This window comes from Sorex araneus, chromosome 3, assembly GCF_027595985.1.
Source record: "Sorex araneus isolate mSorAra2 chromosome 3, mSorAra2.pri, whole genome shotgun sequence".
Lineage (NCBI taxonomy): Eukaryota > Metazoa > Chordata > Mammalia > Eulipotyphla > Soricidae > Sorex > Sorex araneus.
In genome coordinates, this window is record NC_073304.1 from 165,283,309 (window position 1) to 165,405,204 (window position 121,896).

Consider the following 121,896-nt stretch of genomic DNA (forward strand, 5'->3'; position numbering starts at 1 on the left):
ATGCTGATTTGGGGGGGGGGAGAGCCATAGTACAGCAGGTAGGGTGCTTGCCTCGCACATAGAGAACCCGTGTTTGATCCCTGGCACACTTGGTGATCCCTGAGCACTACCAGGAATAATCCCTGAGCCAGGAGTAAGCGCTGACCACTGAGTGTGCACCAAGCATCACACACACACACACACACACACACACACACACACACACACACACACACACACACACACACACACACACACAACCTGATTTGGAGGGGGGTGCAGAATTTTACAGCAAATAATGTACTTGCCTAGCACATGGCCAAACCCAGTTCAATCCCCGGCACAGCATATAGTTGTCATCGTCCCACCAGCACTACCGGGAGTGACCCCTGAACATAGAGCACAGTAAGCCCTGAGCACAGGCAGGTGTGGCTCCCAAGCAAAAATTCTTTCTTGTGAAAACTATTCGTGATCTGATGCTTTCCTTCTCTGACCTCCTTTTGACCATTACCACTGGACAGTCTCTATCACTACAAGATAAGGCTAAGCTTGGGGCTGGAGAGATAGCACAGCGGGTAGGGCGTTTGCCTTGCACGCGGCCGACCCGGGTTCAAATCCCAGCGTCCCATATGGTCCCCTGAGCACGGCCAGGGGTAGTTCCTGAGTACAGAGCCAGGTGTGACCCAAAAAGCAAAAAAAAAAAAAAAAAGAAAAAGATATGGCTAAGCCCCCCAAAAACATAAATCATTTAAATAGTCTTCTAAACCATCTTTTCATGCTTTTGTTTCTGAGTCACACCCAGCGGTACTCAGGGGTTTCTCCTGGCTCTGCACTCAGGAACTGCTCCTGGCAGTGCTCAGGGGAGCATATGAACTACTAGGGATCAAACCCCGCTGCATGCAAGGAAAATCCCCTACCCGCTGGACTATCACTCTGGCCCTCTTTGTAGGATAACATTGGTTTGTCCTTCATCCCTTGCCACAAGGAGTTTAGGTTTAAGTGCTCTGGAACACTCCCATTCCTTTATCTGTAAACTCTTCTCTGCACCCTCCTTCCCAACCAGTTAATCACCTTTTCTCTAATCAGATTCTGTTATCTTGTAAGATCAGATCCTTCTAAGGACTCTGAACTTGTACTGTAAGTTAGTGTTTTTCTGCATAGTTTACCTTAAAGCAATGTCCTTTCTGTATGGACACAGGAAGACAGTTAATATTATGCTTTATAACTTGGGAGTTGATTAACTCCAGTAATATTTACTCCTGGGTATCTGCTTTTTCAACTCAGTTGCCCTTAGTTCTAGTACTCCAAAAACAGGGTCCTGACAAGGGACGGAATGGACCTAAGGCAAGCTGTGAGGTACCCTGGCATCGAAATGGGCCAGGCCAAACCACCACAATGCTCAACTATAAGATGAGGGCACGATCATGGACAAATGCTGTCATAATCCAAAGGTAACGATGAGACTAGGACTCTGATGGAGTTAGGAAGATTAACCTGGTCTGAGGACTGTGGTCTGAAATGTATAGTGAGATGTCCTCAGGAAGAACCAAACTTTATATCTCTTACTGTGCTTATACAGAATGACATTGCTACAAATATTAGAAGTAGATTTACTATAACTATTTAAGCAGATTACTAGCTCACACCCTGACACACCCTTGTTTGGACCCCCACCCTTGAGGGGATCTCCTTAGATGAGATTTTGTTAATCTCCTTGAGAAATGGTTTTACCCTTCTTTGTTGATTTATTAATGTTCAACCCACCTTTGTGTTATTGCCCTATGTAATTTGCTATATAAACTGAGACTGAAAGAGAAGACGGAGGCACTGAGAAGAGAGGAAGAAGACAGAAGAGACAGAGAAGAAGACGACACAAGAGAAGACACACAGGAAGACACAGAAGCGAAGGAGACAACACAGACAGAAGACACAGAAGCAGAAACAGAACGGTCGGAATAGACCAGAGGAGAGACTACAGAGACAGAGAGACAGACAGAAGCAGGGGAGACACCAAAGCAGAGCTCAAGGCAAAAGAAGTGAGAGTGAACGGGGGCGAGAGAGAGAAGCAGAACGGGAACAGAGATTGGAATAAACTGCAACTGATACCGACCAGAAGACCAGCCTGGCACTCGTTCCTTCCTTCGCCTGCCTTGTCATCACCATCAACCTCCCCGGGGTGGGGAAGCGGCTGGAGATTACCAAACGCCGGCAGCACGGCAGCAGGAGAGATAGAGCAAGTGCCACTGCCCTGTGCTCTGTGCCCGGTGTGGTGCCCCTTCCCTTTTTTGTGTTGTTTACACACTCTTCATGCTCATTTTCGGATGCTCCTACCTCTCCAGGTTCAACAGCAGAAACCCCTGCAACCCAACCTATTCAGCTTCCCAGCTCTTTTAAAAAACAATATTGTTGTGTCCGACCATGAAGAAATGCAGTAGAAACTCCTTGATCTAGTGGAGTTCACATCCTAACTAATCAAGAACCAAGAAGGGCCAGGAAGATAGCTCAGGGGTCAGGGACATATGCAATGCATGCACAAGAGCCTATTTTCAATTCTAGCACCACAGGGCCTCCCGCAGCCCACCTGGTACAACCCTAGAGCCCCACTGCCAACCTCAAGCGTCATGGGGTATGGATATGGCAGACCCCAACACCAGAGGATCAGGCATTGCTAGCCTACCACCAAAACCCGGCTCCCTGAGCACAACTCCAAGGAAGAAGAGATAATTAGACAGTGAGGGCACAACCCTAGAGGCCTCCTGAGCATGGCCAGAATATCTGAGCAACACCCAGTATTTGGGCTCTTGCCAATGAACTGCCAGCTTAGTAGGAGAGGCACTCAGACTTCCTGATCATCGCTTAGGAGGATCCCTCACCCCCAGCAAAAAAAAAAAAAAAAAGAAATTAGAGAATAGGTGATGTACTAAGTGGTGACTGGGATGTTATTTCGGGGGCAGGGAGGGGGTTGGAAATGCCTCTGAGTACTAACACTGATCTCAATAAAAAGGAGCCAGTAACAGGAACCTCAACAGATTAGAGGGAATACCCAAGGGCAGAAGGCACTAACCAAGATGATTGGTTTGGTGAAAGAACACAAAAATCACGCTCTGTTTTAGCATGTTACATCTGAAATGCCTATTTGACATCAAACAGAAATGTCACCCTCCAAAATACAGTTCAGGGGCCAGAGATAGAGTAGAGATTGTACAGTGGGTAGGGTATACTTGCCTTGCACACAGCAAACTGGGGTTCACTCTATATGGTATTCCTAAACCCTACAGGAGTGATCCCTGAGCACAGAGCCAGGAATGAGCCCTGAGCACCATTAAATATGGTCCCAAAAAATATACATACAAATATATGCAATGCACACACACACACACATATACATGGCTCATAAATTATATCCTATGGTCTTCCCCGAACACCCTGGGCTAATCACTTTCTCCTATTCATTTGCATGTGTCTGTTTTTTAATCTAACGAGATACAGCAATTATTTGTTGACACATAAGGACAGAATCTTCATTCCATTTATCCTCAGCTTTGCTAACATTAATCCTGAACTTTAGTAACTAATATAGAAGGCACTAAATAAATGTCAACTACATGGAATTAAACTGTAACATTCACAAAGTCACACACAAAAGTGATGCTTACAATTAAAACAAAAATAGACTCCAAAGCCATGACACTGCCAGATGAGAATAAAACACACACAAAAACAATTAACTCCTTTTTCTCCTAACCTCTAAACTAACAAGTCTACTGAGGCAGGAAAGAGAACTAAGGCCTTGTATTCCATCAGATAAGGAAAGAAAGAGCTAAATGAGTCTAAAGAGCCTACATTATTCATCCTCTCCACAGCTAACACTTCGACAGAGCCATAAAAATTATCTACACTGAAACTGCTGCAGCCTGGCTATCAGCACACACTGGATCCTTCTACTGTGTTAAGGTCTGGGAGGAGGGGAAGCTGCATATACTTACCAGCAAACAGTGGGCAAAGTCAGGTCCTCCCACCAGGCCGGTAAAATTTCCCAGCTGCTCAGCAAGAGCTAACAGCACTTCATCTTCATCGTAAATTGTATCTGGAAATAACAACAACCCAGTATCCATCAGCAGAGATGGCCCAGAGTGGGACACTTTCACGAAAATGCACATGACCTTTGCAATGATCCATCACAATCCTAACAGTTTATTCCTTTCAAATAGTTTTCCTGAATATTCTGTAAAATGGATTAAAAATGCCTAGTCTTGGGGCTGGAGCAATAGGTCAGCGGGTAGGGCGTTTGCCTTGCACGCGGCTGACCCGGGTTTGATTCCCAGCATCCCATATGGTCCCCTGAGCACCGCCAGGGGTGATTCCTGAGTGCAGAACCAGGAGTGACCCCTGTGCATCGCAGGGTGTGACCCCCCCCCCAAAAAAAAAAAAAAGCCTAGTCTTGGGGCAGAGATGTGTCTCAGCAGTAAACTCATCACCTACTCGCATGTTGTATCAGCCCCGAAGTTTGCTCCCTGGTAAAACAAACACACTAAAAATCTATCAGGGCTGCACAGATAGAGATTGTACAGTGGATAGGAGGCTTGCCTTACAGAGAAGACCCAGTTAGATCCCTGGCATCCCAGGTGGTCCCCGGGGTCCCCACCAAGACTGATCACTACACACAGAGCCAAGAATAAGTCCTGAGCCTTATATCCTGGGCCTTAACCTGGCTACACCTGCCAGGTTTAGCCTTAAAAAACAAAACAAAACAAAACACAAAACCCCACACTCCTATTACTCTTCTATCAGCTAAAAGTTAATGTCTAAGCATATCTGCCCACACTGCAACTGGCTCTCTCCCACTTTGGTTTTATTTCTTCACCAGGCTCAGTTTAATATTTAATTCTAAAAACAGTCAGTTATGAAAGTCATTAGAAGAATGCTCATTTTCCGATCTTTCAATAAAAACACACACACCTGTAAGGAATGGCAGCAGTTCCGTTCTAGTCCTTTCTACTCCAAGTGCTAAAGCAATTGTTGACAGCTTCTTAATACTGTTGAGACGGAGCTTAAAAAAAAAAAAGAAAAAGGAAGCAAAGAAACAGTTGGGATTTTGATGAGAAAAATACAAGTTCTGGATGACTGTGTGCAATGTAAGGATATAACCTTAAAAACTTGGTGAGCAAACAAAACAAAAACAGAAGACAAACCACGGGCGACTGGTAACAGAAGTGAGGTTACGGGAGAAGGGAGTGGGAAAGGGAGGTTTCTCAGTGGGGAATGAGAAATAACTACATTTTACCCCAATCCCGTTTCAAAGAAGAAACAGCTGGGATACAGCCCTCAAACCAAAAGTTGGAAACAAGTGAGATCGTGCCTACATAGGGACGAGGCGGAGGAAATGCTTTCTATTTACATCTCTCTCAATAATTAACGATTTAATACGGGATTCCACTCGCCAAAGGACTTTTTTTTAATGTGAAACCTCCCAAGAGTCCATTCCAAAAACAAACAAAAAAGAATGAATGAATAAATGAATGAATGAAACTGCAGTCGAGGGGGGGGCGGCGCTCAGCAGCAGGTGGAACAGTGGCCTTCTCGGGGAGAAGTTCCGCGGGCGCCGACACGCCGCCGCCTCTGGGGTCTCCGGGGTTCTTCCCACCCAACCCGCCGGGCCGGTTCGGCGCGGGAGGAAGGCGCCCCGGCGCCCGGCTCCACCCGCAGCTCAGCCCGGGGCCGCCCGGCCGCCCGCGGCTTGCACGCGGCGCGCCCACCGCCCCTCCGGACGAGGCCGCGGCGGGAAGCCGCTGCGCCCACAACCGCCCGCGGACGCGGGGGCCCGCCGCGCCGCCGCCGCCTCAGGGCGCGGGGGGCGGATGCCGGGGAGCCCGGGAGGGTGGGGGCGGGAGCCTGCACGCCTCAGCGGCCGGTCCCCTGCCGCCCCGGCAGCTTTCCGCTCCCTCCCGCGGCGCCCTCTCGGCCTCCCGGGCCTCCCCCGCGGCCCAGGCGGCCTTTCCCACCCCCTGGCCCCCGCCTGCCCCACCACGCGCCCGGTCGCGCCCACCTCCGCGCCCCGGCTCGACTTGGTACCTGTACGTCCTCGTTGCGGAGCTCGTCGATTAGAACCGCGATGGGGTAGAGCGAATCATCTCCATCTCCACCCGCTGCCCCCGGGCCGCCGCCGGGCCCCGCCGCGCCCGCCATGTTCTTCCTCCTCCTGCTCGTCGCGGCCGCCCGCCCGCCCGCGTCCGGGCCCCGCCCCGCGCCCGGGCCCCGCCCCGCGCCCCGGCCCCGCCCCGCGCCCCGGCCCCGCCCCACACTCAGGCTTCGCCCCGCGCCCGGGCCCCGCCCCACGTTCGGACCCCGCCCCGCACCTAGGCTTTCCGCATCCAAGCTCCGCCCCGCGTTCGGGCTCCGCCCCGCGCCTAGGTCCTGCCCCGCGCCTAGCCTTCGCCCAGCCTCCAGGCCCCGCCCAGCCAGCGCGGAGGCGGAGTCAGGGTCGGTGTTTCGGTTCGTTGGACCCGGAGAGACGTAGTTTCTGCACCGCGCGTGGAGACCCACGCCCGGCCGTCGTTGTAGAGGCTGTAGGTCTAAACTCCAGAAGAAAAGCGGACTTAGAAAGAGGATGGAGCTCCCGTGCCCTTTCCCCAGACGGAAGAAACAGGTGCAGTGGCTCATCCGGCTCGTGCTGATAGGAAGGATGATCCGATCTGTGTCCTAGTCGGACTCGGATGGAACCTAGACGAAGCCCAGCTCGGGGCTAGGAGGAAACTAGGATTTAGCGCCTCCCCCGACCTGGTCCTGACCCTGAGCCACTGGGGCTCCAGCCCTCATTTCCTTACTAGCCTCAAGCCCCTAGCAAAGCCCTCCACCGACCCCTTCTTTGGGCCGAACTGTGTCTGGCTCCTGCTCTCTAAGACAAATAACGCGGGCGGTTGGAGAAAATGAACAGTGCTGTCCAAACTCTCCAGTCAATATTTTTTCCGCTTCCTCCGTGCAAGCTGTTGAAAACATGCTGTTCTCTTGTTTTTGTGTTTCTTTTCAGTTTGGTACTGGAACAGCGCCTTCTGTTGTATTTTCTTCCTCCCATTTTTTAGTCTTTAACATTCTGGTAAGTACAACAATCAAGTAAAACCGAGACAAGGGGGACAAGATTGAAGCCTTCCAAGTTAGGTGGAGGCAATTCAAGAAAGGTTAGCTTGACCACCCCCCCCAATACCCCCAACGTTCCCCCAAGTGCCAAGAGCCCCCCATGGCAGCAGTGGGAGAGGGAGAAGGCATGGGATTTCTTACAAAACTTGATTCTCACTTGTGATTTCATTGTTAAATCAGCATAGAATTTTTATTTTTTTATTTCAAAGTTTCATAGAATGTCCTGTCTTTTTGTCTTGGACCACAGACACTTAAGAGTGATAACTCTGTGCGGTGATCTCAAGCTTTGAAATGCTAATTCTATGTGAAAAATGGTCAATAAGTGCCATTTAGGAGACTACACTTTTCCTCCCCAAAACTTGTGGCTCCTGGAAGAAAAGGAAGAAAGGAAGCACTAGTAGATGGTTTGACAGTTGTGAAACTTTGGGGTTCAGTGAACCTGAATGATACTTCTCAAATCAGATCTGTGGATATATTCGCTAAGGTTTTAACTGTTCTCATTTTGGCTGTACATAGTTTTACAAAAATTTTGTTTTGTGGATCAGGGTATTGAACCCAGGCCTCCTGTATGCAAGGTATGGGCTCTACCACAAAGCCACATCCTGGTCCTTGATAGCACTTTTTATTTCAAAGTACATTCTGGATTATTTGGGCGACCTCTTTGTCACCCAGTACTGCCACTATGAGTTCAGTTATTTGCATGTGTGTTTTAATGCTGTATTTTATTGTTGTGGGAGAATGAGAAAAAAAAGTATACTGAAAATGAAAATAAGACAAAATGAAAGGCAAAGGACATTCAGGGACTGCATTGTCAGAAAACACATGAAAAAATTACAACAGCATATTTTATACTGGGGGCGCAGGCATACTGATCTCAAAAAAAAAAAAAAACTTAGCTTGCCTGGGCCATAGTCCCAGTACAAGAGATAATTTTGTAAAAAAAAAAAAAAAAGTCATGTTAAATTATTATACTATTAATGAATATTATTAAGTTTGCAATTTGATGTATAGTTAATGTATAGTTAGAGGTTCCTTATATAAGAATGATAAAGATGGGTGAGAATTATAGTACAGCAGGTTGGGCAGTTGCCTTGCATGTGCCCTATATTCTGAGCACAGAGCCAGGAGTAAGCCTTGACAACTGCCAGGTATGACCCAAAAACAATCCAAAAAAGAAAGAATAAAAGAATAATACATCTCTACTTTATAAATTCAAGTAATGTTATTAAACATAATTTAAATTGAGTTCAGAATTGTTTTCTTTTAGAAATGAATAAAAGATTAAATTTTGAGAAATAGAAGGCTGGGCTTTTTGATCTAGTGCTTTACCAGTCAGTAGATCAGAGGGGTTTCCTGTTGGCATGGGGAAGAAAAATAGATTGCATTAAATTTTGTGTGCAAAATCTGCAGAACCAATCAAGGAAACAAGAGTAGAGAGAAATACATTAAATCTGTTCCACGAATACTATTATCTAGCTATTAGGTCTAGCTTAGACAAGTCATAATATGCTAACAAAAATTACCACCACACTGATGCTAAGCCATCCTGTTTAAAACTCAAACATGCTTTGCTTACCCAAGCACAATGACGTGGGCACCTAAGGAATAGCTATGATTAAATATGAAATCACAGGCTGAGAAAATAGGTCCCAGAAAATTGCCTGGTTTGAGAGTCATCCATTCTGTTGAATTCCTACCTCTGTCTCTGACTCATCCTGACCTTCCACCTCCTCACCCTCAATAAAATGTAGCTCTCCGCCTCTGGAGCCCTCCCTAGTTGCTGGGATGAAGTGAGAACAAGACTAGCAATAAACAAAGTGATGCTAATAAAGCCCTCAGTAAAGAATGTGAACAGACTGCAGCAGAAAGAGACTATTTCAAAAAGTTGGGCCAACTGTCCACAGATGACAGAATAAAGAAGCGAAGGAATACTTCACTTTGTAACAGGCAAATTGACACTGGAGACTGGGAAAAGCCAGCAGGAGACAGTGACTTTCTTAGCACCAAAGCACTACTTAGCTGTTGAAAACAATAAAGTCACCCGTGCTTTTAAAACAATGTAGATGGGTCTTAAGGTGATCATACTAAGCAAAATGAGTCAGAGAGCAAAAGATGTCAGAGGGCTTTCTTTCATATATAGAATAAAAGTACCCAAAGAAAATGATGAACTAACAATGGCAAAAACCTTTCTTAGAATCTGTGTCAAGATCTGATGGTTACCAGAGGGAGAGGGGAGGAAAAGGATAGAAGAGAATAATCAGATCATGGGAACAGCACTGGGACCAGATGGGTGCTGGGAGCTATACTACAGAGGTATGAAACTGGACTCAGAAGGCTGGAGTGATAGCCCAGCAAGTAGGGTGTTTGTCTTGCATGCGGCCAACCCAGGTTCGATTCCCAGCATCCCATATGGTCCCTGGAGCACCGCTAGGAGTAATTCCTGAGTGCAGAGCCAGAAGTAACCCCTGTGCATCGCCAGGTGTGACCCAAAAAAGAAGAAGAAGAAGAAAAGGAGGAGGAGGAGGAGGAGGAGGAGGAAGAGGAAGAGGAAGAGAAACTGGATTCAGATCTATATTGTATTATAAATTAATGGCAATTTTAATTTTTTAAAAAAATAATTGGATCAAATGAAAGCTGAAATGAAACCTAAGACAGGTTTTGGGGGAATGTGGTTTACTGACCACTTATGCAGAATCACCTAAAATGTTTCTTTAAAATGCCCTGATCTCCACTCCAGACCTGCTGATGAGGAATCCCTGAGATGGTGCAGGACGTTTTGCCATGTACCCAAGATAATTCTAATATACATTAACAGTAGGAATGAGTGAAGTTTAAAGGGAGATGGCTCAAAGGGTTGGAGCAGTTACTGGCGGGGAGCTGGAGGTGGCGTGTTTGGGAGCCAAACCCAGCATTGCTCTCCTTACAGGGCCACCCCTGGCAGGGCTCCGGGGACCGTATGGGGTACCAGACAGCAAACCTGGGTCAGCAAGGAAAGTACCCTACCTGCTGAACTATCTCTCCAGCCCATGGAACAAATGCTTTGCATACAGGGGCTCCAGATTCAATCCCCAGCACATCATGGTCCTTTGAGCACCACCAGGAGCAACCCCCAAGCAATTGCTGGGTGTCACCCCAAAACCAAAACTTTCATCTGGAAGTAAATAATTCCCATGTCCACAGACAAGCATCTGTTTGGAGGGAATCTACAATGAACCTTAGAAGGGCTTCTCTGTCCAGCAAAAGCAGATGACAGTGACAACTGCTTAACAATCAGCAATTCTGTTGCTGCTTATTTTTTGGTCAGATTAAAATGATCTCTCTTGGGGCTGGAGTGATAGCATAGCAGGTAGGGCGTTTGCCTTGCACGCAGCCGACCCAGATTCGATCCCCAGCACCCTATATGGTCCCCTGAGCACCGCCAGAAGTAATTACTGAGTGCATGAGCCAGGAGTAACCCCTGTGCAATGCCAGGTCTGACCCAAAAAGCAAAAAAAAAAAATAATAATAATAATAATAATAATAACATGATCTCTCTTTTCCTGGATTCCTGGAAGTAAGCGCAGCGCTATAAATACAGGACTACAGGATTGTGGCACTAAACTGTTTCCACATCCTACTCTCTACGGCGGGCTGGAGCTATAGCACAGTGGTAGGGCGTTCACCTTTCAAGCGGCCAACCCGAGTTCGATTCCTCTGCCCCTCTCGGAGAGCCCGGCAAGCTACTAAGAGTATTGCACTCACATGGCAGAGCCTGGCAAGCTACCCGTGGCATATTCGATATGCCAAAAACAGTAACAATAAGTCTCACAATGAGAGACGTTACTGGTGCCCACTTGAACAAATTGATGATCAATGGGATGACAGTGACAGTGACTCTCTACGGCTCCCTCTGATCTCCTCTCTGTCCCACACACACCACAATACTCCCATGACCAGGGGAGCCCCCAGAGGCAACAGGCAAATTGACACCAGAGACTGGGACAGCCAGCAGGAGACAGAGTGACTGTCTTAGCACCAAAACACTACATTTCGACTCCCACATCAAGTTTGCTCATCCAGCAAGGCAAGGGGAGACAGGACAAGACTTGCCCACACCAAGCATGAGAATATGGAGACCGTGCACAGACAGACGGTCTAACAGCCTTGAGCTCTGGGCTGGTAGTAGTTCTACATTCCAGCAGAAAATGTTCCCTCCTAAAAATGCCTCAGAGGCCTCGCTGCGGTCTTGGGCCTCAGGCCTCAGCTTGCATCCTCCTCAGAGTTCACCGAGCTTCGCAAACAGGTGTTCTTTCAAGAGTTGATTGGCTCCATAGCTGCTCCACACTCACCCTGGATGGTGGAGTATGGGAAAAGAGACCAGTGAGTAGAAGTTTCACTCAGGGCAAGTCCAGAAATGTCCACCCATTGATGAGGTCAACGAGAAAGTGGTGAGCGGCCCATCGTGAACAGAACTCTGGAGGCACGTGAAGGCTTTTCTCTTCCTTCAGCAGTGTTCAGGGCTGACTCTTGGCTCTGCACTCAGGGATCTCTTCTAGGAGGGCTCTGGGGACCAGATGGGTTGCAAGATTGAACCCAGGTTGGCCCACGGGCAAAGCAAGCATCCTATCCACTGTACTATCTCTCCAGCCCCATTTCCCCACTTCTTCACTGTCTTCAGTGAAGAAGTTGACTAGTGAACTGGTGGTCTCTGGGCCCGCATTCATTCACTGCCAGTAAACCTCACCACAGCATTCATGATATCTTGAACTGATATGAACACAGTCTTTGGTGAGGTTCAAAGAGTTACCCCCTCAACTTCACCTTAATTCTTTCACCTCTCTCCTTTTCTCTGTACCGAAGAATTCAATTAAATCCTAGGGGCCAGAGTGATAGTGGGTATGGTGTTTGCCTTGCATGTGGCCCACCTGGGTTCGGCCTCTGGCATCTCATATGAGCACCGCCAGGAGTGATTCCTGAGTATAGAGCCAGGAGTAACACCTGAGCATCGCCAGGAGTGACCCAAAAAAAGCATACACACACACACAGAAGAAGAAGAAGAAGGAGAAGGAGAAGAAGAAGGAGAAGGAGAAGGAGAAGGAGAAGGAGAAGGAGAAGGAGAAGGAGAAGGAGAAGGAGAAGGAGGAGGAGAAGGAGGAGAAGGAGGAGAAGGAGAAGGAGAAGGAGAAGGAGAAGGAGAAGGAGAAGGAGAAGGAGAAGGAGAAGGAGGAGGAGAAGGAGGAGAAGGAGAAGGAGGAGAAGGAGAAGGAGAAGGAGAGAAAATCCTATTTTTGTGGCCATGAATGGTTGTCTTACAGAAAGTGCTGTCACCTGGAGTCCCACAGTTAGCAGAAGCAGCTATGGAACTCAGCCCTGGATTATCACTCTCCCTGTTTTACCTGATCTTCATCCCCCAAGCACCACCAGCCATGACTTCTGAGCACCAAGCTGTGAATAGCCCCTGAACACTGCTAGTGTGGCGCCCCAAAAGACTGACTCAGTGGTAGAGCACTTGCCTTGTGTGTGAGCCCCTGAGTTCAATCCCCAGTACAAAAAAAAATTATAGTACAAGAATACTATCCAAAGACAATAGAAACAAGGGCCAAGAGGACTAGTCCATGGTAGGAAGCTTGCCACAAGTGAGGGGGGAGGGCAGTTAGGACAGAGAAGGGACCACTATGACAATAATAGTTGGACATGATCACTCTGGACAAGAACTGGGTGCTGAAAGGAGATGAATAGCATGCTTGATCCCTTTCAGTAGCAGTATCGTAAACCAGAGCCTAAAAGAAGGGGTGCACGCAGAGAGAGAGAGAGAGAAGGAAAACTGGAGACATTTGGTGGCCAGAAATGTACACTGGTGAAGGGACAGATGTTGGAACATTGTCTGATGACTACAATCTACAATGTTCCAACAACTTCAGAACAATATGTCTCATGGTGATTCAGTAATTTTTTAAAAAATTTCCTCACTATACATATAAAAGATAATGGATTCTTAAGGCAAACTCTTGCTTGGGAAGAGCAAATTAATGAAATGAAGCTCATTTGTTCTGATCCAAAGCAATATAAACGATAGCTGACTATAGAATGTAACCAGTAATATATTGATTAACATCTCAGCTTTACCTACTACTTTTTTTTTAAGAGAGTAGAAAAGTTTATGAAAAAGCAAAAGAGAGGGTCTGGAGCAATAGCACAGTGGGATGGGGCATTTGCCTTGCACGCAGCTAACCTGGGTTTGATTCCCAGCATCCCATAGGGTCCCCCGAGCACAGCCAGGAGTAATTCCTGAGTACAGAGCCAGGAGTAACCCCTGTGCATCGCCAGGTGTGACCCAAAAAGAAAAAAAAAAAAAGGAAAAAAAGAAAAACAAGAGAAAGGAACTCCTCATGTGAGGAGGAACTTAGTACAGGACCAAACACATACCTACTACTTTTTGTGTGACTGGGCGAGTCTAAATCTTGATTTCTGCATTTGTAAAGTGGAGAGGTAAATTTTAACTCTTTTGATCATTAACATTATATTATTCCTATAAAGTGCCTAGATTGGAGCTTGACAAAAGTAGCAGCCCTCAGGGCCAGAGAGCTAGTATAGCAGGTAGGAAACTTACTTTGCTTGTTAATGTCTGCTTGCTAATGCCAACCTAGTTTTGACCCCCAGCACCCCATATGATCCCCCAAGCCACAGCAGGTGTGATCCCTGAGCACAGAGCCCAAAGGAAGCCCTGAGCACAGCTGGTAGGGCCTCAAAATCTCACATTCCTACAAAAGTAGCCCTCGGATATTAGTCATTAAAGTTACTTTTGACTGCGAAAGTAGAAACCAACAGGAACACATTCTAATCAATTTTCCTTTGTCAGTCAAGAAAGGGGACCAACCAATGTAAAAGGATGAAAGGAATCATGATTTACAGAAGACCTATAAATCAGAAAAGCTGGCTCATGCCTTTCCGGAAGGTTTTCTCGTCGCTAAAATGGGAGTAAATCGTACCTTACTTCTCTCCTGGACTTGTGAGACATAAGATCCATCACGTGAAGTGTTGTGTAAATGGAAAGCAAAGCCCCAGTATCAGAAGTGGTTACTTATTACCAAGCACTCACTGAATTGGGTGCTTAAGCCAAACACAAAAAAGGTGAACAGGCCCCCAATTCCCTAAGAACTGCTGTCAGGATTAGTACTTCCTCTAACCACAAAGGGTAGATTCAAGCTACAACAAACCTGGAGATCAAACAGGCGTGGTGACCTTTCTTTCAGGCCTCTGAGTTCTATTACAGGCTCTAATGTTCTTAGGACAGAACCCCTGGTTTATCTTGCCGGATGCTACGCGCAGCTCAACAGAAACCCTTTGTTAAAATGTGAAGTGAAAAAGCAAGATACACAGTGTTATTGAAACGGTGGGGAGTAATTTAAGCTGAAAATCTTTGGACGTAATAAGATTGCTCCTTGATGAGCTATATTAAAATAGCTTAAGTTTTAAAAAGCAAATATATAAGGGCCAGAATGGTAGATGAGTACGGCAAGCACAGACAGGAGTGTGTAAAAATGTGGTTGATCGTGTTGGTCGATTGTGGGATGGTAACTGAGAGGCATGTAGGGAACAGGAGTGCAAGGGGTCAGGGCTGGGGCAATAGCACATCGGGTAGGGCGTTTGCCTTGCACATGAACGACCTGGGTTCGATTCCCAGCATCCCATATGTTCCCCTGAGCATCGCCAGGAGTGATTTCTGAGTGCAGAGCCAGGAGTAAGCCCTGAGTAAGCAAAAAAAAAAAAAGAAGAAGAATAAGAAGAAGGAGAAGGAGGAGAAGGAGAAGGAGAAGGAGAAGGAGAAGGAGAAGGAGAAGGAGAAGGAGAAGGAGAAGGAGAAGGAGAAGGAGAAGAAGAAGAAGAAGAAGAAGAAGAAGAAGAAGAAGAAGAAGAAGAAGAAGAAGAAGAAGAAGAAGAAGAGGTCTTTTGTAATACACAGCACATCCATATGTCCTTGGCTTTTACTATTTACTAAACTTCATAGTTACTTAAATTTCACCCATTTTTCAACTAATGTCTTTTTTTTTGCTTTTTGGGTCACACCTGGCAATGCACAGGGGTTACCTGGCTCTGCACTCAGGAATTACTCCTGGCGGTGCTCAGGGGACCATATGGGATGCTGGGGATGAAACCTGGTGTTTGGCCATGTACAAGGCAAACACCCTACTCACTGTGCTATCACTCCAGCCCCTCAACGAATGTCTGTTTGTTGGTTTCAGGACCCAATTTAGAAAAAAAAATGACAATGCATTTAGGCTTTTGAATTAGTAGCCATGATAATGATTACTGACTCAAACCAACATTTAACTGCTGGCTCCCATGCTGAGAACTGGACTGTGCCTCCCCGCGGCTGGCCTCTCCAGCGGCATCCACTGATGTAAATAAACAGTCTCTTCCTGCCAGCTAGTCTCCATCTAGCCTTGCTACAGCTTTTTCCCTCCCTTGTTACCCCTTAGCACCATATCCAGTATAAGACCCAGCCTGTGTAACTAGTAAGAAGTTGGCAGCTTCTTAGGCTCCAACTAGATGGAGGTTTGATTCACAAAAGCTGTAATTACTTAATATTCCTGGCCCTTGGAAGCCTTTCCCTTTGGTGTGTCCTGACAGATGTTATTCTCTCCTGCTTCCCTTTCTTGATCTGTCCAGAACAGTTAAGAGAAAGGTCAAGGGGATAAGAAAGGACCGGTGCCAAGACCCCCTTGGACATACCACTCAGATCTCAGAACTCCAGCTGGGACTGTAATCAGAAGCTGGAATTTTCACTAGCTTCCAGGACTTCAGGAAATCAACCTCCTTTCAGATCTGGCTGCATGATTAAAATTACCTTCGGGCCCAGAGTGTTCTAGAAAACCCCCTACGAAGACTGAATGTATTATCTTCACACTCTGTCTCACTACAACAACTTCCAGGCGAAGTGACTAAGAGCAGATTAAGACGGTGGTGGAAAATGTGTAACAACTTTGATTAGATACTGTTCTGGCTGTTCTAATCTCTACATAACGTCCCCCTTGTCCTCCCTGAGGAGACGCTAAGGTCTCATAATGATGAGGACCAGGTCTCATCATTACAGCACATATCTCACTGGGATCCCTTGTACTACATTAGAAACAAAAACGAAACAAAAGGAGGTAAAGAGGCCATGAAAGAGGGGTGTAAGGCCATAAAGGGAGTCTGCAGTCCCCCTGCTCAGGCTTGAGTGCCAGGTCTCTAACCTCCTACCAGGTGATCTTTGGTGAGACATTTACTGTCTCTGACAGAAGTTTCCCCACGTTCAAAGAGAAGGCCATGGTGTTACTGGCTTCACGTCATTGTTTTAAGGACTGCGTGGGAAAGAAGGAACTTGAAACATTCCTAACATAGTCAGTGCTTAATGAATGTTAGCTCTTATTCACATTGTTCCTCAAGTTGATAGATCTGATCATTCAGAGAGTATTAAAGAATTAAAATATATAAACAACCCCCAGTACATTTCCTATGAATTCTAAGATTAAATTCAAAGGAGAGTCTCTAAGCATCTTTGATTAGATACTGTTCCATCTACCCTAATTTCTATATAACATACCCCCTCCTGTCGCTCACCCCCTCTCCCCTGACACACGGAGAGGTTAGGGGGCTGGGACCCGGCCTCATTAGTATAGCACATTTATTGCAGGTGTGAGTTGCTGGGTTTGATCTCTTGTACTATATTAAAAATAAAAGTGTATCTCTTTAAGTCACATATAAAGAAGAAAGTTCCTTCTGTATCAAAGAGCTGAGGGGCTGGGAGTGTGGCTCAGAGGTAGAGGATTTACAGGCTTTGCATGTGTGAAGCCCTAAATTATTGGATCTTAAGCAGAGAGAGAGAGAGAGAGAGAGAGAGAGAGAGAGAGAGAGAGAGAGAGAGAGAGAGAGAGAGAGAGAGCTAGAGAGCAAGCTGGACTTTCCTGTCAAGGACGAAGTCTTTCTTTGTGGGTACCCTACACTTGAAATGTAAATGGACTCTCTTCAGCAAATATTTGCATTTCACTCAATGACCTTTGCATAAAGAGCAAGCAAAGATATTCTGAGATTTGTTATCTTCTAATGGCTAAGGGCCTGCTAAAATCTCTAAACTTCCTTTGAGCTACATAAGGTCCTAGCTTTTTAAAGAGGGGAGAATCAGTCACATTCTCTGGGTTGCTTTTGATGATCTCAAGAAGGTAGGCAATGGCAAAATTACAATTCTGTTTATGATGTGATGTACATACACATCCCTGGAAACTTGAAAATAGGAAAATGGCTAGTAACAATGTTGATAAGCAGCTTCCCTCTCTCAATACCTCTTTTGTTACCTTGGAACAAGTAGCTTGGTGTCAAATAGCATTGGCTTAACCCAAAAGAATTGACCTGTAGATTATCTTCCAAGCAGGGAATCAATATTTGGGAGTAGATACAGGCCCCATAGGTTAAGGACATGGTTTTTCTTTCTTTTTAATAAAAAATTATTATTATTATTATTATTAATGAAGGGACATGGTTTTTCTTCAGAAAAAATTTACAATCATAGCAGTATGTGAGTGTGGTGTAGGAATATATATTTTGAGAAAGAATGCAACTCAAAAATTTCTATTTATACCGAACCCATCAACCAATACAGCAAGTAGGTTGCCTAGAGGAAAAGGAACATGGCCAGTTTTGTTGAAATATTACATTTTTATTAAAAGTGATATTTGATTATAAACACCACCTAACACTTAAAAATGTAAAACAACAAAGGTAGAAACAGAAGCAATAAGCAATACTTCCCCAACATCCATTGCAGTGGACACACTAATAGGAACCAATTGCATTTATCTCCACACCAACTCTACATAAATCATATTGTAGCACTGTCACACTGTCGTTCATTGATTTGCTCAAGCAGGCACCACTAACGTCTCCATTGTGACACTTGTTGTCACTGTTTTTGACACATCGAATACGCCACGGGTAGTTTGCCCCCATGCGGGTGGAACATTCTTGGTAGCTTGCCGGGCTCTCCGAGAGGGACAGAGGAATCGAACCTGGGTCAGCTGTGTGCAAGGCAAACGCCCTACCCGCTTGCTATCGCTCCAGCCCACACATATATCATATTAGGGCCAGAAAAGTAGTACAGTGGGTAGGGCTCTTGCCTTGATGCAACCGGCTTGAGTTTGATCCTCAGCATCCCATATGGCTCCCAAAGCTCACCAGTAGTGATTCCTCCATCCAGAGTCAGGAATAAGCACTGAGCACAGCAAGGTGTAGCTGCTCCCTCTCCCACCCAAACAAAACCAATAATACACTCATTTCTAAAGAAATGTACATACGGGAGAGAGAAAAACACCTCTGAATCTATCAGCAGAAAATACCTGTTAACAAACGGGAAAGAAAGAGTGTCTATAGAAAATCCAGTATAGAATGTGGCCAGTTTTAAGTGAGAGCAGTCTGCCCTCTGCTGGGCACGGAGTCTGTCTCTCTGCTGGCCCCGTGACAAGGTCAGCTTAGAAAAGTTTTCACCAAATGATTCTTGGCAGAAAAACAAAAAACACCAACAAATATGGCCATGGGTTAAACTTTGGTGCTATTTTTTTTAACAGCTCGAGTAATCACAGACTGTCAGAAGGTGATTATAGAAAAACATCCCCCTCCAAAGGAAAAAAGTTATTTTGTTTTGTTCATAAAATTCTTGTAAATAGAGAGACTGAAAAACCAGTCCCTTGTTCTACATAGCTCCACAGATACTGGCAAGGAAAAAAAAATGGGGAGAGCATATTCAAGGAAATACCAGGGAAGCTCAGAGACAAGAAGAAAGACCTGCTTCTGAATGGTACACGGCCTTTTCTTGTGGTTTGACTGAACATATTCCAGGTCGTTTCTCCCTAACTGTGATTAACCTTTGTTCTCTTGTCCAAGGGGTGGGGGATGGCAGTGCCAAAATAACAAAGACGTCGCTACTGGGTTTGTGTCAAACAAAGCCACATACAAAGTACCAGGCAGGCGCCCCCAAAGTGTTTGGAGCAGGAGGTCTTACAACACACACACACACACACACACACACACACACACACACACACACACACACACATTTCTTCTCATTATCTTGCTCAGGACCGCCAGAGGCCCTTATCTGAGGGAGCCAAGCAATGCCAAACAACAGGGTGCAGCTGAAAGGTCAGTGTGCTGAAGGCTGACTCTGCTTGCTCAAACTCTCCTACCCAGAGAAACACAGACAGTGGCTCTGGGATGGATCTGAAACTGCCAGGACTCCCTCTCATCTTTCTCCCTCGACCAGATGTGCTAGCAATCCTGTGTACCAAGACATTTGAGGGACAGGGAGTGGGGCTCACTGGTAGAGCACCTTCCTGGCGGATTGCGGGTTGGAAATCGAGTTCACTCCCAGGCACCAGCACATATGCCAAGGGCAGGCCAGAGGCTGGGGGTGGGGGGTGGGTGGGCTATTGCTGACTCCTGTTGACTTACTCCCTTTGGCAAAGCGTGTCCGCTCTCATGCACACCAAAAAGTGTATGACCTCTTGGGGACTGGAGTAATAGCGCTGTGGGGAGGGCCTTTGCCTTGCATACGGCTGCCGTGGGTTCGGTTCCCAGCATCCCATATTCCCATATATATATATATACTATATATATACTATATATACTATATATAGTATGTATATAATATATATATATATATTATCCCAAGCACCGCCAGGAATAATTATTGAAGGCAGTGCCTGGAGTAACCCCTGAGCATCTCCAGGTGTGACCCAAAAAGCAAAAAAAAATTTTTAAATAAAATAAAGTGTGTGGCCCCGAGTGAGTACTGCAAGAGAGCAGGAGCTCTGCTATCAGGTCTGTGCAATCTCACGCTGGATGAGGGAAGAGAGAGAGTGGAATGAGGTGCGCGTGCAACGGGATGAGAACTACAGTCAATCATTAACACCCACTAGTGGACTTTGGCACACTATTAGTTAACTGGTTGTCAGAGAGCAGGACCCAGAGGGAGTAGGAGTCAGGGTCGGGAAGGTTTCATGGGGCAAAAAACTAAAGAACAGGGTCTGGGAGAAGGGAAGAGACCGAACAGAGGCCTGAGATAGAGAAACTGGAACTGGAAAAAAGACACCAAACATTTTGCAATTGAATTATCATCCCTCTTCAGGGTGGTCAATTAGAAAAAACATGTACATATATTAATGGTGGCCAGTATTAAGCACAACTCAGAATTTCTGTGCATCAGTCAGAGAGTGGGTATTAATTAATTAGTGTATGAATGTATTTACTGCGGTGCTGGGGATTGAACCCAGAGCTTCCCACGCGCCAGGCTGACACACGCTCACTGAACTACATCCCCAGCCTGGCAGCTTTTCAAAGGGTTCTCAGGAGATCTGGCAAGTTTTCAAAGGGTTCCCAGGTGATTTGCGCAGCATTAGCTGATTCACTGCGTCACTGCTCTGGAAGATTCATTTCCTCCTGTGTTTTGAGTATTACACCGCTGAAACAATGAGCAAACAGAACAAAAAAGCAGACCCTCTTGCCTCCAGCAAGCTGAGACCCAAGTTTAAAAAGACATTAACAAGCTAAGGGCCTAGTTGTCCAATGCTGGTTCTGCAGGCAAATGGAGATCAAAGAGAACCTTCATTGGGCAGATAATGGCTGAACTTTTACAGTCTAGGGTCCTTGCTAGAGTTTATCTTCGCTCACACAACATTTCAGCTGTTTGAACCGTTAAGCCTTTTATTTTCATTTTTCGTTTTGGTGCACACCCAGTGGTGCTCAGGTTAATCCTGGCTCTGTACTCAGGAACTACTCTTGGCGGATTCAGGGGGCTATAAGGGGTTCTGAGGATAGAACCTGGGTTGGCTGCATACAAGGCAAATGCCCTCCCCGCTGTACTATCACTCCAGCTCCTGCTTATACCTTTATCTACAGGCATAAAACATTAGAACAAGTTCAGAAGCTAGAAGAAAACAGAAAAATCCTAGAGACTAGGGAAGATAACTCAATTGGCTGAGCACATGTTTGGGTGTAGGAGGCGCAGGTTCAGTCCCCAACATCCCACAGTCCCCGAGTACCATCAGGAATGCTCAGAATCGCTAAAATACACAGTACTGAGGCTCATCCACATCTTCCAAATTGCTCTTTGGGGGGCAATTTCGAACTTATGACTTGCTATATTTTCTGTGGTCCAGAAATTAGCTAACTTGAAAGGAACAGCTGTATAAAAGCTGTGGGTTTCTGTTTCATCTTTCCTTCTTCATTGTCAACAGCATGTAGAGAACCCAATTGCGAAGGACTGGGTATAGGCAGAAGAACTGATGTTGTCTTTGCTCCTAGAAGCAGCAACAGTATTCTCAATAGACTGGTTTATATGACATGAGTTCAGATATTAGGTACCCCAAAGTGTTCAGAAAAGCCAGTTCACATAGGGTTCTGAAGTCTAGAAAGGCTTTATAGATTGGGAGGCTCAAAGTGGCCCGTCAAGGAAGACTAACAGTGTGGATGACATTTTAGACAGAGAGAAATTCCAGAGGCCAGTGACCATTTCCCAATATGAAACTGTATTGACGAGGACATCCTTTTTTAAAACTCAGGAGAAATAAATCAAGTTTCAAGGTTATTTGGGGGTCTTTTTTTTTTTTTTTCATTTTGGATCACACTCAATGATGCTCAGGGGTTATTTCTGACTCTGCGCTCAGAAAATTACTCCTGGCGGTGCGTAGGGGACCATATGGGATGCCGGGGATTGAACCCGGGTCGGCGACCTGTAAGGCAAATGCCCTACCAGCTGTACTATTGCTCCGGCCCTATTTGGGGTCTTAAGGGAAGAGAACTATAATTATAAAATCAGATGGTTATGAGAAGTTTCTGGCTATAAATTGCAAAGTATAGAGAGCCATTAGGAATTTAAATCACAAAAACGTTTTCTTGCTCCTGATAAACACTGACAAGTGAAGAAATGAGTTGTACAATATTCCTAGGATATTGCTATGGATATTGGATTCACAGAGTTCAGGGATTGCATCCAGGGCCCAGGGCCTTACACATGTTAGAGATGAGCTTTACCACTGACTCAAATCTTGTCCCTACACCAGAGATCTAAAGATAAAAGCAAAATAGCAAATATCTTTTTTTTTTCTTTTTGGGTTCCACCCGGCGATGGTTCTGCACTCAGGAATTACTCGGGGGACCATATGGAATGCTGGGAATTGAACCTGGATCGGCTGTGTGCAAGGCAAATGGCCTACTGGCTGTGCTAACACTCCAGGCTGGCAAATATCTTAAGAAAAGGAAAGCTGGAGCCAGAAAGATAGCACAGGGGTAATGCAGCCTGTTCTGGTTTGGTCCCTGGCACCTCATGGTGCTCTGGGCATTGCTGGTTGAGGCCTTAGAGGCTCTTAAGCACCACAGGGTGACCCAAGCCACCCTCCGGTATCACAGGGCCAAGCAGCTCTACATACTCTGGGGTGTTACATTGAACGACTGGCCTGATTGGCCAAGAATTGCCAGGAGAGGCTCCCAGGCCTCCTGAGCATCACTTTGAAGCCCTCTACCTTCCTGCCCCCCAGAGAAAAGAAAGAAAGGGAAAATCAAACCACCAAGTGTTTATTCAACTTTTTCTTTTGCCGAAAATACAGTAAGTTGGTCGTGTAAACACTGACACATGACACAAAGTACAAGACTCAGTGAGACAAATGTATGGGGTAACACTTGCTTCCACACTGCACTGGTTTCTGATTTTATTTGTATGATCACATGGTTATAGATATGGGGAAAATTAAAGGCAGTATTCATCCAGATTTACAGAAACATCAAGTAGCCTCTGAAATGCAGCAATGCCATACAAAGTCTAATTCTTCAGTTGCAAAAGCATTAAGCTGAGCACACGTTCTTTTATCCATTTATTCAAGGCATTTTATGTGGAAGTGTAAGAATGAATTAACACATGCGCTTTAATTTGCCTGATTGAATTGTGCCTCTTTTGCTCTCCAGAGAAAATAAAATGAACTAAATTGAAAGCAGAGCTGTGCCATTATCCAGAAGACAGTGCAATCACAGCTAATTCTTATTTTAATAAATCTCATGAAATGCAAAACACAATAAAAGATTACTATTGGTGCTCTGCCCAATGGTCACCCGAGACCTCATGTTATGGAAGCACTTGAGAATTCTAAGGTTCTTTCCCAGACCTCCCAACTGGAAAAATATCCCAAATAAACAGCTGGCATCCAGAGCCACCTGGGTTGATGACCAGTCTGTTTCTAAAGTTGAATTCAATGGCAAAATGTATAGGCTTCAATTTTCAGGAATTATTTCAAGAGGCTAAAATAGACACCCCCTAGACGGCAGGTCAACCTTGACAACTGATGCTACCACAGAGTCTGGGCTGGAAACATCACGTTACCGGCAGGGCTGCTCCTGATCTCCAGACCAGAGAGGCCTGAGCTGGCCAGGACCCTCTCCCACACCAGGCTCGCCATCATAGGCCACAGCACAGAATCTGCTGTGCCTCATGCCATGTCTACGGGGAAGTTCAGACCTTGGCGACTGTCCCCGCAGCAAGCAGGGCATTCTCTCCCTGCCTAATAATGATACTCTGCAGAATCAAAGCCACCCGACCAAGACTGTCGATGCTCTTTCCGCCCCAGTCCACCAGAGCCCTGCTCCCAGAGGTTCACCTTTGTGTCGTGTGGAGGTAGAGAATTTCTTAAATGCATTTATAGGATCTCACATGAAAGACACCTTCGCAGTGAAAGCCATTTTTATGACTTTCCCTACAGCATTTGGCACAGTGTTCTGCAATCGGTCGCGCTCACACTCAAGATGGATGTGGAAGAGAGACACTCAGAAGCAGGTTTTAAAAGAGATAGAAGTGAAGCGTTCCCAAGAAATGCCTGGATCAATCATCACAGTTTGGGTCATATAATTATAATAGCATTAACATCTTGCTCCAAAGGTTTTTAAAGTGGGGAGGGCCACACCTGAAAGTTCTGGGACTACTCCCAGCTCAGTGTGCAGGGATACTCAGGCTATCGTGTCAGGATGGAAACAGGGCCTGTGGCATACAAAGCACATGCTCCCGCCCTTGGAACTATGTCCCCAGCCCGGAAGGCCATTTTTTAAAAAGACATGCAAAATAGCAGGATGATAAAAATAGATCAGCATTCATAGATCAAGGAAGTGGCAGGAGGAACATTTTAGGAGAAAACTCATCACGGGCCTCCATCACTAGACTCTCTACGTGTGTGTGTGTGTGTGTGTGTGTGTGTGTGTGTGTTGGGTGGGGGAGGGGGATGTGTTGGGCCACACCCAGTGATGCTCAGGGACCATTCCTGGCTCTGTGCTTAGAAGTGACCCCTGATGGTGCTCATGGCCCATATGTGGTGCTGAGATTGGAACCAGAGTTGCAGCTACTGCAGGCCCATGCAAGGCAATTTGCCTTCCCTTCTGTACTATCTTTCTGGCCCCATGTACTCTTATTTTCTTTTGCAAAAAAACGAGTTTTAGCCACTGTGAAGGATGGTCAATATAACTGTAGGTGTGGGGAAATATTTCACGGACAATCCCCTGAGCCCCATCTTTCTCTTCGCTTGGCACCAGTGCCGATCTACAAGCCCTTCTCTTTTAAAATGAAAGATGGAAACTGGAAAATGGGCCCCTCGTCTCTACAGAGACTTGACACACTCACCTGGAGGGGAATAAGGCACCTGTACGTGACCCAGATTGATCATGGAGTGGTGCTGGCACTGGATCCTGCCTGGCTATGAAGGAGCGAGACTTCCAGACAGAAGCACTGCTTTCTCGGGCGAGCTGCACTGCAGGTGGCCTTGCCCACAGGCAGACTGGAGGGTCTAAAGAATTCAGAAGAGGGCGGAGGAAAGTCTGCCTTCAAGGAGAAACTGTACTCGTGTCTCCAGCCAATCTCATCATTCTTTCCAGTGATGTTTTCCCAGCTGAGTGAGGAATGTGGATGAGCACTGAATGAGAAGCTAGTCCCAGCACTCATGTGGGCAGTGGAACCTGGGGTAGGTCATGTTACCACCTCCCTTAGTCTCAGTCTTCTTGTCTGAAAAATGGGGATAAAGACTTCCTACCTTGGGGCCAGACAGGTGACCTGAGTGCAAGTTTTGTATGCAGGAGCCCCGTGTTTGATACCCGGTACCACAAGGTCCGTAGGTGCAAAACAATCTACTTTGTCTCCCTAATGTCATGTCATAGCTCTGAGATCATGGAAAACTGCCTTGTAAACGCTTGGAACACTGGATGTAAAGGCAAGGAAATCATATGTATTGATCATATTTTAATTAGGTCATTATCATTTTTTATTTGACCAGAATTGCCTGATGCAGGATGTGCTTTGCAATATGAAACTCAAAAATATGTGCTATAAATATGTGCTATAAACTGGGTTGTTAAAAAAAATTAAAAAGAGGTGTGTGTGTGTGGAGAATTCTTAATTTCCTCAGGAAGGAACTCAGAGTATATTACTTAAACTGAGCTATTTTTCACATCGACCGACTGATGGAATTAATTTTCTCCAAACAGGTTCTTTACTTTTAGTCAGATCTGCTGATTCCTTGAGGCAGGAAAGTCTTGAAGTCAAGAAACAGCATACTGGAACCTGGGGGGTGGGCGTGGGGGAATTACAGTTTGCTATAAAGTAAATAAACTGAAAACTAGGCATCTTCCATCATGCCACTTCTCAGCCATACTTCGTCACCCAGTTCCCTTCTTCCTGAGACATCTCCAGGACAGGAGCCAGTCCTGTGAAGGGTTTCTGGGAAGTTCGGCCGTGATGGAGATGAGAGGACATGAAGGCTGGCAACACGGCCACTGTCATTTCAGCACTAGGATTTGAACAAGAAGGGCTGCTCAGAGCTGCCAAGTAGCTTTGGTGGAGAAACCCATATGGCCCTGGAGAGGCGAGAGGCGTGCTTAGATGCCAGGCCAGAGTGTGGGGAAGAGCTTAACAGCATCCAGGAGAGGGATTTTCAATTCTTTCTGTAAGTCGGTCCTGCTCTTCTCTGGTCTAGTAAACAATGGAACAGAAGGAAAACAATGAGATGTGGAGCAACCGTTGGACTTCAGGGCTTCAATCTACCAGGACTGCAGGGCCTTTCTTTGCCTCGTTTGCATGCAGAATACACAGGCAAAAAGGTGGATGTGAGTGACTTGACTGGCCCAAAGCACACAGATTCCAGTCTTCGTGTCAGAGGTCTTTATTACAAATGTTACAAAGTGATGACTTGGAGGGAGTCATGTGAGTAGAACCGGGTCACTGGATGGTTGTCGACCTGGATCACGAGCCTGCTGCTAACCTCCAGTCTTCTTCCTGATTGGCTTTGCTTTCCTGAGTTTGAGGATGGTGTAATTTGCATACACTGTATACTGATCTGACAGGAAAGGGACATAGAATGCCCGTAGCAGTTTTGAAGATCTGAAAAATAAGAGGAATACAAAAAGAAAAGATATGAGTTTTATTATCTGATAGAATTTACCACGGTACTGAGAGTGGCTGAAGGAAATAAACTAAATGGGATCTTGAGGATTATCTCTTATAAAAGCATCACAGAGAAGTCCGTTATGTAGCCACTAGATTGTGATAAAACACTTTAGACCAAGTATCTTGTTGCCTCACCAAAAAGATTGTTTCCCTAAACTCCAGGTCTTAACTCTGCATTAGATAGTACCAAAAAAAGTTCCAGGTCAAACAATGTACTTCTATTACTGACATAAAGTTATTATTGGGGGGGGGTAGAACCAAGAGTCTCACACATGTGCTCTTGTGCTCTACCAACAAGTCACGGCCCTGATCCTGAAATAATTCTTAACATCTAAATGATTTCTTTTTTGTTTGGGGCCATACCTAGCTGTTCCCAGGGCTTACTCCTGGCTCTGTGCTCAGGGTTCACTCCTGGTGGGGCTTGGGGGACCATTTGGGGTGCTGGGGATCATGCAGGACAAGTGTCTTACCCACTGTACTATCTCTCCAGTCCCAACCTCTAAATGATTTCTGCATCTGAGAAATGATAAGAGATGTCAAATGCTCAAAGGACCCTGACTCTGGGTTGTCCTAGAAAGGTGACGAAAACCTCTGATGTTTCCATTCAAGGCGTTCTGGCCAGGCCTATCCATGTCCAAGCAGGTCCACACACAAGCCAGTGTTGAGCCATTTCTCGGGGGGGGGTATAAACTATCTGCTTATTTCTAGATTCTTAATTTCTCATCCTCTTTAAAGAATGTGGAAAGTGCCATAAACTTACTGAACAGTTATTATTGGATAGGCACCAAGAATGGTGTTTGTACTTGTAAATACATCATTCATTCCATCCAATAACCCTATGAGAAAAGTGACATCGTTATCCTTGTGTTAGAGGTGAGAAACGGAGGCTGAGTAGATTAACTTGCTCAGGGTCACAGAGTAAGTGATTGATTCCAGAATCAAATAATTTAATTTGATTTAATTCCAGAGTCTGAATTCCACCCCCCACCCCCATCAGGGGGAGGAAGGGTTTGGGGACACGTTCAGCAGTGATGGAGTCTACTTCAGGATCAGTGCTGAGGAACCACACCATGCTGGGATGAAGCCTGTGGCTATCCCTGCAACACACACACTCCAGCCTTTTGGCCATCTCCAAGCTCCAGAGCCTGAATCCTTCACCACTATGGTTATTTCCAAGTCTTAGCCACCCCTCCCAGGAAAAAGTAGTTACAACAGTTCAACTGGATGTGACATAATAATGCCTGACTGTGATTTCTGAGGCTGCCCACGAAAAGCTGGCCTGGTGACTGCCACGCTATATGAAGTACCTTCGAGCTCTCTGAGCCAGCCCTTTTCTGTAAATGACACAGGGACGTGGCATTTGAGTTGGCAGCCTCCCGCCCTCTGAGACGGGCAGTGTCCTGCCATGTGCTGGGCCTACAGAGCTCTGAAAGGCTCCACTCTCTGTGACCAACAGAGATCTGCTTCTCTTCAACTGCTGATAGCTCAAGGGCTTGGAGAGAGAAAGGAGACTTTGAAGACACACATGAGGAACAGCAAGGTTCCTGCAAGCCCAACCAATGGAGGCGTGCAAAGCTGGAAGCAAGATGGGAATCCAATATAAAGAGATAAGAATGTATTTATCATTAAGAGTGGGCACTGGAGAAAATCTTCTGTTAGAAGACGAGTCTCCTTTTCTTCCATAGATTCTATTTGCGATCTCTAATAGCATTATCCATCTTTGAATTATACAGTCACTGATTTCTTCCAGAAGATGAAGGAAGGAAAAAAAATCTTACATATATACCTCTGATCTGGGATGAAGGATTTAGACTTTTAGGGTTCTTAAGAAATAAATAAATAAATTCTCGTTTTATTTTTTTTTCTGGCCATGATTCCTCAGATTAGTAGTTGAAAAAATTAGTGAAGGGTTTTCAAATATGTCTATTTGTAAAAACATCCATAAAGAGAAGACATATGATGTCAGAGTACAAAATGACATTTTTCCTTGGAAATTCTTTGCAAATTGTAAAAACCCTATAAACATTAATAACTCACTTGAGGTACACAGAGGTTAAGTATCCTTTCCAAGGTCAAACGATTATTTTTTTATGAAGTTGTAATGTAATCAGAATTTGCTCACAGTGCATCTTTTTTTTTTGGGGGGGGGGTCATACCCGGTGATGCACAGGGGTTACTCCTGGTTTTACACTCAGGAATTAGTCCTGGTGGTGCTCAGGGGACCATATGGGATGCTGAGAATCGAATCCAGGTTGGCTGCGTGCAAGGCAAACGCCCCACCCGCTGTGGTATTGCTCTGGCCCAGAGTGTGTTTTCTGAGTTAGGATGTTTATTTTATTTATTTATTTATTTATTTATTGCTTTTTGGGTCACACCTGGCGATGCACAGGGGTTACTCCTGGCTCTGCACTCAGGAATTACTCCTGGCGGTGCTCAGGGGACCATATGGGATGCTGGGAATCGAACCTGGGTCGGCCGCTTGCAAGGCAAATGTCCTACCCACTGAGGATGTTTATTTTTATAAAGGCCATAACCATCATTGCATATGCCTGACCATTTGAGTAGCTCCCAACCCTGCCAACACACACACACACACACACACACACACACACACACACACACACACCAGGAAGACCATACAAGCAGGAGGGCATATGTCTACAAAGAGTGAGGCTTTGCCTGGCCTGAGTTCTATGCCTGGCTAGGCACAACATGCCTCCTCTTACCTTCAGCACAGGTGTGTTCCTGGATACCACTGGATGCGGATCCCAGAAAAACTAACTAACAAACTAATGAGAAGAACAAATAGGCTTGAATGTGTCGTTTCTAATAGTACATGTGAAGTGCTGAAAATTTCTCATTTAAAATGATTGTGGCATTTCAAATTTGTCATGCTGTATTGTTGCTGGGAAAGAAAAAAATCCAACTGACTGTCTTTGTGAAAGAGAAGAGCGGGTGGGGTGACATGTGTGTAGCCACACTCAAACCTAGGGAAGATCAGATTGAATCACGAGTCATAACTAAACGGGCGCTTACCCAAACTCACACCATAATGTCTGTAATAAAGCAAAACGGCAGAGTATTGTCCTAAATAGTCAGTGCACGAATGAGGGTGCCTGACTCAGAACAACCAGGGCAGACGTAAGATCTACGCCTCCAGCATGGCATGGGAAATGCCTCCTTCCCTGGCGAGAAATCACCCGAGTGATTCAAGGATGAAACAGACCTGAGCAAAGCAATCTCCTGAAGAGCCTAAGGAGCAGGCGACTCAAGAACACTTTCTGATTCAATGACCAGCCCTATCTATCAGGGTGAGGGAGCGTTCCGCTGTGGACTTAAATCTGCTCTTGCTGACGTCAATGGAATTCTGGCTTCCAGTCCCCGGTGTCACCAGTTCAGCCAGCACAAATAAAATTGCTGGGTCAATTCTTCATTTTAAAAAGGAAAACATCCTAGTACTCAGGTTTTCTCTTTTATTTTTAGCCAGCCAGCCAGCCAGCCAGCCAGCTATCCATCCATCCTGCCATCCAGCCACGAACATCCCCTGTGAATCTGCCAGTCTAGGCCCACTGCCAGTTCCTTTTCTGTCTCAAGCTCGCCCTCCCTCTGCTGCCCCAGCTCCCCACTTAGTTCCCTTCCCTTCCTTTCCTTTCCCAGCGTTCTTCAGTTCTGCAGGGACTCTTGGAAATCCCTCGGGGCTCCATCTCTGCCACAGCCAATAGATGGTCCCCTATCCAGCCACTTAAGAACCACTTACAATAGCGAACAAGTGATTATTCTTCAATGTTCTTTTCTGGTTTTGTTTTCTAGGCTACACCCAGCAGTGCACAGGGTTTACTCCCAGCTTGAAGATCAGGGATAACCCCTGGTGGGCTCAGAGGACCATATGAGATGCTGGGAACTGAACCTAGGTCAACCTCATGCAAGGCAAGTGCCTTCCCTATGGCTGTACTATTGTTCCAGCCCTCCTCAATGTTTTTTAAAGGGAAGAGGAGGGGTGAAGGACCTGCATGGTCAGTAAGTAAGGCAGAGGTGACCTTTTTAACTTTTTTCCCCAAGAGAGAAGTGGACACATGCCCTTTGTTACACTAGGATGTTACATGCCCTTTGTTACACTAGGATGTTACGTCCATTTGTTAAACTAGGATGTCAGTCCCTTGAAGACAAATGTATCTAACTGCTGTAGCCTCCAGCTTTTGTAACAGAGCACAGAAAGTACTCAAATAGTCTGTGCATGGATGATTATGTCCTGACTCTTAAATCAGAACAAATAGTTTGCCTCCCTCCCTTCTGGCAATATTCGTCCCCCACAAGGAAAAGGAAATAGCAAAATATGAAACTTTTCTCTTTTTTTTTCTCTCTTCCTAAAAAATTCTGTCTCTAGGTCAGCAGGTGAGAGTAGAGCAAGAACAGGTGTCTACATCGATGGGGAGGGGCAGGTGAGATGTGGCAGGCACCTGTATCAGCAAAGCAAATATTAGTGAAAAGGGTCAAGTAACATCTCCAGGTTTCCTTCCCAAGAACCTGCTGAGAAACTGTTACTCGTGTGACCAGAATACCTTCTTTTCAGTAGGCACGTTCACTAGGCTTCTCAGTGAGAGCACGCACGCATTCAGAGTCCTGCCTCTCTGGGAGCAACTTCAGCTATCCTTCCAGTGTAATGTGATAAACTGGAAGTTTCCTGGGGCCCAACTGGAATCCCCCACCATAAGCCTGCATGGACTCCCAGGGTGGGCCATATCATTTATGTGTGGTCCTGGCCACCACTTGATGGGACATCGCAGCCTCCTTACAAGGAGTTTGGAGTTTGGCCAAAATTCAAAACGAGGAAATTAAGAGTTGCTACTGGCAACCAAGGTGGCCAAAAATGCTCTGCCGGTCTTTTCCACATGTGATGGCTTCTAAGAAATATCAGCTGTAGATTCAAGTTCCCCATTGCCATGAAGAAGATACTATACTGTAGTCAAGGAGGTGTCTGTCCCTCATTTGTGACAAACAGTAAATATGGCTAAGGCATAAGTTGCTCTTGAGAACACATCAGATAGATGATTCCAAAATGCTTCATGGAGATGAAATCAACAATGAAAATACTTAAACAAAAACCTTGACTTCTTTACTAAAGAAAGGCATTTTTGAAATTTCTGAAGAAGTTCTTATACCACCTTAATTTCTTTTTAACTCTGGCATAAATCCAGTTTTAAGAGTGTAAAACACATCAATTGATTGACAAAACATTTTCTAAGCCCCTACTCCAAGGTTGCAAAGACCTCACAAGAGATGTGGTTCTGACTCTAAGGAACTCTTAAGCATCAAAGCTGGTGGAGACACAAGCCACTTGGAGCCTGGCCAAAATTCAGTTGCTATTGGGCCAACCTTTGGCTAGCAGAAAAGCAGTGACCCCAAAACTGCAGTCATCCCTCAACCTCCCCAAAGCACAGATACTCTATGGAGTCCTAAAGCCTGATTCTATGAGCTCCAAAAGAGAAAGAAAAGAATTCATTCCTCTTACAACGTCAGTGTAGCTCATTGAGAAGCCAAAATCTGGCCAAAACATATCAGTAGCTCTCCCAGAGAAAGGAGAGAGAGATCCCAAGAAACTACTGAGAAAAAAAAGAGAAAAAAAAACAAGTGAGGAGCAGAAAATATAAGATCAGAGCAATAATACAGTGGGTGGGATGCTTGCCTGGCATGGGGTCAACTCTGATTTGATCCCAGGCACCCCATATGGTCCCCGAAGCACTACCAGGAGTGATCCCTGAGCACAGAGCCAAGAATATGCCCTGGGCATAGTAATGGGATGGGGGGAGGAAAGCATAAGAGAGAGCAGGGCTGGAGCGATAGGACAACAGGTAGGGTGTTTGCCTCACACAGCTGACCCGGCATCGATCCCCAGCATCCCATATGGTTCCCTGAGCACCACCAGGAGTGACTCCTGAGTGCAGAGCCAGGAGTAACCCCTGAGTATTACGAGGAGGAGGAGGAGGAGGAGGAAGAAGAGGAGGAGGAAGAAGAGGAAGAGGAAGAAGAAGGAGAAGGAGGAGGAGAAGGAGAAGGAGGAGGAGAAGGAGAAGGAGAAGGAGGAGAAGAAGAAGAAGGAGAAGGAGGAGAAGAAGAAGGAGGAGGAGGAGGAGGAGGAAGAGGAGAAGGGGAAGGAGGAGGAGAAGGAGGAGGAGAAGGAGAAGGAGGAGAAGAAGGAGAAGGAGGAGAAGAAGGAGAAGGAGAAAGGAAGAAGGAGGAGAAGGAGAAAGGAAGAAGGAGGAGGAGGAGGAGGAGAAGGAGGAAGAAGAGGAAGAAAAAGAAGAAGAAGAAAAGAAGAAAAAGAAGAAGAAGAAGAAGAAGAAGAAGAAGAAGAAGAAGAAGAAGAAGAAGAAGAAGAAGAAAGAAGAAGAAGAAGAAGAAGGAGGAGGAGGAAGAAGAAGATAAAGAAAATAAAGCAGAATAAATCAGCGAATCGAGCAATAATGATTCCAGCACAGAGACTGAGCATCTACCTTATGGCCCTCTATTCTGACACAGATGAAGGCGAGTGCCTGCTGTGATTGGTGGGTAGGGAAGCCACAAGCACCCCAATTACTAGGGAGGAGGGAGAACGACTTCTACCCAAAGGCTTTGAACACCACAGAGGCACATCAAACTGCTGGCCTGCAACCAAATTCTTGCCAGGGAGTGCAGCCTCCCTTCCCACCTGGCCAGTAAGAAGCTGCAGATGGAAAGAACCTGCTGGACTACTTTGCTCACCATGTCCCTTCGGTAAATAATCTTTAAAGGCGGGGGGACCCCTTTGAGTTATCCAATTTGGATGGAGCATGGCATCAAAAGAGCTCTGATGGCTTTCAAACATTCCATAAATTCTTTGACACTCCTTCCATCAATAGGAAAAATTTAATTCCTCTCTCCTTGGACATGGGCGATTCAAGTGGCTTGCTTTCAATGAAGAGAATGGAATGCGAATAATACTGTGTAAATTCCAAGGCTTGGTCATAAAAAAAAAATATATAGCTCTTGGAAGCTGGCCACCATATTATGAGGAAGCACAGGCCACGTGGAGAAGCCTCATTTAAGTGTGCTGGCTGGCAGTCCCCACTGAGACCCAGCCAAGAGCCAGTACCAACTGCAAGACACATGACAGAGCCTTCGAGATGCTTGTCCCCAACCACCATCTGACACTGAGGCGTAAGGACCCAGTCAAAGAACTTCCTCTATACATGAGCCCAGATCCCTGAGTAGCAGGAATAAAATTGTTGCTTCTGACCGATATGCTTGGGATGACTTATTAGACAGAAAAGCTGGGGCCAAACCCTCCTGTCTTCTTACTGGCACGTAGCAGGAAACAGTGCTCCTTAGAAAGGGATGAGGGGACACAATAGCTGACACCAATCAGATCACCGCATCAGGCCAACATGGAGACAGACGTCAGAGATCCTTCGTGGTTGACGCTTTTCTTTGGTGGTGGGGGGGGCGCAGGGGTGCACTGCTGGACCCTAGGGGCCACTCCAGGAGATGTTTAGCTTAATTGTTTGGTCCTTTAAACAGCCTATTCAGTGTGCAGGCTCCAGGGTGCAATGCTGGTCAGGTCTGGAGGTGCTGAGGGTGCCACTGAGAATCCTGCATGGGTGACTGAGAGAACACCACCGCCCCGGCCCCACTTCTGCCTGAGGGTCCTCCGGCTAGAAAGGGTCCAGCTGCAGGCATCAACCTCCTTCTGTTGTTTGTTTATTCCCAGTTCGGGGGCCACCCTGGTGGTGTTTATTCCCAGTTCGGGGGTCACCCTGGTGATGTGCAGGCCTGCTCCCAGCTCAGAGCTCAGGGGTCTTCCATGGCAGTGTTCAGGGGAGCATGTGGTACTGGGAGGGGATCCCCGGGCCCCCGGGGCTGAGAGGCATGCACTCAGCGAGCTGCACCTCTCTGCAGCCCTGGAAGCTGCCGACCATTGACTTGCCCTCACATGTCCTCTTCACTGACATTACAGATTTGCAGGGCCCCGAGATGTTGCTCCAATTGAGTCTCCCCAATGAGCTCAAGTCCCTCCCCAGGCAAGCCTGAAATTCAGTAAGGGGAGGCACAGGTCGAGTCCCCACCACCCTCCCACAGCCATGCGTCCCCCATACCGCCAAGCTGGTACTGGACGGTGACACTCCCTTCCCTCCTCACTGGGGAATCTCCAAGTAGGTATTACCTTCACCCATTTATGAAGACATTTTCTCCAGGCCTCAAAGCTAGCAAGGCTGCTCTTGCCGAAGTTTGTGACAGGAGACAAGATGGGTCTCCCAGCGACAGAGGCAACAGGTGAAAAGGAGTGTTTGTGGGGCTGGGGGAGGCAGGGCATGTAGGGTACATGCCTTCAGGGTGCAGAGATAGGCCTTGGAATGCCCGCTGAGGTGCTAGGCTCCAGACTGCACTCTCCATGTTGGAGGCCCTGGGTTCAAGCCTTGGCACACAAAAATGTTTTGATACTTCAAAAATGGTAGCCGGGCTGGAGAGATTGCACAGAGGGAGGGAGATTTTGGCAAGCAATCACCTTAACCCCTGTACTACCTCTCCAGTCTTCCAACTAGATAGTCGAGGCCAGTCGATGGCTATGCTAGGAAACAGCAAATTAAATCACAGAAGTAACCGTGGCAAATACACCCGACACAATGGGTCCAGGGGGTGTGGTATTCTGCTCCACTGTCCCTGCTCTGGGGACAAGCCCCTGGGCTCTGGTTCCAGCACAACAGACCACTGTGATCTGTCCAGGACAGGCCCTCTTCCACTTTCAAAGCATCCTGATATGGGTGGAGGTGAAAGGTCGCTACTTATATGCCAACCGAAACTAAGGTGTGATTTCATTTCTCTTCCTGATGCTCAGGTCACTCACCCTCGCAGGCTGCTTTCTAGTTTCCCACATCTGCTCCTGGTTATTCTCCTGGAATCCCAGAAGTGTCTCTGCCCATGGATCACCCTAACTTAGGGTCACGCTCAGGAACCCCCAGAGCGGTAGCCTTTCTTTGAAGTTGTAGCACACAGCTTGGCACCTCCTGTAATCTTATCGCTTCTTTCAAGGTGTTTCCATCCTTGTAATTACAAAAGCTGTAGGTAACTCAGGGGCAAATTCTCACTTCCAGAGCTGCCAAACCTGCTGGCCTCAGGACTTAAGACAACTCCCCCCACCAACCCCCAACCAACTCCTCAGAACGTCCTGAATGTTTGCCTTTAAAGCAAGGAACAAGGTTGGAAGAATGTATGGAGAAGCAGGAGTGACCGTACAGTGGGCAGGGTGATTGCCTTGCACGCCAGGTTCAATTCCTGGCACTCCATATAGTCCCCTGTACCTGTCAGTAGTGATCCCCTGATCCCTCACATCCCTGAGTTCAGAGCCAGGAGTCAGCCCTGAAAACCGCCAGGTGAGGCCCCCAAACAAAACAAAAACAAAAAACACTTTGATCCACGTGGGTCTGTGTTTAAGGCCAGCCTTCCTCAATACTATGAGATTCCAGAGGGCAGGAAGCTTCATTATGAGACACCCAGATCCCCTTCAGTGCCTGGCAGAGATGACTAGGAGAGCACCAGATGCCTGGGTGGGCAGTCAGGTGGGTAATGGAAGAAACAATCTCAGCATGAATGATTAAGAAAGTAGATTTAAGTTCAAGGGAATTCAACATTCAAGAAACTGACTTACATTTCTGAAAAGATCATGGGATAGTAGATGACAGTTTTCTGTAAACTTCCTTCCTTAGAAAAAGCTGGACAACAATGAGGGCTACAGTCCTGTCCCGTCTGAGTGAACATGAGTGACTATGACATGCAAATCATATCATTTCTTATGATGTAATTTTCCAAAGTACAGAAATCATTGTTTTGAGAATAGGAATGGAAGAGCACCAGAGAAAAAGGCTCAGCGATACTCTGTCACAGAGTGACAGCAAAAGACTCACAGCCCTGACGACCTGGTCAGACCTACTGACCCCTGGTCCGCTATGTGAGGCGTTGCCAGGCAGACAGTAGCAAATGACTGTAGCAAACTGGTCTGTGGGGTCCTGCTGTTTTTTGCAGTTAGATCAATAGGGACTAAGAAATGCTGAGGAAGAGAAATGTAGAGAAAATCAGCATGATTTTGTAACTCGAAGCAGCCTGCTCATAAACAGAAACATTCTATGTTTTAGAATTTTAACCTTAGGTTAGAGAGCTAGAACAAGGGTTAAGTAACAAGACACCTGGAGGGCAAGCCTGGTTGGCCCTCTGGCCCACACGGTCGCCTGAGCATGATTGAGTGTAGCCATGGAGGCCTACCTGGGGTGCATACCTGGGGTGGCCCCCCAAGAAGCCCCCGACACTGAGGACCTGAGAAGTACTAAATCCTCAGAACCTCCGATTGGCAGGTACCCTAAGTCTTTCGAGCATCGCCTACGAGGTGCCCCTCTAAAGTCTATAAGATCGTATCTCTGTGGTACTGACGTAGAGACACTATACTTGGCATATTGTCAATGACCTCGATCTTTCCAGTTCTCAAACCAACCAATTTTCTTCCTCAGCATATGGTTATGGAAATAATGTCCTGAGTACAATTTACGGGAAGTGGGAGCCCTGCAGAGGCCCCGGTGGCCTCCCCTCCCTGCTCAGTGGGCACAGGGCACAGGAGGATGCAGCAAGGGCATGTCCGCAATAGGACCTGGGAGGAGTCAACTTGTGATCTGTCCTTCTACTCCAGGAAGTCGTTTAACTTGCAAAAGCTTTCGGTCATCTGGGAACATCCCAGCCAGAGAAAGCAATTCTTATGAAGACCGGGTTTTGTGGGTTTTTGTTTTTGTTTTTGTTTCGTGGAGAGGGCAGGATATTAAAGAGAAATTTGGGGTCACACCCAGTAATATCCAGGGTCAGCCTCAGTGGTGCTCAGGGGACTAAATGCAGTGCCAGGGATCAAGCTGGGGTCAGCAACATGCAAGGCAAGCACCTAACGCCATACTATGTCTCCAGCACCCAAGACTCCACTTTGAATGGAGCAAACAGAAATTTTTTAAGCTTGGGAATGTTGTTGCGCTCTGGAACTTGAGATTCGGCCTGATCTGGTCCGTCCACAGCTGACGCCTCCTAGTGCCTGCCCGCTCTGCGGCCGAGTCCCCTCCCTCGGTACCGCTCACCATACGAGTCCTCTGATCTGTTTCTGGGCCGCCCTTTTCCTTCCATCCCACCCCCACCCTCTCACCAGGGCAATCTTAGGTGGCTGCCCTCCATGCTGACCAGGCCTGAACTAGCCACTCCACCCTAGGCCAGAAGCACCGCTCTGGCTGTGCCGCCTCTCCCCAGGTAAGGTTTAGCACTGAAATGATACTGGTCTTATTTACAAGAGTATGGAGGCTTCAACATGGGAAGTGCTCCACTTAGGCTTTCTTTCTTTCTTCTTTTTTTTATTCTTTTCATTTTTTTGTTTTTGGGCCATTCCCAGTAAGGCTCAAGGTTTACTCCTGGCTCAGTGCTCAGGAATCACTCCTGGCAGGCTCAGGAGACCTTCTGGAATGCCGGGGATTGAACCTGGGCTGGCCACATGTAAGGAAAGCCAACTCCCCACTGCACTATCTCTCTGGCCTGATTTTAGGCTTTATTTCTGTCCTTCAGCTCCAGGGCCAAGGGAAGCAAGATGTTTAGGGAAGGGCAGTAGGACCTCTGGAGAGAGGCCCTCACACTGCATGGTCTTCTAACGTGGTCCCCGCTCTCACTGGCCAAGACGCAAAGGGTCCAGAGAATCAACGCTCGGCCTGTCACTTACAACTGCATGATCACATCCTGCCTTCTGCTCACCAGGTAGAGGTGGAAAGGTAGGAGGACAGTCCCCAGCACCTGCTGTCCCTCCAGAGATTTCAGAGCCCCCAGTGTAAGAAGTTTCCTTTGTCCAGTCCCAAGCATTCTCAGCCTCCAGGTGCCAGAGGCTGCACAAGGGAACTGGCAGAGGGGACACAGGAAGGCGAGGACCCCTTGTCATTCAACACTTAAAAATCCAGAAGGAGAAGCTGGGGACATAGATAGAAGGACTGGGGGGCCCTGAGCTGATCCCAGCACAGCTGCCCACCGGCAAGAATCCTAAACATGTGTCTCTAGCCCAGACCAGCTCCAGGTTCTGGGTGCCCACAGTCTCCTGGCAGCCAACCTACCGAACTGCCAAAACCAGCCTCCTCTCACTGTCCCACAGCCTGGCCCACTTGAGGTCTTTCCCGTCTCCGAGAAGGATGGCTTCTTTACCAGTGCCCAAATTAAAATCCTCCAACTCCTCATTAACACTTCTCATCCTTTCCCATTTCACTGCAATGTGTTCTTCTTTTTTGTGTGTTTCTTCTTCTTATTATTATTATTTGCTTTTGAGGGGCGGTACTCAGGGCTTACTCCTGGCTTTGTGCTCAGGCAATCACTCTGGTGGGGTCGGGGGACCATGTGGGGTGCCAGGGATCAAACCTGGGTCAACCAGGTGCCTGGCAAACGCCCTGCCCACTGTACTACAGCTCCGCCTGCTGCTTTTCTACACATTCTCTGATTTGCTCTGCCTTACTTCCTCCACTGCCTGCCCTCGGCCTGAATCACCCCTGTCTTCTGTGTGGACACTCGTGGGCTTTCTCGGTCTCCCTGCTTTAATGCTCATCGTTGTTCTCCGCACAGCCCCCTGAATGAGCTGCTTTACTTTTTGGATGGGGAGCCTCTCCAGCTGTGCCGGGGGCCCATGGCACTAACTGGCAGTGTGGGCCTGACATTCAGGGTCTGTGCCTTGAGGTGCCGGAGGCCATCAGAGCCACATCCAGTGGTGCTCAGGGGGCTGGTGGTGCCTGGGGTCACACTTGGAGCCTCGGGCATGCCAGGTATATACTCCAACCTCTTGAGCCACTTCCCTGGCCCCAAATGATCTTTTTTCAAGGTTGGCGACACCACCCAGTGGTGAAACACCTGTTTCACATATGTCACATGTATGAGGTATGGGTTTATCCCTGTCTACAGCAGAATCACACCAAACTCTGCACAGAAGCCCCCTGAAGTTCTCCATTTTCTTGAGAATCAAATTCTTCCAGGAGTCAACCAAGCCCTTCCTGACCTGCACTCAGACCCCTTCTGGCCTGGCCATGCCTCCTGTCCTGGTCAGCTCCAGCCACAGAGTCTCTCCTTGTGGGGCCCTCCGGAGACCAGCGCCCCGAGAGCAGACAGCTACCTCCCGCCTCTCCATCCCAGGCTGTGCAAGACCACGTGACCACCCCCGTCCTGGGGACCCTCCCAAGCCCCCCCACTTCCCTGCCTCTCCTTTGCGCGTAGCCCGCCTCACCTGCCCATACCACAAAACTCCAGGGGTCAGGGATGAGAGCTGGGCCTCACACACACAAATGCACCCTCTGCCTCCGCGCACTCTCCCCCGCTCCGGGCCAATAAAACCCATTTCCTCACTTTTATATTCCCTGTATGTCTTGCCTGCCCCTTCCCTGAGCACAGGGATCTTTGTTTTCTGTCCAAAGTGTCTAGAACAATGGCAGGGACCCTGAGGGTTCCTGGGAAATACCTGTTTGGAAAGTCTCACTGTTTCCTATTCTGTGGGAAAAGGCAACGCTAGAAGTGAGCTCTGACTGTGGAGGGTGGGATTTGGGCGAGGGGAGGATGCACGGGATGATGGCAGGCCTCGAGACCGACTCACAGATACCAGCCTCAACACCCCCTTCTGTCCCAACGACAACTGAAGAACACAGTGACCTACCCAGCACCCACCTCAGTGCTCAGGAGGGACTGGCATTCAGGTGGGCATCTCCACCTTGCGGCGAGTCCTGCTTGAACAGAACCTGCTTAGAGAAGCTGGATTCTTACCGCCTGACCAGGACCTCCCTGAGGTTAGCTCAGTCCCGGGTGAGGTTCCCTGGCCTCTCCCTCTAGCTCCTGGGGTCCTGTCCCCTTCTGGTCCTTCAGACTCAAAGCCCAGGACCTGTGCTCCTCTGACATTTCTGAAGGCCTGTCCTGAGTCCAAGTCCCTGCGTCTCTAACCTGTCTTCTTCCTTTCTTCTTCTGCTTCTGCCAGGCCCCATGGATCCTGGGCTCTGCTCACAAGTCTCCTTGAGCTCCAACGGACTGTTTACCTGGACCTCTATTCACACACAAGCCATGCCTCCACAGTGCCCTCCCTTCCCCTCACTCCTTCACTTGAACAGCCCGGTCCTCCCTTACCAGCAATTCTCACACCGGTCTACAGTCTATTTAACACTTAATAAGGCCTGTCCTGGTCCTGACCAAGCTTTGGGCCTAAAAACACTGGACACAAACTTCTAGGTCCTTGGTCAGTCTTCCTACTATTATTAGAAGAGCCGAAGTTGGTGGCCCAAAATATGATGGAGTTCATGTATTGTTTGTCTGTTTGGGGGCCACACCCAGTGGTGCTCAGGGCTTAGTCCTGGCTCTGTGTTCAGGGAACACTCCTGGTGGGGCTTGAGGGACCATAGGGGTTGCTGGAGATCAAACCCAGATAAGGCAAGTTCTCTAGCCTACCTGCTGTGCTATCTGTCTGGCCCCTTAAATACATACACTCTAGTTTTCCTCCATGAATCTGCTTTACATACATCCTTTAATTTTGATACATACCAGAATATACTTTGCATTCATTCCAGTGTCTAGAAAAAGACAAGCTCTCTTTTAGATTCACCAGGAAATTACATAAGGACAGAAGACATATTTGAATCCAAATAAAAAGAAAATTGATGGCTACAAGAGCTAAAGGCCATCCTGGATTCCAACCTTGGTGCCGCTAGTTCTGGTACTTCTTTAAAGATCACGTCACTCACCTAGAGGCATCGAGGAATGGTCTGTGGGCCACACTGATCCACTCTTCACTGTTGGCTGAGTATTTTGGTTCCCGGGGTGCTTCTCTCATCGTGTCCAAATCCACCAAGTAGTGGCATTTGCTGATGTTGATCTGCAGCGGAGAAAGACCAACTCTTCACCAGTTGTCACCGAGGGCCCCAGGAGGGAGAGGAACGTCTGTTATAGCCCTAAGAATTCCCAAAGAGACTTGGAAGCACAAACACCCGAGTCCTTGGACAATATTACCTGTGATCTCTCCACACAGGTGGGCGTGCTGTTATTAGGCTCTGAGAAGGGATGGGGAGGATGGTCTGGATTCTAGCTGGGGGATTAAGTCCCTCCAGACCCACAGACACCTCTGAAGCAACCCCAAGTCCACAACCAGCCTCTTGGAACAACCGTCCTCTGCTCAGTGCCGCTCTCTCCAATGCCTCCCCCCGTACTTCTGACTAGAGGGTGAGCCCAAACACAAAGGCTCCTGTGTGACAAGGCCCTGGCGGGTGCGAGAGCCAGCAGAGGCTGTAGCACTACTTACAGGTAGCACAGAAAAAACATACCACCCCCTCCAAACTGTACCAAGGTACCTGGAGATGGCCGAGGGGCAAAAGCACCTGCCTGGCAAGGGTGCGGCCCAAGGGAGATGCTTCCTGCTACCCGTGGGTGCTGAGCATGGTCTGAGAAGCCCCACCATCTGCAGTCCGCAGCATCACGGGGACTCCAGCTGGGCGCACCATCCACAGGGAGCACCACAGCTCGGAGTGTGGCCAGGACTGTGCCAGCCCTCCTGCTAAAGGAGTGTGACCTCAGTGACTGCTGAGGCTGGTGACCGAGTCCCGAGAGAGAGAGAGAGAGAGAGAGAGAGAGAGAGAGGAGGCAGCGGGGGATCTCAACAGAACCAAGAAAAAGGATCTCTAGAACGGATGTTTACTGTGGAGAGCTGGAGAGTAGAAAACTTAGTGACCATCAGCAGAGCTGCCACTTCGTAGTCGCTCTCGACTCGAATCAGCCACTCCCAGGAGCTCCCAGGCACCCACAGGGGAATGGCACTGTATTTGCTGGAAACCACGCCGGGACTGTGTCTCTCTCACAGGACAGGCTAATTCAACAGGACATGTGACCTGTCTGTAGGAGAACTCTGGCTGCAGCCCCTTTCAAACAGAAGCACACTTTCCCTCTCACATCGAGGCCACTGGATGATTCAGTGTCTCCTTAATTTTTTTAAGTCTCCTTAATTTTTAAGAAGTTTTAACCAGGGGTCAGACTGACAATAGAGCAGGCAGGGCTCTATTGTCAAATCAGACCCAGGTTTGATCCCTGCATCACAGCCAGGAGTGATCCCTGAGCACAGAGCCAGGTGTAAACCTTGAGCACTGCCAGGTGTGGCCCCAAAACAAAACAAAACAAAAAGAAGTTTTAACTCCTTAAATGTAAGGACACATTTTTATGAGATTAAGTAAAAAATCAAAGATGGAAGCTAAGTAGATGGTGAGGCCAGCTCTGGTCCGATCCCTGACATCATATGGCTTCTAGAGCGCTGCTCGGAGCAGCTCCCAAACACAGAGCAGAGAGTAGGCCCTGAGCATTGCCAGGTGAGGCCCAAGCCACCCCCTTGAAAAAGGAAAACAAAATCCTCAGCGATGGAAACTATCACTAATGTGGTCATTTTTTTTTTTAAAGGAACAAACTCTCCAGGGAAGAAAACTATTATTCACTCTTAGCACATGCCAACTCAGTTACATGTATTTTTGCTAAAATTGTATCAGAGCCTATGAGAGTATTATCCTAATTATAACTGAGGAAGTCAAAACTCGGGCAAGTAAAATAACCTCTCTTTTTGTTGTTGTTTTTCAACACAAATATATTAAGCCTGTATGATGTCAGAGGCATTAAATTAGCGCTAAGGATACAAACTGAAAAGATACGGTTCCCGTCTTCAAAGACTTTACAGATCTGGCCAAAATCACGAGGAAGGAGCAGAGCTATATTTGGGCCCAGGTCGGAGTGACCACAAAAGCCTTATGTCAGGACTGCCAGAGAATGAGTCCATCAGGGTCAGGTGCGGCTTTGGGGTAGCGCCTGCCTGGCTGCGAGCCTTCCTTCCTTTCGTTCCCGGCAGCACCAGAAACCAAAAGGCTGAAGCAGAAGGAAGAGGAGCTCATCCGAGAATCTGAAACATTTCTCCAAAATTCAAACCAAAAAGAGGCTTCCCCAGCCTGCCAGGTCTTCACGAAGGTCGCTGGAAAGATGACGAGATCTCCAGCAACTGTCGACGCAAGGACAAAGGGTTGAGGGCTTTGGGATGATGAGGAAGTCTGGCGGCCTGTCACCACCGTTTTAATCAATACTGTACAGAGGTCCCAGCCAGCAGGGGAAGAGGAGCAGAAACAAATGGCAGAGGAAACGGGAAAGGAAAAAAAAAACGTGGTTAGTCTCCAGAGTCAGAGTCAGCTCAGGGGTTATCCGTAGCCACAGGCTTCAAAGGCTCGCAGAAGACCATGGTCCTCTCTGGCTTGCAGGAAACGCCGTCCTTCCCCAACTCTTACGCCTTCCCAGCACTATTTATACGTAAAAAGACTCTGGTCTCACATCTGTCTCTGCATATGGGCGATTCCTCCAGGGGAGAGAAGGCGCACGGAGGATTGACGTCAGCCCCAATTCCATTCCACATAACTCTCTAAAAATGATCCTTTGCATAAACACTTCAGGAAGCAGCTTTTTTGGTCTGAACACCCACTCTGAAACTCCAAAGGACTTCTAAAACATGAAACAAGTTTTTAAAAGCTTTACAAGTGCTATGGCTCTGTAATCAAATAGAACCACGTAAGGAGCAGAGACTCTGGTTGTCTGCCTGGATCTCCTTGGGAGAGGGAGTTCTGAGGGTGATATTCAGCAGGTGGCCTCAGCCTGGCCTTATCAGGACCCCAGCTCAGGAGAGATGAATGAACATACCACAATCAGCTTTCGGCTCCAACTCACCCAATCCACATCCAATGAAACTTAAAGCCAAGGTTTTAGAAAGATACCAAGGCAAAAATCATACTACTTGATATATTAATGCATGAACAAATTTCATTTCTTTCCATCTTTTATGTAAAGCAATGACTAAATATTCTTTTCAATTTTTTTTTCTTCTGGGAAGCAGTTGCTGAAGAAGTAAAACACACAAGGATAAAGATTTCTGGCAGAAAATAGTCAAGGGCAAGGGATACTGGGATCATTGGTGGAGGCGAATGGGCACTGGTGGAGGGATGGGTAAATGATCACTGTATGACTGAAATGCAAACACAAAAGTTCATAAGCTTGTAACTGTACCTCACAGTGATTCACTAATAAAAAAAATTTAAAATATAGTTAAGGGCAGGCTTTACAGAAAAAAAAATCATAAGGAAAAGGAACTTTAATGATCAAGAAAATAAAAAGGCAGGGAGATGGGGCCGGGACAATAGTACAGTGGGTAGAGCATTTGCCTTGTATGTGGATTTGATACCTGGATTTGATTCCTGGCACCAAGAGGAGTGATCCCTGAGCGCAGAGCGAGGAGTAAGCCCTAAGCACTTCGGGGTGTGACCCGCCCTCCACCCCTCCAAAAAAAGTCAGGGAGAGGAGACAGCTCTACCAGCAGGTCACATGCTGCACATGTAGGAGGCTGGGGTTCAATCCCTGGCACTGCATCTGGTCCTCAGAGCACCACCAGAACGACCCCTCAGCTCAGAGCTGGCACAGCTCCCAAGCACTGCGGCATGTGGCCCCAAACCCAATATAGCACTGTAGCACTGTCGTCCCATTGTTCATCGATTTGCTCGAGCGGGCACCAGTAATGTCTCCATTGTGAGATTTGTTGTTACTGTTTTTGGCATATTGAATACACCACAGGTAGCTTGCCAGGCTCTGCCGTGTGGGCAAGATACTCTCGGTAGCTTGCCGGGCTCTCCGAGAGGGACAGAGGAATCGAACCCGGGTCGGCCGCATGCAAGGCAAATGCCCTACCCTCTGTGCTATCACTCCAGTCCATGGTGTCCTTGCTCTGTAAAAATAATAATAATAAAAAAAAAAACAAAATTTCTGCTGGACTGCTGGAGCTTAGTGGGACAGTCTCGAGGGATGCTCTCAGTGGGATGCTCGCAGAGGGATGCTACCCTGTTATATATAAACCCAATATAAATATATGTATATATACATATATACATATATATAAACCCAATATAAAGAAAGGAAAAGAAAAAGGCAGCCTACAGACTGAGAGAATACGTGTTTCTGCAAACCATCTGTAAGGGTAAGTACCCCACATGTGTAAGGAATCCACACAAGCGAATAAAAAAGCCAAAAGAAAACAATCTGATTTTAAAACTGGAAGCGACCTGGATAGACTGTGTTCCCAAGAAGAGTCACCAAGGGCCCCGCAGTGAAGCACCCTCACACCTGTGGGGACGGCTACTAGCTAAGGGACAGCAGGGGGCTGTGGTGGCCAGGGAACCCTGGTGGACTGTTGGCAGCAAAGTAAATTATACAGCGAGCATGCCGTCACAGAGTGTGCAGGCTCTGCTACTGACGCGTGTGGCCCCATCTGAGCGGGGTATAGGGCAGCAAGCTAGGGCACGGCAGCAATCGCGGCAATGGGGCAGACACAGCAGCGCCCCTTTGGGGAACAGATCTAAAGGAAAAAGAGCCAGAATCTCAAAATGCCACTTAAAGCCCCAGGTTCGTGGCCTTAAGTCATGTGAAAACAACCTCAGGGGCACGAGGGGATGAAAAGTGGTTCACATTCCACCTAAGCACAGTGGAAATCCTGCTATTCGTGGCCATACGGACAGGCCCAGGGACACTCTGTTAGCTGAAAGGAAGTCAGATGGAGAATCCTCATGAATTTCAAGAGTTCTCAAATAATAGGAGATGGATGGTTACCAGGGACTAGAAGAAACAGGGCAGTATTCATTAAAAGGTACCACTGTATCACTGTCACTGTCATTCTGTTGCTCTTTGATTTGCTTGAGCAGGCATCAGTAACGTCTCCATTGTGAGACTTGTTGCTACTGTTTTTGGCATATCGAATATGCCATGGGTAGCTTGCCAGGCGTTGCCATGTGGGGAATCAAACCCTGGTCAGCGGCGTGCAAGACAAACGCCCTACCCACTGTGCTATTGCTCCAGCCCTCGTTAAAAGGTATGTTTTTTTTATTATAATAATATATTTGGGGGGGAGGGCTGAAGCTATAGTGCGGCGGGTAGAGTGTTTGCCTTGCATGCGGCCGACCCAGTTTCGATTCCTCCACCCCTCTCAAAGAGCCTGGCAAGCTACTGAGAGTATCTCACCCGCACGGTGGAGCCTGGCAAGCTCCCCGTGGCATATTTGATATGCCAAAAACAGTAACAAGTCTCACAATGGAGACGTTACTGGTACCTGCTCGAGCAAATCGATGAGCAACGGGATGACAGTGATACAGTGATATTCAGGGGGCTGAAGCGATAGCACAGCAGGTAGGGCATTTGCCTTGCAAGCAGCCGACCCAGGTTCGATTCCTAGTATCCTATTTGGTCCCCTGAGCACCGCCAGGAGTAATTCCTGAGTGCATGAGCTGGGGTCACCCCTGTGCATCACCGGGTGTAACCCAAAAGAAGCAAAAAAAAAAAAAATTAAACCACATTTAAACTGTCATTAAATAGAATTTAAAAATATATGTATTCAGAAAGGAAATCGGCAATAAATGCATTTTATTTATGTGGGGGGAAATAGTATGAACTGTTTTACCTTAGATCTGAGGATTTTGTGAAGATCTGGTGGCTACAGATAGTGACACAATGTCGTGTACTTGAAAATCTCCTCAGACAGTAAAATATTTTCACCACAGAAAGACATAAAGTAACTATGGAGGTGACATCAAGACACATAAAACACAAAAATGAGCACTGTAACTAGAACCATCAGCATACAGAGACGAGGAGATGGCTGAGGACTTAGCGGCTGGAAAGTCAGAGCACAGGGGAACTGACCAGAATGAGCGTGGTGGCCAGGGGAGAGGCGAGCCACCTGCCTGTCCCAGAACGCATGCTGAGACTGGGGTGAGAGTGGAAGCACCCAAATGAGAAGATTCTGGGCTTTTTTTGTGCTTCAGAAATCAACCGGAGCTTTCCCAGCCAAGGGTCCATGGGGAGCAAGCTCAGTGCTGGCTAGGCGTGACGGTGGGGGAAGGAAGGGCTGCAGGGACACTGCTGGAGGCCAGGGGCCCAGACACGGCAGAGCATCCCGCTGCTGGAGTTCCGGGGCCACGGGAATGAAGAAAGAAGAAAAGGTCGATCGGGCGCATCTCAAAGGAAATAATGACACCGAAATGTCTAATCCAGTGCACTGGGCTGGTGGTGGGGTGGGGTGGGGAGGAACTGCAGTAAAGAGTTTGTTGGAGGGGCCAGAGAGATCGTACAGCAGGTAGGGTGCTTGCCTTGCACTCAGAAGTAATTCCTGGATGCAGAGTCAGGAATAGTGCCTTAAGCGCCACCAAGTGTGCCCCCACCTCCCCCAAAAAAGAGTGAGACCGAAGATGGTAAGTGTTCTCTCTCCGGCTGGGGTGGGAAGAAGAGCAAAGGGGCCAGGGATGTGGCAGGACAAGTGATAGGACACATAAACTTTGTGTGTGTGAGGTCCTGAGTTCAAACTCCAGCATCTCCTGATGTCCCAAGCACCGCCCGGGATGGTCCTTATAAAACATATGTAGGGACAAGTGATAGGAGGGAGGAAAAGAGAAAGAGAGGGATGTAGGCAGAGGAGAAAGAATGAAAGAAAGAAAGGGATGGAATGAGTGAAACTGAAGACCAGTGTGACTGGAACACGGGCAGCCAGAGACTTGCATTCTGTTTCCACTGCCTGGAATGCTTCCAATCACTACTTACACATTCCTACTCATGGCTCCCAGTGATTGCACAGTCGGGAGGGCACCTGTCTTGCATGTGTTGCACCCAGATTCAATGCCCGGCATCCCATATGGTACCCCAAGCACTGCCAGGAGTAATTCCTGAGTGCAGAGCCAGGATTAACTCTTGAGCATTGCCGGGTGTGCCCTACCCTTCAAAAAAAAAAAAAAAATTCCTACTCATCCTTCAGAGTTCAAGAAAGTAATTTCCTTACAAAAGATTCCACTGTCCACTTAAACTAGAACAAGACTCAAAATCACACGCTCTCATAGCAACCAGTACTTCCCCAATTAACTATTTCACAATTCTATTCTATGAATTAATTAAGAAATTAGTAAAGTCCCTAAAAACTGGGGTTGTGGCTCTCATACAGATGCCAAAATCCAAGTATAGCACCAAGCAGGTGCTGGATAAACATATTCAGCCAAATGCACAGAGAAATGCATGAAAAACAAGTGGAAGGAGGAAGAGGGAGGAAAAACCTCAGGGTAGGAGAAAGGAAAAAGAAGAGCAACAGACCAGAGTGGTTTGGGAGGATGCCAACTACATTGGGCAGGAGAAAGATGGGGAGTAAGCCAGGGACAAAAGGCTCCATCAGAAAGCTTGGAGGGCCGGGGAGAAGGTCCAAGCACTGGAACAAATGACTGTGGCATGCACTGGGCCGGGCTCAATCCCTGCCACTGCATGGCCTCCCGATCACCACTGGGCCAGGCCCGAAACCAAGCGAACCTGGGTTACAAGAAGAAAGCTGGGGAGGAGACTCAGAGACGCAGTCCTGAAACACCACGGGAGAACAGCTTTCAAAAGCTACTCGAAAGGCTGTGAGGAGCTGAGGACGGAGAAAAAGTAACAGGAACCCAAAAATAAATGGATAGGTTCAGAATGCAGGGTGGAGACAAGGAAAGAACTGAGAGTCCAGCCTCCTCTTCTTGGTGACCTTCCCTGCTGTCCATCCAGCTGCCTCAGCCAAGCCCCACGAGTCCTAAGGCAGGAAGGATGTGAACTTGCATTCACGCATCTATCAGCTGGAAACGACAATGACGCATGTAGCTGTAAAAATAGAGATGTCTGCGAGGGCCAGCGTGGCGTTTAGGGAACATCACGCAGAAACCAGCTCCGCAGAGAACACCGGTCTGTGTCTCAAATGAAAATCCACTGGTAAACAAGTGCTGTAAAAATCCGCTAAGTCAGAGGCTCCCAAACTTACTTGACCAACCCTCCCCCTTTTCAGAAATAATTTAAAAAAAAATCATTCTCCACACTCCCCTGGAAATCCACTTTCTTTAAATGAACAAACAGATAGGCACCCCCCATCCCCGAATTTCACTCAGATTACTACTTCCCCCACTACAAGCATTCCAGTGCCCCCCCCCAGGAGGGAGTGGGTGGTATCTCCCACTCTGGGTAATACTGCTTTAAGAGTTTAAGGGGATAACGTGAAGAATCAATTGTCCTGTAACCTCTAGGGCAAGTAGGAGGATGAAAGCTGAAATGGCTGCTTAGACACTTTTCCCACGGTTCAGAAAAAAAAAAAATACGGTCGTAACTGAGGATATCAACAGCAACAACTGCTGCGGATGCTTTGACGAGAATCCTTCACTTCTCAGCAGTATTCCATTGCCTTCCTTCTTTCCAAAACACGTCTTAATACTTGATTCATGAGTGCACCGCTCATCCCTGGGTGAACGACCGTAGTGAAAGCCTGGACTTGTTCCAGCTGCCCACCGTGAGCTTTCTGAGGGCGGGGCCGGAGACACTGCTTGTCCCCCAGGGTCTGGTCAGTATCTGCCACGCAGCTGGAGTCCGACTGCGGTTGCTAGAGCTGAGATGGGTCACCAGCTGCACGAGCAGGCTGGATAACTGCAAACACCACATGTTCAAAACCAAGACCTGAGTTTCTGTGTCAAGAATTTCTTCCCTTCTGGTCTCCTGGCTCTGGGTGCCAGGCTTTTACCCCTGGCAGAATTAGCTCGGGTCCTCTAGAGTAGCACACCATCAAGATCAAATCACACTGCAATAAATCTACTGAAAAGTCTCTAGCAGGCTGCGGTAAACTACTGACTTTGGACAAGGCTAGAGAATTCACAACAACAAGAGTTGGCTCAGTGAGATATTTTATAGAATAAAACACATTAAAAGTATGGGAGTTTCCAGGCTGGGGGTGGTGGCTCAAAGCATCAGGATGCCAGCACTGCATGCAAGAAGCTGCAATTTCGTCCCCCTGTACCACAAGGTCCCCTGAGCACCACCAGGGGCAACCCACAACCACTGAACCAGAGGCAGCCCCGAAGCACTGCCAGGTGTGGCCTCAAAGCAACAACAGAAAGTATGGCGGTTTCCTGTAGAAATCAATTTAAAGACCCAGTCCTGGATTCCATCAAGGCAACAAGAACACAGCTCCCTCGGGAGTGAGGAGGGCGAGTTGCTAACCGGAAGGGGAACAGGGAATCCAAGGGCACAGAAAATGAGTAGCAGAATCACATTTAAAAGCAAGCCCAAATCACACATGGACAACCTCTGCTTATTCTCAATCCACGTACAAGATGTTGGAGACAATTAAGTCCAGACTATTAAGTTTGCAGGACTTTCTGCATGTAAAGAATTTCTAGGAGGCTGGACTATAACTCAGGGGTAGAGCACATGTGTTCTATAGGTTTATTAAACTTAGGTTAAACCTAATAAACTTAGGGTTATTCCCTGGTAGTTGCAAAAAAACAAAAAGAAGACTTTTTTTTTTTTAAATTTTTGGGTCATACCTGGCGATGCACAGGGGTTACTCCTGGCTCTGCACTCAGGAATTACCCCTGGCGGTGCTCAGGGGACCATATAGGATGCTGGGAATCGAACCCGGGTTGGCCACGTGCAAGGCAAACACCCTACCTGCTGTGCTATTGCTCTAGCCCCCAAAGAAGATTTTTTTTTTCATTTCTAAAGGGGTTACGGGGCTGGAGAGATAGTACAGCAGGCAGGGCAATTGCTTTGCTTGCAGCCCACTTGGGTTCGATTCCCAACAACCCATAAGGTCCCCTGAACACTGCCAGGTGTGACTACTGAGTGCAGAGCCAGGAATAATCCCTGAGCATTGCCAGGTTTGGACCCAAACAAACAACCAAATTTCTAAAGGGGCTAGGGAGAGAGCTTAAGTAGTCCAGCACATGTCTAGCTTATGTAAAGTCGATACTCTAGTGGTGCTGGGCAGGAGAACGGGGTTGGGGTGTGTGGGGGAGTCTAGGACCCGAATTCTCGGCTCTACCAATGCAGGCAGGCATGCACCACCATGGAAGCCATCTCTGCCCCTGAAAAAATATTTTTATTATAGTGTGCCAAAGTGTTTTATTAGAATAAATAGAAAAAGAAACCCTAAACGAGAATACTGAGAGCTACTGATGATGTTTGTTTCACATTGTTACTAAGATTTTGAAAAATATAAACTAAATGGCCTTAACAAAGGTAACAGCTTCTTTTTTTTTAATGTTTTAAATTACTTATTATCAGGGAAATCCAAATCAAGGTGACAATGAGGTATCATCTCACACCAGTGAGAATGGCACATATCAAAAAACTCTGGGAAAAATCTGTGTCAGTGGGGAGGTGGTGAGAAAGAAACTCTCATCAGAAACTCTCATCCACAGCCGGTGGGAATGATGTCCGGGCTCAATCCCTAGAAAAACAGTATGGAGATTTCTCACAAAAGGAAGAACAGTGCTCCCGTAGCCAGCGATTTCACTTCTTGGTATCTAACCTCAGGAAACAAAAACATTCATTCAAAAGAACATTAGCACACCATTATTTGCACTTAGTACAACAGTTAAAAATCTGGAATAAACCTAGGTCTCCAATGAAGATGTGTGAATAATGAAAATGTGGTGTACGTACACAATGGAATACGATAAAGCGACAAGGAAGGATGAAATCACACAATTTTCTGCAACCTGGATGAAATCGGAGGGTATCATGTTAAGCAAAATAAGTCAGAAGGAGAGAGTCAAATACCAGATGCCTCTTACCTGTGGTACACAGAATAACAGGACAAGGGACTACAAGTCACCAAAGGGGAATACCTAGATTACCCTGGCCTCGAGATTACAGAACTGAGAAGGACAGGGATGGAAAGAAATCAACAGGGGGAGGCAAGAAGAGGTGAGCAAGAGGGGGAGAGGTAGGAGGCAGGGTTTGGGGACACACTGGTAGTGCAGGGGTTTAGATGTCTGAACCACAGAACCGAGAGAATGGAAAACATGAGTCCAAACTACACCAACCAAACTTAAAAATGTGCCTGTTAGGAGGCCGGTTCCGGGGCGGAAGGGAAGAGAGGGGACACTGCTGGAAGCAGCTGACCCTGGTGATGGCACTGGTGTTGGAACACTGTATGCCTGAAACGCGACTACGATGATAAATCGTGGTATCGTAATTAGAAATTTTTTTAAGAAAAGAAAAAAGAAATCTGGGCCAGAGCGATAATACAGTGGGGAGGGCATTTGCCTTGTTCGCAGCCGACTTGGGTTCAATCCCTGGTACCCTTAAGGTCCCCGAGCACTGCCAGGAGTAATTCCTGTGTGCAGAGCCAGGAATAACTCCTGAGCATCACTAGGTGTAACCCAAAACTCCAAAATAATAATTAAAATACTTAAAAAAATAAAAATTAAAAATAAATCCTCTTGTGTGCATATAATATACATGCCAGGATTTGTCTATCTTTTTACCCTTGTGGGGCTGCACCAATCCTGTTCCACAGACTGCTGGTCAGAACCAAGGTCACAGACCTGTGGTTATCTATCTTTCTACACCTGTGGACCAGCAATGGTCCATGGATTGGTGGTTGAAGACCTTCAATACATGCTAGTATACTTGGAAGTGGATTTTATTAGCAAACAACTATACAAATATTGGAAAGTGGCAATTCTCAGAAATGACTCCAACAGGAAAACAGAACAATGCTCTTAGCTAAGAGCCCTCTTCTTTAAAACACAAAATTCTGGACCTTCCAGGAATGCTTAGGAGGGCCCAGGAGCCACTCCCAGTGACAGACAATTCACTGCCTCGACCCAGTCACATCATGATGCACCGATGGGCCACACCTGGCAATGCCCGGAGGACCAGGAGTGCCAGGGATCCAAGTCAGGCCCTCTGAGTTATCTCCCTGCCCCCAAATGAACTTATGGAATATTGGTATTTGCATCAAAAAATGGAACCTCTAGCTGCCTCTGCCTCTATGATATAGGTAAGTTACTGTATACTTAGACAGCTGATCATCTCTTTAGAGGGTTTGAACTATAAACCACTAAGATCCGTCTCAGTTTTGAGAAAGAACCATTTTAGACAAAACAGCTTCATCATGGGGGCTGGAGTGATAGCACAGCGGGTAGGGCGTTTGCCTTGCACGCGACCCGGGTTCGAATCCCAGCATCCCATATGGTCCCCTGAGCACCGCCAGGGGTGATTCCTGAGTGCAGAGCCAGGAGTAACCCCTGTGCATCACCGGGTGTGACCCAAAAAGGAAAAAAAAATAAAAACAAACAAAAAAACAGCTTCATCACAGTGATAAGTACTCTCTGAGGCCACTGTTGCTTCTCATTCTGTGTATTGTTTTGGCTTGGTTTTGGTTGGGTGCCACACCTGGCAATGCTCATGAGTTACTTCTGGGTCTGAACTCAGGAATCACTCCTGGTGGTGCTCTGGGGACCATCTGGGATGCTGGAGATAGAAGTCAGTATGCCACGTGCAAGGCAAGCACCCTCCCTGCTGTATTCTCTCTCTCTGGCCCTTGTTCTGTGTATTTTCATACTGAATGACATCCTGAGGCTGAGGTAACAAATACACGAGATCTGCTTTTTCTGTATTGCCAACATGAGTGCAAACAGAAAGTCTGTCTCACTTCTGGCACTGAACATGGTTGAAGGCGCATATTTGTCAGGGATGGCAAAGGCAAAATAAGATCATTCAGTTCTCTGAACGTGGTGATGTCAAGGAGCTATTTAAAGTCCAGATATTATCATTGTTACTCACTGTTAAATATGGAAAGGATTAGGGAAATTTTGTGGGCTTGCATGCCTGAAGAGATGTTGAATTTCTACGAAGCTTCTTTAACTCCCATGCTTTATCAATAAATTTAGGCACCGGTCATGTGCTTTAACAAATATATTATATACGTGATATAAATATCAAATATAAAACACACAATTTGGGCACGGGCCATGCGCTTTAACAAGAGTCCCTAGAAGCACAACATAGATATCTCTAAGGTCAAATGATGAAACAGATAACTCACTGGGGCAGGTTTCCTTCCCCATTGCTCATACTACACACCACTCAACTCTAGCACTCTTTCTCTGAGTCTGGACGTGAGCTCATCATAGTTTTCACCTGGGGATCCAGTAAGCCACTCCTGATTGTTCTGAAGTATCTAATGAAGAGAGACTGTTGTCTTCCAAGTTAAATCAGTCCAGCAGGGGGAAAATAGGACCTGAGATAGTGGTGCTAACATTCAAGAAGCCCAGTCTTCATAGGTCTATGTTCTCAATAACTACTGGAGTCAGAGAGTCGAGGCGAGGGCTGGAACACCTACCAGCCTTGGGTGCATGGGGCCTTCGAGTTGATCCTGCTACTGTATAGTCCCCTACCACTGCTGAGGAAGCCCCCACCAAAAAAAAAAAAACAACCCTCCTAATATAAATAGGTTTTATATAAAGTATATATTTGGAAAACAGATAAATCATGGGTGATTAATGTCTTTCATTTTACAACAGCGAATTCAAGGTTGGTTTGTTTTTGAGGCCACAGTGTTCAGGGCTTACTCCTGGTTCTGTGCTCAGAGATATCTCCGGAAGTGCTTGGAGGGCCACATGGGGTGTTAGGAATGGAATCCAAGTCAGTTGCATGCAAGGACAGTGCCACATGGGCCATACTCTCTCTCCAGTGCCCCACACCCTGTTTATTTTGAGATTCTATAAAGAGGGAAAGACTTACATCCCAACCATTCATCATCTTCATTATCCATTCAAAAGAGTATAAATTCAAAATTAAGCCTACCTAAATTAAGATTTGCATCAACCTCTGAGTCAGAAGAGGTTGCTCAGAAGAGCTGAATTGGGAAAATGAACTTGGGGAGGTGGCCCATTTCCTGGTGAGTCTTCTGTTGAGGTCCCGTGGATAGACTTTATGAGCTTACTTAAAATTTAGTGAATTCCCAAAATAGTCTCATATCAAGGTGTTAAGAGCAAAGTATATTTAGGAGCAGAGGTTATTCATGCATTACTTTTTTCCTCAACTAACAGATAATTTAGGGTTGATGATATTAAATGAAAGAATTAAGGTGTTAAGATTAAATGAAAAAATTCAAAGGTTAAATAGAAACTGGGGTGGAGGATGTGCCGCCACAGTGCAGGGAACCTAGGGAGCCACTTCCTGAGATTCTCAACACCACTGTGCAAACTTGGCAGTTTGGTGCTTGGGCCTGGCAGTGCACGGTTGCTGCCATCAGGGCCACATTCAGTGGTACTCAGGGGCCACCAGCACCCTGTATGGTTCTGTGGGGAAGGAAAGCAAGTGGTGCCAAGGACTCGGCTTGGGGCTTCCACATGCAAAGCATGTCCTCCAGCCCGTTGAACTATTTTATTCATTCTAAGTACTTTTTGTTTTGTTTCGTTCTGGGGGGCCATACCTGGAGGTGCTCAGGGCCTATTCCTGGCTCTAAGCTCAGGGATCCCTCACTCCAGCCAGTGTTCAGGGACCACAGGGGGTGCTGGGAACGGAACTGGGGTTAGCCATATGCAAGATAAATTCTCTACCTACTTGATTATCTCTCTGGTCCATAAGTATAATATTTTTTCGGGGCAAAAGATAGTGTGCAACTAATATGGAAAACTTGTGTCACACAACCAAATAACAAGGGCAGTAATTCTCATTTGCTCAAACTGCAGGGAATTCCTATAGCTTTTTGCTTATATCTTTTTGATCTGAAAAGTGATTGACCGGTCAGCCGGAAGAAAAGGTGGTAGAGAGAGAAGAGCAGCATTATGGGAATTGAAAACTACTTTCAGGGGCTGGAGCGACAGTCCAGCAGGGAGATTATTTGCCTTGTACACAGCTGACCAGGGTTTGATCCCTCATATCCCATATGGTCCCCCGAGAACCACGAGGACTGATTCCTCAGTGCAGTGCCAGGAGTAACCCCTGAGCATCACCAGGTGTGGCTCCGAAACAAAACAAAACTAAAAGAAAAAAAAAAAACTACTTTCATAAGGACTAAGTAAGCGCAGGAGGGGGGCAAGGCAGCATCACTTCAAAGTCCAGCCGGGGAGACTGTGGCTCCCAGCCTTGCAGTGGCCAGAAATGTGCTTTTGGGGGGAGAATTAGAAGCATCTATGTGAAAGTAGACCTAACAGAGCTAAAAGAAAAATTTTCCATCATCCTGCAATACATCAAGCCTGATAGTGAACCAACCGAGACACCAATCTGCCAACACGAAGCCACTTGACATTATAAACAAGTGACAGAAGAAAGCTGGACTGGATCTCACATGTCTCTCAGGCCATGGGAGGATATTCAAAAGCTTTAAAGCAAAGAGATAATATTTTCTTTTTCTTTTATTATTTTTTTTAAAGTTAAAGGTTAAGACTGTGGAAGACAATGATAAGGAAGTGAAGAGCTGAACATGAACAATGGAATTAAATCCAAGACTGTTTTTCCAGATGAGAGCTACAGTTCTAAAGGATCATACTGTATGGCCCCAAAACCAGCTGAGAGAAACTTCCAAGTTAATTTTTAAACTAAAATCTGAAAGAGGAAAAATATATACCAAGATAAAATGTAAAATGAGACACTTTAAAGTCTAAAAGATGTCATACATTTATAAAACACACACATACCGCCCCCCCCCTTTCCAGGAGCTAGTACGAAGATTGAGGTGTTTGCCTTGCATGCAGTCACCCTGGTTCAATCCCAGACACCACATAGTCTCCCTAGCCAGAGTGATTTCTGAGCATGGGGCTTGGAGGTGGCCTTGAGCATCACTGGGTATGCCCCCCCCAACAAAACAAAAACAAAAATAAATAAATACATAAAAGGAAGAACTAAATCATTTTCAGGAGAAAATAGAGAAGTGGCTTAGAAATAACCTAACAAATATCAATAGAACATTCACTCTGATAGCATTAAATTAAGGAGGCAAATAAACAGGAAGAGCTACTTCACCATTTTCCTTCTGCTAAGTCCAGCTGAATACTCTGGATCCCAAAGATGTGGTGTCATCGACCCTAGTGTGGTTATTTATTTTTTATTTTATTTTTATCATTTAAAAAAATTTTTTTTGCTTTTTGGGTCACACCCAGCAAATGCACAGGGGTCACTCCTGGCTCATGCACTCAGGAATCACCCCTGGTAGTGCTCAGGGGACCATATGGGATGCTGGGATTTGAACCCGGGTCAGCCTCATGCAAGGCAAACGCCCTACCCGCTGTGCTATCACTCCAGCCCCTGTGGTTATTTTTTAAAACTATAAAAAGGCAGGACTAGAGTGACAGCACAGTGGGTAAGGTATTTACCTTGCACAGGGCTGACCTGGGTTTAATTCTTCCGTCCTTCTCGGAGAGCCTGGCAAGCTACCAAGAGTATCCCGCCCGCACGGCAGAGCCTGGCAAGCTACCCATGGCGTATTCGATATGCCAAAAACAATAACAAGTCTCACAATGGAGACATTACTGGTGCCCGCTCGATCAAATTGATGAACAATGGGACGACAGTGCTACAGTGCTATATGTATATATAAAAGCACACAAAGCTCAACTTCTAACAACATTTTCAGCGGTTTTTACATAAAAAAAAATGCCAAATATATTATTTTGGTTCTGCTTTGGGGCAGGGATTGGGGTTCGGGATGGAAACACCCAAAATATGGTGGTGGAAAGGTATAATGGTGGTGGGATTGATGTCTGAATATTAAATATAATGAAGTATTGTGAAATACTTTATAAAATAAAGAAAATTATTAACAAAATAGATCACCTATAACCCCACTACCTGCTCCAAACCGCCACCAAGCTATTATTGAGGCAGGGCTTCTCTGCAGATAAGGCTTCTCCTCATATAATCTAGATTGAGCGACAGGTACTGCCTGACTGTGATTGCTCTTTCCCTTGAGACTTCCCCACTGGAATCTCTGGTAACACGAAGGGAATGCCACCCCCTCAGGTCTGAGACTTGAATTCAGAAAGGCTCATTTCTTCTCTCCGCTTTTCAGTATCTCATGGTACAAAAATCTGAAATCATGCTCCCTCAACACATCATCTACAATTCAGAATTCAAAAGACCAGATTTAAATTTGCCTTAAAGTGTAAGCAAAGAGCTCTTTTTTTGTGTTTGTTTCTTTAGATTTAATCATTCTTTCTTGCATCAAAAATAACAAAATTGTAGGGTGACATTAACACATGATCATGAAACAAAAATGTGTTTCATTTCATTAGTCACGGGCTACATATCAACCAGCTGTCGAGGCTAAAAATATGCCCTAGTTTAGAGTTTTGTAAAATATAGGCATTTACGATTCATTCTGAAAGAAATGTGACTTCTTCCAGTTTCTAACAAGCCCACTAGAAGCATCAAAGAACAAAAATGCACCTCTACAGTAAAATCATAAAAAGAGGAAAAGGGGAAAGCCTAGGTAATTTACTGATCAGAGTATCACACTGTTCATAGATCATCAATAAATATATGCTAAGGATGGCAATATAAGAGTACAATAGGGGCTGGAGCAATAGTATAGCAGGGAGGGTGTTTACTTTGCATGCAGCTGACCCTGGTTCAATCCCCGGCATCCCATATGGCTCCCCAACTAACACCAGGAGTAATTCCTGAGTGCTGAGCCAGGAGTAACCCTTGAGCATCGCTGGGTATGACCCAAAAAGAAAAAAAAAGAATAATTGAGATGTAACAAAATGAGTCTTGCATGTGTGAGACCCTAGGTTTGATCTCTGGTATGACCCCCGCAGCACCAAGTGAGGCCTCTCATAAATACCACTGGTGTGACCCCTCTGAAGCAGACAAACACACCCTCACAGAAAGGCCCCTAGGGGGTTCAGGATATACATGAGGAAAGGCGAGTACCTGCTGTGGGCGCTGTGCACAGGGAGAATCAGACAAATGTGTCTTTGTGCTGTTCCCTCAGCAGCTGACAGAGACACTGCCGGGGCTGGGGTGTGCAGTGGGTTTTTGGAGGGCCACACTCCCAACATCAGCACATTAGCATAGAGCACCCCCACAGACACTCATCTCCTTAAGGTCATCAGCACAGAGCACCCCCACAGACACTCCTCTCCTTAGAGGTCAGCACAGAGCACCCCCAAGACACTCCTCTCCTCAGAGGTCAGCACAGAGTACCCCCAAGACACTCCTCTCCTCAGAGGTCAGCACAGAGCACCCCCACAGACACTCCTCTCCTTAGAGGCAAAAGAGTGTAAAGACTTCCACTGGGGCCCACAGGTCCTGTGGCTTAGGAATCATATCTCAAAATAGGACCGAAGTGCTTGCTTCGGCAGCACATATACTAAAATTGGAACGATACAGAGAAGATTAGCATGGCCCCTGCACAAGGATGACACGCAAATTCATGAAGCGTTCCATATTTTTTGATTCAATTAAAAAAAATAGAAAGAATAGGACTGGACAGCAGGTAAGACTTTGCCCCTGACCTAATTCCTTTTTTTAAATTTTTTGTTTTTATTTTTGGGTTTTTCAGGTCATACCTGGCAATGCCCAAGGGTTACTATTAGCTCTGCACTCAGGAATTACCCCTGGCAGTGCTCGGGGGGACCATATGGGATGCTGGGAATTGAACCCAGGTTGGCCACATGGAAGGCAAACGCCCTACCCGCTGTACTATCGTTCCAGCCCCTTAATTCCTTAAGTTTTTACATTTATTTGGGGACCTCCCAGGCAGTGCTCAGGGAGACCAGGGATCACTCATGGTGGTACCAGACCGAATGAGCTAAAGGGCTCGATGCAAGGGCCATAGGCACCAGTGCCCATCTGGTGGTGCTCAGCAACCTTAACACTCAGAGATGCTAATGGGGGCAGGCAGGGATGGGGATCCAACCCAGTTCTCTGAACCTGGTGCTATGTCCCTGGCTCTAAAATTTTTAATTAATTTGAAAGAAGTACTCCATTCAGTTTCTTGGTGGATTCCAATTTTATTCTACTGTCTTATATAGCTAGTTGAGTCTGCTTTGCTTTGATACTCAGTGCTAATATCCATTACTCGGGATTTCTATAGAGAATTCTTTTTCCTCCAATAAGGACTTAAAAAAAGGTAGAAAAAAGGATAAAAAAAGAAAAACAAAGGGTCGGAGCAATAGCACAGTGGGTATGGCATTTGCCTTGCACAGCGGCCAATGCGTGTTTGGTTCCCAGCATCCCCTATGGTACCCCAAGCACCACCAGGAGTAAATCCTGAGTGCCACACCAAGAGTAAATCCTGGGTATTGCCAGGTATGACCCCAAAAAAAGAAAAAAAAAAGAAGAAAAGAAAAGAAAAAGAAGGCAAAAACAAAAGCAAGTGGCCCCTGGTCATTTATGATGATTAATTAAAAAATTACTACTCCAGTATATATAACTCTAAAAATGAAAAATAACTTTTGGAGGGAAGGGGCTCCCCAGAGGAGTTCAGGGACTGGAGTCCGATCCTCGAGATACTCACTGGCGAGGGCTACTCAGCCTGGTCAGGGGTGCAAATCCTGAAGGGCCTTCCCCACAGTGTTTAGGGGCTCACACAGTGTAAGGACAGAACGTGAGCTATTTCCCTAGCCCAGAGAACAACTTTAAAAAAAATGTATATTTAGGGCTGGAGAAATAGTACAGTGGAGTGAAAGTGCCTGCCTTGTGTGCAGCTGATGACAGTTCTATTCCAGCACCACATATGGTCCCTCAAGGGGTCCCTGAGCTGAGAGCCAGGAGTAAGCCCTGAGTACAGCCAGGAGTGGCCCAATCCCCCAACACACACACACACACACACACGTATGTTCAGCACCAATGCCTGATCCCTATAACATCAAAAATTATTAACTACTGCATGAAAACATATATGTAAGTGATATAACATGGTATAAACCACAGTAAAAGCAAAGAGAGAAAGAATATAGGCAATTCTGAAACCATACGTCTTTGAGCTTCAGTTTCCTCAGCTATAAAATGAAGAGATCAGAGACTCCACAATAACTTAAGTTCCCTTCTAAATCCATGATTCTTTTCACTGGCTAAGTGGGAAAAGAAGGAGGAAAGAAAACTAAGCCTGGCGCAGGAGAGACAGTATAGCAGGTAGGGCATTTGTCGTGCACATGGCTGACAGGGGTTCTACCCTTGCCACCCCACATGGCCCCCTGAGCCCACCAAGAGGGATCCCTGAGCAGGAAGCCAGGAGTAAGCCCTAAGCACTGCCAGGTGTGGACCCCCAAAACAAACAAAATAATACGATTTTTTTTTAAATAACTGAATCTACAGTCAGTTCTGTTATAAAATTTCCTTTGAAAATGCAAATTTGTTTCAATAAAAATTGCAGCCCTGCCAGAGCCACTTCCACAAGCTTAGGAGCTGCTTGTTCCTTGTTCAATCAACTGCCTCTGGGCCAAAGCGACAGTACAGCAGGTAGGGTGTTTGCCTGTCACTCGGCCGACCTAGGTTCAATCCCTGGCATCCCATATATCCCCCAAGCATCACCAGGAGTAATTCCTGAGTGCAGAGTCAGAAGTTACCCCCGAGCATCTCTGGGTGTGACCCAGAAAGAAAAAAAAAGTCAACTGCGTCTGACAGTATCTATGTCCTTGGAGCCAGTTAATATATGTGAAACAGTGCGACCATCTCTCCTAGGCACCTGTTTTTCTTTAAGAGGCCGCTGACAAAGTTGGTGAATACTGTGTCTTTAACCCCAATTCCCCTGATTGTGTCCTATACTACTTAATAATTTTAAGAAACTTTATATTATCATGCTATAACAAAATTGTCATTTGGGGGGAAAATTAATCAACAAACAGTTTTATTCTTTCAAATGTAAAAGATGGATGCAAGGCTTCCTATAGGTCTTCTTTAGCATTAAGTCAGTGTCGGAGAAAAGATGTGCAAGTCCGGGGCTGGAGCGACAGCACAGCGGGTAGGGCGTTTGCCTTGTACTCGGCCGACCTGGGTTCGAATCCCAGGATCCCCTATGGTCCCCTGAGCACCGCCAGTAGTAATTCCTGAGTGAAGAGCCAGGAGTAACCCCTGTGCATCGCCGGGTGTGACCCAAAAAAAAGCAAAAAAAAAAAAAAAAAAAAGATGTGCAAGTCCCTTTCCAAACAAATGTTTTCACTACAGATCTATCCTGGACGAGGCTGCTCCCAAATCAGAGAGCACATCTAGAGTCAGACGGATTTCGGGTCCCAAACAAAACCAAAATCCAGAGAAGCCCTGAGCACTGCTGGGTGTGTGTCTCTCCAAAAACAAACTAAGAGTTGCAGAGTATCCCAGGCAAGGTGACCAGGGCCAGAGAGACAACAGAGGGACAACAAAGGGACAAAGGCACTTGTCTTGCATGCGCTCAATCCCAATTTGATCGCCCATACTTCATGTGGTTCTCCAGGCACTACCAGCAGTGACCCCTTGCTCACGGAGGCAAGAGTGAGCCCTGAGCACTGCCAGGTGTGGCCCAAACACCCCACCCAAACAAAAACAAACCAAAAAATTAGGGAACAATAAAATGAATGAGAGATTAAGCAGATTCTAAATCCTCTCACAGGTTCCTTTCTCTCTGATCCCCCTGTTACACCATTATTGGATTAGGAACATTTACGGGAAACTATGTACCAGACTATGGTAAATGTGAGCGAGAACAATCTAATCTCATAACAAGCTTTCAAAACATACACCACTGTTACAAAAAGAAGTTGAAATTAACGCAACAGAGAAGTTCACTAATTTATGCAAGGACACCAGGGTAAGAGACAGAGCTGGGATATGAACTCAGGCCTATTTGATCCTTCCTGATCAAGCGCTTGCAAAGCCTGCTCTCAGGAGAGTATCTGCAGTTGAAATGGAAACCACTAATAACATTCTACCCTGCCCAGGGGCATTTTCATGTGACCCAAGTCAGGCTTCACTTAGAATAAGGAAGCCTGAGAGAAGTACCCAGCAGAACAGCCCTCCCCCCCCCCTCTTCAGGGGACCTGCAGTGTGCAGCTAATGACACCCAGAGCTTATAGCTAAAACTTACAGGCCAAGAGCCACATGCCAGGGGCCAGAGCGATAGTACAGCGGGTAGGGCATTTGCCTTGCATGCGGTCGACCTAGGGTCAATCTCCGGCATCCCATACGGTTCCCCAAGCACCGTCAGGAGTAATTCCTGAGTGCAGAGCCAGGAGGAACCCCTGAGCATCGCTGAGTATGACCCAAAAAAGAAAAAAAAAAAAAAAGAGCCACACACCAAAGTCCTGCGGTCTTCATGAAAGCCTAACTAGACCCAACCCAGGAGACTAGGAGAAGCTTGCGTCACAGGAAAACCAGAAGTCCCGCTGTTCTCGTCGAAGCAAACGAACCCACATGACAAGTGTCTGACATGAGCTCTATCAAATGTTTCTGAAGCAGAGTGCCCAAATGGGTGCTTTTTAATAATTCTGAAAAATGAAAATTCACTGTCTCTGGAAACCAGGAACATCAGGAACATTATCTTTATTGCTCCCATCTTTATTTGTTTGTTTTCTGGGTCACACTCAGCAATGCTCAGGGGTTTTTCCTGGCTTTGCACTCAGGAATCAATCCTGGCAGTGCTCAGGGAACCACATGGGATGTTGGGAATCGAACCTGGGTTAGCCGCGTGCAAGGCAAATGCCCTACCCGCTGTGCTTCCGGTCCAGCCCCTGCTCCTACTTTTTGCCACAAAGATCTGAAACGTGGTGAATGGCTAAAGTGTCCCCTTTCAAAGGCTCAGTCGGAAGCAAAACCCTCACAGGACTTCAATGGATCAGGACAGGTGGGGACAAGAGCACGGCCCTGCAAGACTGCTCTAGGGACCCACTTGGAAAACAGCCTTTCCTGACCATGTTTGCTAAAAACAGAATACACAAGAGCTGCATCAGGGTATGCTTGATAGTTGGAAAGTTCCCCCCCCCCCGCCCCGTATCTTCATGAACCAAAGAATAATGTGGTTCAAATGGAACTAAATAAAACTTTCCCCTTCAGCTTTGAAAATATACTGACTTACTTGTTTTACACTGAAAAATAAAGGAAGGAAGTAATTTGGAAATGAAAGTGATATTGTTCATTCTTTCTCAACAAATGCTGCTATTATCACTCACCCTAAAGAAATCACTTCTAAAGAAAGTCCCATTTTGTCAACATTCTAATATGTATACCCACAGATGATTTGGGGGTGAGGGGGACTCTTCAGAGAAGAGAAACAACAGTCCCTTACATATCTCGATGGCTCCTCCAGGTTCTGGTCATTCATGTCTGTAGGAACAATCCGGGTGGCCAGTGATCCCTCTGCAAAAGGTTTTGGTAACTGGCCCCTGAACTCCGATGGAATGAACTGAAGCTGCCAACTGTCAGAAACACAAATAAGGAGAGAAAGAAAACACAGAGGCTCGTATTGCTAAATGTGCTTGAAGTAAACAAGCCAAAGACAAGTTTCATGTGAAAAACATTTCACTTGAGGAAAAAAATATTTCTGCTAAAACCTCAACCAAGGAGAACTGAGGCAGAGGTCACACTTCAGTCCAAAACTGTTGAGAAATTTTCAACTAAAGGTCTCGACCATTTCACCGACCCGCAGCAGGGGAAATCTGCTGGACCAAAGGGTCGTCCATCACACAAACCAGGAAAGCATGAACGTGTTGTTAGCAATTGTAGTATGGAAAGAGAGGTTTGGCCAAAGTATTAAATAGAAAAAACAGCAAAATGTAAAAACACACCATGAATGGGTGAAGGAACTTTGTTCCTGAGTAATTCTCAAAAGCATTTTGAGATGATACTTTGAAAGAACCATCAAACTCTTTCAAATGCTATAGACTTAGAAAACAAGCTTGTATTTGATGATTAAACGACAGGTATAGGATCCGTACGCGGAAGATACACCGCACTCGAAGCTGCAGAATCCCGCCCTCCATGGCAGCAACATAATAACATGACTCATCTTTGCCTGACCTCCCCTCCCTAGTCCCTAAATAGGACTTGTTCTCTGTTCTCATATTTGAATTCAGCAAATACAAGGAACTCCCTAGCCTATGCTCTCCCAGGCAACAGCAGAGAGCTAAAGAAAGTGGGGCAAGGTCTGAACCCAATTCCCTAGACACCAGGAGACCTTCGGCTGTTGTGGGAGGCCCAACGTTTTTCTATAATACTCAACACTGCCAGGCTCTCGGGGCACTTTTGTTTTACTTATTTATTGTTGTAGCTGGTGTTTGAAAGAATTTTTCTTTTCTTTCTTTTCCACTTTATTTAAATACTGTGGTTTACAAAGTTGTTCAGAGTACAGTTGCAATGGGCATTTGATGTCCCAACACTAATTCCCTCGGCAGACTGAACTTATCCCCATCATGTCCCCATTCTCCCAATCCCCCCCAATGCCTGCCCCTTATAGCAGACACAAAATAATCTATTTTATAATGCTTGTTACATATTAAATGGCTAATGGAATTATTGAGAAATAGTACAGTAAAAGGAAATTTGTGAAAATTGTTATATCTTACTTGAGGATTTGCCAAGCTGTTTGTCATTAGTAGGGCCCTCTGTGTTATTGGTTTTGTCTACTGAGCTTAGATGGCATCTACATTACTTCCTCAGGGGCACTGTTAGGAGCGACTGACACCAGGTAACAATAAAAATGTAAATATGAATTCTTAGGAAGATCCACTACCAGGAGTATAGATGTGGGTGGTAAGGGGCAATACAGAGTGCAAAATTGGTCTCCTGACCACAGCAGTTAACTCAGCAAACACTTTTGGGGAAGATTAAGAAGAAATTGCCCAGGACCGGAGCAATAGTACAGCGGGTAGGGCATTTGCCTTGCATGTGGCTGACCCGGATTTGAGCGCTGGCATCCCATATGGTCCCCCCTAGCACCGCCAGGAGTGATTCCTGAGTGCACAGCCAGAAGTAACCCCTGAGCAACGCTGGGTGTGACCCGAAAAAGAAAAAAAAGAAGAAGAAATTGCCAGAGAATTGCTGCTTTTCACGCCACGATGTGAAACCCTGGGATTTAAATGACAACTTACTTATCAGGCAGGAGGAAGCTGCTGGGAAACCGATACCACTCCTTACCCACACAGACATTCACAGGTCTGCCTTCTGGGACAGTGTGGATGGTTGGGTCGGTAGCGATTCGGTAAAATTCTGGATACAAATCAAGGGGCCCGTGATATCCTGAAGGGAAGAGAGCCAGAGGGGCGTAAGATGAGCTTCTGACATTTCAGCATGATGCATGTTAACGTCTCACTGTAATCCATGTGAAACTTGAGAATGTGACAGCCCACAGCCACTCCGGCAGGAGGCCGGCTCTGCTGGAATAAAATGTCTCTGTAGTTAACGGACATTACAGCAGAGGCCACATCTTGCCCAAAATAATTTTCTTTTTGTCTCTTCTACGTCCTTCCACCCTTTAAACTCCATGTTCTCTGAGTGTATTTTAATATTCTGGATCCAAGTGTTGATTATCAGAAAGGATATAATCACAGTAAATGATCCCCAAATTTGGATCCTTCAGAGTTCCTTAATTCATCCTTTAAAAGGAGAAAGTATCGGGGCCGGAGCAATAGTACAGCAAGTAGAGCGTTTGCCATGAACATGGCCAACCCAAGTTCGATCCCCAGCATCCCACAGGACCCCCGAGCCTGCCAGCTGTAATTCCTGAGTGCAGAGTCAGGAGTAAGCCCTGAGCACTGATGGGTGTGACCCAAAACCCAGAAGGACAAAGTACCCACTGAAATAAAATATCATTAGGAATAAAACCAAGAGAATTAGAGTTAATCACACTGAAAGGAACTCTCAGTCTTCTCTTTAATCCAAAAGTAAAGAAGTTACATCCCGATCATAATATGACATCCACAGGTTATCCCAATTCAAACATTCTCCTCCTAGCTTACACCAAAGTATATTAAATAATACGTATCAAATAGAATCTATTGTAAAAAGCCTCAGGAATATGGGGAAGGTATTCCCAGTGTATTTACCTCTGAATAGTGCCACCGATCGAGAAAAGGAAAGGACCCCAAAGAGGAAGACGGTCCCCAGTGCCAGCCAATTGGACGTGATGGTATAATGCTCTAGGCGGTACCACTGAAACATGAAGTGGTAACATTTCTAGAAGACAAAATAGCCTGCATTGAAAAAACACGCTATACCTTGCAGAATATACATGATCAAAGACACGTGATCAAAGCAAAAAGAGTCTGACTGACGTCTGAGCATTTGCAAACATCTGTGGGGACTCCCCCCAAACCCAGACTGACCCGAATAAGGAAACGTAGCAAACTCTTCTAAGGAAAGCAGATTCATGAAGACTGGCAGTAGGGGCTGGAGCGATAGCACAGCGGATAGGGCATTTGCCTTGCACGCGGCTGACCCGGGTTCTAATCCCAGCATCCCATATGGTCCCCTGAGCACCGCCCGGGGTAATTCCTGAGTGAAGAGCCAGGAGTAACCCCTGTGCATCGCCAGGTGTGACCCCCCCCCCAAAAAAAAAAAAGACTGGCAGTAGATTAGCCCAGTCACAGAGTTGTGAAGAATTTAATCTTCCAAATGCCATAGAAAACTTATTTGTTAATTTTTTTAGTACCTAAAGCCTTAATAATTATTTTTTTAAAAAAACAACTTTTCAACAAAAATGCTCTTCTGGGTAGTTTTGATATATAAAGTTACCTAGTTGGGTTTTTTTGTTTGTTGTTGTTGTTGTTGTTGTTTTTGGGTCAACCCCGGCAACGCACAGGGGTTACTCCTGGCTCTGCACTCAGGAGTTACTCCTGGCGGTGCTCGTAGGATATAGGATGCTGGGAACTGAACCCGGGTTGGCCCCATGCAAGGCAAATGCCCTACCCGCTGTGCTATCACTCCAGCCCCACCAAGTTCTGTTTTGATATGAGGAGGATTAATCTCTATTTCCTTACTGACAAGTTTGCATCAGCATTTTTATAGCAACAAAATACATACTGACAAAACAGGAAGAAAAAAGAACTTGTCACAGATTAGTGGATTATCTGCTGGGCTACTACCCAAATAAAGGGGATGATATTATCACAGCACACACAGATGCATGAATGCTGTTCTGTCTAAGACCCTTCCTAGTAGGTTTACCGAATCCATGCCTTTCCTTCTATCTGGACTGCTTCTAGAGGGTGATGCTATAGCACATGACAAGTCACTGAAGAGACCTATAGTCCTGGGGCACAGCTGGAGGCTCAGTGCCTGCCCTGCCAGCAGGAGCCTCAAGATCCCCAGCACCTCACTGGTATAGTCCTGGAAGCTCTGCTGTCTGGAATCTCTGGATCATAACAAAGTGTGTGATCACCATTACACCGCAGGCAGAGCACTGCGTGAGCACTACAACTAGAGTGAGCAAACTCTCCCCGACACACCCCACCCCCTGGTAGCCAGCATGTGCAGAAGCTGGCAGCTACCACAGCAAAGGGAAAGGGGGGAATGGTTCTGTGCTCCTTCTATCTTTATACAAATCTGTTGTAAAGAAACAATCAAAATACATGAGCAAAGAATTATTTACAAAACTGAAAATGAGAGAGTAGCCCAAATGTTGATATAAATTATATTAGAATATAATTCAGTAACTATTATATAACATAATAGTGTTCTATTATTAAATATAGAACATTACACACTATTAAAATGATGGGCAGCATTATCACTATAAAGTAAAAATTTTAATATATTACTAAATGAGGGATTGGAGCGATAGCATAGCGGGTAAGGCGTTTGCCTTGCACTCAGCCGACCTAGATTCAATTCCTCTATCCCTCTCGAAGAGCCCAGCAAGCTACCGAGAGTATCCTGCCCGCATGGCAGAGCCTGGCAAGCTCCCCGTAGTGTATTTGATATGCCAAAAACAGTAATAACAAGTCTCACAATGGAGACGTTACTGGTGCCCGCTCGAGCAAATCAATGAACAATGGGATGACGGTGCTACAATGCTAGTAAATGAGATATAACATTGTAAGTACATTTATATTATACTTGTAATCAACTCTGACATGTGACAAATACATGTTAGAAAGTGGTTTTGTTGGGATAATGAGATAATTTTTTCTTTTATTTCTTTCCAATCATCTGTAATAATGTTCAATTACTATTATGAGTTTGATTTCTTTTCATTGTCCTGGGCCACAGAGATAGCTCAATGGGCTAAGCACATGATTAGCATAAGAGAGGCCCAAACTTGATCCCCAGCACCACATGGTCTTGAAATACTCCCGGGATCAACCTCCAAGTACAAAGCTGGGCATGGTCCCAAAATAACCAAACAGCAACAATGAATAATACAACTCTCATCCTGACATGGATGTGAGTGAAAAACATGATGCTAAATGGAAGGAGTCCACCACAGAGGGTCGGTGACTCCATTCACACAGACCTCCACACCCAGGGACCCACAGAGATCGAGAGCAGATGAGTGTTGGAGAGATGGGAAGCCGGGGGACAATGGCTAAAAAGTCTGGGTTTCTGACAACAAAGTGGTCTAAAACTGACTGTGGTCATGGTTAAATAATTTTCTGAATAGACCCCCAAACTATGGAATGGTGTACTTTAAATGGGTGAGTTGTATGATATGTGACTTAGAGCTCCACCAATCTGTTAAGGAAAAAACTTATCATCCTAATAATTCTTTTCCAACAACTGCAAATGGTAAGACATCAAGAAAAGGCTGCACAGAGGCTTGTGAGGCCTTAAATATAGAAATCTTGAAGGTCAGCTCTAAGGGAATTGACCCGGAGAGGTTTGAGGCCAGATTACAAAGCATACCAAAGAACTAACTTCCTGATGTTCTCCTAAACAGTCGAGCAAGTTCTATTCTGGTCCCACAGCAGAAGAACCAATATCTGGGTAGCTCAGCTCTGAGGCAGGCCCACAGCAGGTCATAAACTTCTTTCTGTTTGTTTTTGGCTCGGGGCCACACTCATCTGTGCTCAGTTCTCTTCTGGGCGAACTCCTAGGTTTGCTCCCTGGGACCACTCCTGGCAGTGTTGGGGATCCAACCCGGGTTGGCTGCATGCAAAGCAACTGCCTTACCCCCAGAATTTCTTTATTAGTATCTGGATTGCTGTTGATAAGAGAGACAAACTAATACAAAAATTAATGTCACTGTCATTGTCATCCCGTTGCTCATCGATTTGTTTGAGTGGGCACCAGTAACGTCTCTCATTGAGAGACTTATTGTTACTGTTTTGGGCATATCCAATACACACGGGTAGCTTGCCAGGCTCTGCCTCGCGGGCGCGATATTCTCGGTAGCTTGCCGGGCTCTCCGAGAGGGGCGGAGGAATCGAACTCGGGTTGGCCGCGTGAAAGGCGAACGCCCAACTGCTGTGCTATCGCTCCAGCCACAGAAATTAAATACTGCAAGCATATAATTAGCAAGTTAAGAGCATGATCACCAGCTAGGCAATCAATGCATAAAGCTTTAATAACATGACCTGAAATCTGGTTGAATGTATGGATAACATGTCTGACTTAGGCGAAAGTTTTCCTGAAATGCACCTTAAGGCTTTTTAAACAATTTCACAAGTGAAGCAGAGGGACCAGTACAGGGGCAGGGCACTTGCCTTACATGCAGCTGACCAGAGACTGACCTCCAGCACCCCATATGGTCCCCCAAGCACCACCAGGAGTAGGCCCTGAGCACAGAGGCAGGAATAAGCCCTGAGTCCTGAGCACGGTCAGGTGTGACCCAAGAATAAAAACAACAAACAAACGAACAACAACAAAGAGTGAAGCCAGATGAAGCACTTTGACATTCCCCTGCAACTTACCTGAAGTGCAGAAAGAGCCACAGCACCACAGAGACATATAAGTGGGTACACAGGGAAAAGAAATCTCTCCTCTTTGTGAGGCTGGATGAAGAAAATCAGAAACCAGATATACATTGGAGCCAAGGTAAGCCAATATGGGTGGCCTAAATTCTGAACTGCAAGACACACACACAAAAAAAATCCACATTTCACCATCATAGAACAAAACAACATATTTAGTTTCAGCCCTCCGGATCTCAGACTTGGGAGTATGCCCTACACACCCCATAAAATGTTACGACTCTTGTATTCACACTTTCTTCCATGCCATAAAGGAGTCAAGTAGAAAGAGGAAAACAGGCTCCTCTCAGCTCGCGCCCACAGGAATGAACATCTGAAAAGACTCACAATACAAATTTTCTCTGCTAATTTTTAGGTCTGAGAAAACTATTATCATTCGCTTACGTGAAAGGGATTTTTTGGGTTTTTTAAAGCATTTTCAGACCCGAAAAAAACAATTCATGCCAAATAGAAATGATCTACTTTCAAATAACAGGGGAATCGGTATTGGATTTGGCTGGAACATGAAAGTCAGGTAAAGGAGTAACAGAGTTGAATAATTCCTACAATGCATGAAACAAAGAAGCAAAACCCTTATCTTTATTTTATTTATTTATTTATTTTTGCTTTGGAGATGTTTCACACTTGGAGATGTTCAGGGGTTAGCTACTCCTGGCGCTGCACTCGGGAATTACTCCTGGCAGTGCTCGAGGGACCACTCGGGATGCTGGGGATGGAGCCCAGGTTGGTCACGTGGGAAGCAAATGCCCTATCCATTGTATTATGGCTTGGGTCCCACAAACCCTTATCTTTAGTGGCTCCTTCCACTAACTCTAAAGAGTCCTGAGATTAACTACAAGTATAACATAAACTCGCTTCTGGGATTTGATTTCAATTTCTATGTTGGTTAGTATATCAATGTTCTCTCTTATACACTAATTGGTCTGTTCATATATTTATAGATCCAAGGAGCAAAAAAAATTTTTTTCTCAACCTACGTCTGGTTATTAGTCAAGCCATACGTACATGACAAAGTATTTTAAGGACTATAAAAACCAAGTAAAATAAAAACCAAGTATTTATTATAAACACTATGAAAACCATTGTTTTTAATGAAGAAATTTTATTTAGGAAATATGAGAGAGAAGAGGAGGGGCTGGAGTGATAGTATAGTGGGTAGGGCATTTGCCTTGCACGCAGCAGACCAAGGTTCAATTCCCAGCATCCCATATGGTCCCCCAAGCACTGCCAGGAGTAATTCCTGAGTGCAGAGCCAGGAGTGACCCCTATGTATCGCCGGGTATGACTCAAAAAGAAAAAAGAAAAAGAAAAGAAAAAGAGAGAGAAGAGAAAAAAGGAAACCCAATAAGGTTTAAAAAAATAATAAAGAGGGGGCTGGAGGGATAGCACAGCGGGTAGGGCGTTTGCCTTGCACGCGGCCGACCCGGGTTCAAATCCCAGCATCCCATATGGTCCCCTGAGCACCGCCAGGGGTAATTCCTGAGTGCAGAGCCAGGAGTAACCCCTGTGCATTGCCAGGTGTGACCCAAAAAAGCAAAAAAAAAAATAATAATAATAATAATAATAATAATAATAATAAAGAAATTAGACACCCCAAGTTGGAATATGGGTGACTCCAGAATGAGAACATACATACAGAACATTCTTCAAGGAATTATACTGTGATCCCAAATTAGAACCAAACTGTATGTACAGCATGAGGAAGAATTAAGGTAGTTAAATGAACCCTAAAACCCAAGCACCTGCTGGGATGTTGCTGCGGTCAGTACATGAACTGACCACAGGGAAGGCTGAGTCCTTCCATCTAGTGGAGAAGGTAAACCAGCACAAAGGTTGACAGACAGCACCCCCTGGTGGCGATTATGTTTACAATGAGCGGGTCCAGATGAAAAAGCTCAGGATTCTAGTCAAGACCTGAGGGGGCCCAGTGGGCAGGGTGTTTGTCTTTCAAGCAGACGACTGGAGTTTGATGCCTGGCATCCCATATGGTCCCAGCATTGCCAGGAGTAATTTCTTTTTTTTTTTTAATTTTATTTTTTTATTAGTTTATTTTTAATTAGAGAGTCATCGTGAGGGTACAGTTACAGATCCATACATCTTTGTGCTCATGTTTCCCCCATACAAAGTTCGATAACCCATCCCTTCACCAGTGCCCATTCTCTACCACCAGTAAACCCAACATCCCTCCCCCCCTCCCCAGTCCCGTCTCCCCCCACCCCACCCTGCCACTATGGCAAGGTATTCCCTTTTGTTCTCTCTCTCTGATTAGGTGTTGTGGTTTGCAGTAAAGGTGTTGAGTGGCCATTGTGTTCAGTCTCTAGTCTGTATTCGGCCCACATCACCCTTCCCTCACATGACCTCCAACCACATTTTACTTGGTGGTCCCTTCCCTGAGTTACCCAGAATGAGAGACCAGCCTCCAAGCCATGGAGACAACTGCCAGGAGTAATTTCTGAGTGCAGAGCCAGGAGCAATCCCTGAGCATCACCGGGTGTGACCCAAAAATATAAATAAATGAAGTACTCTTTACTGTGTTTCCATTAAAAAAATAAATCTAAAAAAAAATCTGAAATTATCTGTATCTTTAAACAATTAAAAAAATTTGGGGCTGTGATAGTACAGTGGGTAGGGAATTTGCCTTGCACACAGCTGACCCAGGTTTGATCCATGGCATCCCCTCTGGTCACCTTGGGCATTACTTAAACATCACCGGTGTGACCCAAAAAACAAAAACATAAATAAAATTTTAAAAATTCTCAGAATACAGGGGCCGTAAAGACAGTAGAGACAGAATGGGTAGTCAACCCGGGTTCAATCAATCCCCAGCACCCCATATATCTTCAGAGCCCCACCAGGAGTAATTCCTGAGCATAGAACTAGGAGTAACTCCTGAGTATCACTGGGTATGCTTCCCCACACACACCAAAGAAAAAAAACAATAATTTTATTAAAATAAATTTTTTTTGCCTCCCCCATTCTGTCCTCCCCCATCCTGCTCTATAAATTATGCTGACTTCCTCACTTGAAATTCTCCCTCTGTCACTTATATTTGCAGTTATTAACCAAATCATAGGTTGTTTGGTTTTGGTGGGGACAGAGGATGTGTATGTGTGTGTGTGTGTGTGTGTGTGTGTGTGTGTGTGTGTGTGTGTGAGAGAGAGAGAGAGAGAGAGAGAGAGAGACAGATCCCAACTCCGGCATACACACTATTCCTTACTTTTCCCTCTTCACCAACTTACCATCATGCCACTCACCGTGAAAGCTCTGTAGTAGGTATTCCATAAGGTAGGTCAGTGGCAAAACAAAAAGAGCCAAAGCAAAGGCTATATTGAAATTCAGAAATCCATTAATTAAATAGAAGTACCAGGGTTCCGTGCCTAAAGGAGAGAAAAGGAGATGAAGAATCAGTAGTCAATGTCGCCAAAAGCCATTGTGGGGCTCAACACATTTTCTTGGTTCAAAGAGGACTAATGAGTCACAAACTCACTTTCTTTACCTGCTTAGTCACACATGGGAAGACAGGAGCAGAAGATGGCAAGAAAATGGGATTGGCCATGATTTAGACAGAAACCAAATTTCAAACGTTTGTTCATATAGTGATCCACAGAGGGAGTATTGATCACTGTTGTTCCTCTATTAATCACTGTATCTGGCCCAAACTGCCAAGCTCGAATGGACTAATACTTTTTGTTTTGCTTTATTTTGGTGGAGGAGAGGGGTCCCAGGACTCTGGTTCTGTGTTGAGGATAGAACATTTCAGTATTTAAAACAGTTTAGTGTGATATTGTGATGTATAATAAATACATAAATACAAGTATTTTTGCTGTGTCCCTATTCCTGGCTTACAGAACTCTGAAAATTCTTGGAATTCCCTGAGTGATGAAAAGGATGAAGGTGTCTCTTGGTGTTTACTTAGGCAAAATGTGGAAGGCCCAACATAATCAAAGGGTAGGGACTGGTTGTCAGGGGAACCCAGCTGGAAGCCACAGTTCCTCTGTCCTTCCCTCCACTCTTCCAGGAGGGGGCTGGGGGCTGGAATGAGTTCTGTCGCCAATGATGTCATCAGACAAGCCTAGGAAAATAAGCCTCCCTGAAAAACCACCAAGAAAACTGGTCTATGGAACTGAGCTTACCACGGAGGAGCAGGGACAGGATCTGAGGCAGGAGGCACTCAGGGTGTGGTGTTGGAATGCTGCATGCATGCAACCCTAACGCTAACATTATTGCCAACCACGGTGCCTAAAATATATTTTTCAATAAACAGAAAACAAAGTCAGGGTTTGGGGAGTGTCTGGACTGGGGAGCAGGGTGGAGAAGCTGGAAGCGCCACCCGAAGCTCCTTGCCCAGTGCCTCTGTATCTCTGCCAATGGGCCACGCACCTGTCTCCTGGATAATAAACAATCACGGATAAAGGCTTCTCTGGGTTCTGAGAGCCACGACAGCAAATGAACTGAAACACCCCCGGGTGGAGGCTGTAAGAAACTCCAATCTCCGGCAGGCTGGTCAGAAGCACAGGTGACAATCTGAACTTACAAGTTGCAATCAGTGTTGCTACAGCATCTGCTGTGAGGGCTGGGGAAGGGGTGGGCGACTTCAGGGGAAGAGCCCAGAGCCTTTGGGACTGGATGCTACCTCTGGGCAGACAGTGTCAGAGCTAACGGTCTGGTGACACGGGGAAACAGTACGCTGCACTGAAGAATATGGCGGTGTGCCACTAAGACTATCAAAACGCCATTCTGACATGACGATCCTCCTCACAGTCTAACACACAATTAAGTGATGAGAGAGGGGGCTGGGGGAGAGAGGAGAGAGAGAGACAGACAGACAGATAGAGAGACAGACAGAGAGAGAGAATGCTAATGCTAGTCTTGGACTAGGATTACGGATACTCCTGTACGCGGGAGGCCCATGCTCCATCTCTGCCACATGTCTCCTGGAGCACAAGAGGAGGGAAGAAAGATGCCTTGAGTACCACCAGGTCCACAGATAAAGCAAACCAAAAAAAAAGATATTCTTTTATGACAAATAATTGGTCTGCACTAGTCATGGCTCTGTCATTGTCTCCTTACCCGTTTATTCCATCTTTTTTATTAGCATTCTAATTTTCTCCTGTTTATTCCAATAACATTCTACTACCTTTCCCACTGAGATGCTTAACCACAGTCCTGCAGTCACACAGGGATGGACCAAGAATCAGCCATGGGTTTTCCCTAGGCAAACAGGGCTCAGAGACCCCGAGCCCTGCTCAGAAGCGTTGGGGGTTCCGAGTGAAACAAAAATGAAAACACAAGCCTCCCTCACACTCTTTTGATTCTTTCACTCAAAATCCTTAAGCCCATGAGAAGGAGCAGGTTTGCTGTCGGCGCCTCCCGTGTGTGATGACTTCCGCAGGTTTTAATTATGGCAGAGTGTTCTGATACCCGTCTTGCCCCCGAGCCCCCGCCAGCAATTTGCTGCAATCAGTGTTGCTTAAAAGGGTAATCAGAAGGCAGAGGAGTAGTTAGAAAACCCTGGCATTTCTGCAGCTTGCACAGCAAAGTAAGATTAGAAACCAAACTCAGAATGCTGCAGACATTTAGGGTCACTGGGCGAGGGGTGGTGGGGACACACAGGAAGGACTCAAGTGCTACTGTGGGTCTTCACTGAGGACCGCTCCCTTCTGAAGTCTAAATTCAGTGATCAGGACCCTTGTGGCCGAGAGGGTCCATCCCAAACCAAGCTCACGAGGAAAATTCAGAGTGGAACTTTTTTACCCCGACATTTAAGCATTTATTTATTTTTTACATTTTTTTTTAAAAAATTTTAATGAATCACCGTGAGATACAGTTACAAACTTAAAAACTTTCATGATTGTGTTTCAGTCAAACAATGTTCAAGTACCCATCCCTCCACCAGTGCCATTCTCTACCACCAATATTTTGGAAAGCCAATCTCATGTGCTAGGGGAAAAGGAACTTTCTTTATGGACCACCTTTTGGGTTACGGAAGACTCAAGGATGGTTTTGTTTTCAAAACTAATCTTCGTTCCCTGGAATTCATCACTTCTTGGCTTTTTGGTTAATATGGGTTTTAATTAATATTTTATGGCAAATTCCCTAAATGGAATGTGGAAAAGTCTCACAAGCAGTGTTCAGTCACAGGACCACCAGGGACCCCCTCCTCCAGGCAGTGCCCCATGCTAGGCCCTCAACTCCAGCCTTCTGAGCTATCTCCCAGCCCCAGAAGTGAGTCCTTCAGGAGTCCAGTTTCCAGAAAGGTAAGTTCTATCCAGTCCCTCCTACCCTCCACTGTGGAAGCAATCGACAAACCCTGGCCTGCTTCTTTCCCGTTCACCAGTTCTCAATATCTCAATTTAAAGAAGAACCAGGAAGCAGACAGAGAGAATAAGGGTCCCCTCTCACCTCAACTATTACAGATGCTATACTAGTTTCAACAGGAAAAATAAAAGCCTCTTTCTCTTTGTTATTTGCAAATACGTATTGGTGGGTTTTTGTTTTTCAGGGCTACTCTTAGTTTCCTCAATATATCTGTCTCTACTGCAAGTTTCAATACCCTCCTGTTAGTGCGATCTTCTTACTCTAAGACATGGGATGGAGAGCATGAAGTTGGCAAGTGAAATCATCGCTATGTGTTAGGCGCTTAGATCAACTGGTCATCGAGACAGGGAGCATTTTGTAATAGGTGGTTCCTTCCCTGAAGGATGGAGCAAAAACTAGGGGATAAGTCAGGAGTGGAAAGGTTCAACAGTCTTAAAAACAAGGGCAAGAGGGAAAAATACTAGCGAATTTCTAGCAATGCCCTGTCCTCCTTGAGGGGTACCTGCTTTAGAAGTGGAAAGAGTCAAAGCCCTTCTCTCTTGCCTGGAGATATTCAAGATATTCAACTCAACTGCTCAGCAAGTATCTGGGCTGAGCCCCTAAGCAAAGATGCGTCAGAATGAGGCGCTCAACCTGTAGCTGGTGCAAAGTGGAAGGTGAAAGGAAGGTGGCAGCAGTGCCTCTAAGCTCAGTTCTTTTCATTCAGAGGAGCCAATGGGAGGTTTGGAAGAGCGAAAACCAAGAAGCATGTTTACCGCTCTGCAGATTGAATAAAGGGGAACAATTTTAGAAAGCTAGAACTTTGTAGGACATTAGAAACAAAATAAGAAAAAAATCATCCTTGTAAATGTTAAATTGGCCTCCAAGAAAGGGAAAAGGCACCAAGGTTCCACAGAAAGACTAAAAGGAGCAATGGTTCTGTAACACTTGTGCGTGGCTGGGAGGGCTGCCGGCCACAGGACTCCACTGGCTTCCTCTGGGGCTTCAAGAAGGGAACCTGGGCCCCTTTAACACAGGGCACTCTGAATTTCCCACCTAGGGATCTGGAAAATGTGGTGGGCTGTGAAATAGGGATCATTCCTAAGTGTCTATGTGGCCCCTTCATGTAGACCCACTTATTTGTTTAGATCCTCTGTTATTTTTTTTTGGATGCTGTTATTTTGTGGAAATTGTTGTTTGTTTTGTTTTGTCTCCAGTTTTTGGGCCATGCCTGGCAGTACTCAGGGCTCACTGCTGACTCAGTGCTCAGGGATCATTGCTGACAGTGCTCTGGGAACCACATGAGGTTCCCGGGAATCAAACCAGGGTTGGCTGCACGCAAGGCAAACATCCTATCCACCATCCTATAGCTCTGACCCCTATTTTGGGGGGCGGGGGGGTCATACTCAAGAGTGCTCAGGGAACTCCACCCAGTGGTGGTTCCTGGTGGTGTTCAGGGAGCCAGGAGACCCTAGGGGTTGAACCCTGGTTCCCATTTACAATGTCCTTTGACCTCTCCCCCGACCCCCACTGTTATTTCTCGGGCAAGAGAGAGTGTTTCTTCTCCATCCTGCCTGTGACTCTTCCCCGGGGAGCACCGCCCTGCACTCCCCATACCACTCCCCTTCCCTGCAATAACGTCTGCCAGATCCAAACGCTACCAGGGTAAGAGGCAAAGTCCGTGCCAAGACCAGTGGCTTTCTCTTTCGCAACGCTCACTTGCACCGCTGGTCTCTGACGGGGGGAGGCCAGCCCGCAGCCTTTCAGTCTGTGGCCTGCGCTGCTTCTCCACAGGCTGAGTGTTCGTGACCTCCACCAAGCATTTTCACTTTGCTCCACAAGGGTCTAGGGTGGTGGTCCCCTGGAGAACAGCAGGAGGCGCTGCCAGTGGAGCCCTACAAGGGGCTCCCGCTGACAGTCAAGGCCAGCTGCTCCCCACTGTGTCGATGGGGCTGCTCCTGCCATGGGGCCTACTACCACCCCCACTAACTGGGCTGCTGAATCGAGTCCAACACCAGGCCTGTGCCAGAGCTGTGTTCAGCGGGCAAGTACCTCTCCACTGCGGCCGTGGGTCGGACTTTGTGGCAAGTTCCTGGCCAGCCTCTCATCGGTTCCCTTTGCAGTGAATAAGGACGGAAAGAACCTCCCTCGCCTTGCTCCCTCACAAGATGACGTGGGGCAAGTTCTCTGGTGCGAGCAAGCGACCAACGAACAGAAGTTGTTGTAATGGGGAATTATGAAAAAGTACTCCTTGTCTTTCCCCCACGTTCTTGGGCAAGTTCAGCTCTGGAACAGGCCCTGAATACCGGCGACTGGGCCAAGAAAGTGTCAAGGTCCCTTGGCAAGCAGGGAGCACGAAGCAGGCACACTGAGAGGGTTCCGAGTTTGAATGGCTCCTGCTTATGCTTTTACCATTTCCACCTAAAAGTCAGCTCAAGCTGTAAAGAATACTTACAGTTTTAAAACATTGAATTCAATATTTAATCCTTTTGTCTCAGCACTCTCTATACCAGACATCTAACTTGTCTAAAATGTTTGCCTTGCTGGTATCACTAAGCGAACTCCTGCTCTTCCTCCCTGACTCACTTTAAAGATCACCACCTCCAGGGGCTGGAGCAATAGCACAGCGGGTAGGGCGTTTACCGTGCACGTGGCTGACCCGGGTTCGGTTCCCAGCATCCCATATGGTCCCCTGAGCACCACCAGGGGTAATTCCCAAGTGCAGAGCCAGGAATGACCCCTGTGCATCGCCGGGCGTGACCCAAAAAGCAATAAAATAAAATAAAATAAATATCACCACCTCCAAGAAGCCGTTCCAGATGCCACCAGGAGCAGTCGCCCCCACTGTCTTCCCAGTGGAGTACATAAGACACAGAACTGGGGAGGCATATTAGGCATCTGCAGCCTTGTTAGATAGCAAGTGTATGTGGAAAATGGCTAATGCTTGAAAGCTTTTTCTTCATGTCTTTGACTTAGATCTATTTGTCCGTTTATCCAAGAACCATTTATAAGCCTGTTATGCTTTCTTTCTTTCTTTTTTTTTGCTTTTTGGGTCACACCCAGCGATGCACAGGTGTTAGTCCTGGCTCTGTACTCAGAAATTACTCCTGGCGGTGCTCAGGGGACCATACGGAATGCTGGGAATCAAACCTGGGTTGGCCGTGTGCAAAGCAGATGCCCTACCTGCTGTGCTATTGCTGCAACCCCCTTTTATGCTTTTATATGAGCACTGAGGGGGCCTGTCTGGAGGTTCAAGCAGGGGAGCACAGCTCCTATCCACTGTCCTATCATTCTGGCTCCATACAATACATTTTAAATCTCAGGTAAGAAACTGTCTGCCACAGCTAATGAAGTACTCAGAGAAGGAAACTGTTATAATATAGCTAAAATAATGCCAAATAGTGTCAGAGATGTAAAAAAGCTGAAGTTTCCATAGCAGAGTCGTGCTCTCCCACTTGTTGGGTGATTTTGCAGCATCAAAGCACCTGTTAAAAGATAAGTCTTAGGGGCTGGAGTGATAGCATAGCGGGTAGGGCATTTGCCTTACACGTTTGCCTTGCGTGCAGCCAAGCCAATTGACCCGGGTTCTATTCCCAGCATCCCATATGGTCCCCAGAGCACCGCCAGGAGTAATTCCTGAGTGCATGAGCCAGGAGTAACCTTAGTGCATTGCCAGGTGTGATCCAAAAACCAAAAAAAAAAAGATAAGTCTTATAGTGGGGACATTGGTGACAAGAAATGTACACTGGTGGAGGGATGGGTGATGGAACACTGTATGACTGAAACCTCATCATGAACAGCTTTGTAACACTGTATCTCACGGTGATTCAATTAAAAAAATAATAAGTCTTTGATCCAATTGTTCATCAATTTGCTCAAGTGGGCACCAGTAACGTCTCCATTGTGAGACTTACTGTTACTGTTTTTGGCATATCGAATACGCCACGGGGAGCTTGCCAGGCTCTGTCGTGTGGGCGGGATACTCTCGGTTGCTTGCCGGACTCTCCAAGAGGGATGGAGGAATTAAACCCGGGTCGGCCGCGTGCATGGAATCATCAATTAAGATAAAATTAGCTGATGATCATAAAGCACTTTTCAGCTTAAAAATACATTTGCCTCTATTTTTATTTGGCATTTAGAAAATACAAACCTAATACATCACAACAGGTCTCACCAAAATAGTTCTAGATCTAGGACATGGAAGTGCTCAGGGAAGCATGCAACCAGACAAAATTCACTCATCCATTCATTCGTGACAAATTTGTCTCTGTACTGAAGTAACACTGCATTTTAACACTATGGGTTTTAGGCCTGCGTCAGTGAAATACAACACGCAGGGCTGGGAAGATAGCACAAAGCACTAGTGTCCATGCTTCGCACACTGCAGCCCCAGCTCAATCCTTGATGCAGCCACAGGCAATATATAATCACCCTGAACACCTCTAGGAAAAGCCCCAAGCACTATCAGTGAGGCCCAAAAACCCAAAGGAAATACAATCAACATGTGTATATATGACACTGAATTCACCACTGAAAGTGAGATTGTCTTCACCAGACAATGACAAATCTTTTTTTGCCCCTTTTTCCTTTTTTGGCTGGGGGAGGGGAGGCAGGGCCACTCCCAGACATACTCTGCCCAGCAGATGGTTCAATGACATGGCCTGATAGTACAGGTGCCAGGAATGACGAGGACCACCTGGCAGCAATTGGGAGCCTCCAGGGCTACACCTGGCCATAATCAGAGACTATGTGATGCTGGGGTTTGAACGTCTGGGCATAAAAGGTCTGGGCACAAAACATGCACTTTTGACGACTGAGCTACTCCCCAGTCCCTTAACAAATACTTACTGAGGACTAAACTCCATAAAGAATACTCACTCCTAAATATAAGTGTCCTCTGCAAGCCTACTGAAGCAAAAAAGACAACTCTCTTTACGTGTGGAAATCAAACACTTTCCCCCACATTGTCCAATTCAAAGAAGAGGTAAAAGCACTCTTCGAATTCAAGGCACTGAGATAGAACAGCAGATAAGGGCACTTGCCTTGCAAGATGCCAACTCAGGTTCAATCCTAGGCATTGCACATGGTCCCCTGAGCCCTGCCAGGTGTGGTCCCTGAGTACAGTGCCCGGAGCAAGCCCTGAGCACTGCCAGGTGTGGCCCCAAAGCCAAAAAGAACAGAAAAGAAACAACTTCAGGGGCCGTGAGATGGTACAGGGGTTAAGGTGCACTCATTATAAGCTGCCAACCCGTTTAATGCGTGGCGCCACAGGGTCCGATAAGCATCATGGGTGTAATCCTGGGGGTTCCTGAGTACCACCACTGTGGCCTGGGCAGCATCACATCCTCAGGCCCTTACTCTGAACCAAAGGCCCAGTGATCAAGAATGTGTTCCAGCAAAGCTTTACTACCACTAGAAAATCAATCAATTCCTGTAACTTCCAAAAAGTCAACAGCTGAACTGAAACTCCCCCTGGCTCATCAAAATAGGCAGAACAGAGTCCAAGGTCTCCTCCCAGTAAAACACTGGCCAAAACAAATAGCAGATACCAGTAGGAAGACTGGCCATTGCACTGCTGGACCCCAAAGCCTACCAAAGGGGTCCCTGATCACCCCTGGTTTAACACATGGTTAAACTAGAAACGTCAACTTAGCTCAACCGACCTCCTGTTTGTTTTGAGTTTCATAAACATCAGCTATCCAGTGGACTACAAAATTCATACGACAGTCATGGACTCATATACAAAGTTTTATAAATAAGCCGTCAAATGCGATAAAGGAGAAGAGGCCAATTTTTCAAAATTAAACTCACCAGTTAACATATATGCCCGCATGTCTACTTTTTAAAAACAATACTGAAGACAGAACCCAGTGTTATGAATGCAAGGCACTGTCCCACTGCCCAGTTCCACCGTCTACTCACCCACATAGAGTGTATATTATATTTTCAATCAAACCCATTTAAATCCAATTCTAATACATAACCTAGATGAAAGCAGAGAAGTCTCCCTCCGCCTTCTCCTTCTCATACAATCAAATCAAGACCTTCAAGTAGGCCACAGAGATAGTATAGTGGTTAAGGCATTTGCCATGCATATATGGCCAACTCTGGTTCAATCTCCCATACCACATATGTCCCTGAGCACAACCAGAAATGACCCCTGAACACAGAGCCAGGAATCAACTCTGGCCATTGCTGGATGAGGTCCCAAAACAAACAAAAATTTAAAAATAAATTTGGGCTGGAGGGATAGCTAGGAAGTAACGGGTTTTCCTTGCATGTAGACAACCCTGGTTTAATTTTCTGGCATCACATATGGTCTCTGAACACCACCAGGGGCAACTCAAGCACAGAGCGAAGTATAGCCCCTGAGCACCACTGTGTGTGACCCTCAAAAAAAAAAAAATGTTTTTCAAGTAAATTAAAACAGGCGGCAGTTAGAAACATACAAACTTTCCCTAGCAAAAGGGAGACATCTAGAGGCAAAAGTTTAAAATAGGGGCTCTTTCTCCTGTCAGTCAGGATCTTAAGCCCATAAATCCCGGAGCCTTTCAGAGTCTATTCATCGAGCAATTATTCTCTAGCCATTCAGTTTGTGAATTCAGTTCACTAAATAAGACATGGCTTATTTTGGGGCCAGAGTGATAGCACAGCAGGTAGGCGTTTGCCTTGCACGCGACCGACCTGGGTTCAATCCCCAGCATCCCATATGGTAACCCAAGCACAGCCTGGACTAATTCCTGAGTGCAGAGCCAGAAGTAACCCCTGAGCATAGCTGGATGTGACCCCCCCCCAAAAAAAAAAAGACAAGGCTTATTTTAACCCATTACTTGCCAAATACAATGACACTACTCCCCAAATCCTATGGGGAGTCAATTAAGTTTTAATAATACACTTACTTTCAACCTGCTAGTCTTATGGCAGACTGACACCAAAAAGCTATAGGCATGGAGGGGCTGGAGCGACAGCACAGTGGGTAGGCATTTGCCTTACACGCAGCCAACCTGAGTTTGATTTCCAGCAACCCATATGGTTCCCTGAGCACCGCCAGGATCGATTCCTGAGTGCAGAGCCAGGAGTAACCCCTGTGCATCGCCGGGTGTGACCCCCCCCCAAAAAAAAGCTATGGGAAGAGCTTAAATTAGTACTGGAAACAGATAAAGATAATATTAACCTGCTTCATAGGAGTGCCCAAGTCTATGATATATACAGAGTGCCCTCAGACCTTCAAAAGATGAAGACACAATACACTCTCTTAATGACAAACTTTAAAAAGAAATGCTTACTGACTGGTCTGAGCAGAAAGATCTCTAGTCCATTCCTCCCTCTGCAACTGTCACTAACTCAAATGTCCTCTGGCCAACTAAAACAAGCTCAAAGGCCAACCGAGTGACGGCCTCAGGAGAGGAGTGAAGATAAAGGGGAGATTGCAGCCCCAAAGGAAAAGCCTTCGCCTTTTCCCACTCAGCCCTAACCCAGCCACACGACCCACTCTCTCCCCATTCACTTCACCTGCTCTCCAGATTCTCCAAACTTCCTCTCCTAAAATCAGTGTTGAGGGGGCTGGAGCGATAGCACAGTGGGTAAGGTGTTTGACTTGCACGCGACCTACCCAGGTTGGATTCCCAGCATCCCATATGGTCCCCTAAGCACTGCCAGGAGTAATTCCTGAGTGCAAAGCCAGGAGTAACCCCTGTGCATCGCCGGGTGTGACCCAAAAAGCAAAAATAATAAATAAAAATATAATAAAGATCAATGTTGAAATGATACAAATTAATAAAGAGAAAACTGGCCGGAGTGAGAATTTAGCAGGTAAGGCATTTGCCTTGCACACGGCTGACTTGGGTTCAATCCCCAGCATCGCATAAGGTCCCCAGTAATGCCAGGAGTAAATCCTAAGCGCAGAGCCAGGAGTAAGCCCTGAGCACAACTGGGTGTGGCCCAAAACACACACACACAAATTTTTTTTAAAAAAAGAGGAAAAAATGTGTGTACCAGAAATATCTGGAGGAATTAACAATAGCTATTAACAATGGCTGTCTGAAGGTGACTGCACTGTATTTTTCTTTCCTTCTTTTTAGTTTTTGTTTTTGTTTCTGGGCCAGACGTGGCAGTGCTTGGGAGTTACTTCCAGCAATAGAGGGACACGCAGTTCTGGAATTCCAACATGCCAGGAATGCACCCCACTTCTTTAAGCTATCTCCTGGTACATATTTTCTTTTTTGTTGTTGTTGTTGTACTGATTTTCTAATGACAACAAAGAAAAAGCCACTTTTAATTTAAAAAAAGGGGGGGATTTAAAAAAAGGGCTGGAGCAATAGCACAGCGGTGGGGCATTTGCCTTGCACGAAGCCAACCCGGGTTTGATTCCCAGCATCCCATATGGTCCCCTAAGCACCGCCAGGAGTAATTCCTGAGTGCAGAGTCAAGAGTAACCCCTGAGCATCGCCAGGTGTGACCCAAAGAGCAATAAAAAAAAGGGGCGGGCAGCAATATCAAAAAATCAAGGAATCTACATTCCTAGTCTTCTAAACTCTGAACCTGGGAAAAACAGATGGTAGGACTAACAAAAAAACAGTATCTGAATTTCACAGTGATCAAGGAGAAATATTCAGTTACTACACATCAAATTCAAATGTCATTCTATTTTAAATTAAGATTACTGGGGGCTGGAATGATAGAACAGCAGGTAGGGCACTTGCCTTGCATGCAGCTGACCAAGGTTCTATCCCCAGCACCCCATAGAGTTCCCCGCTAACTGTGATCCCTGAGTGAAGGGCCAGAAGTAAGCTCTGAGCACCACCGGACGTGGCTCACAAACCAAAAAGGAAAAAAAATATATCATTTGTAAAGTAAGATTACTGGCAAAGAGGCAGATTAAGAATTCCTAACCCTTCCCCAGATTTCATCAAGTCTTACCATAAAGATCAGGGCCATGAGGAGTAAAGACATTATATAAAACAATGTTGAGTGGCGCGATCACCAGCTTCCCATAATAGTAGCTGTCAATGATCACCACTGGCACCTGAAACAGCAGAAAACAGATAAATGCCAATTGTGAAGCTTCACCCTGGACACGTTCTCTCAGTATGAACAGAATCAAGTCCAGAATGAACAGAACGGCCTGCCCATATCTCCTACCCCACATTGGCGGCAGCTTGTACTACAGCTTCAGAAGTCAAGTTTTAGAAAAGAAAACTCACCAGGAAAAGGATGAGGGCCACCAGTGACCAACACAAGAAGCTCTTCCACCTGTGTTTCATGATCAGCAAATCAAAAGCAATAGGTAAGCTAAGAGAGAAACAGAAAGAGGAGAGTTAAACCAGACACTTCGAGGGAAGATACGCTCAGACAGCTCAGATCCTCACAGACCTCATGCTGCTGAACTGAGATCATAATGTGTCTGACTGTCGCCATGAAGGAGGAGCATAGGCAGGTGACAGATTGTTGTTTCAAAACCGTATACTGAGAGAGACTCAAAAATAAATCTCAAAAGAGACCAACAAGCTACAGAGATGCTGTCAGATCCCGTGCCAGGCTGAGTCTCATCCTGGGCACCCCAGAGGTGGACGGAGGAGCCCACCACCTGCCCAAACAGAGCCCCAGCAGCCAAGAACCTCCATAACCCAATTACCACCATGCTCATGGCCAAACTCCACAGGCTCAGGACGAGTCTCATCCAATGAATGGATCTGTTGAAGAACTCAGATATGCAGACTATGTGACCGAAATCTCCTCCAGCTCTCATGGAGTCAGGGATGGGCAACCTCCCCCCATCCCCCTGTTCTTAAGGGAGCCTGGCAATCACACCCATGAACTGTCTCTGTATAAGCTCGTTAACTGGCCATGATTCAGAGATTCATAAAGAAATCTTGGAAGAGATCAACAAGCTGAAGAGTTGCCTCTGGACCCCAAAGTCACCACCTAGTTAAAAATTTAACTACAGCTGGATAACCCTATTTAAAATTTTAGAATTCCTGGAGTTTCTCATACTCTACACCACTGATATACCAGAAGTAGCACACCACATTGGATGGGATAAGAAGTCGAGGGCAACAATCTCAATTAAGGAAATATTAGCACACGCTCGGCCCAGATAAATCCGGAGCCGCTGAACATGAAGCGGACCCTCTGCGCCTAAAGACTTTGATTCCAGAGATCTAACACATTCGGGCATCCAGCGCTGCATCTAATAGCAATGCACTGGGACTGCGAACTGGGCTACAACTCTGTGCTGCCAGGGGGTGGATTTTTTTCCTCCCATTCCTATCTTCCTACACGGAAAGCGGCAGGCTGGTGGCATCCACGTGGCAGGCGCCATCTTCTATGACTCCAAACACAGAGGTATTCGGTTTTTATTTTTGGGGCTCCCAGGAACTCATGGGAAGGGGGCGTAACCAGCACGCCCTCGGCCCAGATAAATCTGGAGCCGCTGAGCGTGAAGCGGACCCTCTGTGCCTAAAGACTTTGATTCCAGAGACTTCTTACAGCAATGCACTGGGTCTGTGAGCTGGGCTATGTAATTTCTGGCAGAATTTTCCCTGGACTTTATACAGAAATCCAAAACCGCACGGACGCGACTTAACATTTATAATTGTCAGCAATGTGAAACGGTTCCTTTTGAACAGGTCTGACTTGGGGGGGAAAACTCCAAATAATAACAGTAAGTTTTTGTTGAAATATTGAAGGTTATAGCAGCCACCTCTCTGGACTGTGAACTAAGTAAAAGCCCCACGCTGGCCGACGCAGCGTGGCGTACACCATACTATGAGGCGCGGGAAGGGGGATGAGGAGGAAAAAAAACAAAAAAAAAAAAAAAGGGAAAAGGAAAAAGAAAAAAAAAAAGAGAGAGTTATGTACTTGTAGTAGTGGGGCTACATATATCTTCATTTCCAGCAATGGAAAACTAATTATCAAATGTAGTAGGTCTGTCTCTCTTGGGTGGAATCTCCAACAACTATAGTGAGTGTTGTGTTGAATTATGGAATGTAATCAAGGTAAAGAAAAAATGAAGTGAAATTCATTAGTTATACAGTAGGGGGTAGAGGGTGGGGGCGGGGGGTATACTGGGGTTTTTGGTGGTGGAATATGGGCCACCACTGGTGAAGGGATGGGTGTTTGAATATTGTATAACTGAGACATAAACCTGAGAACTTTGTAACTTTCCACATGGTGATTTAATAAAAAGTTAAAAAAAAAAAAAAGAAAATATTAGCACACAAGGCTCAATCTGTAACAACATGTTAGTAATCTTTTATGCTTAAGGCCTTAATGGCTCTAAGCTGAGATAAAACACATTTCACATACTTTCTTTTTTTTTTTTTTTTTTTTTTTTGCTTTTTGGGTCACACCCAGCGATGCTCAGGGGTTACTCCTGGCTTTGCACTCAGGAGTTACTCCTGGCGGTGCTTGGGGGACCATATGGGATGCCGGGGATCGAACCCGGGTCGGCCGAGTGCAAGGCAAACGCCCTACCCGCTGTGCTATCGCTCCGGCCCACATTTCACATACTTTCTTCTAAGGAAATCTTTTTAATCATTTTTGGTGAATTATTAATACGAGCAAAACAAAATACATTATTTAGGATCTGCTATTGGGGCAGGCTTGGGTGGTGATTGGGAAAATTCGAATCAATGGTGGTGGGAAGGTATAATGGTGGTAGGATTGGTGTTGGAATATTGCATGCAATAAATCAGTGCAAAAAAACTTTATAAAAATAAAATTAAATTTTAAAAAAGCTGTACTGAGCTCAGACCTGCATTGCAAACCATAATGACCAAAAGAAGAAAAGAGAGAGAGAGAGGGGAGGGAGGGAGGGAGGAAGGGAAGGAAGGAGGGAGAGAGAAAGAGAAGAAAAGCAGCTGCCTCAGACAGACTGGGGGAAGTGAGGAGGAGGAAGACTGGGATATTGGTTGTGGAAAATGTGCACTGATGGAAGGACTGGTGTTGGAACACTGCATGACTGAAACCCAATCATGAACAACTTTGCAACTGTGATTTACTGAATCTCATGGTGATTCAATAAATATAAAATAAAATAAAACCCTAGAAGACACTGTTTTAAAAAAAATCCAAAACTGTACTAAGCTTGGGACTGGGCTATGGCTTGAGTGAAAGAGTTTGGTCCCAAGGACAGCATGTCCAACCCATCCCAGCACTTCTGTGAGTGTCCCTGAGTCCAAAAGCACAGCAGATGTGGCCCCTATCAAATAATATTTAAAAATTAAAAAATACCAGTCTCGGGGCCGGAGCGATAGCACAGCGGGTAGGGCGTTTGCCTTGCACGCGGCCGACCCGGGTTCAATCCCCGGCATCCCATATGGTCCCCCAAGCTCTGCCAGGAGTAATTCCTGAGTGCAAAGCCAGGAGTAACCCCTGAGCATAGCTGGGTGTGACCCAAAAAGCAAAAAAAAAAAAAAAATACCAGTCTCTTTGCAGGACCTGTGAGAGTGTTCTTTGTCTCAAGGAGAGCAAAACCGACCTCTGGACTGGTAGAGACCGGTGGGGCGGGGAAGTAGATGGTGGGGAAAAAGGGCCAAGGGCACGCCTGGCATGCTCAGGGCTCTGGGTCTGACCCCTGCACTGTCCGGGCTCTCTCACTTCCGGTGCCTTATAGGCACTGCTGGGGAAACCCCTTCCCAAGCAACAACAAAAATCTGAGCCTCTAGAATAGGCTGATTCATACACAGTTACGTGTAATCAGCATTCAAAGTATATTAATTACTAGTAGACCTGCCCGGCTGTCTTAAATTCACCTGCCAAATAAATACTGACTCACCATAAAGAGAGGGACAGACATAGAAAGATTGCACTCATCTGTGGAATATAAAGTAACAGAAAGAAGACTAACACCCAAGAATGGTAGAGATAAGGTCCAGGAGGCTTGCCCCACGTCTTGGAAGCTGGCCTCACATGCGGGGGAAAAGGTAGCTCAGACAGAGAAGGGAACACCAAGAAAAAAGTGTCAGGAGGACCTGCTCGGGTTGGGAGACACAAGCTGAAAGTAGACTATAGACCAAACATGATGGCCACTTAATACCTCTATCGAAAACCACAACACCCAAAAGGTGGGAATGCCCTGCTACAGAGGTGGGGTGGGGTGGTGAGGATGGGGTGGGGGTGGTAGGAGGGCTCCTGGGACTATTGGTGGTGAAGAATGGGCACCGGTGGAGGGATGGGTACTCTATCATTGTATGACTGAAACGCAAACATGAAAATTTCTAAGTATGTAACTGTACCTCATGATGATTCACTAATTAAAAAATAAATTAAAAAAATAAAATACCAACCTTTCCATCCATAATCTATTACTTTAGTAACATGATAATATTACAGGCTTTGACCTCAGTTCGAATAAAGCCCTTTCTAATACCACTTGCTCTTCTTCCTTTCACTTAAATTCCTTGAGCCAAGTGGCATATGTGTGCTGCCTCGGCAAGTTCTTTTGGGGGGGCCACACCCAGCAGTGCTCAGGGCTGATTCCTGGCTCTGCACTCAGGCATCACTCCTGGTGATCACCAAGTTCACTCTGGATAGATGGAAAGGAATGGAAGCTGATGAAAGGGGGCTGGAGAGATGAAAAGGAAGAACGAACCATCGGGGTTCTGTGAGTCACACTTGGGTTAAACTCAGTAGAGGAGGGGTCTGCACTCTTGACCTGACAGTACGATTTCAGGCTTTGAAGGCCACAAACGACCTCTGCTAGATTATGTGTGCATGTGTGTGTTGTCTTAAAAACCCTTTAAAAATGTGAAAATAGGGACCAAGGGGACTGGGGTCCAGCATAGGAGTCAAGGCACACGAGAGCCCGTTTGATCCCCAGCATCACACAGCCTCCCAAGCATCACTGAATTTAGCCAGGAGGCTCCTGACCACTGCCAACATGGTTCTGGTGGTCCCTGATTCTGCAGGGCCTGAACAGCGCATATCCTCAGGCTTTGGCACTGAGCCAATGATGGCTTCACTAGCCCAGAGTATCATGTGGGAGGCATCACCATCACACCAAAAAGATACAAAAAACTGGGGCAGGATATGGCTCACAGGGCTGAGGGCATGCTTTACGTGCTAAAGCCCCAGGTTCAATCCCATCATGGCATGCTCCCCATTGCACCATGCAGTATGGCCCAAACCAAAAAACTTATTGGGGGCCAGAGAGAAAGTACGGTGGTTAGGGTGTTTGCCTTGCATGCAACTAACTCGGGTTCGATCCTCAATATTGCAGATGGCCCCCAGAGCACCACCAGGAGTAATCCCTGAGTGCAGAGCCAGCCCTGAGCACCACTGGACATGGCCCAAAACAAAAACAAAAACAAAAAATAAATAAAATGAAAACACGCTGAATGATAACAGACCAGCTAGATTTGGCCCACAGACTGTAAGCTGCCAAATCCACAATGTGGGACATCAAAAAGTTATTATGGAACTTAAAAGAAAACAAAGAAAAAGGGGCTGTAGTGATAGTACAGCGAAAACAAGTTTGCCTTGCATAAAGCTGACCTGGGTTCAATCCCCAGCACTCCAAATGCTTCCCCACGCCTGACCAGGAGTGATCCTTGAGCACAGAGCCAGGAATAAGCCCTGAGCACCACCAGGTGAAGCCCAAAAAGAAAAAAAGAAAAAGAAAATGGGGAAAAAAATAAAAGACAAGGAGTGTTAACTGTCCTAATTAGCCCTTTTTCAGGACAACTCCATTCTGAGGATCCTTTACAAGGCTGAGTAGTAATTCAGGAGCAAAGAGATAAAGTGGTCAGAGTCAAAGTCCAAATGTAGAGCAAAAGACACCCATTCCTACAGGATAATTCTATGTAAGAATATAAGCATGCCAGCACATATATATGTGCAAATCTACAACACAAGGATAATTTCTGGAAGGAGCTAAGCCAAACTGTTAGCAATTACTATCTTTGATGGTCAAATGGGAGAGAACAGAATTAAGAATTCTTGGGCGTGACAGAGCAATAGTATTGAGGGTAGGATGCTTGCCTTGCACAGGGCCAACCAGAATTCAATCCCCGAAGGCCCATAAGGTTCTCCAAACTGTCAGAAGTGATCCCTGAGAACAGAACCAGGAGTAAGCCCTGAGCACTGCCAGGTATAGTCCAAAAACAAAAAGTATTGATCTAACAATCAAACATATATGTGTGTGTGTATGTACACACATACACACACACACATATATATATACATGCATATATATATGTACACACATTGTCTTTTAGGGTCACACCCAGTGATGCTCAGGGGATACTCCTGGCTCTGCACTCCGGAATTATTCCTAGTGATACTCAGAGGACTATATGGCATGCTGGGAGTTGAACCCAGTTTGGCTGCGTGCACTGTACTACTGCTCTGGCCCCCAGGTATATATTTTAAGTAATAAAAATAAGTCACTAGTATAGTGACTGAGGTAAAGTAAAAATATTTCCTGAATTCTCATTCAGGAAATATAGGCAAGAAGTCCACAAGAGTAGAAATGGGGAGAACAATAGCTGATGAAGGAAAGACAGACACAAGGGCACTTGGCAAAAAAAATCAGGAGCAAGGACAGAGGAAAATGAGGCTCAGCTCTGAAGCAAGAACGCATGGGAGGACTCAAGGCACAGGTTGCTACAGGGGGAGAAACATCAGCCTCCAGTCAAGAAGGCTGAACTCCAGCAGCAAACCATCTTTACTGGGGGAAGAGCTTGGGTCACAGAGTGCAGTACTTGAGGCTTACCCCTAGCTCTGTGGTCAGGGGTCACTCCCAGTTATGCTCAGAGACCATCTGAAGTGCTGGGGATTGAACCAGGACCAGTTGCATGCAAGGCCTTAACCACTCTACTCTCTCCAGCCCCACAAACAGAATCTGAAAGGCAAATTACTCAACCTCTTCTTTATCCTTTACAGAGTTACAATCGTTGCATTTCTCTTCCAGGGTGAAAATTAGGGATAAAGTTTATCCCCCAAAACAGGGGTTCAGTGCTGTGTATCCCACAGGTGCTTAACAGTCACTGCTGTATTGGAACTAAGCATAACAAGCCCTGATAAATGTTCTGTGCTTTCCAGACACTTTGGAAGACCAAATCATTCTGATAACTCTAGGTCCCGTCCATAGGAGTTCTCTAATACAATACTGAGATTTACAATATGCCCAGAGATCCAGGGAAGAGAAGCTCTCTTGGTTCCTCACCCAAGAGCTGCGCTGAATGGCCAACCCAAGATAGCCCCAGCGGCTACTCCCAACACGGCCACAGAAGTCTTCTCCATATACCAGCCGGTCATGGCAATCAACGTAGTGTACATGCAGAAGCTACTAGGAAGGAATGCTGCAAGGAGAGAGAAAGAGAAAGGGGTCGGGGAAACAACAAGGATTAGAGATTAATTATGTGTCAGCTATAAAATATTTACCTATACTATAAAACATCAATTATCATTTTCTCACTTACTTTTGTTTTATTTGGTTTGGGGGCCACTCCCAGCATTGCTCAGAGTTAACTCTGGGCTCTGCACTCAGGGATCACTCCTGGTGGGCTCGGGGGACCATATGTGGTATCAGAGATTGAACCCAGGTTAGCCGAGTGTAAGGCAAACACTCTACCCACTATACTATCACTTGGGCCCCTCATTTCTTTTTTCTTTTTTTTTTTTTTGCTTTTTGGACCACACCCAGTATTGCTCAGAGATTACTCCTGGCTCTGCACTCAGAAATTAGTCCTGGCAGTGTTTGGGGATCATATGGAATGTCAGGGAAGGAACCGGGTCGGCTATGTGCAAGGCAAATGCCTTCCCCACTGTACGATAGCTCCAGCCCCTCACTTGTGTTTTTACTACCAAAACATGGTCCAAATGTATACCCACCACCTAAGCCCTGGCTCTCCTGGCTTCTGACACAAATTCAAAACATACAGCAATGCAGATTCCCAGGAATATGCTTCAAGAGACCCACTGCCATCAACCTATTTCTGAAAAGCTTTATCTTCTGAGATTTCTTGAGACTATCCTGGGACTGATGTGAACTCCACAGGAATTCTAGGGCTAAACACTGAAGGTGGTACCTCTCAGTACCCTGCTGACCCCCTGAAGTTTGGTGCCCCCCTATTATTTCCATCAAGCATTACTCTGTCGTATGCAGTCAAGGCCGAGCCCTATCAGAGTTGTGGTCTGATCTAGGTGTTTCTTTTGGCTTTCAGTTTGGGACCACACCTGACTGTGCTAAGGGGTCATTCCCAGCAGTGCTTGGGGACCATAAGGTGCCAGGGACCTCCCCCACGCAAAGTGCAAAACACAGGCTCCAGTTCTTTCAGCCACCTCCCCAGCCATGGTCAGTGTTCCTAAGTCAACACCAAAGTGCAGATGTGTGAGGCCAGGAGACAGGATAGTGATTGAGGGCATAGGCCTAGTGCACACCTGACCAAGATTCAATTTCCAGCTCCACCTGGGTCCCTGCATGACCTGGAGACACCTCAGGGCCCAAGCAGCACCGCACCCTCAGGCCTCAGCCATCAACTGACAAGCAGTGAGCTGAGAATCACTGACGGGATCCCCAGGCCCCCCGAGAGCCGGCAGATGGCCTCCCCACCAGCTCCAAGTACAGATGTGCCTCTCTCTGCTATTTGGGGCTGCTCCACTTCACACTAAGGGAAAAAAAAGCTCCAGCAAGAACCATAACAAACAGGCAGCCAATGGTTCGGAGGCTCTGCATCCAAGAGCGCCTTTAGCTTAACTGTACCTTCACGTTCTCAGTGAGTCACAAAACTAGATCTTCCCCTAAGTATTCCCCTCACAAGAGACTCTAACAGGGGTAGCAAAATAATAACAAAATAAAAATAAAAACACGTGAGGGACAACACTCACAGATAATGTTAAGTAATTCTCCTGCCTTCCCAAGTTGCCCGTTTGCCCGTTCTTGCTACCAATACAGAGCAAAGTGAGCAGAGGACTCGGGTGGTGGCAGCTCAGAAGGAAAAAGACAATCTCAATTAGGACAATAGCTCTCAAAATTACACAGGGCTGGGCCTGGCGGCCTCTGAAGAACAGAAACGTTGAATAGAGTAAAAGAAGGAAAAGTAAACATATGATCTTATGCTATATAGTGTTTTAGGTTCTGGTGCACACAGAAGAAACTGGTATTAATATCATTACATGTTGATCTTTTTTTCCAGAGAATTGAACCCAGGTTGACATCTGAGCAGCTGGTGCCCTTGGCTCAGCTCATAGCCCACAAATTTTCAAGGATAGCACGTTTGAAAGCTACCACTTTAGATGTTTAAATGTTAAGTCCTAAAATTCTAAAAACCTACTGGGAAAAGCCCAACTGGATACACATATTTCTATAAGACACCCTAATAGCTCTATTGCAAGTTGTGAGCTGAAAGCAGAACAACACTGAAGAGCAGGGGCTGGGGCTGTGGTGAGGGTGGGGGGGTTAGGATGCTATAGGGGAGGAAGGAAGCTCAAAATCAAGTGTGGTGTAGAGTCAGAGAGATAGATCATGTAGACAAACAGTGCTCTGCAAATTACTGACATTCTGCAAATATCACTCATATCAGGAAGAGCTTCTTTTCCATGCAACTGTGAGATATTCCTCAAGTACCTTTCACTTACCGGATGAAGAGCAAAACATGCCAGTGCTGAGAACCAAGAAAGCAAGCATCATTCGGCTCACATGCAGCCCAAACTTCTTACACACAGCTCTAGGAAAAAGGCAAAGATTATCAGCTCAGCAGATCAGAGGGACACTGCAAATCAAAGGACACACCTGCCTGGGCAAGAAGCAGGATCTACAGTCAGGGTCGGGTCCGAAGGCACATGATGTGCATGAGGGAGTCCCAGGTTTGATCCCCAGCACTGCCTGGTCTGTACATTGTGGCCGGAAATGGCCATTGAGTAACATCACGTGTGTCCCCCCACCTCCTCTAAAGTACCCTGTTGGGCCCAGAGAACAAGCGCAGGGGTTTGAGGAGCCTGCTTTGTATACATGAATGGTCGCCAACCCTGGTGTCCCTTGAGTGCCAGGTACGATCTGGACAGCTGCCTGAACCTGGACGTTCTGCTGTCTCTGACCCCTGGTGCTGCAATCAATTTCCCGACGTACCACAGCTCGTGTGCACAAACACAAAATAGGGTGCACTCTGAACAAGCACTGCAAATAAAAGAGGAATCCTTGCTCTACAGCTAAGAGCTATGACATCTAATTTGGTACATGAGGGAACACCCTGCCATAACTGGGGGAGCTGAACAGAGTGTGCCCTGTAGCAAAACAAGTGTGCAAGCACCACGGCTGAAGAGGGCACGCCTCGGTGAGCACACGGCCCTGTGTGAATGTCACAAGCTGAGGTGTGACTGTGAGGACAACCACACGTGCAGGGAGCAGTCAGGTGTGCAGCCCGTCATCCTGACAAAACAACAGCAGGGAGGGGAGTCGAGGGGAGTTAAAAAGGTAATCAAAATAATTAAATTGAAAAAAAAATTAATTGAAAGGAAAACAATTTTAAGTCAAATGTCAAACTTTCATCAGGTTTGCTAGCACCAGGCCCTCTGGTTAGCACTGGGGACAGCCTAGGTTCTCTGAGAACCAGCAGGTATGACATCTGGTTTGGTACATGAGGGAGAACCCTGACATAACCGGGGGAGCTTAACAAAGAGTGTGCCCTGTAGCAAAACGAGTGTGCAAGCACCACAGCTGAAGTGGGCACGCCTCGGTGAGCACACGGCCAGGGGCCCCTGAGCACAGCTGGGGTAGTCTTGGTGGCCTCCAACACTGCAGAGTCCAAGAAGCTCTGCACTCTCAGGCCCAAGCACGTAATTATGCCACCACGTTGTCCAAGTATTTGGGGAAATGGCTCCTTGGGCCCCTGAACACAGCTTTGGAGTCCCCCAGTATACATGTATATATTAGGAGCTCAAAGGAAAGTCTTTTCTGTTCTAAACACTACTTATAGTATCAGAGAAAGAATATTTTCTGTATTAGGTTTCCTCACACCATTTTTATTTTAATTTTAGGGGGATTCAAAACACAGCTGTGTTGAGGGGCTACTCCTAGAGGTGCTCGGGGGACCGTACAGTACCAAGGCTGAATCAAGCACACCTGCATGCAAATATATAATGTTCTCCAGCCCTCTGAGTTAAGACCCAAGCCCCTTAGAGAACTTTCAGAAGCTAGGTGTTTTTTGGGGGGCAGGAGGGCTTTTGGGATCACATCCGACGATGCTCAGAGGTTGCTCCTGGCTCTGCACGCAGGAATTACTCCTGGGGGTGCTGGGACCATACGGGATGCTGGGAATCTAACCCAGATCAGTTACATACAAGGCAACTGCCCTATCCGCTGTACTACCACTCCAGCCCAGAAACTAGGTTTTTTTATACTCACTTGTAAAAGTAAAGTTCACTGACACAGCTCACAAAACCTAGCAGACATCGTACAAAGTAAAAGACAAGAATCTGAAAAAAAACCAGAACAAGAAAATAAAAGTCACAGATGTAGTACTGTAGCACTGTCGTCCCATTGTTCATCGATTTGCTCAAGCGGGCACCAGTAACATCTCCACTGTAAGACTTATTACTGTTTTTGGCATATCAACTATGCCACAGGTAGCTACCAAGCTCTGCTGTGTGGGCGGGTACTCTTAGTGGCTTGCTGGGCTCTCCAAGAGGGCCACAAATGTAAATTAAGAAAATCTGAGTGATGAAACCATTCTCATTTGTCATGAATAATATACACAGTCCTACATAAAATTCCCCTCCAGCTTTCTCTTCTACTTTCCAACAAACTTTTCTGTTTTCTAAAAACAACAACAACAAAAATACTAAAAATTGGTATAACCCTTTTGAAGGCAGTATTATGACCATACAGGTCCAGGGAGATAGCTCCAGGAGCTACTATTTATATATCAGAGTTATAGCTACAGAAATGAAAAACATTTGAAAAAACTGCAAAGGAATATAATAAATAGCCTGAAGATGACTCAAAGACTGGGAGCACATGCTTTGATACAACACAGGAGGCCTGAGTTTGATCTCCAGCATCACACAGTCCCTCGAGCACTGCCATGAGTGACCCCTGAGCACCAAGCCAGGAGCACCCGAAGCATCGCCAGGTGTAGCTTAAAAAATAATAATAATGAGCAAAAATAAATATAATAAAAAATGGTTATATCAAGCTGGTGGGGATTTAGGTACATATTTTACTCCTATCTTCTAAATTTCTGCAATGTGATCTTAGTAATATTATAATTAAGAACATTTCAAAATAACAAAACAATAGGAGTTATAACAAATAGGTTTTCTGTGTGGCAGCACAGTGAAAGCTTTAAGAATGCTGAAATTATCAAAACATAAGCACTATGTGAATATGTTAGTCATATTTAATTGGTATACTTAACATACTACTAATTTTATCACATCCCCATTGGCTAGACCATAGAAGCATATGTAATCAACAGCACGGTGCTCAGTGGATCAGGCTGGGCCTGAATGAAGTGTTTCCAAACAAGAGCTACTCTACAACATCTGCTGAACAGCGCTGGTGAAACAGCCCAGATGTCAGAGCCACATGGCTGGCCTGAGCAAGAATCTGAGTTTGATCCCCCAGCACCCCATAATCCTCCCGCCCAGCACCACTGAGTGTGGCCTTGGTGCTTCCTGAACCCAGCCTGGGAAGCCCCTCTCCAAAGACACCTGCCTAAGAGAAGGATGAATAGGAATTATTGACACAAAGTCCCTTCTTAACTACCAATCTGTTCTGTCCATTTCTCAAAACTGCTCCAAAGACTCAACTCTTTTTTTTTTTTTGTAAATTACTAGTAAGAAATTTATTGTTTAGTATTAAAATGCTGTTGGGATGAATAAAAGTAGGGCAACTGACATAACCGTCATCAATACTCTTTTTTTTTGTTGTTGTTTATTTTTAATTAGAGAGTCAACGTGAGGGTACAGTTACAGATCCATACATCTTTGTGCTCATGCTTCCCCCATACAAAGTTCGATAACCCATCCCTTCACCAGTGCCCATTCTCCACCACCCGTAAACCCAACATCCCTCCCCCCCCCCCAGCCCCGTCTCCCCCCACCCCACCCTGCCACTATGGCAGGGAATTCCCTTTTGTTCTCTCTCTCTGATTAGGTGTTGTGGTTTGCAATAAAGGTGTTGAGTGGCCATTGTGTTCAGTCTCTAGTCTGTATTCCGCCCGCCTCACCCTTCCCCCACATGACCTCCAACCACATTTTACTTGGTGGTCCCTTCCCTGAGTTACCCAGAATGAGAGACCAGCCTCCAAGCCATGGAAACAATCTCCTGGTACTTATTTCTACTATTCTTGGGCGTTAGTCTTATAGTCTATTATTCTATATTCCACAGATGAATGCAATCTTTCTATGTCTGTCTCTCTCTTTCTGACTCATTTCACTTAGCATGATACTTTCCATGTTGATCCACTTATATGCAAACGTCATGACCTCATTTTTTCTAACCGCTGCATAGTATTCCATTGTATAGATGTACCAGAGTTTCTTCAACCAGTCATCTGTTCTAGGGCACTCGGGTTTTTTCCAGATTCTGGCTATTGTAAACAGTGCTGCGGTGAACATGTAAGTGCATATGCAAAGACTCAACTCTTGACCAGTCCTAACTGCTTCCAGGCTTACCTACTCTTACCTTACTCGTTTGTAGAAATCTTGCATGGAATGCAGCTGGCCAGGCGTGAAGCAACAGGTAAGCATAGGAGCGAATGGCATAGGCTGGGGAATACTCCCACGTCTGAAACCCCTTCCCATAGATGAGGTAGTGTGTCTGAAAACACAGAAGGACTCAGGGTTACACTGGCCAAAAAATCCTTGCTAAGAGGAAGCTTGTGGAGTTTCTAGGCTTGTGGAGTAGAGAGACAAAGGTGCACAAAAGTGCTCACATTCGGAACAAGATTTGAAGCTATGAGTAAAAATCAAAATGATCCAATATTTTAAAACATTAGGACACTATAATTCTTACAAGATTGTTGTTCAGGTCAACATAGAAAACTTTGAATTTTATTCATTACTTTTTTTTTAATTTTCATCTGAAACAGAGAAATTCTGTATCTTGTATTTTTCTTTAGCTACATTTGAGATTCTTTATGTTTGCTTAAAAGTGTTAAGAAATTTACGGGGGTGGCAGGGCTTGGAGAGATAGTACTACAGGTAGAGTTGTAATTTACAAGGCGGGGAAACAGGACTGGAGGGGCCAGAGAGATAGTACAGCAGGCAGGGAACTTGCCTTGGACACGGCTGACTCAGGTTCAATCCTGGTCCCCCAAGCCCAAGGAGGGATCCTTGAGCACAGAACACCATCAAGTGTGGTCAAAAATTTAAAAAATCAAAAAATAGTATTGGAGAAATAGTATAGCGGGCAAGGCGTTTGCCTTCAACACCTCAGTGCACTTGGACCTCCTGCATGGTCCCCTCCAGCACCACCAGGAGTGATCCCTGAGCACAGAGTCAGGAGCAAGAGCACCGTGAGGCACAGCCCCAAAACAAAACAAAACAAAACAAAAGACAGAAAACTAAAGAAACCACCTACTGGTTCCCAGTAGTTGAATATTTCATCACAGTCAGAGATGTTGCTTAGGAGAGCGGCACACAGCCTTGCAGAGAGCAGGCATTTGAAAGCAGTAGATCCTTCGGGAGCCCACACTTGCCCTGCTTTGTTCCCAGGTAATCTGCAAAGAAGGAAAACAAACAAACAAACAAAGAGAACCGTGTATGTCAGGAAGATCTGCCGACTATTGGGGGTGAGGGGAACCTAGATTGAAAAGGGCCAGCATAGCATCAAAATACCAGTTATTCTCCTAAAGTGAGTGACCCGTGACCGAAAAGGAGCGAGACCTTCATCCACCGGCTTCCACTTCCTGCTGTTCAAGTGCTTTTCACTTTAGAGTTCTTTGCCTCGGACGCTCCTTTATTTACCCGGTCAGTCTCTCGTTCTCCCGGTCTTCCTTCTCCTCCCACCTCGCTGAACGCCCCCCGCCCCGCGCAGAAGCCTTGAGCCCTCCGCGGGGCCCGACCTCCCCAGCCCCCTGCCTTGACAGCTTCTCTCCCGATTCTCCCGGGCTGCAGGGACGAGACCCGGCTGCAGGTGGAAGTGGGGGGGGCGCGCACAGGACAGGAAAGGGTCGGCGCGACGAGGGCTGCTAGGGGAAAGGAGGTGCGGGGGAAGGAAGAAGACCCTCTCGGCTCTGGCCCACTCGATCGCGGACAGCAGCCTCGCGACCCCGACCCGCGCCGTCCGGGTTTGCCCCGCCAGGAACAGGGAGCCCGGGTGCGGGTATCTAATGCGGGGCGAAGACGGCTCGTGGGTACGCCCGGGCCAGGGGGCGGGAGGAGGGTCCCGAAGGCCCGGGGTTAGGGGCCAAGCCCCGAGGTCAGGCCCTTTGGGGGGTGGCGCGACCCCGAGGGTCCCCCGAGCCCGCCGCCGGCCACGCCCCGCCCGGCCAGCACACGTACTCGCTCCGCGGCTCGGCGCCCTGCTCCTTCGGGCCGCACGGCAGCTCCCGCCGCTTTTTCGCGGCGCAGGCCGTGTCCCCGCCGCTGCCAGCCCTGCCTGCGCCGCCCTTGCTGCCCTTCAGGCGCTGCCGAGCTCCTCGGTTCACCATGGCCAGGGTGCGGGCAAGGGGCTAGAACCCGGCTCCGAGCGAAGGCGGCGAGCGCGCAGACATTGCTGAGGCAGGCGACGGTGTCCGCGGAGGGACAAAAGACCTTGACATGCGCAGAAACGCCTAACTGGAGCGCTCCCGGGCTAATTGGGGTTCATCCCCCGAGTAGGTAGGAAATGGGACTTCGGACTTTCATCTGGAAGCTTCCACTTCCTTCTCTCGATCAGGGCATTCCTTCCGCTCGTCACTTTCTAGCATTCTTCACTGACAATAATCGATCACTTCTTATTTCTTTTTTTTTTTTCTTTGCTTTTTGGGTCACACCTGGCGATGCACAGGGGTTACTCCTGGCTCTGCACTCAGGAATTACCCCTGGCCGTGCTCAGGGGACCATATGGGATGCTGGGATTTGAACCCGGGTCGGCCGCGTGCAAGGCAAACGCCCTATCCGATGTGCTATCTCTCCAGCCCCTCTTATTTCATTTTTTGTTCCCATCGTTTTTGGTTTGGGGACCATACCTGGCAGTGCTGACTTATTTCTGGGGACCGTTCGAGATGACGGGAATAGAACCCTGGTCCACTGCAAGCTCCCTGCCCGCTGTACTCTACCCAGCCCGTTTTTAGTATCCTTATTGGGGGCCCAGTGACTACAACCAAAGATGCTGGGGGTTATTCCCAGCGAAGTGTTTGGGTGCCATGTCATACAGTGCTGGGGATTGAACTAGGCTGTGCCACTTTCAAGGCAGGTACCTGTTAACCTCTGTGCTCTCCAGCACTCCCTTATTTAAAGAAAAAAAAAACTTATTATAACATTGTGATTTACCAAGTTGTTCACAAGTTTTTTCAGATATTCAATGTTCCAACATCAATCCCATCACCAGCGTGACCCTCCCTCCACCAATGTCCCCAGTTTCCAACCCACCACTCCAATCTGCCCCCTTAACAAGCACAAAAAACAGTTTTACTTCATATTTGTTACACTCAAGGGGAATTGGAATTATCAATAAAAGTCAATGTGTGATGCCTGTTCTATTTCAGTAGTGTTACTGCAGTCGTGGATTTACTGGGCCGGCTGGTGCTAGTTGAACCTTTTTTGTTACTGTTTTGCTCACTGAGCTTGGTGGGTCTCTACACAACTTTCCCATCAGAATTAGTGACCATACTGGGCTGATAATATTACAAAATTTGGAAATGTCAGGCATCCCAGGTCATTCCCTTATTTTTTTAGTTTTGGAATCACAGTACGCAATGCTCCTGGCTCTGCACTCAGTAATTGCTCCTCACTCTGCACCCCTGTGTTGCTCGGGGGACCATATGGGATGCTTAAGGTTGAACCTGGATCAGCATGTGCAAAGCAAGCATCTTACCCACTGTAGTATCTGTCCAGCCCCAAACTGCCTTATTTTAAAAATAAAAATATGGGGCTGGAGTGATAGCACAGCGGGTAGGGTGTTTGCCTTGCACTCGGCCGACCCGGGTTCGAATCCCAGCATCCCATATGGTCCCCTGAGCACTGCCAGGAGTAATTCCTGAGTGCAGAGCCAGGAGTAACCCCTGTGCATCGCCGGGTGTGACCCAAAAGCAAAAAAAAATAAAATAAAAAAGTAAAAATATAAAGTGATTGAACAGCTTGACCGAATTTATACTTAGTATAAATTATACTTAGTTAAAAGATTGCAGCTTGCCAGATATGTGGCTTAGTGGCAAAGTACATGAGATCTGACATGCATGAGACTTGGGTTTGATCCCCCACCACACACAAAGATGCCTACCAAAGGGGATGTCCTTAGCTCACTGGGCCTCTCTATAGTTCAATGAGACAATCTGTACTTACTTTGAGACAATGCCCTCATGGCAGAAATGGAATGAAAAAAGTGAAATTTTGTGCAACACATCCAACCACATTACTGTCTTTGCTACTACAGTATTATATAGGAATTCTATGTATTTTATACCTTTTGAATTTAATACACAAATCTTGTTTCATGGAGAAGGAAACTGAAGCCCATGGAGAAAGAAACTGAGGCAGAAAAAAAAAAGGGGGGGGGAGAATTAATCAAGCTACTCACTTCCACAAGCACTGACTAGTTACCAAAGCCAGCTGGTTTTTGGTTTTGAGCCACATCAGGAAGTACTCAGGGATTACTCCTGGGCTCTGTGTTTGGACATCTCTCCCGGCAGGGCTCCAGAAACAATGTGTAGTGTTGGGAATCTTAACCAGTTCAGGTGAGAAATTCAACCCCAAATCTACTCCTATGCCACTTTTCTGATTCCAGTTAGTGACACTTCTTTTCTGTGAGAGGCTTAAATAAAATATCTTGGGTCCAGCTTGATTCCTCCATTTGTTTATCCCAGGTCTCACCCACAAAAGTCCTTGTAAATATTACCCAATCCAACTTCTTACCAGTCTGGTCCAGTTCACCACTATCTCCTTTACATAACCATAATAACTACATGTGTTCCTTCGTTTCCATTCTTGCCTTTTACACATGCTTTTCTCCAAATAAAGGAAATAAGGCAGTTAAATTCCTTCCAGGAGTTCATGATACAATTCTAACTTCTATAACCTATCTTGACAGAAGATACGTTAATTCACATTAGAGTATTTCATCCCACAGTGTGCTGAAATGATCAGTTTTCCCATGTCGCTCTGATTCCAAATCCCACTATTGCCAATTGATTCAGTGAGATAAGACAACTCACTACCTGACTCACAAGTTTACTTGGATGAGGTTTAACTCCTTAAGAGTGTGGGAAATGGGGGCTGGAGCGATAGCACAGTAGGGCGTTTGCCTTGCACGCGGCCGACCCGGGTTCTAATCCCAGCATCCCATATGGTCCCCTGAGCACCGCCAGGGGTAATTCCTGAGTGAAGAGCCAGGAGTAACCCCTGTTTATCGCCAGGTGTGACCCCCCCAAAAAAAAGAGTGTGGGAAATGTCATATAGAAATAAGACAACATTCTACTGCCTCAACAACTGAGCTTCTGTTTGTTTCATCTATTTTCCTTGTCATTATCCAGGATCAGAACATCACACACTTTAAAGGTCACCAACCATATCTATAACATTAAGTGACAGTCACCAATATCTTTGGAGTCAGTCAGTAATAGTTAGTCCCAAAGTAAAAGATTGTTTAAAACCAGAAAGGATTACTGATCATAAATTGATTAGGCCTTCTGTTGTTGTTTTGGGGGGCCATACCCCACCCTAGCCAGGGACTCCTTGGCAGAGCTCAGAGGAGCATGGGATACCTGGAATCAAACCTTATCTCGCATGATAAACTTGCATTCCAGCCTTTTAATTCATGTCCCGTTCTCATAAATTGGTAGTTTTTATCAACTCCCACCCCAATAAGGATTACACAGTAAAAATAAATTTATTGAGCTACCGGGGTATCACATTTAGTTGTTGTTCAATCGTTTTCCTAAACTGGGACTGCATTGATATCACCTGTTGTTTGGTGAGGGCTTTGTCACAAGTCTGGTAAGTCATTCTATAGCAGAGACTAACCCTGTCAGTCTCTGGATGCTGAAATCGGCTAAGGAATTGTATAGAGATGACAGTGTCTTGGGACACTGCTCGGGCCAAAGTGTGAAATTCAAGTTCATCAAATTCTTTCTTCTCATCTAACCAAAAACTTATATCATGCACATAGGTAGGAGGATATAGGGAATAGGTTTGGAAAGGTTCTATTTTCCCAGGGACAAAATTCTTTAAGAAACGGCTATCAAAGGTCCATAATATTCTCCAGTCTGAGATTCCCCAGACAAGCATGGCTAATAGGTCCAAGTTTATAGATACAAACACGAAACACTGGTTTTTGTGTATACTATTAGCAGCTGATTTGATAACAGATCCAATGTTTAGATCCTTGGCACAATCTGTGCCAATATTCTCAGATTTCACATTAATCACAATGTCTTCCCCATTTTGAGAGATAAATTCCAGTGAATTGCATGGCTTAGATCCCTCCAGGTCTGTGTGTGTCAGAAGGTCACTTAGAATGTTCTTCAAGTGACACAGTAGTGATTGGAAACAGCCATCCTTTGGGTTTTCATTTAACCCAAGGATAAATAAAGTCTCGTGAAATGCTGGCATTGTAAAAGGCAAAACAGAGCACTTCCGAAAGACGGGTCCACTGAGGATATGCAGGGAACCTGGGAGAAAGTCTGGTGCTTGGATGACAGCCTGAAGGTGAATTAGGAGCGAAGGTCTAAGGCAGACCCTGGCTTGAGCAGGCAGTCCTTCATGTGCTTTTCCCTTAAAGTCTCTCTCAGGAATTCTGCGGAGGCTAAGTTCTGAAAATGACACCAGGAAATCCTTTGTGTCTTGTGCTGTTCCAACATTTTGAGATTCTGAATTCGAGGTATCTTCACTGAGATTAATCCAAAAGGCCTCTGACAGGCAGTCACAGTTCCAGGAAGTGGGAGCACTGCCCCCCAGTGGCAGCAAAGGGAAGGAACACTTCAGCCTCTTGACGGGGAAAACCTTGCCCAACTCAACAATGAGTTTCTCATTGATGATTTTGACAGGATGGCTAGAAGCCGCTTCCAGAAAATCCCTGTTCAAATACAAACACCAAAAATACATTTTTTTACTTAAAATAAGAATTATAATGTAACTATACTTAAAAACACAAGTAATAAACTGTAGGAAAAATTTACTGTTTAGTTGATTCTGGAAATAAATAATTAAATGATCCACTGTAAAGAGAACCATCCTGGCTGAAGAGACAGTATAAGGTAAAGTCTCTCCTTGCATCCTGCACACCCTAGATCAAATCTATATATGGCATCGCCACATATAGTTCCCCACATCACGTGTGGTTCCCCCAAGTACCACCAGCAGCCATTCCTGGGCACAGGGTCAGAACAACCCTAGCACAGCAGTTGTGGCCCAAATGCCTCTTCCCCCCCAAAAAATGAAAAATAAAAGATAGCTATCATATATATCAGAAATTTGATAGCTATCATCTCAACAATATCCCAGAACTATGAAAATTTTAACGCTGAAGTGATTTGTTGAGCCAGACTGGTTTTCACAGTACAACCACCATTAACAAGTTACAAACTGGCCATTCAAGATATGGCTGCCATCAAGCCAATCAGGATACAACTACAGAAGGGAAATGATTTCTGGTAAAGTAACGGGTTACCTGCTCAACTTTCCTATAAGCGCTTCTGGTTCTGGAAAGGAAAACCACTGATCACCCAGTTTGATCCTGAAGATTCTGGGCTGTGAACCTTCAAAGGGTAAGCTCCGGGTAAAGACATGGTTCAAAGCACCTTCTAAATTAAAGGTCTTATTCTGACTCCTGGCAAAAATAGATACCTGTCATTATTGAAGAATGCAAGTATTTCTAGAGATTGAATCAGAAAGTTGGCAAGAAAAAAAGCTTGCCTGTGAAATTTATTTTTTAATTATTAGCAAGAGATGGAAAGGGAGAAGACTTACATCTATGTTAGGACTCACCGATATCCAGTGCACTTGTACCCTGGCACAGACTCACAGATGAAGGGATGCACGTCACTTAAAATGAATCCCCCCAGAGCTGCCATGCCAACTACTTGCCAACTGTTACTCCATTCTCTTGTTGGCTTATCAGCAGGAGTCCCACCTTGTCCTCTACACAATGCCACATGGACTTCTCCTTCCTCTGCAAGAACATCTGCAGAGCTGGGGGGGTGGACACCAGCCATTTATTAGAAAAAAGTAGAAATTATCACTAGTTAGTTTTATCTGCATAATTTGGCTGTGGATCATTGCTGTCCAATCATGCCTCTTTCCAAAGGCCTATTAGACTTCAAGCATGCAAAGAAAGTAGCTGGAAGTAAAGACAGAATGTCAATATTCGACTTGGAACTGGTTTTAAGGGCTGACTGGGGTATTATTTAGCTTTATATTTGCATTGGCCATCTCTGTCATAAAAAGTTCCTATACTTGACTCACTGATCAGACTTGTTCCCCTTTGTTTTTCTTTCTTCTTACTATTACAATTTTGTTCTTCAAACACTAAAATCACTGCCTCTTGTGAAGTATTTCTTGATAATTCTCATGCACACTGACCTCCAATATGACATGCATAGGGGTAATAACATAAAGCACCTTTTAGGTTCACAACAATTTTCTGAGATAGTTAATATCCTCAGCTTACAGAAAAGCAAAAGCACCTAAGGATTAAGTGAACTTACCTAAATTACATCATTCAGTGATGCATTGGGATTTGAATCCAAGCAGTTTGGCGCCTACATTCATGCTCTTGCCCATTAGACCAGCATTTCTCAACCAGGGGCTATAGGGGACCCGATGGACCACAGGATATTCCAAAGGGGCATAGGTGAAAATCCGAATAAATGAGGACCACAGTACGAGACTAGGGGGTCAACCCAGAGGACAGAGTCTCCACAAGAAGAAAAGGTTGGAAGAAGGGCCAGGTCAGAAAAGAGTTGAGAAACACTGCACACAGGCTACAATGATTTTATACTATCAGAAACAGGCGATCCTCCCTTTACACGCCTAAGAGCAGACTGTACTTCTGTTCAGCATTTAAGGCTGTGTGTCTGATTTCCCACTACGAAGACTGTGGTTTCCTCGGAGCTCCACATGACTGTATGTCTTATTTCCCAGGCACACATGTTTGGAGCGCTGTGAACTCTGTTAATGTGCATCTCAAACGCATGTTACTTGTGCGTGCTCTCCTTGTCTCACCTCTGGAAAAACTTGGCCAGGAGTTTCCTGTTCTCGGCTATTCCCGCCTTGCGTCCACAGTGCGGAAAGTTAAAATAAATTCGATCGAACTCCCTGTCGTGCGTTTCCAAGGCATCTGCCAAACGGGTGCAATCCACACCAAAACGTACGTCCGCACCTGGCACGAAACGGGGACACGGGGTGGTGTGAAGAGTTGGGAAGCCCCTCCCTAACCTGAACCGTGCGGAATCCACCCGGGTAACGACGGAGGGGGCGCTTTCTCCGTCCAGGTCGCGGGACGGGAACGAGCCAAGCCCACCGCCCGAGCGTCCCCAAGCCCCGCCCTTCTCGCTGGGGCGGCGACGGCGGCTGGGCGGGGCCTTCTGCTGGCCTTGCTACCTCGCTCTCGCAGGCACTGCAGGTTCTCTTGGGCCACCGGATCGCCGGCCAGTTCGGCGGGGCACTGGAGGCAGGTGGCAGTGATCCTAATGCTCGGATCCAGAGTCTTGCTCAGGGCGGCGGCGAAGGAGAAATTCCCCTCGCCGACCAACAGGAGGCGCCGCGGGGCCATGACTCCCTCCCAGCGCCCGCGTGCGGTCTCGGCGGCGCTCGCTGTGACGTCACTTCCTGGCTCCGTCTCGGCGCCGACTAAAGGGGAACAGCGACTTCCGGGAAGGAAACTCGCCTCTGAGGGCCGAAGGGAGATGTTGTGGCTGTCCTCGCCTCTCGCCGCCTCGTTCCCCCCGAGTGTCTAAATAAGGGTCTGGGACACCCCGAGCCGCGCCCTCTGTGCCCCAGCACCGCCATTTGTAGCCCTGGAGCCCCCAGAGCACCGCCGGGTGGTCCTGGTAGCCCCCAGAAGCGTCCGCCCGAGCAGCAGCTCCTCGTCGGGGCCGCCTGCCCGAGCATCACCGGGAATGGCCTGGGCCCTGGGCGCTGCCTGGGACCCTCTCCCCGGCCCCGGCACACCAGGAAGGCGCCTTCAGCCCTCGGGCCGCCCTGGCCGACCCCGCCACTCGCGCCCGAGGTCGCGGGCGGCCCCCGGAGTAGGAGGGGCAGGAGGAAGGTGAGGCCACCTCAGTGCCCAGCGGAGCGGGCCTGAGGCGAGAGGGGCTGCACGGCGCTCGCGCCTGGCGTCACACGGGATTGGTTTTGGTGGGGGCTTTTGGTTTTTGTATATTTTATTTTTTTAAAGAGGGTCGTTTTCACAATTCTTTGTCCCATCCCAAGCGTGCACCGTGCGAGCGTGCTCCCAGGGGAAGCTGCGCCAAGTGGAGCCAGCTGGGGTGGAAAGCTAAGGGGGCTGGGGGGAATACCAGCTTGCTAGGCCCGGGAAAAGTGAAGAGACGGAAGGAATAAGGAGAGCGTCTACTCCTGTAAAAACAATGGTTGAGTTCGGCTGAAATGGAGTTGGAGGGAAAGTGAAGTCGTTAAGCAAGGGCCAAGGTCAGAGGGACTCACACGCCGGTGGAATAGATTGAATCTTAATCTGGAAAGTAGCCAGCACCAGGAAGTATTAAAATAGATGACATCTTTAGATGTTTGTTTGCAAAAGTTCTCAGAGCCAGAAAAATGTTTTTGCCATGCATGCAGTTGACTCATATCCCTGGCACCACATATGACCGCCTAGCACAGAGTCAGGGGTAAACCCTGAGTACAGCTTGGTGAGGGGGGGGGGGGAAAGGAGAAATAAAATATTTTAATTTCCTGGGACCAAAGAGATAGTGCAAGAGTTATGATGCTAGCTTTGCATAAGACAGCCCTTGGTTTGAATGCCATGGCACCACAGTCTCCTGCATACTGCTAGTGGTCACTTCTGAGCACAGGCCAGTAATAGAACCTGAGTTCCACTACTGCCCGCCCCCCACACGGTCCACAAAAGAAAAAAGAAGGATTCTGCTTTCCTATGGAGAAATGATTTGAAAAGGGTAAATCTGCTGGAAAGATGATATAAAGGCTAATATGGTCCTGGGACGGGGGCCAGTTGAGATCTGAATTGACGGTGGGGAGGCAGGGGACTGAACTGGTTCAAAAACCAGCAAGACCTAGTGAGTGGACAAATGTGGGCATTCAAAGACAGAATCAAAGATGGCCCTAGGTTTGAGGCTTGGATAACTGGGAGGATGCTGATACCTGTCCTTAGAGTTCTAGGGCATATAGTCCTTGGTTTGCAGCCTCAAGCACTGGGCTGTGAGGTTTTTTAGGACCAAATGATCGAGTCATCATGCTGTTTATTACATCAGTGCATTCATCTGTCTAAAAGACATGGTATTAGGGCAGTTACCTTTATAGCTACAGTGTTGACTTTATCCTTGCCAATACAAGATGGGTGATGACTCCCAAATCATTCCAACTACCTGGATGATGAACATCCTTTCATAGCCTGGAGAACTGGGGAAGCCAGATTGGTGACTTTTTTAATTTTGAGGAACATGGATCCACTGAATAATGATTGCTGTTCCTCTTTTCCAGAAAAAGGTGAAAACGACCCCTGCTACTCAGAATCAAATTTCTCTTTGAAAAAGGTATTTCTTTGCTCCTAAGAGACTAAATTTGTCTTTGGACTAAAAATTTAAATATTTAGGCGTTTGATTTCTTACTAAAATAATTTCAATTCAGACTTTGGTTATCTGGTATGTCCAAAGCACTTTTAATAGAGCAGTAGAAGAGAGTGAGATAATGAATTAAGACATAGATCCTGTGTTCAGGGAATGTACAGTGTTATATAGGGCATTTGACACATATTTGAAGAATTCAACATATGGTTAGAAGTGGGGGTTTTGTTTTTTTTTTGTTTTGCTTTTCGGGTCACACCCGGTGATGCACAGGGGTTTACTCCTGGCTCTGCACTCAGGAATTACCCCTGGCAGTGCTCAGGGGACCATATGGGATGCTGGGAATTGAACCTGGATCGGCCGCGTGCAAGGCAAATGCCCTACCCGCTGTGCTATTGCTCCAGCCCCATATGGTTAAAAGTTATTAATACAGAAATATATGAAGATAAAAGTTCTTTGAGATGAAAGGAGAGAAGGGACTGGAGCGATAGCATAGCAGGTAGGGCGTTTTCCTTGCATGTTACCAACCCAGGTTTGATTTTCAGCATCCCATCTGGTCCCCTGAGCACCACCAGGAGTAATTCCTGAGTACAGAGCCAGGACTAACCCCTGTGAGCCAAAAAAAAAAAAAAAAAAAAGGAGAGAGAAAACTTAGAAGATATCATGGAAAAAGTGCCATTTGAGCTGAGTCTATATTGGAAGGAAATTATCATTTATGATCATTTATTGTGTTAATTTAATTAGCCAATGTTCTCCACTAATCTTATTGATTATAAAGTAGCAAAACTCAGTCTTTATAAGCTCCCACATTATAATGAGCAATTAGTTCTCCATATAGTATTTTTTGTTCTTTTTGGGTCACACGTGGCGATGCACAGGAGTTACTCCTAGCTTTGAACTCAGGAATTGCTCCTGGCGGTGCTCAGGACCATATGGAGTGCTGGGTCAGCCACGTGCAAGGCAAACTCATTACTCACTGTACTATTGCTCCAGCCCTCCATATAATATTAAGGGTGCTGAAGGTTTATCTATCTTCTTTGAGGGTGGGAGGCCATTTATAAGAATCATTCACTACTTTGACATTAAAGCATAGGTCAAAGGATTCATGGACCTGGAGAAAAAGAAATGGAACTACAACAATTTAGTTGAGAGGGCTAGAGAGATAATACAGTGAGAAGGGCACTTACCTTGCACACAAAGCCTATTCAGGTTCAATCCCCAGCAACCCATCTGGTCCCCTAATCCCTCTAGGAATGATCCCTAAGCACAGAACCAGGAGTAAGACCTGAACACAGCAGTGTGGTCCAAAACCAAAACAAAAGAATTAAGTTGAAAGAAAAGCTTGATCCTCAGTAAGTTGTGCTTTTGTTTAGTCGAGGAAAAGGAAGTGATACTTTTCTGCTCTCTGGTTTGTGCAACAAGCTGTTCTCTTCTCACTTTTCCCCCAGAAACAGTCCCTCATCTGCTGCCTTGCAAAGCCACACTATGGTAGCCTCATTAATGCAGATGGTCATGCTGAAGTATGGACAGATTGGAATGATATATCCAAGTTTTTTCAGTATGGCTGGAGATGCAACACTAATGAAGATGCTTATTCAATTCGTACCCTAATGGGCAACTGGAACCAGGATAGATTTGACATAAAGTACATCATCCAACCCAAACCTTTGCCTTCCCAGGTAATCTTTCCTGTCTCTGTTCCCCTCTGCTAGCAATAAATACCTGTGACCGTTTGAGAGGCAGGCCTCTGACAACTTCGAAGAATTCAATAACTTCCAATTCTGAAATCTCAGGCTTTAGTTGAGTGAGGTGATTGGGAACTAACCTACTTTACTATTAAGTTGAATATTACCATTATCTTAAGATAGAAAATGATGGGTACCACTTTCTCTTGGTTCTTTGTGGACTTCATTTATCTATAGAAATAAAGCTCTTAATTATACCTATGATTTATGAAATATATCAGACTAGCTTTATCCCTGGTTCTTGTATACCTTGACTTGTCATTTATCTGCATCTTTCCCTAAAATCTCTCATAAATAAACCCATTAAAAGAGATGAATGTAGGATATAACCTTATGCAGAGGTTCCTGATCTTATTTGGTCTATCCCCCCTTTTCAGAAAAGAAATCACTCAGGAACCCATTGGAAACCCATTGCTATAAGCAGAGTATTACTGCATCTGAGATTGCGCCCCCTAGCCTCCACCATTATTCAAGTGGTGAACTTTGGGAAATGCTGGACTAATGTCACATAGGCCGAAAGTCCATTGTAAATAAGATAGAATCTGGTAGAATCCATGTCATTTTATATAAGCTCTAAACTCCTTTTATCTACAACTTTTGCTTTCTAGTTTGGACACTACTTTGAAACAACATATGGTGCAAGCTACAACAGTCAAGTTCCAATTCCAACCCATAGTAGGTTGACTTTTCTTTTTTTCATTCCTAATTCTCAGAGCCTAGAACAAACAATAAATAATTGTAAAAGTGAGTAAATTATTTCTAATTTTTTTCTTATTTGTGGGGTTTTGAGCTACACCTCCTGGTTCTCATGAACTACTCCCAGAATGATTCTCAGAGGCACTGAGGGATCATGCAGTGCTAAAGATTGAACCAGGGGCTCGGTAGCCCTTTGAGCTCTCCCTAGGGACCTCTTGTCTCATTTTTGAAGGACTCAGTCTCTATTCCCTGAGAAATAAGAATGATGTTTATTACTAAGAGCCTTGCTGTTCATTGACTGCACTTCTCCTTTCTCTTCCTTCAGGATATATACGAGAATCTCACTGGTTTCCAGGCCATCAACCTGAGCTGGAGCCTCCTCAACCTAAGTGCACGGAGAAGTCAAATTATCAGAATAGCTATGTAGAGCCTCAAATTTGGCATCAGTCTTCTTCATGTGTGTGTTATCCTAAAAACTGTCCATCTGAGGGTCAAGGATTCTAAGTAAGAAGCTCATTTTACCAAAATATTAAGGGGGGAGCTTATTCTAAGTACTGGGCATTTAGTTGACTGTAACATAGTTTCATCTCTGAATAATAAAGTACATTAAATATTCTCTGGGCTGGAGCGATAGTGCAGCAGGTAGGGCGCTCACCCAGGCCGACCTGGGTTCTATTCCTCCTCCCCTCTCCGACATCCCGGCAAGCCACCGAGAGTATCTCGCCTGCACGGCAGAGCCTGACAAGCTACCCATGGCGTATTTGATATGTCAAAAACAGTAACAAGTCTCACAATGGAGATGTTACTGGTGCCCACTTGAGCAAATCAATGAGCAATGGGATTACAGTGATACAGTGAAATATTCTCTACTCTTTTTTAAGAGGGAGGCTCTAATCAGTGCCCCAGGGACCATCCCTGGTGGTGCTCAACCTGGCATTACAACAGCTTTTCCAGGAGATACATGTGCTTGGCTCTAGCAGCACTGGGAACCACTAGGGCTATACCCAGTGGTGTTCAGGGGGCGTGCAGTACAGGAGATTGAACTTGGGCCTTTATATGTGCCAAGCCTGTGCTCCAGCCATTTGAGTTATGTCCTCAGCCCTTATTCTCTACACCTTTGTTTCTTGTTTTAACCAAACCTTAAAGGGTAAAATTTAATCTTATCTGTTCTTAGCTCTATGTTACAAGTGTTACAGAAAGGCACTTCAAATTCATAACTTCTCTGCTTTTTCCTGCTTTCATCAGCAGAACTACAGAATCCATCAAGACATAAGTTACAGGGGCCAGAGAGATAGCACAGCGGGTAGGGCGTTTGCCTTGCACTCGGCCGACCTGGGTTCAATCCCTGGCATCCCATATGGTCCCCCAAGCACTGCCAAGAGTAATTCCTGAGTGCAAAGCCAGGAGTAACCCCTGAGCATCGCTGGGTGTGACCCAAAAAGCCAAAAAAAAAAAAAAAGACAAATTACATTTGGCTGGGTGTTTTGTGGATATAAGACTGGTAGTCATCATTGTATAGTGTAATTTTATTCTGATTTTAATGAACTCTTATAAAGACCTGAAAAGAGACTGGAGAGAGGTAGAGCAGTCTGGGCTCTTGTCTTGTATGTGACTGATGCAGGTTTGACAAACACCTAGTATCCCATAAGGTCCCTCCAAGCACCATCAGTGATGATCCCTGAGCAAAGAGCCAGGAATAAGCCCTGAGCAAAGCTGGTGTGACTTCAAAACAAAAACTAGAAGAACTTTACATTATTACATTATGTTATTATATTATTTTTATATTATTATTATTACAGAGTATTTAAAACATACAAAAAATAAAATAGTTTAGGGGCTGGAATGATAGTACAGCAGATACGGCTCTTGCCTTGCGTGTGGCTGACCTGCATTTAATCCCCATCCCGTATGTACTCCCCTAAGCCCCACTAGGAGTGAACCCTGAGCCATTAGTAAGCCCTCAGCACTGCTGGGTGGGGCCCCCAAAAATTAAAATAATGAAAAAATTTAAAAATCATAATAAAAAATAAAATAGTCTGATGAACCAACCCCATATACCGTAACTCAGGTTCATCAATTTATGATTAATCTTATTTCCCTTTGTCTACAATTTTTTAGTTCTAGTTTTCAGTACACCTCAAAAGATGAGGACTATCTGTTTAATCCCCCTTGAAGATCACTAAGGAAACTTGTTGATCAAACAGCTGCACCTGCAGCAAGGAATATCATCCATCAGTTGATGTACAGCCTTGATAATGACTCAAAGGGGGATTTTACAGCACCCAGGGAGGGGGGGTGGTGCTCAGTGGCTAAAAGCACCTGCCTTGCAAGTGAGGCCATGAGTGTGCCTCATGCACAGAGCAAGGTCCTGGCAGCTTGGCTGTGAGGGGCCGCAGCACCAGGACAGAGTGTACATTCACTGGAGCACAGCCAGGGTTGTGTGAGCACCACAATGAGATGTGGGATGCTCAGTGGGCACCCACAACCAAGTATGTATGACGCTTGCCATCAATAACAGCAGCAGCAACAATGGGAAGGAAAAGGGGAGGAGTAGATGGTAGTATAATATATTAATAGGAAAAGAACTTTATTGGTTCAAGTCTTTTGAAATAGAGGACTAGTTAGGGTATTAAAAAGAAGTGGTAAGGGGCCGGAACGATAGCACAGCGGGTAGGGCGTTTGCCTTGCACGCGGCCGACCCGGGTTCGATCCTCGGCATCCCATATGGTCCCCAGTACTGCCGGGAGTAATTCCTGAGTGCAAAGCCAGGAGTAACCCCTGAGCATCGCCGGGTGTGACCCAAAAAGCAAAAAAAAAAAAGAAGTGGTAAAAACTGGCAGAAGTCTAAATTTTTTTTTTTTTTTTTTTTTTTTTTTTTTGCTTTTTGGGTCTCACCCGGCGATGCACAGGGGTTACTCCTGGCTTTGCACTCAGGAGTTACTCCTGGCGGTGCTCAGGGGACCATATGGGATGCTGGGGATTGAACCCGGGTCAGCCGCGTGCAAGGCAAACGCCCTACCCGCTGTGCTATCGCTCCAGCCCCTAGAAGTCTAAATTTTAAATGTCATTTAAAATTATAGATAAGGGGGGCTGGAGAGATAGCACAGCGGGTAGGGCGTTTGCCTTGCACGCGGCCGACCCGGGTTCAAATCCCAGCATCCCATATGGTCCCCTGAGCAAGGCCAGGGGTAATTCCTGAGTGCAAAGCCAGGAGTAACCCCTGTGCATCGCCAGGTGTGACCCAAAAAGCAAAAAAAAAAAAAAAAAAAAAAAAAAAAAAAAAAAAAATAAAATTATAGATAGGGCCAGAGAGCTGGGACAGCTGGTAAGGTAGTCCACCAAGGGTGAACCCTGAGTACAGTGCCAGGAGTAAACCATGGGCACACTGGGGCCAGAGCAGTAGTACAGTAGGGAGGGCATTTGTTTTGCGCACGGCCCAGTTTCAATCCCCAGCATCCCATATGGTGCCCTGAGCACCACCAGAAGTAACTCCTGAGCATTGCCAGGTGTGACACCCCTCCCCCCTCAAAAATAAAAAGCAAACCATGAGCATAGATAGGTGTGATCCAACATCCCACAAATAAAATTATAGTTAAATATCAGTATTTCCCACATTTTTTCTTACGATGATAATACGATATGTGGGGGTATCATCCACTTATTATTTCTGGACTTTCATTATGTAGATACAGATTAAATTTATATATGATAACTAATGACAATTTTTATTTTTGCTGCTTGGCTATCCAGTTGTACCATAATTAATTGACCATACTTTCTCTACTGCTCTTAAAATATTTATTGTAAATCCACAGTGTATGCTTAGGTCTGTTACTGGGCTTTATATTACTTTTCTTTTTCCTAATTGTAATTCCTTGTAAATTGTTAGCTGCAATGACTTAGCATATGTGAAGTATACTTTGGGGCCAGAGAGAATACAGGAGGTAAGGCACTGCAGTGGCCTTACACATGGCCAAAGTCTAACCTGGATTTATTCCCTGTGCCTCTAGCACCTCCAGGAGTTATAGGGATCACAAAGCCAGGAATGTGACCCAAAAACAAATAGAGTCACTTTATAAATTTTCTATTTTTTCTTCTATTATTCATTTTTAGTTTTATTTCATTGTGATCAGAAAATATACTTTGCATTATTTTGTCTTTTAAAATTAAGATTTTTTGAGTCAGATAGTATAGGGATTAAGACCTTGCACATGGCCAACCTGGATTTGATCCTCAGTACCAGTTGGTCCCTGAACACCATTGGGATTGACTGTCAAGCCCAAAGTTGGGAATAACCCCAAGTATCACCAAGTGTGGCCCAGTCACATTAACCCCAAGGAAAATAATACTGCGGGGGCTGGAATGATGATATAATATCACCCCAAAACAAAAATAGATTTGTTCAGCTACATGGACAATTTATGACAAAGAGACTGGGTACATGAAGTGGAACAAGGATACCCTCTTCAACAAATAGTGCTGGGAAAAATGTATGTCCAAATGCAGAAGAAAAAAAAATGATCCATACTATACACAAAAATTTAATTAAAAGTAAATTAAAAGCCTCAAAATTAGAGCAGAATCCATAAAATGAATTGAAGATAATATAGGCATAATTCTCTAGGTTATTGGGCTAGAATGAGTACAGCAGGAAGGATGCTTGCCTTGCATGTGACAGAGCCAAGTTCGATCCCTGGCATCATACATGGTCCCTGAATACTACCAACAGTGATCCCTAAGCACAGAGCCAGAAGTCATGAACATCTCCAAGTGTGTCCCCCCCACCTCTCCTCCAAATAAAAGATTCTTCAGGTAATAGACCTTAGAGATATCGTCAATGATTCTACACCACTGGAAAAACAACAGAACTGAATTTACTTAAAAGCTTTTGCATGGCAAAAGAAATGGTAGCTAACAGACCACAGAGATGGAATAAAAATTAAGGAACTTGCTTGCATGCAACTGACCATAGTTCAATCCCTGGCATGCATATGGAGTTATTCCTGTGCACAGAGCCTAGAGTAGTCTCTGAGCACTGTTGGGTGTGCTGGCACTCACTAGGACACAAAAAATGTTGCCCCTGAAATCCAAATCCAAATACATAAAAATTCAGGGGAGTGGGGCTGGAGCGATAGCACAGTGGATAGGGCGTTTGCTTTGCACTCGGCCAACCCGGGTTCGATTCCCAGCATCCCATATGGTTCCCTGAGCACCGCCAGGGGTAATTCCTGAGTGCAAAGCCAAGAGTGACCCCTGTGCATCGCCGGGTGTGACCCAAAAAGCAAAAAAAAAATTCAGGGGAGTGATAGTGCAGAGGTTAAGGCGTTGCATAATAGTATGGTCTCAAATGCAAATAAATAGGAGCCAGAGTGTTAGTAGAGTGAATTGGGCGCTTGCCTTCCATGCAGCTCACCCAGTTCAATCCCTGGCATCCTATATGCTCCCCTGAACCCCTTACGATCCCTGAGTGAAGAGCCAGGAGTCAGCCTTGAGCACTGCTGGGTGTGGCCCAAAAGCAACAGCAATAAATTTAAGGTAAGTGCTAGCTAAATTAAAAGACTTTCTGCTGAATGGGAGAAAATGAAATATTTGCACACAGTACATCAGATAAATTACTAATATCCAAAATATATAAAGTGTTCAGTAGGCATTCACAACAAAAAAATCCCATCAAAAATGGGTAGAGAAGGTGAACATACTTCACAGAAAGAACATACAGTGGCATATGCAAAAGTGTTCATGGGCTACTTGTTGTAAGATATGAATCAAAACAATAAGAGGGGCTGGAGTGATAGCATAGCAGATAAGGCGTTTGCCTTGCAAGCAGCCGACCTGGGTTCGATTCCCAGCATCCCATATGGTCCCCTGAGCATCACCAGGGGTGATTCCTGAGTGCAGAGCCAGGTGTGACCCAAAAAGCCAAAAAAATATATATATACCAATGAGAATGACATATATTGAAAAGACTAAATTTATAAGCCTGTATAAATCACCACATACTGAGTGATAAAGCATATATTTCACTATATATGTATCATTTCATGCATATATTTAAATGGCTTTTGTAAAATTCCCAATGGAAGCAAATCCTGAAATATTGTCAACAGATCTGAGAACTGACACTATCAATGGTAGGGGATGGAGATAATGGTGAAGAGATCTTTGGAACAGTAGTGGAGGGATATCGACATTTTGGTGGAATGTAGGACTAATCATAAAATAAACCATGAAACCTCAATAATATATATATATGAACTATTGTTTTGGTTTTTTTTTTTTTTTTTTTTTTTTTGCTTTTTGGGTCACACCTGGCAATGCACAGGGGTTACTCCTGGCTCTGCACTCAGGAATCACTCCTGGCGGTGCTCAGGGGACCATATGGGATGCTGGGAATTGAACTCAGTTTGGCCGCGTGCAAGGCAAACGCCCTACCCACTGTGCTATTGCTCCAGCCCCGAACTATTGTTTCTTGAACCTTCAGTACCCTATATTGTCATATCTCTACCAACAATTAGTATAATCTATTTTTTGCCAGCTTAAAAGTATAAAAATCAGTAATTCTCAATCAGGGGTAACTAGGAGTCATTTGGCTAAAATCAGTTTTTAAATTGTTTTAACAGAGGGAGAGAAGGAAAAAAATGTTAATTTGTTTTAACAGATTTACTGGCATTTAGTGAGTAGAGATCTGGGATGTTATTCTACAGTGCACAGAAAAGACCAACAATAAAGAATTAGTAAATTATCATGCTTAAATTGTAATAATACTGAAAAACTTTATAAGTGATTTTTTACTTTGATTTGCATTTCACTGACTACCAATGATTTTCAGTATTTGTATGCTTGTTGGCTTCGGTTTCACTTCAGTAAATTCCTTTATACAGTATTTGTTTTATACAGTATTTGTTTTAAATTAGAGTAGCCGCTTTTTTGACTTTTTTTCCAGCATTTTTTGTCTATCACAATTATTGATGCTATTTCTTATAAAATTGCTACAGTGCTTGGTCACTACTCCCAGCTCATCACTGACTCCATACAGTGCTCAGGGGAATATGTGGTCCCAAGTATCTAACCCAGGCCCCTGGCATGCAAAACATGTGTGTTAGCTCTTTGAGCTATCTCCCCAGCCCCTGTAAATTTTAGATATAAATTATTCAGTTTCTATGGTTTAAATTGGTTACAAAATTTTGGACACTGGGGCTGGAGCGATAGCACAGCGGATAGGGCATTTGCCTTGAACAAGGCCGACCTGGGTTTGATTCCCAGCATCCCATATAGTCCCCCAGCCACCGCCAGGAGTAATTCCTGAGTGCATGAGCCAGGTGTAACCCCTGTGCATCGCTGGATGTGACCCAAAAAGCAAAAAAAAAAAAAAAAAATTTGGACACATCTAGAGGTTAAGGTCTATGTATTTCCTTTCTTTTTGAGTGTAGTCAGGCTCTGCAATTGCTTTGTCCAAAGAAAATGAGCAAAATTAAAGTTAAAAGTAAACTATGCAAATTTCCAGACCCCGTTCTTCAGAAAGACTCTCCCATTTCCTGTTTTTGGAATATTCCTCCTTGTACTTCTGAGAAATCCAGGAACCTGGTGGAGACATCTTAAGGAGAAGTATCTTGACATTACAAGCAGAAGGAACAGATCCCAACCGAGCCTAGCATTCTAGCCATGCCCCTGCCATGGTATCAGGAATGAGTTGTCATCTTGAAGTCTTACAGATCAGACTGTCCACGAGCTGAATACCACCAACTACTGCCAATCTGTGCCTCAAAGAGCTGAGGAATTGGCCCAGCTAAGTCCTGTGCTTTAAAAAAAAAATAGTAAGTGCTTACAAAACTGCTACTGTTTAAAGCTGCTGAATTTTGGAGGGTTGAATATGCACAACAGAGCTCTAGAAATTGGTTATTTCCTATTAACTTGCTATACTCATTGATTATAATAGTTTGTTCTTCTGTTGGGATTATTTTGATAGATGATTTTGTCATCTG

General features: G+C 45.9%; 4 protein-coding genes and 1 non-coding gene across 7 annotated transcripts in view; 2 read left to right on the plus strand and 3 right to left on the minus strand.

The window, feature by feature from the left end:
• PPP2R1B (protein phosphatase 2 scaffold subunit Abeta) overlaps nt 1–6,210 on the minus strand; it is a 27,066-nt gene extending 20,856 nt beyond the window's left edge. The window contains exons 1-3 of the mRNA XM_055132757.1: nt 6,052–6,210; nt 4,939–5,029; nt 3,966–4,066 (exon numbers count right to left, since the gene is read on the minus strand). Of these exons, the coding sequence (XP_054988732.1) occupies nt 3,966–4,066; nt 4,939–5,029; nt 6,052–6,165 (306 nt within the window). The 5' untranslated portion in view covers nt 6,166–6,210. The remainder of the gene's footprint in view (nt 1–3,965; nt 4,067–4,938; nt 5,030–6,051) is intronic.
• Nucleotides 6,211–22,679: 16,469 nt separating this feature from the next.
• Nucleotides 22,680–102,307, minus strand: ALG9 (ALG9 alpha-1,2-mannosyltransferase). Its single transcript, XM_004604683.3, has 15 exons — nt 102,082–102,307; nt 101,159–101,297; nt 100,262–100,396; nt 97,979–98,049; nt 96,214–96,302; nt 93,800–93,935; nt 86,835–86,922; nt 86,551–86,656; nt 74,589–74,711; nt 71,275–71,429; nt 67,471–67,600; nt 66,517–66,664; nt 64,716–64,845; nt 41,365–41,495; nt 22,680–26,527 (listed from the first exon to the last, which is right to left on the minus strand). The coding sequence occupies exons 1-15, from the start codon at nt 102,228–102,230 to the stop codon at nt 26,404–26,406; spliced, it is 1,854 nt and encodes a 617-aa protein (XP_004604740.2). The 5' UTR covers nt 102,231–102,307; the 3' UTR covers nt 22,680–26,403.
• On the plus strand, nt 59,802–59,908 carry LOC129403787 (U6 spliceosomal RNA). Its single transcript, XR_008629448.1, has one exon. It is a non-coding gene; the product is annotated as a U6 spliceosomal RNA (small nuclear RNA).
• Nucleotides 102,308–105,588: 3,281 nt separating the features above from the next.
• FDXACB1 (ferredoxin-fold anticodon binding domain containing 1) lies at nt 105,589–109,744 on the minus strand. Of its 3 annotated transcripts, XM_004604684.2 has the most exons (5): nt 109,318–109,744; nt 108,940–109,096; nt 107,704–107,907; nt 107,387–107,545; nt 105,589–106,792 (listed from the first exon to the last, which is right to left on the minus strand). In XM_004604684.2, the coding sequence occupies exons 1-5, from the start codon at nt 109,487–109,489 to the stop codon at nt 105,616–105,618; spliced, it is 1,869 nt and encodes a 622-aa protein (XP_004604741.2). In that variant the 5' UTR covers nt 109,490–109,744; the 3' UTR covers nt 105,589–105,615. The 3 variants fall into 3 exon arrangements, 2 of the variants coding, with proteins under 2 accessions (XP_004604741.2, XP_054989292.1); XM_055133317.1 differs by lacking the exons at nt 107,387–107,545; nt 107,704–107,907; XR_008629345.1 differs by lacking the exons at nt 105,589–106,792; nt 108,940–109,096; nt 109,318–109,744 and adding an exon at nt 108,423–108,938 and having other exon boundaries at nt 107,404–107,907.
• On the plus strand, nt 109,488–114,341 carry CFAP68 (cilia and flagella associated protein 68). Its single transcript, XM_055132171.1, has 4 exons — nt 109,488–109,509; nt 109,611–109,984; nt 112,922–113,152; nt 114,240–114,341. Exons 1-4 carry the CDS (start codon nt 109,488–109,490, stop codon nt 114,339–114,341), a joined length of 729 nt encoding a protein of 242 aa, XP_054988146.1.
• Nucleotides 114,342–121,896: the final 7,555 nt, after the last annotated feature.

Bases quoted from the DNA above. Each gene is read 5' to 3' on its own strand.
- ALG9 (XM_004604683.3), bottom strand. From the start codon at position 102,230: ATGGTGAACCGAGGAGCTCGGCAGCGCCTGAAGGGCAGCAAGGGCGGC. The intron at 96,303-97,978 runs GTGAGTATAAAA...CCTTTTTCCTAG, and splicing joins AGTGAACTTTACTTTTACAA to AGCTGTGTGTAAGAAGTTTG. The intron at 93,936-96,213 runs GTAAGTGAAAGG...CTCTCCTTGCAG, and splicing joins CATGTTTTGCTCTTCATCCG to CATTCCTTCCTAGTAGCTTC.
- CFAP68 (XM_055132171.1), top strand. From the start codon at position 109,488: ATGACTCCCTCCCAGCGCCCGC. The intron at 109,510-109,610 runs GTGCGGTCTCGG...CTCGCCTCTGAG, and splicing joins GACTCCCTCCCAGCGCCCGC to GGCCGAAGGGAGATGTTGTG. The intron at 109,985-112,921 runs GTGAGGCCACCT...CTTTTCCCCCAG, and splicing joins GTAGGAGGGGCAGGAGGAAG to AAACAGTCCCTCATCTGCTG.
- FDXACB1 (XM_004604684.2), bottom strand. From the start codon at position 109,489: ATGGCCCCGCGGCGCCTCCTGTTGGTCGGCGAGGGGAATTTCTCCTTC. The intron at 109,097-109,317 runs GTAGCAAGGCCA...GTTTCGTGCCAG, and splicing joins GCAGTGCCTGCGAGAGCGAG to GTGCGGACGTACGTTTTGGT. The intron at 107,546-107,703 runs GTGAGTCCTAAC...TATTTTTGCCAG, and splicing joins TACAAGTGCACTGGATATCG to GAGTCAGAATAAGACCTTTA.